The 106,131-nt window shown below is 41.2% G+C and overlaps 3 protein-coding genes across 9 annotated transcripts; all 3 read right to left on the minus strand.

The window, feature by feature from the left end:
- Positions 1–623: 623 nt before the first annotated feature.
- On the minus strand, positions 624–34,580 carry pla2r1 (phospholipase A2 receptor 1). The gene is made up of 30 exons (XM_072660807.1): positions 34,237–34,580; positions 29,365–29,748; positions 27,706–27,879; positions 26,431–26,595; positions 26,186–26,299; positions 25,668–25,820; positions 24,687–24,875; positions 24,072–24,229; positions 23,622–23,732; positions 20,273–20,385; positions 20,005–20,174; positions 19,675–19,883; positions 18,151–18,296; positions 17,817–17,901; positions 17,294–17,429; positions 16,486–16,521; positions 16,237–16,397; positions 14,869–14,933; positions 14,653–14,750; positions 13,641–13,777; positions 12,337–12,454; positions 11,714–11,853; positions 11,459–11,603; positions 10,649–10,887; positions 9,654–9,843; positions 8,893–9,024; positions 8,559–8,681; positions 6,744–6,920; positions 5,147–5,182; positions 624–4,109 (listed from the first exon to the last, which is right to left on the minus strand). The coding sequence occupies exons 1-30, from the start codon at positions 34,379–34,381 to the stop codon at positions 3,892–3,894; spliced, it is 4,467 nt and encodes a 1,488-aa protein (XP_072516908.1). The 5' UTR covers positions 34,382–34,580; the 3' UTR covers positions 624–3,891.
- A 163-nt stretch (positions 34,581–34,743) lies between these two features.
- On the minus strand, positions 34,744–61,807 carry itgb6 (integrin, beta 6). 3 transcript variants are annotated; one of them, XM_072659825.1, is made up of 17 exons: positions 61,586–61,807; positions 57,923–57,992; positions 57,533–57,603; positions 56,989–57,187; positions 55,225–55,471; positions 53,572–53,737; positions 53,301–53,462; positions 51,338–51,433; positions 49,506–49,595; positions 46,208–46,342; positions 45,011–45,276; positions 43,557–43,708; positions 41,494–41,716; positions 40,084–40,178; positions 37,131–37,244; positions 36,551–36,717; positions 34,744–36,419 (listed from the first exon to the last, which is right to left on the minus strand). In XM_072659825.1, exons 2-17 carry the CDS (start codon positions 57,975–57,977, stop codon positions 36,330–36,332), a joined length of 2,328 nt encoding a protein of 775 aa, XP_072515926.1. In that variant the 5' UTR covers positions 57,978–57,992; positions 61,586–61,807; the 3' UTR covers positions 34,744–36,329. The 3 variants fall into 3 exon arrangements, with proteins under 3 accessions (XP_072515926.1, XP_072515927.1, XP_072515925.1); XM_072659826.1 differs by lacking the exon at positions 61,586–61,807 and adding an exon at positions 58,126–58,140; XM_072659824.1 differs by lacking the exon at positions 61,586–61,807 and having other exon boundaries at positions 57,923–58,119.
- A 6,740-nt stretch (positions 61,808–68,547) lies between these two features.
- rbms1a (RNA binding motif, single stranded interacting protein 1a) lies at positions 68,548–84,231 on the minus strand. 5 transcript variants are annotated; one of them, XM_072660530.1, is made up of 14 exons: positions 84,171–84,231; positions 78,743–78,921; positions 73,631–73,689; positions 72,926–73,056; positions 71,875–72,032; positions 71,620–71,699; positions 71,404–71,519; positions 71,192–71,241; positions 70,785–70,872; positions 70,522–70,572; positions 70,021–70,131; positions 69,840–69,920; positions 69,579–69,657; positions 68,548–69,448 (listed from the first exon to the last, which is right to left on the minus strand). In XM_072660530.1, exons 2-13 carry the CDS (start codon positions 78,892–78,894, stop codon positions 69,583–69,585), a joined length of 1,152 nt encoding a protein of 383 aa, XP_072516631.1. In that variant the 5' UTR covers positions 78,895–78,921; positions 84,171–84,231; the 3' UTR covers positions 68,548–69,448; positions 69,579–69,582. The 5 variants fall into 5 exon arrangements, with proteins under 5 accessions (XP_072516631.1, XP_072516630.1, XP_072516629.1 ...); XM_072660529.1 differs by having other exon boundaries at positions 71,413–71,519; positions 72,965–73,056; positions 83,892–84,226; XM_072660528.1 differs by having other exon boundaries at positions 72,965–73,056; positions 83,892–84,226.
- Between the last annotated feature and the right edge of the window lie 21,900 nt (positions 84,232–106,131).

Genomic DNA, 106,131 nt, shown 5'->3' on the forward strand with positions numbered 1-106,131 from the left:
CTAAAGCCTGAGTAGACTGATAAATCACTGTGCTGATCAGTTATTTATCTCAGTGTTACTGAACTCTACTAAAGCCTGAGTAGACTGATAAATCAATGTGCTGATCAGTTATTTATCTCAGTGTTACTGAACTCTACTAAAGCCTGAGTCGACTGATAAATCACTGTGCTGATCAGTTATTTATCTCAGTGTTACTGAACTCTACTAAAGCCTAAGTAGACTGATAAATCACTGTGCTGATCAGTTATTTATCTCAGTGTTACTGAGGTCTGATGAAGCATGAGTAGACTGATAAATCACTGTGCTGATCAGTTATTTATCTCAGGGTTACTGAGCTCTACTAAAGCCTGAGTAGACTTATAAATCAATGTGCTGATCAGTATTTATCTCAGTGTTACTGAATCTGCTAAAGCCTGAGTAGACTGATAAATCACTGTGCTGATTAGTTATTTATCTCAGTGTTACTGAGCTCCGCTAAAGCCTGAGTAGACTGATAAATCAATGTGCTAAACAGTATTTATCTCAGTGTTACTGAATCTGCTAAAGCCTGAGTAGACTGATAAATCACTGCGCTGATCAGTAATTTATATGTGTTAAAGGATGACAAATAGTAGACATGTTGGTAAGTGACAAGCTTAGCACTGGTTTTACTAGACATGTGTGTTCCACCAAATTTGCATTTTTTGAAACAATACACTGTTCTGTAGATCTGGTTTGTAACCTACTCAGGCATATCAGACTAAAAATGCTCCACAAGGAGATGCTATTACCACTAAAATATCTTTTGGTGCTGTGGACACAACATTACGCAACATCAACATCTTCAACATTTTCAAACGTGAACATTAAAAAACAAACCAACAAACAAACACGAACCACATATGTGTGTGATCAAATATAAAAAGTGATGTACAAATGTCTTTTATATTACAAACGAGTCCCCTAGCCATGTTTCTATGGTGTAAAAACAGATGAGGAATAAAGATCAACATTTCAGCTTCAGGACAACATCATGCTGGTCTTCAGAACCTGTCACCTCATTCTGAACAGGAAAAAAAAAGAAAAGGGCATATACTGTAAACTGTGACTCATAATACTGTACAGACATTTCCCAAATACCACGTGACAGTCCCTCAACATTCTTAATACAAAAGCACATCCAAGAAGAAAAGTACTAGGGCTTGAGTCCGTTAACACTTTCAGTACACACAGTGCCTGTACAGTATGAAACTGGAACCATGATTGTCATCTGCTGTAGGCCACAGGTTTCACCTGTGCTCTCGAAACGCTCTTGCTGTGGAAACAGTTTTCCCCTCCAGCTGTCGACAGCAGAATGCACCAAACCACTCAAAGCAAAATTAAGCCGAGCATGCGAACAACACACGCACCACGTTCATCTACTTTTTCTGCTTACAGATACAAATGAACTCATGTCAGCACAGCTGACCTTCTACCCTTTTTCTTGGAAAAGGTTCACAGACACATTGTCTCTGTTCATGAGGCCTCCGAGAAAAAAAAAAATGGCTCTATACACTTTCTGTACGCGCCCCACCCAGTTAAACTGATCCTTGTAGCTAAATAATACAAATACAGGAGACGCCAGTCACACTCCACAATACCTGTCCTACTGGTTACTTCAGCAAAAGATCTAATTAACGTGATTTATCACTTTCCCCAGATGCAGGAAAGCAGCTACAAATGGTGCTACAAATGGTTCTTTGGTTCTATGAGCAAGGCCATAGAAGAACCATTTTTGGTAGGAATGTCCCGATCAAGGTTTTTTAGCCCGAGTTTGTTTATTCTTTGTGCTTCTATAAATAATACAGCCCCATATCTTAGGTAAGATGTCTGACTGACCTACCTGACCTTTCAGCTCCCACTTTCTCTACAACTCTGCAGTCTTATCACTTATCACTGTATGCAATAGCATTAGCTAATTACAAATTCACCATTCAGAGCTGGTTTAGAACCAAAGAAAGGAGCATGGTTTTATTGCTGATAGAACAGATCATTTCCATCATAGCCTGGTTTCTAAACAGGCGTGATTCAAGAGTAAAGACAAGATGGGAGTAACAATGTATATTCATACTAGGATAAAATATCTTTGTCATAGCACGGCTACAATCAAACTGGGTGGTTGTGGCAGTGTGGCCAAAAACGTTAAAATAAAATAAACCCTCCACCTGCTGCTCTGTTTCATGTTACTTGTTTGCTGCGTAATTTTTACAGCGAGGCTCTAAGATAAAGTTTTGCTCCTCCCTGAACTTTCCGTTCCACCTTAAATGATGCAGCGGTTAAAATGTACCTAGGGTAACTGCAGCACTGTTTAAGATGGAATGGAGAGTTAGAATTAGAAGCCAACTTCAGCTTTGGTTTTGGCTGCTAACTGGTAACATTACCAAACTTATCAGTTCAAATAAAGCTCTTTTTGTTTTGCTCACTATGTCTAGGGTAAAAATAATTAAAAAGTAATCTGCAGCAGCTGAGGATCATGTCTGTTTATGCTGCCTAGAGGGTGCCAGATGGCACTTGGCTACAGCAAACCTAAGGATCAGAAAGTCGGAGCCTTAAAAGCCAATACCCATTCTATTAAAAACTCCTTTCTAAAGGGATGTGTCTGAATAACCTTTTAAAGGTTTAAAGATAAGAGTGTAAATGTTCTTTACTAATGTAAAGATTCTTCTCACTCACATCTCTTAAAAGTGTTTCCTCATGGACCCAAAACAGTTCTTCTATGGCATTGCTCATAGATCCCTCTGTAGCACCATTATTTTTAAAAGTGTAGGCTAACATTAACACTAACAAACACTTAACAACTCACCCAAAAAACATCTCTCAACCCTATCAAAGCGCATCCTGATCTTCATTTGTTTTGATATGTATGTACTGAGACTGTTCTGGCATGGACTTATCAGAAAAAAAGAAAAAAAAATGAAGACTTGTGGCTGGTGCCTAAAGCCAATGTTTGTTAGCAACATTAGCCAGCCTAGCATCTCCTGACTGTAAACTACAAAGGCACGAGTCGGATAGCAAACATCCCTTGGTTGATTGACCACATTATTTCTCGCTTAACTATTCCTTCAATGTAAACAGGGCTGTTTTGTTCAGCAGTGTTTTGTGATTTGGAGCTCATCAGAGTGTAGGACGTAGGGGCTAAACTTGGATTTGGACAGTGTCCATGGCCTTTATTCCACTAATGCTGAAACGGAGTGCGGGGTGCTGAAGGGAGATAAAGTGCTTGTCAAAGAACAAACATGTAATTGTACAACAATATTTCCGATAAAACAGGATTCAGAGTCGTGAAAAAAAGGAAGCTCACTGAAAGTGTGCTGAAATAGTGATAACACAAGGCCGTGTTGTCCTTCAAAACTTGTCCGTCTCACTGCAGCCTTTCTGCTGCTTTGGCATGCCGCAACTAAGTTTAAAGCTATCATGCTACCATGTTTTCCTAAAGGATTTGTTGTTTATTGTTCTAACTCAGGCTAGAGAAACTTCCTGCCGCACAAGGGTTGTAAGAAAAGTGGTCTTCTGAAGGCCTGAAAGCATTGTGCGACTGATCTTCACATGAACAAAGGATTTCAAAGGTGCATAAATATCCTTTACTAAGCAGACCTTTCACACTGTTCCCTATCTTATCTTTACACTCTAATAGCTGTGTCAAAATCTCCCTGATATTGTGAAAACAAGAAAATAACCATTATTTAGAACGTCCCTTTCTTATTTTCTTTTGCATGACACTTTGAAAACGTAATGTGCATAATCCCAGACTGACCACAGCAGGGTCATACAGATGACAATAGATACTAGATTCATCAAGTTTGGTCCTACTGCAGTATCCCTGACTAAACTCACTGACACACACACACATACATACATACACACGCATATACATTATTCCTCTGTCTGTGTCTCTAGGTCAGCGAGGAGAACGTTTCCGTCCGAGTCTGTGGCCTGAGAGTCGCCCTGCCTGTAGTAGGCGCTGCCGAGCGATGGAAGCCTATGGAAGTGCACCGCGTTCCGCTTATAGATGAACCACAACAACCCAGCCAGCAATGCGAAGAACAGAACGGCCACAAGGACGGCTGCCGGGACAATTCCGTGGTGCAAACCTGCAGGAGAAACACAATAAGGTGGAATCAGGGCTGGGCGGTATGGGAAAAATATTGTATCACGATATTTAAAGATATTTTCATGATACACAATATGTATTGCTATACATGTGGAATACTTTGGCCTTGCAGACCACATTTGTTTGGATTATTGTTGATTTACATCACAATCCACTTCACGTGAACGCTTCAGCTGATATTACGGTCTTCTGCACATGACATTCTTTCAGGTTTTTGCTCTGTGCATGTGTAAATATGTATGGCACTTATTATTATTATGTCAGTGTATTATATGCTGGGCAAAGCAGAGCATGTTTTCTGGGTTTGTTTTCCTGAAATAACTGAAAAGCAACCTGCCCATCTCTGCAACGGATGAAAACATCCTTCCAGCATCAAACATTTCTAGACCGGTCAGCAGAAAGTAGAGGCTGTGCCACAGTTACAACTTGCCCCATATGCTGGTTTAATTGGATGGAGAGTCACTAAACACTCTAGTAAATTGTGTTCATGTTAAAAGTGTATTTCCAATGTAAATACATAATATAAGTTGAAAGTCAAATGTATTTTTTTATTTGTATTTATTTTTAATTCCCCCCCTTTGTTCTACCAACTTGGTACTGCTAATTAACCCACCCATTCGTAGCTCCCCCTAGCTCTAGCAATGCTCCCGACACTAGTAGGCTAAGGGCTTAACACGTTTCCTCAGATTTATGTAAATCCAGCCACAGCCTCTTTTCAAACTGCCGTCAGTGTGGCATCGCCATCAGCCGACATGCTCTGAGGAGAAAGTGCCGGCCACCATCACTTTGAGAGAGAGCGCCATCTACCCACCCGGAAAGAGCATGGCCAGTTGAAACAACTTTAAAAAGAATGTGGTAAATCAAAAAGACGGTAGTAAAGAGTTCCTTTATATTTCTTTTAAATTTACCACAAAAAAATGAATTTTTAATACATTTGTACTCCTTTTATATGGTGGTGTCCAAACACAAGCCACCTGTTCCCAAAGCTAAGTTTTGCAAATGAGAGAAGGCTCTTACCATTTACTGGCTCTATCTCCACCTCCTGGACCTCTGCTATAAAACATAAAAACATGGCTTATATAGATGACTGAAAAACACTGAATATAGATGTAATACAAAAGATCAAATCAAATCAGCAATAAACGAAATGTTTTCTCATCATATTATGTTTAACAAAAAAAAAGAGTATTGTATTCAAACATGCTCTAAAAGTTAGTGTCAGTGGTGTCTGTGGGCTTCTGAACAACTTTCTGTTTGCAGAGGTCAAACAAGGTCACCCCGTCGTTGAAAGTGACTGGTGATCAATATTTTATTGTTCTATATTCCTTTTAGCTACAAGGCTAAAATTGTTATTTACCAACTTTAAAGACTGAGCAAATTGTGTGCTTTTGTCTTCGGTGTTACTATGTTTGGTATCCCCACCTCTCACATCCAATGCACAGAAAGAATTATCTGTGATGGTACCACACAAACCACAGACAAACAAGTGAAATCTGGCCTTTAACTAGATATGGAACATGTGAGTGCTACTGGAAAGCACAAGTGCAAGAAAGCAGTGGGTGGGGAAGAAACTTCAAATACTGTTCAATGCACATGTAAAGTTTTTGGCTTTTTGGCTTACTTGTCCTTTATTTTACCAAAATGTTACCTGGTTATTCTTCATAAAATAGACTGTGTGTAAAACCTTGTATTTCCAATTTTGTGCTTATTATATTTTTTGCATATGATAATGAACGGTTGAAATTTCTAATACAAGTTAGTTCTCCTATCAGGTTACCAATTTGAAAACAAGAATTCTTTCAACAGTGATACTAGAATTTACTGAACATTTAGGAACAAAATGATTGTATTAAATGACTTATTACATGATATTATATTAAAAATAATCCAATCAGGATATTTTGTTCAATGTGATCCCAATGTGATCCGATTCTTATAATGCTGAGTATCATCTGATGTCAAGCCGATCTGATCAGATCTTTGTGTTTGTATAAATAATACAGACACACAGTCTGTACTGAAGTAAAATCACATTATTTTTGGAATTAGTTTTTATAACGAGGCATTCTGGTCTAATTGATTATTAAAATGTCAGTTTTATGGTGTGTTTAATCTCTTATAATCCAGTCTCTCCTCCCTGACCAATCAGCTCCCAGCTTCTTTGAAACACTGCAGTCAAATCACTTCCCGTGTGTGTGTGTGTGTGTGTGTAGTGGTACACACTGTAAGATGATATCTGTTGTTGTTGTTGGTCTACTGGTGTGAAATGGCTGGTTTATAGTGGGTGAATGTGCTGTGATTTGGATTTCTATGGCGCATGTGTGTGTATTAGCATTAGCGTTAGCTTCCACTCGGTTCTGAATGCGCTCTTCAGTGCTGGTTTAAAAAAAAGAGGAAGGTGAGCTGTGCTCCCGCAGATAAAACAGAGCGCGATAGAGACATTGAGAATTAAAATGTGCCACCGGATCAGACTGGAACATCCTTGATTACAAGCAGTGGTAACACCACAGACACTCATGTTTATATGTTATAAAACGTGTTTTTATTAAAATTAAATCAAGAACCAATAACCAATAATCTAAATAAACTATCAGAGGATGTGAGCAGTGTTTACCTGTACGAGTTTTGCAGATAAAGCCTAGCTTGTCCGTGCAGCTGGCCAGAAACCACTCAGCATCCGATACCCGCGTCGACACACACGTGTCTGCCCTCATCACACTCACGTCCGGTGCCTTTGAACGCCAGTTGGAATAGCCCAGTGCAGAGTCGTCCACCCACGTTAGAGCATCTTCTGCAATAGACACAGGTTATTGTACTGATTTCCTGTATCCTTAACATATCTGTCACAGTCTCAGCTATTTAAATCTGAAATACTCTACAGACAAAGCAACACAATGAGTTATAGTTAGGTGAAAACTCTAATCTTCATGCAATTTTCCAAACTTCTTTAAAAATGGCCTAGAAGACAGAAATGCTATGCTAAGTAGCTAAATAAATAATAACAGACAGCTTAAAGACTGAATTTGTTTATCAGAAACCAGGCAAGCACATTTACCACCCACTGTGACATGCAAAAGGTTAGGGCACTCCTTTTGAAAATGTCTGTAACTGTGAATAGTTGCTGTCAAGAACATGACCTGATTTCCAAAAGGCATAAAGTTAAAGAGGTTTTTTTTTTTTTTTTTTGTTTTAACATGACAAAAATGGCCCCTTTGGAAAGTACAACGGCTTGCAAACACTTTTATAGTCGGCTAAGGGACATTTTACCCATTCTTTCTTGCGATAGGTTTCTAAAGCCCTATTAGGGATTAGTTTTACATGAGGAGGTGGGGTAATGTAATTATTACTAGTGTTTCTCAGTGATTTTGTCCGATTGCAAAGTCAGTCATTTTTACCCATTGCACGCTCCCTTCTCAGTAAAGATTTCGTTATCTTTTACCTTCTGTAAAACGAGCCATAAAATAACCTCAGGTTATATTAATCCTGTCCGAATCAAGATGTGAGTAAATATTCTGTCAATTCCTGTTTTTTTGCTGCGCATAAGTTATACGTTTTTAGATTCTTGTGTCTTCTTCCATTCACTGCTTTTTTAAGGTCTATCCACAGAGTTTCAATAATGTTTAGGTCGGGGAACTGTGAGAGCTTGCGCCTCTTCAGAATTTGCTGGTATTTAATGAAACCAATTCCTCCCTCTACCAGTGAAATGCTCTCCATGCCACTAGATGCAGGACAACCCAAAGCATGACCAATCCACTCTGTGCTTAACAGTTGGAAAGGTGTTCTTTTCAGCATCCTTCTTCCACACATACCTTTTTCTTATTGAGGCCAAACAATTCTGACACAATTCTGACACGTGTTGAGGACATAGGAAAGAATTTTTTATGATGGCTGGTCCATTTGTGGAGGTGTCACTGCACAGTAGAATCGTGTACCGACACTCCAATCCTATTAGCAGTTCTCTGAGAAAGTGTTCTTGGTCTTTCAGGCCTCAACTTGATCTCCACTTTTCTTGTTATCTGCAATTTCTTTACTACATCAAGAACTGAGGGAACTCCTACCTGAAAATACTTTGACATCTTCTTGTAGCCTTATCCTGATTTCTGAGCATCAACTATTAGATGAAAGCACCGTTCATGAAATGTCTTTAACTTTCTGCTTTTTGTAGATCAGTTTACTCACTTAACTATTCACAGTAACGTACGGTTTTACCGGGGGTGTCCAGATATGCCACTGTACATTTATTTGGGATTACTTAACAATCTGACATGCCGTGTGTGATGTGTGATGCTTTAGGCATGTCTAGGCTTCACTGCTTCAGTGAAATAGTAAAGAGCTCAAATGAATCTTTTTATAAAACGCAAATGTAATACATAAATGTAACAAATACATACGTCTCAAAAACATATCATTGAAAGGCAACTGCTCTTACTGTCTGTGTTGTAGTAAATGCCCAACCAAACAGTCTGAAAGCCATCATAAACATTCTTCATCTGCTCCAGGAAGAACCGGTTCTCATTCTCGTCCCGGATCGTCAAAACATCTGAGGAATTCTCTTAAAAAACAAAGAGATGTAACCTATGAACAGAATCCAAACCCTATGATTCATCCATAAAACATTTACAAGGGGCCCTGAGGAACATGGACCAAATAAAGTCACTGACTGAGGTAAGTCACTGACTTATGACTCACTGAAATCTGACTTTTACTTTAGCCACTAGAGGGAACACTTGTAACATACTTCTAACAGGCCAGTGACGCAATACCTTTTCTCCTGCAGTGCTCTCTCGCTTCCTCTAGGGGCATTCTCAGAACGACAGAGTCAAAATTATAGCAGCTCCCACGAAACTTCAGCCATGTTTTTGGGCACGAAATATCATAGGAGAATGCACTGCTTTCTAAAAGACACAGAGAGAGAGAGAGAGAGAGAGCGAGAGAGAGAGATGTAAGAGAAGGTCATCAGAATGTACACATGACATTTCTACAAAATTAACTAATTAACTAATAAATGTGTGTATGTATGTGTGTGTGTGTGTGGATCTGTGATCTAAGGAGAACACAGAACAGAAGAACTGCAAATATGAGAATAGAAGAAAAGAGATAACAACAGAGGAGAAGAGATGAGAAGAGCACAGACGACAAGAACATAGAAGAGATGAGAAGAGATAAAAAGACAGGAGATGAAATGAAAAGAGAAGAGAAAAGATTAGAAAGACAAGAACAGAAGAGATGAGAAGAGAACAAAAGAGAGAGAAAGAGAGGAAAGCAGAAGAAAAGAGAAAATGAGAGAAGAGCAGAAGAGAAGGGAGAAAATGAGAGAAGAGCAGAAGAGAGGAAAGCAGAAGAGAGAAAAGAGAGGAAAGCAGAAGAAAAGAAAAAATGAGAGAAGAGCAGAAGAGAGAAAAGGAGAGGAAAGCAGAAGAAAAGAGAAAATGAGAGAAGAGCAGAATAGAAAAAAGCAGAGAAGAGCAGAAGAGAAGGGAGAAAATGAGAGGAGAACAGAAGATAGGAAAAGAGAGAGACTCACTAAGTGGAGGTATATAGCACAGTGCTCCTTTCAGAGACATGTCACAGTCCGCTCTCCTCCAGGCTCCTGTGACGTTCATGTACACACAATTTCCCAAAACAAAGTCATCATCACTATCGTCATCTTCGGCTGAGTCCCAGTGCGTGAACACAGTGTCACTCCGGTCAGACCACTGGTAATTTATACCATCCTGAAGAGACAGTGCTCGTTCAGTATTTAAACACACAGTCATATAATGCTAGAAATGCTTTGACTATACATTACCATTCACAATGCAGCTGTACAATACCATTCACTTGGATTTGTCTTAAGGAGTCATAATAATATTTATTTTAGCCAATAAAAACTTGAACAGTCTAAAAATTATCATTACTATTGAGTCATTTGATTAATTAATTAGATTCTGTTCATCATTTTTTGTCATCAAATGTATCACAATACTCTATCCATTTTCTTTTAATCAGATTTTATTCAGAAGCATGAAGACCAGAACCAATCGGTTCAGAAAACCTCTACCCTTAGGCTGCTGAACAGACAATGTACCGGTCCACAGTCCACAAGCTATCTCATCTGTATCATCACACCTCCACCCCATACAAACACACTCTGCACCCTGCACTCACACTTACTTACTGGAACTCCTATGCACACTCACACTGCACCCACAAAGACTTCTCCCCACTCACGCAGCTCTTGTATTCACACCTATCAGTGGCTTACATACACATTTAAGATTATATATCAAACCTACATTTAAATTGCTTAATTGCTTTAAACCAGTGCAATATTTTAAACTGAGTGTACAGTATACGTATAGTTTATGTGTAAATATTCATTAATTCAATTTTGTAAATATACAAGATCTTGTAACTCCTTCAGAATACATGAAACCCTGTGATGTTATATTGTCATCTTATTAGAACCGTTTTAAACATCTATCTGCAGCAAAACGGGTATCATGTTATTTAAAAACAGTGATTGCAGTGTGTGCTTACATCCTCGCTGTAGAGTCCGATCCAGTAAGCGCCTCCCAGTCTGTTGACCAGAACAGTAAGGTAAGCCTGATGGAACGGATCTGTGATGCTGACCAGCTCTGCTTTTTTCTCCAGACAGGCACTGAGGGCTTCATACCAGTTCAAGTTTCCGTGGACAACACGGTAGCTACGATTCCGGTACTGAGAGACGTCTAGGGAGGCGGGGTCGTGATATGATTGAGATGGACGTTTGGTCTTATCTACATAGAAAAGAGACAGACAGAATGAGAGGGTTTAGTCACTGATTTGATTATATATATATTATACATAATTGGTTCTTGTTACAGTGCTAAGCTGAGCTGGGCTAGTCTTAGCTATGCTATGTGACTATAGCTCATTATTTATTTATTTTTTCACAAGTCCATCATTAAAGTAAAGCAGAATGAAACATTTCCAGAATGAAACATGCTGGAAATGTCAGAGTGGTAAAGTTACAGAGCGTGGTCAACATTGGTTTCTATGGCCGAGTATGCATGCAAACCTTAGATTATCAAGTACACGTGTTGGATGGAGTGGTGTAACGCACACTGCCACTGGACTGCTTCTGTATCTTACAGTCTGATGAACAGGGAGAATGTTGTCTGCCTGACTGCACTGTTTCAGCTGTAACGTTTGGTGGAGGGGGGATAATGCTACAGGCTCGTTTTTCAGGGGCTGGGTTCTTAGTAAAGTCTCCAAGTGAAGGACATAACATTTTTGACAACTGTGTGCTTCACCTAAACTGCTCTAATTAGGTCCTACAATCATGTGACACCTAAAAGCATATCACACCTTGTTGTTTTTGACAGATGAAGCCATAGCCACTCTGGGTACACTTCTCGTCATACCATTTCCCGGTAAAGTGGAAGTTGTGATTGTTGGACAGAACAGTACAGAGTGGTTCATTCCCTACACTCGCAGTGTTCATCCAGTCCTCCTGCAGTTTATACAAATACAGACACACACACACACACATAGTAACAGATTTAAAAAATTGCACACACACAAATACAAAATAACACATAAGAAACACATATCTCCACCTACACTGAGGGAGCTCTTGGGTTCTACAGGAGACCAGTTAGTGTAAGTGACCGATTTGCCACTGGCCCACTTCATGGTGTCTGCGTCCCTCAAACCGATCCAAACGCCCATAGACTCGCCATGGAGCAACATGGTGACGTAAGCTTGAAACAAAACAAAGATAAATCATTGTTAAGGGTGAGCACAAATCTAACTTCAGGAACTTGAAGGTATTTTCCCAATACATGCATCACAAACTGGCAAAACAAGCAGGAAAAAAGGCTATGAAAAAATTTACAATATCTTTTTAATGACAAGAGAATAAACTAAGAGAATTATAAAATCAAACAACTGGTGTTTATAAATTAGGAAAATAAGATAATGAGATAATGGATTATCTAGCATACCCTTATTGTTATTTATACCCTACACTCTTTATACTGGGTCTAAATAATTGTAATTTAATGATACATGCAGCTATTTAGAGTACAAAACAACATATAATATATGTTCTGAAAAGTGTACAGTGATATAGTTTGTCCTAAAAACAATAACACACTGTCATGTCGCTCAGTCCCAGGTTGTCGCAGTGAGAAGCGTGTAATTGCTTGTTGAGTCACCTCTGGAATCAGGTTCAGTTGCCTCACCTTGCTCAATTTCATTCTCTATGGCTACCAGTGTGCCTTGGAAGTTGGAACAGATGGACTGAGCATCCTTCCAGCTCTTCCCCTCCTCTGGCCGAGTTGGGAGGTGGAGCAGCAGACACTACATAAGAAAATCAAATGTCCATTTAAGAGAAAGGCATGAAATACCACACATTGGATTAATCAGACAGACACAGAAGTTGAGCCTTGGCATGTTGGTATACTGGTATACTGGTTGTACTGACAATATTTTAAAATCATTCTTACCAGAGTGACTCACTACTTGAAATTGGATTTTGTTGAATGAAAATCACAGTCTGCTTTGAGACTGCAGTAAAAGCTAATTTCACCACAGAATTAAATATCACTGATATTCAGTGATAGTCAGTGAATAGTGAAAGAGAATAGCAGTGAAATTAATTCTGTATCAGCTCCTAATTGTCGTTATTTGTGTACTAAAGCGCTGTCGAGCTGGGCGATATGATATTATATCAGTATCACAATTAATGAAACATTTTACCTCAATTATGATTAATGAACGATTATACAAGATGTTTGAGTCGCTAAGCTGGCCCGGTATTTTAATTCTCCAGCATGTTTCCATGTTGCAGACTGAACGGTCACATGACTACACACATGGTGGTATGTTTTTAAGGGGACAGTACATAAAGCACAAACACAGTGGGGAAAGTATTAACAGAATAAAAATAATAAAATTAATTGTCATGGGCAAGATTATGTCGATTATAGGTTCTGAATGTTGTTTTCGATTAATCTCTGATTAATTGCCCAGCCCTACATTGCTTTCACACAAAAAATAATTTAAATTAATTAAAATAGATTTTCTTTTCTTTTTTTAAATATTTTAAATATGTCCTCATAATTTATTCATAATCTTCATAATGTGAATCTTGCAGCTGTCCTTTATATTGTGTAAATAATTCTAGATGAACCGACCAATAGAAATGCTCCAAAATGATTTGGAGATCATAATAGTTTTAAAGTGATTTCCACTGAAAGTCCCAAAGGTTTTTCCTTCTTCTATAAAATTGTCATTATGGAGATGCAAGACTTTTGTGTGACAGCACTACATACATATTAATCTTATGATTGGCAAACTAATAATATGAACTACATAGTTTTAATCTGTGAGTCAAACAAACCCCATTCTAGATTGTTTGACTGTAAACACTGTGCGCTGAAATGATGTTTAAATGGTCAAATATTTGAATGGTACATCTGCTTACTGATGAACTGGCTATTGAAATCGAGTGACGAATCAGTGGGATTGGAAATCTGCTTCCTACCTTGTGACCAAAGTAGAACCAGTTCTCTGGGCAGGCACCAATAAAATGAGGCTCCCGCGGAATCTCCATCACAGAAACAGTTCTGCGTTTGCACACATAGCCATGAAGATCCGCACAGAGGCCTGTCGACCACTCACCTGCCAAGACAGCACAGTGTGTTTGATTTGTAAAACTGTGAGTGAGTACAAAAAGGCATGTGTACAATCACTTAGTATGTGTTGTATGTTAGAACCAAAGAAGGAGTGTGGTTCTCTCGCTGATAGAACAGAGCATTTTCACCTCAGTTTGGTTTCTAACCAGGCGTAATTTAAGAGTAAAGACAGGATGGGAGAAACGTTAAATCCTTTTGAACTTTTTAACAGCTGCTCTGTGCACTGTTGTGTCGAGTTTACAGCAAGGCTTTAAGCTAACTCCAAGCTAAAGTTTTCCTCTTCCCCAAACTCTCCATTCCACCTTAAATAATGCTGCAGTTACGCTCTGCAACTAGAGGGTGCAGGTGGCACTTCGCTACCGCAAGCCTAAGGATCGGTTGCAGATCGGAACCTTAAAAGCCAAAACCCAATCCATTTAAAATGTCTGGATCACCCCCTGATCCCGAGTCACTGGATCTCTTGAACTAATTTTGCTCTCTTTATTAAAACATGCAGTTGGCCAGTGCTGATGATTTCTGCAATATGCTTAGAAATGTACACTGTAGCATCATTTATCACTAAAGCAAAACTATAGCGATCCCTTCTTTGGCTTGATCCTCCATATAAAGAGTAAATTTGTCCTTTTACTTTTCCAAACTCTAAACATCTGCTGTTCCAAAGGTGGAGTTAACACCTAAGAAGTGTGAAACCCTGAAGGAAGAGATTTCTATGTAATATTAGTATATAAAGTCTAATATTAATATAAGTCAAAGCAATTTGACAACGAAAACATTACAAAATAAATTGATAAGTTAGAGATACCCAAACTCTGAGCAGGCAGTGCACGTGTGATGGAGTGAGACCATGTTGATCTTGCTTACCAGTTAAAGAGGACATAGAGATGCACTTTTTTCCATCTTCCGTAATAGGAATTCCAAATTTCCAGTTCTCATAATCCAGGGCAGTTCCATCAGTCCAACTAAAAGAGACATATACATACACAAACACACAGCAGGAGCAGAGGCCCATGGTCAGACTGTTGGTTGAGTCAGATTTCTCAGATATCTCAGTAAAGCTCAGGCAAGACACAAACATACCTGTAGCCTTCATGCCCAACACCAGCCGAGAGGCCAATCCACCATTCAGCAGATGCATGAGAAACCTGTAAATAGACAAAAAAGAGGGGTATCTCACTACACTTATACAGCCTTGACAACTCCTGCTTAGAGCTGAAAACTAAGTTTTGCTGCATAAGCTAACAGATGCTTGCACCGGCTAGCATTGCGCTAGGTTGTCTGGGGAGAGAAAGGGCCGTTCTACAAACCTAGAGAACGAGGGCAATTATGGCTATGACTGCTGGATATGGTGTATAGAACAAACCAGTCAAATGAATTTTCATTGGTGCTGTATCCACCTAACATGGCTAGTTGCATTGTGCAAGAATTGGTATTTGCCTACAGGTGGGAAGTATAATTTGAGATTGAGCCACTGGTAAAGAAAAACGCTTTTCACATGCGCTTCTGGACAAGCTAAGAGATGCAAAAGCAGCATCTGAAGCGAACGAAGTACGTAGACTGAGGCAGCAGAGTAATACAACAGGATTTGGGTTACACAGCATGTCCTGCCTGCTTCTCCAGAGTTACATCATGCAGCTAGCAGTGTGCCAAGCCCACGATAAAGCACAGATGAAGAAGCTGTTTTTCATCTCCAGTGGAGCATCAACATGAATCTGAAGCTGTGAAAATGCTCCATAGTGTTGCTTTAGCATCTAGCTAATATCAACTAGAGTAGTTACAGATGTGCTATCTCTGCACATCTGTCACATCCTTAATGACATGTACTTAGCAACGCAAACGTGTAAGTTAGAGTAGAAAGTAGGTGATGTCCCAGTCAAGTTTTTTGCCCCTGATCCGATCCAAGCAACCTAATGCTGACTGAGTTCGAATCCCAAGCCATGGCCGACACAGGTATTGGTTAGCTGGTGCGATGGAGCTGGGGACCTGCCGCACTCCTCCAAGCATGCTGGCTGCCTGGTGATGCAGCCGCAAATAATGCCTGGTGATCATTTGAAAAGAGACAGTGGCTGGCTTTGCATGTACTGGAAGAGATGGGTTAAATCCTTATCCTCCTAGTGTCTGGAAATTAACAAATGTATAGAGTTGCTGGATTGGATTGGGACAAAGAGTAAATTAATATAAACTGGCCAAAAGCTTGCAGACACCTTCTTATCCACTGTTCCGCCACAAGAGCATTAGTTAACTGAGGTACTGATGTTGGATTATTTGTCCTGAATCATTTATCCTAGATGTATCGGATTGGGGCACTTTCCCTCCAGAGAACACAGAACAACTGGTTTACATCCCAACAAATCAATGAATAAACTTAACTACGAAGATTCTATATTCAGAAAATGGTGAGTGTGTCTGTTTACGTCGGTGTGTAAGTACAGGCCAGTGTTCACTCACTTTTGAAATGCGCTCTTTGACAAAGGTCAGCTCGTCTTTGGAGTGTATGGACAGCAGGTCTGCTCCCAACATCTTACATGCAAATGACACAGAGTCCCAGGGGAACGGCTGGCTGGCAGGTAAATACTCTGCTCCACGGTAGAACACCCACGGCTCGTTCTCTACATACACCCACAGTTTTGTAACCATAAGAACATCGTCATCATCATCATTATGAGGGAAGATTATTTAAGGAACTGGGTCACTTACGGTTGTTGTACCAGTAAGGCTTTGTTAACTCCACACCTGAGAAAAGAGGGAAATTACTAAATCACACAGTTTGAATTTGCTGTGATAAAAAAACAAGATTGAAAGGTTGAAAGGATAATTGAGGCCATATGCAAAATTCTTGCATTACTCGATTTATACACACAATAGAGAGTTCAGGGCTAATGCCATCTGATATGTGGCAGTAATTTTAGTTCTGAATTTTAGCCTAATAATTCTTTTTAGTCATCATCATGGAGGCTTTGTCACACCTGAAATCTGAAACTGCTCTTTTCCTTCTGAATACTGGACTGTAAAATGACTCTCCTATGTGGGTTTGCCAAATACATCTATTAAATGGGGTCTTATGGGGAACTCAACAAACAGCTGGCCGTAGTGTCAAATGGAAAACTGTTTTATATTTTCTATTAGATTAACTACTAACTTATTATAGTTAGGAAGTGACAGTTGAATATTTTTTTCCTGATGATGTTTGACCTTGTTTTGATGTTTATGCTTTACAGGCTACACTCTTATACACTCTAATAGCTTATTATCTTATATTATCTTGACTGTTATTAAGCCCCTTTTAGACACAATTCAAACAACATATTATAATTTAGACATTTTTGTAAACAAGGCCTGTTTACAGATCCTCATGCTTGAATGAAGTACAGAATCCACTGAAGGATCTGAAGTGTGAAAACACTAATTAGAAAACACTAATTAAGCTCTGCTTACAGAGGGTGCTTTGGAGAGGCTAACTGGAAATATTTACAGTGCGTGTGTTTGTGTGTACACAATGAACTACCTCTGGGCACTTTGCAAATCCATTCATACTTGGCGTCACAGGGCCGGGGTGTGAGTGTGTTGATCAGATCGCTGTAAACTGCACAGTCTTTTCCACCCACTTCCTCATTCTTATCATCTATGAACGATGTCACCACCTGCAGGACAAACCAGCAAAATGAGAGGTAAACATTTGGCATAATTTATACAAGCATTTGGATATTAATGGTGCTGATGACTGTTTTTTTGACTTATTTAAGATATTTTTTGTACATTTTCTTGTACTGACGGTCCGTGTACTACATTCTGACACAAAGCTAGCAAATATATGCACTGCAACGAGGAGATGTAATCTTAGGTAAGCTGAGGTTTAGTAAACTTGCTTGTAATATTGTAAAGGAAAGTGATGCAAAGCACAATTCCTAACATTTTAATGACATTTTTATGGCATTTTAATGAGTTAAAGTTGATATCACCAAAGTCTCATATTGCTGCAACATGCAGCAATTTGTTAGGTAGAATAGAAGTAAAACTATCCATTTTACCGGTGTGCCATCTGACCACTCCCAGGCTCCAGCGGACTGTGGGTCTCTCTTGGTGAAGCCAACCCAGAACCAACGTCCCTCTGTACTGGAGGAGAGGAACCGAAGAAAAGATAGAGAGAGAGTGAGAAGCAAACACCTAGGCTAAATCATAGTGATTCTAAGCCATCATTTGTGGGCCTCTTGAAAGGCACTGTTATTTGTAAAATTCTGAAGACCCTACAGACGAGACTGCACAGCTACTTTCATCATGCAATATTTAACAGTTCAAATCAAAAAAAGATGGCGTTTGTCCTGCTGTCCTGCTGCAAGTCCTGCTGTCAAAATGTGAGCCAACCTCTGGAACATCTTAGTGAGGAGCCGTTTGACAAAGGCCTCGTCTTCATAGTGACTGAAGCTGGCCAGGTCAGCGCCGAGAGCTCTGCAGAAAAACTCCGCCTCTGACCACGAGCGGCCCATCAAGATCTTCTCATTGTGAAACACCTGATCAGACCGAAAATCAGCAAACATAAATCAAAAGCCAAATAACTGACAAGTAAATCTCTATAAGTATGTCTAAACTTGCAATCCTTCACCTAACTATCACCTTTACGCTTGCGCTAATTGTAAGTTACATTAATTACATAGCTTTAGTGCAAAGCTGAGGCCTGTTTCATATAGCGTTAATGTTTGACAAAAAACATGTATCTCCAAAATGACCACTTTACAGCAGAATTAAAAAAAATTCCAAACTTTCAATGGAAGTCAAAGTTACTGTAAAATTTCTGGTCATTTTGGAGCATTTAGAGAAATTTTCACAATTCTCTACATCAGTAGTTTGCAACCTTTTGCTACTTGCCGCCCCCACAATTGGTCACAAAAGCTTCCATGGCACACATGAAGATTTAAAGATTTGGGCATGGTCCTAATATTCTAATGAAAACAACTTGCATCCCTGTAAAATTCCCCGCCTGCTATGCAGCAGAACTAAACACAACAGTGGAATGAGTGAAGTGGGGCAATATTTAAAATTGGTATGATTTACTGTAGTGCTGGGTGTGGGCCAGGGAACACACGCACTCAATGCTAACATGACTGGTTGGATGAATGGACGTAGAAACAACGAAAGAGGCAAAGTGACAGGTGAGTTAACAAATAAACAGGTAAAGAACAAGCAAGTAGTTAGCTTGCCAGCTTTTGGTTATGCTGGATGATTTAGCTTTAGCTCGCTGGTAAGTTGTCTCTGACTGGTATGGTCTGAGGCGGTGCTGAAGGGATTGATTGTGCTAACGCTGTGTGGTTGGAACAAAACACATTAGCCCTGAGACTTGTAAGGATACTGCTGACAAAAGCAGTAGCCAAGATTAGCATCTTTCACTTTACACTAAAAGCACAGTTAGCAGAGAACATCATAGGAATGTTCAGCAATGTTTTTAAAAGGTTCCAGGTTTGTAGTTTATATAGGTTATGTAGTTTATTTAATTTTGTTTGACTGTATAATATAATACAATATAATATAATTAATGTAGTTTGTAGTTTATGTAGTTTATCTAATTTTCCTTGACTGATTAATATAATATAATTTAATTTATAATTTGTATCCATTATTGGTGAATTTTACATAAAGAGAAATATAATAGAAACTATAACATATAATAAAGATGTATTTTAAAGAAAGACAAACAGCAGGACCACCAACGCCCCTAGCGGTACCCCTAAGGCCCACAAGTTTAAAATCTGCTCTATATGCAAATGAAAAGCAAGACGTTCTGTGTTACACAGTCCACACAGAGGTAATGTGTGGGTGAAACAGGCCTAAAGAAGTTCAGACAGTAAACAGGTCATGGGTGATTCGCTATATACAGAGGGAGAAGTCTCTCACCTTGTAGCAGTCAAGCAGACCGGGACCACTCTCCCATCCTTCTTTACAGGGTGCAAACATGTCCACATGGGACACAGGCATCAGGGCGTCGTGGTAACTGCTCACACTCTGTTTGCACACGGCCAAGGCCTTATGGGTGTCACAGTTCTTCACCTCCCAGTGGCCCAGAGACTGCCCGCCTTTCATCACCACACAGCCTCCTCTGCTCGCTGCAGAGAAATAACACACACAGACAACATCGACATCAACCTAACAGCAAATCAACACTGATAACTCTAGATTTCCATGGATTTCTTAATACGGCTGCAGTTTGGAGTACTGCTGACTGACCAGGCTGGAACTGGTTCCAGTTGGTGTAGGTGGGTGCTGTTGTAGAGCCGTTCTGGGTCAGCCAGCGGTACTCTCCGCTCCTGTTCCGGTCCTGCAGAGCGGTCCAGTAGAACTGGGAAGCTGACTTGTTCTTCGCACTGATCAGGCTGTTCAGGAAGGCCTGCTCAAACCTGCAGTAAATGAGGGGATGTACAATTTTAAAGCATAGCTGTTACAGGTTAAGGTTTGGACTGTATGTGTGTGCGAAGCAGTGAAGCAGCCTTGATACCTGTCTCCAATGTTGACTAGAGGTGATTTACAGTAATAACCTTTTGCTGCATCCTCAAAGGTCTGTTCCTGGTCTGCGACCTTATAACAGAAGTGTCCTTTCCTCTTCCAGCCCTGCAATTACAGAGATGTTTACACAACACACACACATGCACACACATATACACACACCTGGACATGAAGTACTCACATTTCAGTGCTGTATCTCATATGCATTATTCATTAAAACAAGGGTAACTCTCTCAGGTCCCCAGCGGTACACAATATGTCCAAATGTTTCTGGACACCCCTTCACTTGAATGCAGTCTGCTTTAACTTTAAGTTGAATGTACTGTTTAAGTTGCCCTTCGATAACTTCATAAAAGTGCATTTCCAGGAGGGAATTGGGACAGGGCCAATGAGAGAGAGAGAGAAAGAAGAAAGAAAGAACAAGAGAGAAAGAGAGAGAAATGTGAACTCAAGGTGAAGTAAGCAGTAGCCAGCTAGTCAATAAACTTAAGGATGAAGTCTAAGAATTCTAAGAATTCCAGGTCTAAGTCTAGAATTCTAAGTCTAAGAAGTCTAAGTTAATAAAAGATGGTGTATGTTTATTTGGGGTGGGGAGGGGGCAGTGACATTATTCTAGTGCAGCATTTTTTGCTAGGCTTCTATAATTCTTTGAAATTACATTAAACTGATTTGTAAATGAATGTAAATCAAACACATACAACTGTTGTTAAATAATCGAATAATGGATCTACGTTTAAACACTACATCAAAACAACAGTGATTACTCTATATATGTAAGGAATTATCCATCCACACATGACACTCCATGCGGACAAACTAAGTAGGCCACTGATTGGGTCCCAGAGGCCACTGACTGGGTCCATCTGGTGTAAGGGGGTTGGTTGTGGAGGAGTTAGCAGTGTGTATATGCAGCCCTGTGCTTTAGAGGGTTGTGCGGAACAGCAGAGGGTCGGGGCAAACCTCATCACACCATATAGCTTTGTTTTCACAACTGTTCTCCATTTGGCCCTAATTCCACTGACCCTCATCATCCACACCGCACACACACACACGATCAACATACTGCCTGTAACCCGAACCAGTCTGAAATGGTCTGCAGCCATCTGCCACCATTTACTTTACTGGTTTCACTTCTTCTCAAATAAAGCAATATGCTGCGAGAGGCCACTTGTTACTGTGATTTTATCAAACGTTAAAGCTGGAATAGGTGATACAGCTAGATAGCTAGACTGGGTAAAGCAGACAGTGGTTGTGGCGGTGAAATCTGAGGGAGTTGAAAGCCTGGAAAGCAACCCTAGGAATTTCTCATTTTCCTAAATAATGTATCCAGCATAGCAAGCCTAATACTTACACTGGATGGACAAAAGTATTGGGACACCTGCTTGTTGATTGTTTGCTTGTGGTTTTGTTGGAGTTTTGTTGTCTCTACTGTCCAGGGAAGGCTTTCTACTAGATTATGGAGCATTGCTGGAGTACTGAATGGAGCAACATCATTCCAGAGATTCCCCTCTGTCTTTAATGACCATTCCCTGACCAGCAGAATGTTTTTTTTTATTAATTTAATACAGAATTTAATTAAATTGATGTGTATGGTCTTGTACTCTCCGGATTGGCCAGTTTGAGAAATATCGGCCGCTAGTACGGCTCTAGTAGATATCATCAGTATTTAAACAGCACTGACCATCTGCTTGTTTCAGTACAGAGAGATAATGAGTCCTGGCTATCTGGCTTCGGTCCAGTGCAGAGCAGTCTTTATGGCTTTAACTGTATTGGCATCGCTAGGGTTGCATTTGGTCAATATCATAATATCTTCACGTGTCGTCATATCATATCATGATGATATATTTATTTTTTTACACAATTTTCAAGTGTGTAAAGTGAGTATTTTACAATAGCTTCAAATATGGCCCAGCCAATCCGATTTTAGAACTGGACCTATGCATTTTATCATCAGCACTTTAAACAGAGAGTGTGTCTGTGGAAATGAAAATGTCAGAGGCCAAGAGTACAAGCATGCATGTGAGTGGCTGGAATGATAGTGTATTTGTTGGGGTGTGTGTGCCTCTGTCTTCTTTTCTCTCCGGGCACACTGCCGTCCATGTCAGTTTCTCATTCTACAGCTGCGTGAGTCAAAGGGCCAATTTCCTGCCCAATAAAAGTGCAGGCTGACACACGTCAGTCTTTGAATCAGGTCGTTGTTCTCCGGCCTCACCCCATTCTCGCGCTGACCCAGACAGGCTGTCTGTCTGTCTGAACGTCTGTCCTGCACAGCTGCACCATTAGCTATGATCCACAACAGGACGAAGGCATTAGGAAGCCACTACAAAAATATGACGACTGCGACTGATTCAGTATTGCCGATACTGTAAGGCCTACACATTTATCTTTACCTGAAATTACTCTGAGGTGCAATATCAAAGGTGAAAGGTCAGTTTCAAGATGGTTTGGAAAGCTGGTATGAGAATACTGGCACTTTCTTCCAAATGTTGCCAATAAGCCAAGACATGTTTGGTGTGCAAAATTTGATTCTTCAGTTTTGCACTGGAGCTACGAGGCTAATGTAGCTAAGTAATAGAAACTTATAATCTACCTATTAGCCTTAGACAGAATGCAGGTCTATGTATACTCGCCACTGCATCACACTGTTATCTTTAAAAAATAACAGACAAAAATTTGTCTGTACTTTCTATCAATTATCGAAGGTGCCCCAGAATGCCAAACTGTTTTAACTTTAACATTAGTTGAATAATGAGAAATTCTGCATAACCATAACAGGGCTGTAAAACAGGCCAAATCCAAGACTGTTATGTAACTGTCTTTAGTCAAATTATCGAAGCCCCCCGAAATGTACATACACCCAGCCTACTATCAAAAGCCCTAGTCGAAGCTTCTGGAGAATATGGTGTTATTAACTCTTGTACAACTGGAGAGCAGCACATCACCTGCCGATGCTACATGAACCAGCCTGTGGCATGTTTCCCACGGCTTTTCCAGCAATGATGTCCATGGAGCGGGAGCACAGCACACAACGAATAGTAACCAGAGGAAGGAAATGGGGACCACGCTAGGCTAAAAGCTATCACTATCTGACTAGCTTTTACCAAAGTTACTAAACTGGAGCGAGGCTCACATTAGAAGGAAAAGCAAGGCTGACTCTTTTTTTTACTGGTAGGACTGGTAGGTAGGTGCTAGGATTTAAGCTAATCCGTCTACAATCTGTTAGCAACATCAGCCTCAAAGCTCTAGTGCAAAACTAAAGAAGCAAAGCATGGACACCAAATATGTCTTGGCTTTGAATTGTGTGTGTGTGTGTGGTGCCTGTGAGATACATGTTTTCTTACCTCTGGACAGCCTTCGTCCCATTCTCCTGCTGGGTGTAAGGCTACAAGGCCTGAAGTGCGACACACTGCTGGATGCTTCTTCTGACACTCCTCAAGCTGCCAGTTACCATTCTGTGGGTCACACACAAACAACTGACTTTTGTAAATGTCTTCTGAGTTAAGTGACCATGCACCTAAAGGTGGGTCAAAACAATATTAACCTCTAATATCATGTTACCTTTCCCCTTTTTGAGTGAACACACTCCGCTAGCTTGCTCTGTTTCACTTAGAAAATGACCTCATGGTACAGACAGGAAAACATGCTGTGATTTCTGATTGACGTTGACTTTAAATACTGTCTGTTTTCCAATGGATCTGGAATTGTGACAGGACCCTGTTCTGATCGACCTGTGTGCTCACTATTAAAGAAGCTCATCTGCCCACTGTCTGACCACTTTCTGCTGATCTCACCTTCCTGTTGGCAGTGGCGCACAGGCGTCTGTCTCCAAGGTGACGAGACGGCTCTTGCCAATGCCAGGATGTAAACGTGACCGCTGAACGGTCTGACCATTCGACTGCTGGAAAATCGGCCTCAATGGACATACCAATCCACACCTTTGGGTCAGAGGCTAGAACGTAAACATGAACAGTCCAATAAGTGTTCACGTTAATGATTTATTGACAAGCATATCTGTTGATGTCTGAAATCAGCAGTAAAAAAAGTAGGACTGTAAAAATATACATAAAAAAATACTGTACAATTATATTTTGTATTTTTTTACATTTAATTTAGACTATAATTATTTTACAGTTTGAATAAATTCCAACATTGTATATTCATTTCATGCAAGACTACATTATTTTTGTTATTGTCATTATTGTTTTTCAAGAAATAACTGTAAATGATACTGTAAATGCTTAAGAATGGACAAAATCCACAGTAAAATGCAATGACCAAGAATATTTACTGTAAACTTACAGAAACTATTTAGAGTGCAGCAACTTTAGCAAATTAACTCACCTACAGTCATTAATTTAAACAATTCTTGTTTTTTTAATGATATATATAAAAGAATGCAGGCTGACCATTACTAATGAGTGCCAGCAGCATCTCCAGCTCCGAGAGTGAATGGATGGAAGTCAGGTGTGCTCCGAGAGCCTTGCAGGTACTAGAGGAGTTATCCCAGCTACTCGTCTCATTCACATAGTGATAGCAGAAGCCATTGTGATCAAACCAGCCATCTGGACATATTGTTTGCTTATACTGCCAGTTTTCTAAGAGAGGCGGACAGATAGACAGACAGACAGACAGAGACAAAGAAGTGGAAAACATTTTTAATTCTGTAGCATTTTCTGAGGAAGTATTTGGGGGACACTTCACAGAATCTGACCTAATGATCTTTCACTGCTATATACAGTATGTGGACAAAGGTATTAGGGCTCAACTGAAATCAATAGTATTTATTTGTTGGAGTAACTGTTTCTACTGTCCAGGAAAGGCTTCCTACTAAATTCTGGAGCACTGCAGTGAGGATCTAAAGGCATTCCGCGACAAGACCGTTAGTGAGGTCAGGATTTTGGATGACCACGAGACCTAATTATCCAAACTCCCCAACTTATCCCAAAATTACTGGATAGAGCACCATCATTCCAGAGAACACACTTCCACTACTCCACAGCTTAATGCTGGGGGGACTTATATCCCTTTAGCCCATACCTGGCATTAGGTATTTGCAATGTACTGTATGTGCAATAACCAGTAACTAAAATAGTTGGCTAAAATGGATAGGCTATGTGAACAGTCACTAGAAATTCTGTTACATCAGTTAACAGATGCCTGCACTGCCTAGCACTGCACTAAGTGATGGGGAGAGGAAGAGCCATCCTACCAGCCCCAAAAGAGCTAGGCCAATTGTGCTCTGAAGTCCTGGTCACGGATGGCTGCAGCATCGCCAGCGATCAAAGATTCAATGCTCCGACAACTGGGATGGATGTATCTTATGTGGATGCATACATAGATGATGACACAACTACACTAAAGCAATACAATAAAGACTAAAAGATTACCCAGAGGCTCGACTCTCCTGCTTTCTGTTAGGGTCTTCTTGCAAATGTAAGGCAGAGCAGAGTCGCAGGACAGACTCTGCCAGTGTCCTTGCCCCAGACCGGAGTTAAATACCCCACACAGATGGCCCTGCTGTACCGCTGTCGATGCCATGTCTAACCAAAGAGAAAAAAACATTAGGATGCGTCAGAAAATCACCAACTCAGGACAGTTAAGTAATGTGACTTTATGTGAATATCTAGCAAAGGCTTTGTTGCCCAATCTAGGTCCTTGGAAAAAGAAAAGATCTAAGCAAAGAAAAAGTTCATTTTAATAATAATAGATAAACCACTGTCTGCCACCCTACCTTTACATGTAAATAATTAATTAAAAATCCATACTGTGTTTTTGAGAGTCGATGCAGTATTGCAAAACATAATATTGTGATACTTATATAGTATATCAATGTCTTACACCCCTGTGTCTAAACACACTCTATCTTTCTGCAGTTACAGAAGAAGCAAAGTGCCATCCTCTTAACCTGAGATATACTGGAGCAAAGCCAGGGGAGATCCATCTGCCCACCGCCACCCCCCGGCATCGGCCAGATGATTTAGTCCAGTCCACACCATAACACCCATGTCCGCAAGTCTTTCTGTGAAGAGATGTCTTGCAGTCATTTGGGCTGTACACACATCAATGTGTCATCACATACACACACACACACACACACACACACTGTCAAGACATGCAGGTATATGCGTATATGTGTGTGTGCGCACGCACCTCTAATGTAGCTGTGTTCTGCGGCGTGTGTGATGGAGAGGAGGCTGCCTCCTTGTGACTGGCAGGAGATGAGTGCTTGGCTCCAGGTGAGAAGGGAGTAGAGGTTGAACTGATAGCAAGCCTTCAGATTGGCATTACTCTCCCACAGCTGACCACAGCCAGACACTGCATAAAAGACAAAGCACAGGCCATCCACACCTCAAACAGCGCAGTGTAACTCAAGGTAACCCTACAGAAAAAATGGTGGATGTGGATTAAGTAAAATTTTCGACATTTAATAAATCTTTATGCATCAGTATCCCTAGTCTTTTGTGTTTTGCATTTTATTGTTAATTCTCTGACTTTCTGAGCACGAAATAAACATAAAGCACTGAGCCTGGTTGCCATGTTTATTATGTTCCTTTCAGAGTAATAACTGCCAGTAAAAGAGGAATGAATTAAATTATTATTAATTCTAATTAATTCTATAAAATGAGTCACATTTTGCGTCCACGTTTGATGAGATGCATAAAGCACAAAAAATGTGTCAAAGTGTATTAAGGCTATTAAAGCTTAAGGCTATTCATTTAGATGTCCCTGTTACCATAATGTTGAAAAAAATACAATTTCTTAATGAGTAATGTACTATTTTTTATGATTTTTCATAAGCACATGCCAGTGGTGGCTCAGCGGTTAGAGTGCCAGGATATCGATAACAGGGTTGTGGGTTCGATTCCCGGGCTCGGCAAGCTGCCACTGTTGGGCCCTTGAGCAAGGCCCTTTACCCTCTCTGCTCCCCGGGCGCTGGAGTTGGCTGCCCACCGCTCTGGGTGTGTGTGTGTACTCACTGCCCCTAACACATGTGTGTGTGTGAGTGTGTGTTCACTACCAGATGGGTTAAATGCGGAGGACACATTTTGCTGTACAGTGTACAGTGACAAATACGTGCACCTTTACCTTTTTACCTTTTCACATCTTTATATTGACCAATTTCATAGGAAGACAAATCACTCTTCTGTCACAGTTTATTGTGAATAGGGCTCCAGTGTGTGCATAAATATGAAAACGTTGATAAGGATTTTGTGCCTGAGGTGGGAAAAAAGTTTTTTTTGCGCAGGATGAAAATATTTTAACAAAATGAAACAAAATGAAAATTGCTTTGTAGAATGATAAAACTACAGAAATTTACATAATCTCTTTTCAGTTATGATGTTCTGCATGATGTAAATTGTATCATACCATAGACTTGGTTACATGACAAGACTGCAGTGTGTATCCCTATGTAGGTGTGTATACCTGCAGTTGGGCAGAAGCCCCACTTCTCGTCCTGGTCATAGCGGCTTGTGGTGGCACACCAGAGATGTTGGTCCTCTCGGCCCTCTGAGGTGCAGTCCCAATACCATTTATTGTTGTACTGGAAGGGCATGACACAAGGCCTACCATGGACATTCCCCAGCAGAGTGTGGATTTCTGCCAACCCAGAAACACATACACACACAACACAAAACACATAGCTGTTGAGCTCAATGGCACAAAAGACACCTTTTCAGTGTGACATTTCAGCACTCAGCTTCTTGAGTGCACATTTTTAAACCGTAGACATGTGCACTGTTTAAATTAAAGCTGCTTTTCACTACAGTAAGCCACATGTGTGTAGAGCTGTGGATAGGCTCTGTGATCAAGAAGCTGAGTGCTGAAATAACTTTGCCTCTGTACACCACCACCATGGATCTGCAATGAAGAAATCAAGGATAATTATAGTGTATTTGTTTCAGCAATCACATCAAAAATAAACATCAGTGACTCAGTTTCATTAGCAGCCATACATGCCTACTCCATACCACTGCCTCCACCATGTTTGACAAAAGTTGCTGTATACTCTGGATCACAAGCTGTTACTTCCCTTCTCCATACTCTGATCTTCCCATCTGGTATAAGTTATTCTTGGTTTTTCTTTTTTAAGGAAAATATTCTGTGTTTAACTTCTTTAGCAGTCTTACGTGGTCTTCCACAAAGGATTTGATGACTCCCAAGTTTCTGTTCTCAGCCTAATGATGGCCTACTTCACTTGCATCATAACCTCATAGGACCACATACAAAGAGTTCCCATGAAAAGCTACTAAAAAGTATTATCCCCATAAATTTTACAATACTTTCCTAAATTATATAGTCATATTGCAATTATGTCTAAGGAATGCATGAATTATCTGTTATTAACAGCTTTTAGATGATAACTGTGTCAAAACTAACTGTAGAATAAAAAGTATTCTTTGTTAGTAAAAGTAATAACATTTTCTGTCATTTTATACAAATATACTTCAATTATGCTGATCTATCACTGTCAAATACAGCTTATAACTTTATTAAATATAATTATACATTCTTCTGTGATGGTTTGAGTGCCTTTGGCATTTCTGTTTAGTTTCAATAGTAGTTTTGTTAAAAATGATCATTTTGGGGGATTTTTTGCAGTCAAGAGACGTTTTGGTATAACTGGCTGTGTGTTTTGGGTAGTTTTAAGTAATTACCGCCATAATGGCAACTAAGCTGAGGTATAGCATTTTTAGGGGTGTGTCAGAATGGGCTTTTTCTATTTTATATACTTCCTAAGAGAACACCCTGTTTTCTGAAGTCTGGAGTCTTGTTGTTTATATTTTTGTCTTAATTGTTTGTGACTGAGCAAAGGTCTTAATGAGAAGTGCTGGCAACCTACTTCAAAATGGATTGTGTTTTTTTCCTATTTGTAGTTTTTAAATTAACATTTAATTTACATGTAGAGAACATAAATGCTTTTATTTTGGCCGTTTTTTAAATGTAGTTGTTTTTTCACAACCCTCCTTATGTTAAATTGAAACATGTGCTTTTATTATCTAATACATATATACACAATGCTAAGTGTCCCCAAAATGTTGATGTGCAATGTACGTCATTCCTGCTTCCCAGTCACTGACTTGCCTTCATATGGGTACGCGCAGGGTGCCTCTCCAGCCGCCCCATGGATCCTCCACTCGTGCAGGCTAACTTTTTTTACCACCACCTTCGTGCCCATCGTTGCAAGCTTGTTTTGGGAAGCTCCATACAGTACATTTCCCCGACAGCGCCACCACATGGTGTAGAGTGGAAAATCACACTCATAGATGCCCACTTCAGCCTGCTGTCGGATAGTCGTATTGAGGCCCAGGCACTGACTGGTACCCAAGTTGAAGAGGCGATAGTGGGACACCCACTTCCAGAGCAAGGAGGCAGTGGGGCGATCGCAGCTGGTCAGAGAGAGACCAGAGGAGTTGGCATGGAGACACCTCTGCTGGGACACGCTCTCAAGAAGGAACACACCTTTATCTGAGACAAACATACACACACAAAGCACATTCAGTTACTACACATTTATAACACATTTTACAACAGCATAACACAAGCAAATTCAACTTATCAGAATATAATAACCACCCCATCATATCAGCTCCACTTACCATAAAGGTGCACCTTCTAGTTCTGTTATTACAGACTGGAGTCCATCTGTTTCTCTGTATACTTTGTTAACCTCCTTTCACCCTGTTCCTCATTGGTCAGGACCCCACAGGACCGCCACAGAGCAGCTATTATTTGGGTGGTGGGTCATTCTCAGCACTGCAGTGACACTGGTGTGGTGGTGGCGTGTTTTTTTTGTAATTACAGACCTACAGAGTGCTCCTATAAGATAGGTGGAGCTGATTAAATGGGCCATTCCAACCCAAGGGTGGTCATAATATTTTGACATGACTGTAAACTGTGATCATTCTAAACCAGGTAGATGTGGTTCCAGTTTTGCCATTTAATTAGTTGTCTGTTCATTGGCATTAGCATCGTCATCACACTATATGTCCAAATGTTTGTGGATGCATTCAGCTACTTTACATTGCTGACACAGATGTGCAAATGCACACACACACAAACACAGCTTATCTAGTCCCTGTAGAGAAGTATTGGCAATGGAATAGGACTCTCTGGGGCGAGAGTATAAAGCCCCCCCAGCATTGAACTGTGGAGCAGAGGAACTGTGTTCTCTGGAATGATGGCGAGTGCTCCATTCAATACTTTTGGGCTGAGTTGGAGAGTTGGGGATGAAGTGGGGTGGTGATCATCCAACATGACCTCACTAACGCTCTTATCAAATCAAATTCTCACAGCAATCTAGAAAAAAGCCTTCATGGGGGGGAGGGACAGGATAAACTCTTTTTTGGTACACTTGATTTCAGATGAAAGAATGAAAGAGCAGGTGTCCCAGTACTTTTGTCCATAAAGTGTATGTGTGGTTATTGTAGCGCACTAGGGAACAACAGCGCCTTCCTCATGGCAGACTAGGATTTAATTGCCCTGCTGGGTACACATTAGCATCGGACCAGCATTCCCAACAATCTTTTCAAGCAGAAAGGTCACCAAACTAGGCTGGACCTGACAACACAACAAAAGTGTTCAAGAAGACTTAAGAACAGCTTCCTGAAGTCACTGAGACAGGATGTGATGACCAGGTCAGACTAAAGCACAGCCACCCATCTTAAAAACCCAACTGCGTTCCGTCTCTGTGTATCCAATAGGCCTGAGAGTGAAGTGGCCGTAGCTGCTTCAGCAGTGGGAAAGGATTTCTTTAGAAGTATTCTATGGCCATTTACATGCAGGCCCATGTTAGATGATGAGAGCAAGTGTTATTGGAGAAAGGGAGCCATTCAAAAGCAGTGAGGTATCAGACAGGCCTGATAATACGCTGCACAGATAGAAAGATAACTCAGCTGGTTCACGTTACACTTTGCCAAAAAGGAGCCTAATATTTCAGAGCTCCCAAAGCCGACAGAGGGTGAAGGTCTTTTGTGGATGATGACATGAAAGAGTAACTAAATACACAGACCAGTGGCAAATACACACAGTCATACTGCTTCAAAGGCGAGTGTACGATGTGTGAGGACCAGCACAGAAAAAAAAAAAAATAATTCAGCAAATTAAAACATATTTAATGTAGGCAGTATAACGTATATATTGTTATAAACATGTAATAGAGAAGAATGAACTTCATAAAATTCATTCTCAGTGTACAGACAGTGTACATTTTACTTCCTCCAAAAATCAACATCGGCCTAATCTCAATCGGCCTGCATCTGCATCGTATGTATGGTCTGCGACTCAGATCATACGTTTTATGTCACTTTGTAATTAGACAAAGGTCTGAAATCTTATGAAACTTTTGCAAATATAGCTCGAAAGCGTACCTCCATATGTCTTATGTGAGGAAATGAAGCTAAAACACAACACAAAGAACCTGTTTACACTTGGTCACTTCTACTGTCTTGAGTATCAGGATCCTATCTGGATTAGGCAAAGCCCCTTTAAAATGCAAGTGTAAACGCTCCCAAGACACATTTTAATCCAGATACAAATCCCATCACTCAGACCACTTCAGGAGGTGGTCTGAGACGCATTAGGGCCACATGTTACCGCAGTGTAAACACATCCATCTCTCCACGACGCTTCAGACAACCGAAACCCCTCCCAGTACAACCGAAAGACCTCCCATGTGCTGGGCTGGGCGCGTCATCCGAATCTGCAAGGAGGACGACGGCATGTAAAATTGGGAATTTCGAAACAGCATCCATCTTTAGCACAGCACAGGAAGAGGCTGAACAGATAAACAACAATAAGCGAATTTGCATACTTCGTCCCACACAAACAATCAGATTTCAGTCTGACTGTAGACTCATTTGACTACCAAGTGTAAGTGCATGCGGTTAAACTCTTATCAGGATACAATCCAGATACTACTCACATGAAGCGGCCAAGTGTAAACGAAGTCCAAGTGGTTTGCTCATTCATTCATGTTGAACTTATGAGTGATGTTTTGGCCTGCACTGCACTTTTTGAATGAGGCATAAAACAAGGCAGCCAATCAGAAACAGAGGTCGCTTTTACATATATCATTCAGTTTCATTCCAAGGCACAGGGGTAGCGCTTCACTTCAGGAAGGGCCTGTTAATTATCTGATCAGTTGATCAGGTATGTTGGGAGCAAGAAAAATATCAGATGAAATATGACACATGGAGGGTATGGGGAATTCCAGGACCAGAGGTGGAAACCACCGTTGTAAGGCACGGAAAAAAAGAATACTGGAAAACTGGAAAAATTTTCTTCAGGACCAATAAGGGTCTATCTATCCAGTCAATGAATTTCTGTTGTTTTCTAAGTACAGGTCCATTCGAAAACTTAAAATATTCAATTTCAATATAAATATGTCTAGAAAAAGGTTGAAAACAACATCCAAAGAAATTATGTTTCCATTGAGTTGTCTGGACATTAGGGCTGGGCAATATGACAATATTCTGTATATTGTATTGTGATCAATTTTGTTATTGTGATACACAATATGCTTTTCTAAGCATAACGAGGTTATTGTCAGTGTTTAATAAACACAGGTTACATTACAGACAGTGTCATTAGACTGGTTTAATTAGATGAAATACAGCAGATCACTGTATTCAGTATGGGAGAGTATCTGAGTAGTAGATTTTTTAAAAATCTGTTGCTGCTGGTGTATTTATGTGCCACGATAAATATTGTGTATCATGAAAATATCTTTAAATATTGTGAAACAGTATTTTTTTTTCCATATCACCTGAACATCTGTCCTCAGGCCTGCCTCTAGCTCTGCATTAAACAACATTCTTAACATTCTAGGAAATCAACAGGGGGGTAGCAATCAGTGTCTGATCTCCTCACTGCCTCCATGCACGGTTAAATAGTGCTCTCAGGAAACTCCAAGCTGTGTCTGAGGTTTTGGGTGACTTGGCAAACAGCTGACTCATCTAAAGTGAAATCATGGACATTACCGAAAACCACATAAGCTCAGTGGAACATGCCAAGACCTGTCCTGTGACACTAACTGTGTTTCTGTGGTGTGCGCTGGTCTCTCTCTTCCCTCACATTCCCCTGTCCCTTTTTGGGTCTCCCTTTGAGAGGCCAGACCACATAAACAGTTTAAAAAAAAAAAAAAACGGCAGAGATACTGGCTAAACTCCAGATACCCACCGAGTTTTTCAGTCCAAAGAGCAGAGACCGCAGTCCGGCCTCATAGACCTAATTTGATGAGACACATGGAAAAGGGAATGTCTCTCATGAGCTGTTCGCTGGCTTTTAGGGCCTGAAAGGTCTGGAGGCTTGTTTCCAAGTGAAGCCCAGCAGATTATGAGGTAAATATTTTAACTACAAGTCAGCACAGGCTGTCCAAGCGGGTTCAGCCTAGGACCTTGACAGCAGTCAGTGGAACAGGACAAGTAAACTACAGAGTTGATCTCTTGAGGAGATCTCAAGAATTCAGCACTTTGTGAGAGAACCCATATCTGACATGTGGCTGTCATGTGACCTTCGGTGGCCTATCAGATCGCTTCTAGACGAGCTGGGCTTCCCACTGTTTATTACAACAGCGCTGAGTGAAAAACAGGCTTCCTCGCCCTCGTTCCTGATGTTTTATCGATGGTAGCTAGCTAGCTAATTAAGTTTCGGTCATATATGTATCACTAGCTACGGAGTTGTATTGTTTACTCTCGCACAAGCCCCAGAGAAACAAGTCAAGAGAAAGGTCCTCATCTTGGTGAGGATCGAGTCACTGTACAGCACGTCTCGAGCAAACTGTAGACTGGCTACGCGCTGGGCATGCTAATGTGTTCTGCAGACCCCAGCAAATGAGCTCAAGATTCAGACAGACGTGACGACTTACTATAGATGATATAGCTAATAAAATAATAAAAGAAGTAGTAGCTACAGTGATCGCATATTTTGGTGCCTTTTTTTGTGGAACGAACTTACTGTACAGCTCGGCAAGTTGACTTGTGTCCAGAACTTCTTCATCTTGTGGAGCAGCGCGGGTGTAGCTGTTCATAAGCAGCGCCGTGCAGAGGGCAAAAATCACTCCCTCGGACCGCGGACGAACACTTACACGGCGTCCTCGCATTTCCACAGCCGTATGAAGAGAGGGCGCATTCCGGACGACTGCAGCCTGTCTTTCCTCCCTGTTTTTTTTTTTTTTTTTCCTTTCTAGCAAACTTTCCGCAAGTTCTGGGATCTCTAGCTGGCTACGTCACGGCAGCAACTCGGCTAGCTATTTCTCCTGCCTCCGACAGATCTGTGCTGGGCGGGTTTCACTCGCATCATGTGCCATTGGCCCCCCAAAAAATAACGGTGGACTAAAGCCTTCCGTGACTTTTTGATAGGTCCTCGAAGGCAAGTGTGGACGCCTGCCTCATAGTTACGCTCCTCGTTCAATCTAGCGTGAATCTGTGTTACAGGGGGGAAAAAAGACCAGGAGACACACGCTTGACCCAGCCAAAAAAAACCAACAACTTTATTCCACGTTAAAAAGCTAACTTATGATATTAAAACACAACTCAAGGCTCAGCCTCAGTTCAGCCAATCACATAAAGGTTCACAAACCCACGTAAAATAATCGTCACGTCACGCAAAAACAGTCACTGAAGCCACCATAATGTCCAGTGTTGCTCAGACCTGCAGCAGCTAATTGCAGTAGCAGTAGACTTTTCCACACCAGTGGGCTGGACAGTGCTGGAGGGTGTGTTGGAAGATGGTTAAACCACAGTAAAAGAAATACATGAACAAGTTAACAAAACAAAAAAAAAAAAATGCTGTACTGTGGCCTTTTTTTTACTTTCTTTGGAAAGTGGTCACTCACATCAGCACTTTTGAAACAAAAATGAGGAACTTCGATCAGGAAACTAAGACTAGGTTGGACAATCTGATACAAAATAATCTAGCAGACATGACTTAAAACTAGAAATGGCACTTTGGTGTTGAACAGTCTCAGTATCATCACCTGGCTAAGATTAGCATAAATAGCTGGATTGGATTTCGGAGGGAAAAATGAATGAATGAACCTGGGCCGATCCTGAACTCCTGTGACTAATCTAGCCTGAAACAGCACACACTCACACTGTGATGTGTTAGCTGTGTGTTTCGTCCTGTGGGGTAGTAGAGTGTTTGAGTAGTTTGAGCATGTGGGATCGATACCCGGGCTCGGCAAGCTGCCGCCGTTGGGCCCTTGAGCAAGGCCTTTTACCCTCTCAGCTCCCCGGGTGCTGCAGCAATGGCTGCCCACCGCTCTGGGCATGTGTGCTCACAGTCACTGTGTGTGTGTGTTCACTGCACGGATGGGTTAAAGGCAGAGGCCAAATTCCGTCTGTGTCCAACACATGGGGAATATGGGTGTCTTGTCTTGTCATGCTAGCCTGCTTTTTAAATGCTAGTAGAAGTGAAGTGCTTTAATTCAAAAGTCATTTAAAGGTTGTACTGAAGGTACTAAAAGTGGTATGATGCCATCTCTACTACAGGGCCACGTTTTACCCTGGCTATTTCAGTGGCATGACTTTTTGACCTGGGGTCAGTCACAGATCATTGCACAAACGTAAAAATATGTAGAAAAAGGTTTTGATAAAAAGTTTGGTGTGAAGCAACAGTTTAAGTTCCCTCAAAAGTGTTCTCCAACCTGAGCGTTACAGAACTTGGTTCAGTGCCATACAGAAGTACAAACAGGGTGACAGTAACAAAAAACTTTTTGAAAAGGACATTTACAACGAAAAAGTGTTGTTTTAGGCCAATTCGAATAATAAATTACAATCTCTTTTTTCACTCATACTCATGAAGAGTGCCAACAATTCTGGATCTGACTGTATCTGATCTGATTTTTAAAAACCTTTTAGCAGCATGTATATGTACAGTATATATAAAAAAAACATCCAATGTATGGTTCTGAGGTGTGAACATCCATGAAAATATCTACCACTGAAATACAAAAGTTTCTCACACAAACAGAGAAACAAACACGCACACATACACACTCCCCAAAAACAGTAGTCTGCATTCTGTAAGTTAAACTGACAGACACCTTTTCAATATATATCGACCTTCTGCCGACCAGCATTTTTATATGCTACATTCTTAAAAGTTGATGTTGAACTCCGGAACAGAGGATTCGTGCCCTGGAAAGAGAAACATGGTACAGAACAAATGTCTAAATGTCTGAAATAAATGAAATAATAAACACAATATATAAAACAAATGCATGCAGCGTTCACACATTTATTGACAAGTTTTGCACTGGGTTACTTACGGATTGCCATTTTGCTTTAGCTCTTTCTGCCTCAAACTTGGCCACCTCTTTTTTGTCGTGGACAGACACAAGGAACTTCCAGACCACCAGGAGTATGATGCCAATTGTGAGTACAGACATACAAACACCCAGAGCGATCACTGCAATGTTTGGGGGCTTAGGACAGTCTGAAAGACATTCATGCAAAAAGAAAGAGTTTTCTGGCAGGTTTGCAATAACAACAGTAATAACAGTTGTATATGTATATAATGTAATATAATATAGAATTTCAGTTTAATATACATTTGGGAGCTCTTTAGGATTAAGATATTTAAAGTGAAATGACACTAAACAGATGTGTTTAGTAAAGCAACATAAAAGAATCACAAAGAAGAACCATTCTGATTTCCATAAGGAAGCCTTTTTCTAAAAGAAATGTGAGTATGAGGAATCTTTTAAAGTGTGTAGAGTTTTTTAAAGTGAGTTTTTTTTATTTTTAACACTGCAGGTAGGATAATTATGAAAGTGTTCCTATGTGATAGCTCATTTTTTAAACCATCAACGGATCAGATTATCTACACTACTGGATGGTGGTCCTTACCAAGATATGCCTTGTAGACAGTGTTGCCTTTATCACTAGCCACCAAAGCAAAGGAGACAAAGCATTCATCTTCTCTCTGGACAGTACACAAAACCGCTCGACTCTCTTCAAAATCTGGAAAAGGAGAGAAACAGAGCACAGTGTGAGTGGGTGTACAGTAAACGATGACCTGATCTCCAAGAAAATATTAAAATAAATTAAAATAACAAAAACTTGCATCAGGCTTGTTAAGATGTTCATTTGAAAACGTCTGAGGTTATATTTTAAGGTGAGGATGCAGGGGGATGCCTTTTTATTTTCTAAAGACCCTTCCTCTATGGTCACATAAAGATCTCACAACCACAACTTGACCTCCAGTGTTCCTGTTATCTGCCATTTTCTAATTAAATTACAAGTTGAAGAAATGGGCACCTGAAAATGTGTTGCTATATTCTTAATCTTATAATCTTAATCTTAATTCGCCTGCTTTGTGGGCATAAATTGTATTTTATCATATTTAGAGTGCGGTGCAGTTGCTTAGAGGGGCCGGTGGCTAAGGACAAGATTTGAGAAGAGTATTCATCATAAAGCTTTGAATTTTGCATTATCTGACCCCTCCTGGCAAAGACTGTGAACAAGCAATTGACACATCCATCTAATAAGGGCTGAGGTCTTGGTTAAAGTTATCAGATAGGGGGTTGAGGTTCATACCTTTGTATTCTGCTCTTTTATTCAATGTGAAAATGCAGAAGAATATTTAAACATTTCCTGTCGTTTTGTATCACATGGTTTATGGTCGTATCATATTCGAGGTGAATGCAGTCTGAAATAGGCTCCTGCTGAGGACCCTGATCATAAAGTGTCTCACTGTGCTAACATGCCAACAGGCTATTTAACGTTATTTAGAGCTATTTAGAGAGAAGATAACTAGCTTTCCAACACAAATTGTGAGGCACAATATTCAGAGAAGAAGAGGACTCGAGTCTATGGTTGAGCTACAGTATTATAAACAACATAAAAAAGAGCAGACTATGGATGGATGTTTTCAGTTTAGCACCTCCACGCGGGTCCTCTCCTATGAAAGGTGCCTAAATATCTGAATGTGACTGTATTCCTTGCTAAGAGAACTACTGACAGTCCTTAAGAGATAAAAAAAATATTTTAATATATCAAGATTTAAGATTAAGCAGCACATTTTTTTATTTTACACCTAATATTAAGTCCCGATTTCAGCAGTGTTTAGTATTGGATATCTGCTCTATTACATGATATACTTATGCACAATTAATCTGTAAAAAATACCCTTTATGTCATCCATGACATTTCTTTGACCTGATCAGATTTCCACAACAGCCTACAAAACGGAATTTAATACTGTTATCTTCCCATGCATGCAAAGCATAGCCCGGTGATGTTACGCCAAGCAAAAATGAAACAATCACTCTTTCATTTTTCCTAGTAAGAGGATACAGATCTTCTCCTTTCAGAGCTCCAGTGATGTCCTTATCAAAAGCTGACGCTGTTTTGTGTGTGTCCATTGTATCTCTCAGTAGGAGGCTGAAGACATAGCCTCACATACACCTCATTGCCTGCATAGGCTGAGGACTCCTATAATGGCTGTGTTCTTGCCAAGAGACTTGAGGGTCTTGTACTCGATGAAGCTCGACAATAGCCTTGTCTAGACAACAGGCTAAGTGGCATGTATGTCTTTGTTGAGTGTCAGTAGGCTAATCTTAAGGGAGTGTGTGTGGGTGTGTGCGTGGGGGAGAAAGAAAGAGACAGAGAAAGAAATACACAGATGTATTGAGTGCAAAGATAATGAGACTATATAAAAAAAACAGGCAGTGCAAATTAACCAACATGTAGTTCTGATTCCAACAGTGTTGAGTCAAGCGTCACATGGATGCCAAAGTGACTAAGAGTGCGCTTTTAAAAGCTCTCAAAGTCCTTTATCTGCTCCATCCTACCAGAGCACTTGACATCACTGGAATAAGGAGGATTTGTCAAGGAGGATTATCAAGGACTCCACCCACCCAAGCCACTGCCTGTTCTCACAGCTGCCCAGCGGCATGAGGTACAGAAGCTTGAAGACCAGAACCAGTCGGTTCAGAGACGGCTTCTATCCTCAAGCAATTAGGCTGCTGAATGAAAAATGGCTCACGGATTATGGACTTCATCTGTATCATCACACCTCCTCCACATACAAACACACTATGCACCCTGCACTTACTACTGGGACCCCTATGCACAGTCACACTGCACCCACAAAGACTTTCCCCCACCCACACTACACCTAAACTCACACCCATCCAGTGCCTTTTGTAAATAATGTTTACTAATAATGTCAGATTATATTAAACCTGCTTTTATTATTATGCAAAACTGCTTTTACCAGTGCAATATTGTAAATAGAGTATGTTTATGTCTGTGTATATGTATAGTATACGTTAATATGTAAATATTCAGTATTTCTATTTGTGTAAATATTCAGCATTTCTATTTGTAAATTTGTGTTCTTTTTGTACTACTGTGAGGGACGATGCACAAAGTTTTTCATGTGACAATAAACGTGATTTGATTTGATAATAACCATTGCAGCCTGCTTCAGATTACCTGGGCCACCCGACAGCCTATGCAGATGCACTTAACTGCAAAGACTTTGTTCAGGCAGGCAGGTTAAATCCAATGTTTTGGTCTATCTGATTCGAGGTGGATAGATATTCTGGTGTCTGAACATCAAAAAGATTAAACCCACATTTCTATGACGTTTCAATTCCCAATTAAACCGGTGCTATGGGAACATAGACCTCACGATTTGTTGAACCTACCCACTGGAAGTTGAATGAGGCTAAGCAGTCAGACTTTGTGAGATGTACTCTTATACTGACAAAACTATACTACTGCTACAACTGCTGTCCCACCCCAGGATAACCTAACAACAGAGTCTGAGAGTGACAAAGATGCATGCACTGACCTGTAGAGTTGCTCACAGTGGCATGAATAGTGTTACACTTGTGGACACACTCTTCTGAGAATTGATCAGTTTTCAGATAACACTCCACACATGACCTGTGGGACACACACATATACACAAACAATGCATGTCAGCTCTTCAGAGGTCTCAAGAGACAGGCTGGTTTTATTTTCGCTGTAAGGAGAACCGTCTGGACACTTCTCTAGGTGCCTTTTCTCCCATTCTAGCTCTCTATCTCTTCATCAGGGAACTGAATGGCAGACAGGGTGACAGGGCCTTTTGAAGGTGGAAATGAGATACTGAAAACCTGTGACATGCTTTTCCCTTGGCTTGATATGTGGAAAAGAACTGGGCAAGCAGAACATGAGCAGGACGAATACAAACACACGTAGACACACATGTTTGTATCAATTGTATTTTGTTTGTATTTTATCCATTCATTTTCAATTAAGTTTTTTTTCTGTCCCTGAGTCCCATGAAGCCAACCACTGTGGGTGTGTTTTAGAATGCAACACCAGACAGCTAGCAGACAATTAAGACTTGTGGCCACCCACTCGTACCCACTCAGAGAGGGCATGTTCCCAACGGATGGCTGTGGCATCACTGGGGATTGAAACAATACCCTGGCCGACGCTTAGACGGCTGCGTCACTTGTGAGCCCCTGTTATTGTCTTTTTTATTGCTATTGCATTTTTCACATAATAAAGTATTTACAGATGAGGATAAAACATTCTTAACCTTCATGTAAAAAATACATAAAGGTACATAAATGTAAGAAAGATTTATTAAAGAACAACTGGCAGACTTAGAGCAGCGTTATGAGAGAACTGGCATTTCTCGCACCTATGCTCCAACTACAAGTGGGAAGTGTAATTAGGGTTTTGAGCCACCACTAAAGTACATGCAGTTCTAGACAAGATGGGCTGAGAGGCACAGAACTTTCATTGAGGGTGAAAAGTGCATTAGCACTGACTTGGTAGAGTAAAATATTATACAAATATGATTTGAGGTAAACAGCGTTATGCAACCCTCATGAGCACAATCCTGCCTGCTTCACAAAAGTTAAATGGTGCAGTTAGCAGCACAAAGTAGCAACAGTAAAGGTGCTATCCTGCCTATTACAGGTCAGTGGAGAATCACAATGATTTTGAAGCTGTTAAAAATGTGACATATTGTTGCTTTAATTGACCAATTTTCTACACACAGTAGACATTATCACATGCATGTATTAAACATATACAAGGCCTGGTTCAGTGCTGCATTAAATTATGTCAAAAAGTGAAAAAAATAGATACAGCAGCAGCGGCATTATTTGGAATTTCAACAGTGATAAATATACTATCCTGACTAGTCCTGACTGTGTGTGTGACACAGTGTGTGTGAGAGAGAAAAAATGTGATGTGTGTGTACCTGGTTTTGCTACAGACATCTCCACAGGTTGGGCACTTCTCGCATTTATCCCCCGAAGCTCCAAGAACAGAACATGCGCACTTCCCACACACACATTTTCCACGCCCGCTGCAGATCGACCCATCCGCGGATTCACATGCCTGTGTGCTAATGCTGCAGTTGCAGTACTCGCCCGTCCAACCACTGTGACACACACACTCGCCACAGTCACACTCTCCGTTACCTGACACCCCACCAAACACATACACACACACACACATACAAATGTTGTTCATGAGAAAACAGACATTAGCACATGTAGAAACATGTAGGTATATTATATATGGTGCACAACATACATATCTGTCAATGCTAATATATTAACATTAGTAAAATACAGAAACTGGGATTACATCCACCTGGAGTATCACAGAGACATAAAACATATTTATGTTGGGTGACAAACGTGGTAAAATGAATGAACACAGTGATCCAGTGTGGCCTAAACAATCTGCTCTTCTAGAGCACAATAGCCTCCATCTGTCTGAAGCTGATCATTTCTTTTAAAACAATCTGATCTGATCATACCAATATGTAACAACAATATTGTTGTGAATCCCTAGTTGGAACAGTTTGTGCATTTATTTCCATTAAACTGTGCTACCACACCTTAGTTATGTAACAGGTTTCCTGTAACAATCAGGCTCAGAAACCTATTCATGACAGAAGCTCCTCGCTGACTCATTCACACCTGTCACCTGGACCTCTGAGTGTTTCTGCAGGGGTTTTTTTTTGTGAGTTTGAGTGACTGATAACGTTAGACTCCAATTACTCATCATAAATGTTGTTGTTTGAACCAGCTGTTATAGACGTTACACGTCCATTTGCATTCGTGGTGGCTTTTAAAGGTGTCAGATAGAAGGCTCTAGGCAAGTTCTTAGGGCCAAATTCACTGGTGGTTAGAATAAACAAGTTGGTTAGGCGCAATACTATGCCATACATGCCGTACCATGAGCTATACATCCTATACATTTACTGACGCTGTTTCTTAAGTGTTTAATATGCACTATATGTCCAAAGGTTTGTGAACATGCACATGAAACAGTGTTTCTTCCAAACTCCAGAGCATTAATAGGAAGTCTCTTCCTTTTTTCTGCAGTAACTCTTTACTATTATTGAACATTTTGAAATGTTGCCCTGAGAATGTGATTGCATTCGACCACAGGAGCATTTTTAACCCTAGTGAGGCCGGGTATAGACGTTGGATGATCAGTTCTGGATCAGCCATATGCTTCTCTAACTCACCAAAAGGTATTGGATGGAGCTCTGTGACTACAGAGAACACCATCCACTGCACAACACAATGCTAGGGGAGGCTTTATACCCCTCTATACCCCTCTACTAATGCTTGGTATTATATCCCACTGTGTTGGCGTTGGCTTTTCTATGATCATACAGGTTGTGTGTGTGCCTTGGAGCTCCTGTGTCAGCAATGGTTGCACCTCAATAGAGCTGAATGCACCAATAGAAAGCAGTGTTCACAAATATTTAGACATATAGTATATTATATTACAGAGTTTCCAGAAGGAAATGTCTTATTTCACTGTTTTTGTCTGTGCAAATAATAGACATAGTGTAATTATTATTTAATTGTAATTATTTATATTCTACTATTTACATTTATTTTTAAATAATTACAAAATGTGTGTAATTCAAATTTAGCAGACACTATTTAGTATGTGATCTTTATCGCTGTATTATTTAGACACAAGCCAAATGCAAATTCTCACTAGTGTAAATAAACTGATACTGGTTCCTCAGCATACCCATACCAGCACTACAGATTAGCTGTTTTCAGACTCAACATTGCTTTGTAGAGACACTTTCACACCCTCAACTTCCTCCATCACAGCATAGTAATGTGGGGGGTTCTGTCAGGATGGCATGTAATTAGCAGGATGTTGTTTTTTCATTACCATTCCCTGAGAGATCAAATACACTCCTCCCTACAGTCAGCAATGCCTGTGTTTTCTGTGAAATCAAACTCTGCTTTTTTCTCTGCCTGCATTGCTTTGGTGACTCACCTCCACACAGCTTTCCTCTGAATCTGAGGCAGGAGAAGTTCTCACACTCGCAGTATTTCCCATACACACGTCCGAAACTGGACTGGTGGCACGCACACTGCCCACAAAAACATTCGCCCTGCCCACTGCACATCTCCGCACCCTCCTCCGTCCTGCAGCAAATGCAAGCACATTCATACTATATGCACACTCTGGATCAGACAACTGTTGTGTGAATGTCCAAAGCAGAAAATCTACCAGCACCCGCTAGTACTGATTCTCATAATGTATCAAAAATAATCAGATTTAACCAAAACTGAAACCCTAAATACTACACAGTAAAGTCGTCAGTGCTGAATGGAATAGGGATTCCAAGTTAAAAAGGAACTCCATCGAAAGTGTGATTGGTCACGCTCCATTCTAGAGATAATTACCAAAGTGTTCACAGCAGTGGTGATGGGAACCAGACCTCTAAAGGGTTTAAATGTTGAAGAAAGTTATTGCATGACAGGGTTACAAAACCACTGCTGGATGCATGAGATATTGGTTTGAAGGCATCATAAAATGTATTTACTCAGTATTTTAAATTGCTCACACGTCTACATAGAGGGCGTGATTGGTCCTTATGATTTGGCTCTAGAATGAAACAAGCTATTTGAAGTGAATGACCTCTTCCGAATTGCTGCAATAAAGACAAGACAACCATATTGACCATTTGTGACTTGGGATTGAGATGGAATTCGGCTTCTGCTTTTATCCATAACAGTTTTGGATTTTAGAATTGGTCCGTTTTGTATTTCAATGACGAAAAAAAGGTTCACACTCATGTCACTCAATGTCACTTGCAATTACCAAACTCTTATTATGCAGCTATGCCAAAGTAAATTCAGTTTTTTTTTCAAGATCAAGTTTTGGCTTTATTTGGAAAAGTGTTAATAAGGGAAAATACACTGTAATAACAGAGAAGTAAGGACAAAGATGTATCCCTATTTTACCATTTTCTATTTATATCAACGTCACATCTAGAATTAGGAAGAAGATTTACTGGTCATTTTAAATGCCACATAAAATGTCTACAATTTCACTGCTGACATCAGAACACCTAGTTCCTATTTTTACCACCATTGAAAATTGTCAGTAGGTTGTACAGCGCACATGACTTGGTTTACACTTCTACAATGGAACTATGTTGGAATCTGAAAAAATGGACTTCCCCTTCCCCTTGTAGTCTAATAATGACAGTTCAAATCAGTACACAGTAGACCAGCAAGTGTTAGCTTATGATTTTACCTACTTTCACGAGTATCCATATATTTAGAGTGTTAAACTATGTTCCTGGTGAGCCACAGCTCTGAGTTTTGCATTTTCCCATATGAACCCATCAAGGCTTGGGGAATGAGTTAAGTTAAATCAGTTGAATTTAATAAGAAAGAACATGACTTCTCTTATGACAAAACACTGTTCCTCTTTCTCACCTGCAATCGCTAATCTGGCCTTCGGTGTCTTCACACTCACACCTGGGTCCCATGAAACCAGGGTCGCACGCACATACGCCACAGTCTAATGCCCCGTGTCCGTCACTGCAGTGTGTGCTGTTAATCTTGGCAGTAAGGTGGCAGTCGCAAACACATAGCGACTCCAGCTCCACATCTAATGTGTCTTGGAAACCCACTGGCCGCAGGGAGAATTGCCGCGGACTCTCCAGACAGCTTGCCAGCTCCACCGTCACATTAAAGGCCACCTGAGAGAAGCATATTTGCCGTCACTTTCACACTGTTCACTCTAGCTAGAGAATTTACATCTACAAAACACAATCATCACCTATAAAACACAATATTAATAGCACAGCATGCAGTGGCTGTTATCACTTTTTGCCAAAAGAGCTTTTTTATCTTATCATACTAAATATATTTAGTATTAAAATTTGGGATCTGTACATGTCTGTACTATGGTGGGCACTGTAACTTTCTATATCATGGCTGTAATGCAAAAAAAACTCCAAAATGTCAACTTTACAGAGAAAGTAAAAAAAAAAAAACCTTCTTAACTTCAATGGAAATGACAGAGGAGCCTTGCGCATTGCATTTGAAATCCTTAACTCGTGATTATGTTCTGATCGGCTCTCGGGATTGGCAAATTAGTGACATATCGGGTGATCACAGATCAAAAAGTCTGCCAAAACTGATACATAGCCAATCAATCAAACAATCATCTCTACCAATGACTAAAAAGACTGTCACAGTTTCTATTAAATATAACCCTAAACCTGGACCTGACTTTCAATAAATAATTTGCACTTTTAATACTAAGTGTGACCGGCAGCTGTAGTATAAAATCATATTAATCATATTCATATTCCTTCTTAAAATGGAAACACAATACAACTATTTTCAGCTTTGTTAAATTATGATCTTGAACAAATGAACACATGCCACAGCAGAGAGAATGCATGGATTAGAGAGTAGAACTGCGTTCAAAACATTAAAGGATTAAACTGATGCATGCCTGTACGGTTATGGCCAATGATGTTACAGGATGCCACATGTCATTTTTTAAACTCGACTTTTTCTAAGACTCAGTGAAAACATATTGTACTTCTGATAGAAAGTAAATAACCAAAACTTGTTCACCTCAGAGCTACGGTAATAAAAAAAAAAGTAAGAAAAGCTCACCATGTCTCCGACTTTGACATTTGTGCAGCGTTTGACCCCAGGGTGCACTGTCCCATCCTGACAGAGAGCAGTGAAGGAAACCTGTAGATGTTCTGTGTCTCCCAGGACTTCCAGTTCAATCTCAGACCTCAGCTCCTAACAATCAAATACGTCAGACATTAGTTCTCTCTGCACTGCACTTATTCTGCAAGCCTTTAATGCTAGTAGTGTGTTCACACATGAATGTGAAAGAGGATGTAGGGTGACCTACTGTTAGTACTTGAATGATAGACTACAACCACTGGAACATAAAACTTTAGTTACAGTTGCAAGAAAAGTTGACCTGTTTGGAATAACCTGAATTACTAATAACATTTGGCCTGACCGTTAAATACGTCACATTGATAGACAAACACCATCTAGGAAAACTTATAATACACAAAACTGTTCATGTCTTTTATTGAGCGCTTTTACATCTTCAGTGTAGATCTGATCTGACCTTTCAGCAGCAATTTTGACCCATTCCTCCCTGCAAATGTGTTTCAGTTCATCAATCTTTCTGGGGTACCGCCTACTTCAGGTCATGCTACATCATGTCAACAGGGTTAAGGTTTGGACTTGACCATTTCAAACCATAAATCTTCATTCAACCATTCTGAAGGAACTGCTGCCCTTACATTCTCTTGCAAAATGTCTGATACACTTTGTATTATCTCATCTCCTTGTTTGAAATCTCTTGGATAAGTCAATAACACTTCACTTACTTTTTCTAGCCTGCACTGTGAATGTTTACTCAGGGTGCTCAGTAAAAGTCATGAACAGCACAACTGCTTGTCTTACGAGTTTTGTCAGATTGGGTTTGTCAATGATTGTGACTTAGATAATCGGGCCACATGTAAATTTGACTATCAGACCACATTATTAGTTATCAGTGCAGAAATCCAGGTAATTTTTTTCTTTCTACGTAGTGCAACATCTGTTATCCTACATGAATCCAGGCAATAAATGGTGAAGTATCTAGAACACATTTTAAGAACAATTTCTCAATACTGTCTGCAAACAAAACAACTTTACTGTTGAGCATAGTTCTCACAAATCTAATTGGCTCTGGGCAAATCTAAATCCGTGTCTGACTACACTAAACTTTTTGTTGCCAATTTATGTTGGCAAACACAGTGTGCCGTTACTCTGAGTCATTACTGTGAAATGACAGACATGTGCTCCTTTCTTCCCCTAAAAGGAAAGGGGGAGTTGAGGTGATACCACTACCTGACTTCTCTCACACAGTTCCTCTGTTTAAAATGCCAGAAACAGGAACAGCAGGAAAGACCTTTTCTGTGTTCTTTCCCAGGTCATTCAGTTACCAAAGCGAGAAAGAAAATGGCTCATTCTAGTTACACACAGAATGCTTCACAAATGTACAACCTCCGCCTCCAGTAGTCCACTTATAGATCTTACTTTTAGAGTTCCCTATGGGAAATCCAGGTCATTTCAAAGGGTTCACTTACTTTTTCATAGTGCAACATTCAGAACGGGCTGTCTACTACTGTATATACTGGAGAGTAGGGCTGGGCAATTTGGTAAAAATATTATATCACCATAGTTAAAGACATGTTTACAATACACAATATTTAACATGCTACACTTGGTCACAGACAAAATACATCAGTAGCGGCAAATTCTTTAACGCTACTATTCAAATACTGTTTGTAACACTGTTTGTAACACAATGTGCAGCTGATCAGTGTTGTTCAGGCACTGACAAAATCCTTGATATGATTAAAAAAGCATATTGTGTATCACGCTAACAAAATGTATTACTATACGATACAATATCGTCGCCCTACTGGAGAGTGAACAATACTTTTATTTTTAACAGTGTTACAAGTATTACATAAAATTCTTTAATTGTAAGTAAAGGGAAATAATGGTAACTCAACCAGCTAAGGTAAAAAGTAGAATCTGCAAATGGAAAGAAATGCATTTAGATTCTTTGCAACCTTTGGAATTTTAGTCAGAATGCATTTTTAAGGTTAGTAATAGTTGCCGTTTGTAAAGCTTACCCAACATCACTATATTTACTACAAAATAACTTATTCATTGTCAGAGCATGAAAGAACACTCTCTTGAATGCATAACATTAATAATGTAGCTACCATATGCATCTGAGCTTTGGAACATGTATAGCATGCATGCCCCCCCTCCATTCCTATTAGCAAAACTTTCACTTTCAGTGAAACTGCAAGCACATGCTATGTTACGTGTAAAACATCCTATGAAACAAAACACTTGAGAAGTACTGTAGACTCATTCAGAAGCAGCATGTGGAAATTATTTCTGTTATGTAGAAACAATGGCTAATTTTCTAAAATAATCATTTAAACTGAATATACGTCACAACAATGGCTGACTTCCTTCATGTTTTAACTAAAAAATATAAAAATGATGGCTTATAATATATTATTAATAATTATTACTATTTAAGTGTAATATGTTGGAATAATGGATTATTTTTTATTATATATTTGATTAATATTATTAGTAATATGTCAAACGTTTTGCTTATTTTCAAAATATACTGACAATTGTGATATATATTATATTAGCCGGTCATTAAATCTTAAAAGCAAGCAAGTAAGTACTTATATGTGACCAAATGCTTTGGCATGTAATTGGCTGAAACAGGCTTCCATAGTTTTAGAGCTTGTCCTTTACATTTTTTCTAAATTCCACCACTTTTGCTCAAATTCAGACGCGCTTACTGAATAAATGACAGTAGTTACTGAATCTTAAATGATTACTCAGATTAATGGACTTCTCCACAGTGATCTACACTAAAAGTATTTAAAGTCCCTATAAAATGCCCACCCAATTTCACGCAGACATGAAGACAGGAACAGCATGAAGGCATGAAAAGACTAAGGTGGGACCTGTGAAGAGCAGCTAAGTTCCGGAGGCTTCAGATGAGGCAAGTTATTAGAGAGCGCTAGCAGAGGAACGTGCGAGTGGGGGGTAGAGGAACAGAGATGGAAACATCAAACAGCCCGTGGAGGACGAGTACAGACTTGCACCATGAACATCACGACACAGAGCAAAAGAAGGGCAGGAAAGAGGGATGAAAGACCAAAAAACAGTGTACAAAGCACTCCCACTCGGCTACTACAGGTGAGCTTATTCAGCGGATTCAGGACAAATGCTTTATGTCTCTACAACTTCCTTTTAGCACACCTCTAATTAATGTAACACAGTGACTCCTTCACCTACTGTAATGTGAGCAACTTCTCCAATACACATGCACGGACAAATACAACTGCTGCACCTTATATGCATTCATGATCAGTTCAAGGATGTTCCGGGAATCCTCTTCCAGCACCCCAACTGTAGCACCAGGAATCAGATTGGCATAGTTCTGTTAAAAGTAGGAGAACAGGTTAATTTAACAAATGCTTCCCGATTAAAAAAACACATGTAACTGGTCATAGTGGGTTTTCAAAGTCAGGTTCAAACTTGGTCTTACTTTATTTGGACCAGGACATTTTAGTCCCCTATAGATTTTCTATAGGTGTTCAGACTGTTAATGAACTTTCAGGGGAAACTCATTTGATTGTCAACAATGTTGGGGTTAGGGCTAGAATTAGGGCCAGGGCTAGGTTTAGGTAAAGGTTAAGTTTAGGTTTTGGGTTGATGTTAAGTTGCAGGTTAAGGTTAGGGATAGGGTGAGGTTTAGGATTAGGATTAGGTCAAATGAAACTGAATGTATTAGATATTTAGTTAAATGTAATGAATAAACAGAATATATAGAGACAAGGAATAAACATATATAAATAGAATATACTGAAAACACATACTGTATGTACTATAAAATTCAAGTGTAATTTCAAACTTTACCAATTAATGGTTTCCCACCACTTCTTTTATGCAAATTTTAAAAACAAGAAACCTGGATGGAAAAACATTTTCATTCCTAAATGAGGTGGAAATTTGTGGGTTTTTAATCATTTTCCACTTCAGATTAAAATTGATGACATAGCCCTCGGGTGGGCTTATTTAACTCCTTATCACTATAAGGCTTATTTCACACTAAGGTGTATTACTCAGTAACTACAGGGACTTCTGTAGAAACTGGCGGGGCTATTCTGTGGTAATAGAAGTGTGTAATAATACTTTTGCTTTAGGCTTTTTTAGGGGGTTAAGGTAACAGACCACATTATACACAGCAGCAGTAAAACTCACACACAGTATGTTTCACACAGTGTGGAACACAAACTGTGGCCAATTGAAAAACATGTATCTCCAAAATGGTGGCTTTACATGAGAAGGCAAAAATGTTCTTAACTTTGAACAGACGTTCATGTAAAATAAGAGTGTACTCCTTTGAATGTTACAGCTTTCATATTGGTTGATTCATCCAGAATTATTTACTCAGTGTACAGAGCCGCTACCGGGTTCAAATGATGGAGAAAACTAAAAACAGACAAAAATGGAGATACATGTTGTTCACTGGACATCAGCGATATACATTGTAATTTATAAACATATATTTATACAAACTGATTAGGACAGTTATTTGGCAGGCCAGTCTAGAACCAGGCTGTACATTCACAGGGCTTCGATGATGAAGTAGGACAGTGATTTCAGCCACTGTGGCATCTCTGAACTGTTAGGCCTGCAGCATGTGTGTCTGACAGATGATTGTCCAAATGGCCCTGCTGAGAGCTAATAAAGGTTCAGATCTCTCCTCTGTATTGGCCAAGCACAATGAACAAACTTCTTTGAAGTCATTTGTTGTCATATCTTCTTCAGAAATCTGCAACAGCTAAAATCTATAGTCTTTATGTTAAACAGTAGGATAAGGGGTTAGGAAAAGGTTAGAAAAGGAGAGGCCTATAAAGAAAACTTGGACAAGAAAACGTTGTCACATTCCTGGTAAACATGGATGGTGTGATAGCAGTCGTGTTTGAGCATGTTCACAGTAGAACTGAACACACACCCAATCATACCATCTATCCTGTCCTCACTGATACACTCAACTACCTTTTTCTCTATGGGGAATCTCAGGTTTCACATACACAAATCTATTCATGTTTCAGTCACTGTGGTTTGAGATGAACAAACCTAAATCTGAAAGTGCCTGAGTGTGCTTGATCTCACCTCGTAGTTCTGTCTCTGATTGGCTGTGACTGCGAATATGAGAAGGATGTTGTTTTCCACCAGCTTATCTATCAGCTGCCCTAAGGTCGGGTACTCCTAAACACGAGAAAATTACACAAAAATGACATCAGGCAATGCTTAAACCAACCGGCAGTGAATGGTCTATGTTTAGAATCTGTAGTCTCTGCAGCAGGGGTTATCAAATAGGTTTGACCTTAGGCCAAATTCTTGCAGAGCAAATACTTTTTGGGCCAGGCCCCAGTGCACCCTCCATCCCCCACCCCCACAACACACAAACCTCAGACACACACTAAAATATATTGGTAACTTTTGACACATCTAGTCACACTCTCATCCAGTCACAGATGTGACAGAAGTTATTAACAATTTAGGCAAATTATATTTTTATATATATGAAAGATAATAGGGTATAGTGGGGGTGACTGTGCATTTTTATTGGTTAAGATGCATAAAAATATCCTTGGTGTTGTGCAAAAAACTTCATGGCACCTTTACATAACAAGGGAAAAACCTTCTTGATTTTCAATGGAAGCCAATGTAAAAAAAATATGATTCCAAGGAAATTTTGCAGCATTTCTATTGGTCCATTTATCATAACATTTTGAAACAAGTTAATAAACAACTGACAGATTTATGTTTGTCATAACAGTGAAAAACGACAAAAATGGAGATGGGAGGTTTTTGCTTGCCAGTGCTTGCCAGTTTGCCAGTTTTTGCTTGCCAATATATTGGTTATATTGGACCACAACTGGTCCTGATTGTTTTCCATGGGACATGTTGGCTCCCTTAGGCACAGATGTGTAGTGTGGGATGGGTCTGCCGCATTGGATTTGATTAATTCACATTTTATGCAAATGAATCTGTCCAACCACGTGCATTTTGGCAATAAAACCCATTAGGTATTTGCAAAGTTTATTTCTACGGTTCAATTTGATCTGTTTTTTAAAATATTCATGTGTGGCCTGAAGGCATAGCAGCAAAAACATTTACATTCATGGCATTTAGCTGACGCTCTTATCCAGAGCGACTTACAAGGTTATTCGCATTACAGATGTGGGCCAATGTAGTGTTAGGAGTCTTGTCCAAGGACTCTTATTGGTGTAGTGCAGCATAGTCACCCAGACTGGGAATCAAACCCCAGTCTCCCACATGACGTGGTAGCACACTAACAGGTAGTGGTGTTATCTGTTGCGCCACACCAACCACAACAAAAAACATGAATACTTAATGACTTAAACACTGATTTGAAGATCATTTGATTCATTTTTACCAAACTAGTTCTTTTATGATGTTCATGTTAAACTGAATCCTGTTTATGTCAGAGTGAAGATGGGGAGGGGAGTCTGTGCAGCACAAAGGCTCTCTAAGAACACAGATTTACGGCAGGCAGTTTAAATAATAAGCAATGTACAAAACCATGCATAGGAGCAAAGTTTCGTCATTCTGTTTTATAACAAATGATTTCAGGTCATGTAATCTTCGTCAACAGACTCTTGCATCTTTATGCCATAACCCTGTTTGATGTAGAAAACTTTTACTTTCCAAAATTAAAGAAAATTCCTTTGTGAAAGAGTAGACCACCCTCGTTTAAAAAGTTCAGTGAAGGATTTACAGTAAAACTGCATAACAAAAAGTGAAAAATATGTCACCTAAAAGTCTTTTTTGAAAGTTGGCAGCAGAGTGGAATAAAAAGTTTACATTACAGTTATCTTGGCACAAAGATCTCATATAGGTGCAAGTGGAAATTACCATAAGCTTTTTCTATAATCAATAAATGTATTTATAAATATTTCTTTATTATACCATCATTCCAATGTTTTATCAGCCTATGTCATTAAAATCTGGTGGCTGTGAAGCACAGCTGCACTATGATTTCTGTCTCCTTCAACAAGCACTTTATACACACTTCATATAAGTTTAGAGACTGCAGGCTTCACCTTACCAAGTGGCCTGCCATGGAATACTCATTGTTGCTGTCCAGATGACACTGGCCATCGTTAGGGATCACAATGCCAGCCATTTTGCTGTCCATTCCAAAGTGAGAGTCTGCGTCACTCGCAAACACCAACAAGCGCATGGAGTCATTTCGCCACCCGATCTTGTCCTAGGGGAGGTATTCTATGTGAGTTCAAACAGGAGGGACACAAAATGGCCTCTTTTCACAAAAGATGGGTTCCAGTTGCATGTGGATGCATGGGACCAAACCGTCTTACCCCACACACTGCTGCCTGCATGATGGCATCAAAGCCACACTCCGGAAGGTCATTGTTGGCCGAGACGCGCTGCTTGGAAATGATCTCGTTGAATTTATCCGTGCTGCTCGTCAACGGAAGGATGTGTCTGTATCCAAATGTGGGCAGACATACATGATCTACACTCCTGGAGAACAGAATAGAGGCATATCACGGAATGTTCTTCATTATAATATTAAATATGGAATATAATCTGCCTTCATAAAAGTTTGATTTTATAGAGAAAAAAAAGTTAGATTTGAACAGGTAGTTTTTGTTAATAATCCATTTATATATATGCAAATGATCTATCATCTGATTGGCTGCCCTGTTTGCCTCATTCAAGAAGCCCAAGTCAAAATACTCATTACTTCAATATAAATACGGAGGCTGTAGGCTGAAAAATTCAATATGTGTAAAATATGTGTAAATATAAAAACACAATATATATATATACTCTATAAAACTCTGCTGATATACTCTTTAATTAAAAACAACAAATAGGAACATTTTGGCCCATAAGCAAAACAATCTGTGAGCTGAGTATTTTCCCATTCTGCTAGAGTAGAGGTGTTTAGAGGTGTTATAGAGGTGTTGAAGAGGTGTTACAAAAACAAGATTTTACTAATAAGGTGATGAATATTGCTTAATGGCTTAATACCTAACAAGGTAAAAAATACTTCATTTTTAATCTCAGGTTTTCTTTAAAAATTATTCTGCAGTAACTACACTAAAGGATTATCTATGTCGGACGCTATAGGCCAGTGGTTCTCAATCCTGGTCCTCTAGTACTGCTGCCCTGCATGTTGTATTGTTTTTCCTGAACTAACACACCTAGTTCACCTCAGGAAGGCTTTGTTAATTATTTTTTCAGATCAGGTGTGTTGGGAGTAGAAGTACACCATTGACCAAGATTGAGAACTACCGATATAGGCCAATTTATTAGTGTCAATATTGACTTTTATGGCCACAGTACTTCTGGGATCAGCCATTAATAGAGCTAAACACTAGACAACGAACCAGCCCAACATGAATCACCCTTGTTTGACTACATGACAACAATACCGGCTGAACTGACTCATTTTAATGCAGAACATCATCAAGGTTTGCAGGAGAATAACATGTTATAACACAGCAAAAGCCTTGTAATGAAGAGGACTAATGAAATGTAATAAACGGCACAACTAGGAACTGACATATTACCTATACTGTCAAATCAGATGTTTTGTTGATTATTTTTCTCAGTTTAGCATGCTGGGGAAGAAAAGAGGTATCTGAAACCAGTATTGATAGTTATTGAAATATTTGACCATCAAAATCAGTACTAGCCACAAAAAACAGTCATTTCGTTTGGACCCAAGATAGCACAAAGTAAGTCATGCAGTGTTTAAAGTAAAGTGTTGACATGTAGGCTCACTATGGGTCTCTTATAGTCTTTTCCTTAATACCTACTACCTTAAAAAATGGACAACATACTGGTGTGTCCTTTAAAGACTGAGAAAATGGTACAGGATTTTAGTGTTTGTGTGCTTCCTACATGTGTATACTTATCCCTTTAATTAAAATGGAAAGTACGTAAATTAGTATCTCCAACCACATCTTTGTCAGACGATTGACTGTATTGAAGTTAATTACCTGCAGGGGTTGGCCAACTCCTCTGGAGTGATTTTGATGTAAGGCAGAACTGGCTTCTCCACAAAAGAACCAAATCCCAGTCTGAATTTACTGGTGAGATTAGCCATTTCTTTAGAGAGAGTAGATCCCAGGTGTGTAATCGTCTTCAGATCATCGAACATGGAAGCGGACAGGTCCATAAGGTAATACATATCCACAGGGTGGTCTTCCGGTTGCTGCACTTTGACTTGAAACGTCACCTGGGTTCCTGGCGAGGAAAAGGAGAAACGTTAATCGGCAGAGGCACTTCGTCAGATGGTTTCCCATCAACCAGCTCTTGCACAATGCACAACAAAACCACACACTATGCTCGTCATAAGAGGTGCACAAGAAATTTAGGATGATGACACTAATCTCACTCACACAGTAGGCTTGAAATAGTGCAGTCCACAATAAGCTTTGGCATGATTTCTTGAATCAGCCAATATTGTGTATATATATATATGTATGTATATATGTATATATATATTCTAGTGCACTAATGATGGTGTGGACTCCATGGCTACACACAAAGGGAAATAAAAAGGAAAGGTTTTGAGATGATAACAGTAAATTTACTCACCAAGCACAGAAAAAGCCTAAAATAACCCACTTACATCCAGCTCAAAGGCCTTTAATTCCTATCTCTCAATGGCAATAAGCTTAGGCCTGTTATCTTGGCAAGTAAATATTATAAATGTTTCTTTTGCACAAATACAGTACTGTACACATGGTCTGAGTTTATGGGATACACAAGAAAAAACAACTATTTTGAGATGATGACACCTTACCTAAAAGAGTAAAGCAGAGCACTGCACTCATAACCACTTTAAGCAAAGGCACCTCACTGCTGGTTCTATGATCTCGGTTTCTTCAGTAAATAGCCTTACATTATGACGATTTCTGGTGAGCTGATGCAGGAAGTGGGATTTAGAGGAATGGTTTCCTTTCATTCAAAATAAAGTCAATCAGACCAGATGTTTGGTGGCAAGGTTTTAAGATAAATACAGAGGTCTATGTCATTCAACAATGTCTTCCATTGCTTAGCACAGCATACATAGCTTGTAGCACCAGAGTAAAACTAAAGGAGCAAAATTTTAAATTTAGGTGTTACACTTAATTAGTAAGTTAACCTTAATGAAACATGCTAACCTGGCCAATGTGATAAGATAGTAGCCACCAATAAGTCATTATAGTGCAACAATGCTAACTTGTAGCTATTCAGTTCCTTTCCAAAATAATAAGTAGACATAGACATAATCTAATTTTTTCATAGCCAAAATTCACAATGGAAAAAGTGGTGAATCTGAAAAAATAAACAAACTATTATTATTTGATTACAACAACCTGAATGTTCTTGTCTACTATTAAGTTTTTTTTTTTTGTTTTTTTTTTTAAAGCAAAATACTTTTCTCATAATAATCATAAAACAATCTCTCATGCATCAGGCAGTGTATGAGTAACCATTTTACCCAATCGTTGACTGTTACAGCTTTCTGTGAACCCGTTTTAGAGGCTTTAACCTCGTCAGACGTCTGGTTCCATTCACCGCCACTGTAAACAATTCTGACTCGACGACTTTCTCAAGAACGACGCCCTTTCACATCAAACCACTACAGATGACTTTGTTTACATCTCAACCGCTCCCTAATGTTACAGTTTAAACACCACGGTGACGTTCCTCTTTAAGAAATCCAGCCGCCCTAAATGAGGACCTGGTCACGGTTCCGAGTAGAAGTCACACACCTGGTCTGAGGCTCAGCGCCATCCTCTGCGGCGCGATGTGAGACACGTTAGCGCGCGCTGCTCTCTTGCCCAGCGGGTCGTCCTGGCGCAGCTCCGCGCGGGTAACCGGGAACTCCACCGCGTCTCCCGCGCATCCTCGCGCGCTCAGCTCCTTCAGCGTGCCGCAGCGCTCACCGTCCGCCAACGAGCCCGTGAAGTTCTGCCGGTGTGAACGAACACACACACACACACACACACACACACATACACATACTAATACAACGGTGGGAAATGCTGCGGAGCCCAGTAACAGGCCCGTGCTCCGGTATGCAGGCATGCAGCACGAGTACTACTCTCTATAGCATCACTGCCTCCATATTATTATTATTATGATAATAATAATAATAATTATTATTATTATTATTAATAAGATATTTGAACAAACGCCACTCTTTTGTTTACACTGGCTAAATGTTAAGCTATACAAATATATATATATATTTTTTTTTTTCCACGTTTTCCAGCACATCCATTTTTGTCGTCTCACACTGAAGGACCCTCATACCTGCAGAGTGCACCACGCGCACTGCGGCCCCAGCTGTACGCAAGCGTCGCACGTGAGCGCCGAGCACGTCCCTGAAGACGAAGCGGGTAAAGAGAGGCAGAGAGGGCAGGAAAAGAGGCAAGACAGAAGTGCGGTTTGTCAGTGCGGTTCAGCTTTCACACGACACATCAAAAAAAAACACACACACACACACACACACACACTAGAACAGTGTGAGGTGCAGCAGGACCACTGCTTAAACAGCGCCCTGTGTACTAAAAGCTAAACCTGCAGTGAAGATGGAGGCTGGACGATACTGAGGGAGAAAATCAGTGCAGGAAAATTCAAGGTAGCTAAGAGTTGAACTTGAAGCAGTTGAGTAAAAACAGTAGGAAAGGTTTCCAGTCTTACCTTCGACGGTGCTAAGCCAGTGCTGAAGGAACAGACTGAATAAAACAATCCCCATTAGTCCTCAAGGTCGCTGCGTGAGGGAGAGAAATATGACCATGTTTATGTCGTTTGTTGTAGAAAACGGAGAGCAGACGTGTGGTGCGGAGCAGAGCAGAGCTCGGAGCTGGGCTGCCCTCACCTGAGGGGAGCATTTCTTAACTTACCTGCCCTGCCTTTTCTACACACTTCCGTACAGGTGAGAGGAAGGAGAGCGGGAAAACAGCAAGGAGGGGGCCTTTATTAAGAGGTTTACACACAGGGCTACGTCAACAACAGGGGCGAAGAATTAACGAATAGTGTTTGATTTATTTATTCATTTATTTTTCATTTATTTTTCATTTAGGTTAATCAGATATTCTGTCACGTTGTGTGTGTTCGGTTTTTACCACTTTCACACTTTTTACATTTTTAATCATTTACATTAATAATCAAAAACTTCATTTAAAAAAAAAAAACGAAAACAACATAAGCCCATTTTTTAAATAACTAATATCTGTAGTGAAATTGCTGTTAGGCTAAAAGGCATCATGACCAGCATTAATGACAAGAAAATAAAGAACAACAACAAAAAAAAAAAAGTTCCAGTGAATTTAAATATTTCCGATCTGTAACTTACCTAGTAAGCTGCCCTCTCTCTGTGTGTTTATACACGGAATAGCTGGTATATAAAAACAGGAGGTATCTATTTTCTGTGTGGAAAATCAGGTCAGTTGACCTGAAATGTACAGCGCAGAATGGCAGTACACCTCAATGTGGGAATTCAACACAACAGTTTCTCGCTTCTTGCGTGACGTTAAGCAACTGTCCACATTGGGTGCTGTGGCTTTGAGACGAAAACCCTTTAAAAAGTATTCCACAAGAACAGGGAAATGTGAGCATTCGGCTTAAATGCAGTTGCTTTACCACGAAACACAGTCCTCAGTTCTTGTGTGCGGCTGGGTGCTCGTTGTAGCTTGTTGGGTTGGATCGTTATTGCAGGATCCAGTGGAATTGTTATATCTAAAATCTCGCCTTGGGATCGATGTATAAAGACAGATTCACACAACGCGGTTTTAACACAAGTCATTTTACCTGCGGCGCAATCATTAGCTGCACTCAACTGAAGCTGACAGTGGATTTCTTTGCACACACAGACCTCAACTGAACTTCAGGCAACGTCTGTACAATGCACCATGTCTGCTCGGATCAAAACAGCTTAAATATTTTTAGCATTGAAACCCGTTAAAAAAGGCCTCTAAATCCATTGACATTACTGATAAGCCTGGACGTGTTGAATTAGGCCATCTCACCACTGTATGCATTGGTCAGGAAGGTGGGTTATCTCTCTACAGTGTGCATAATTCTCCAGGATTGTCCTGCTCTGACCCTTCTTTGACTTGTCGGCCACATACCTCCAGCACTATAAACACTAGCTATCTTGATACATAGAGGGTTTCTCCAAAGCCCACAGGACACATTCCGTTCTACGTGGATCCGAACAGGTGTGCGTGAGTGTGAACCACGCCTGCTCGAGCAGCCGTGAGTCAGTCGGCTTGTCTGAGACTATGAACTTTTCAGACGAATAATGATAAAGCCACGTTAATGTTTAACACAGCGAGCCCCCGGAAAAAGCTAAGCTCAGGTCATTGTTGTCATATTTTAGAAGAATGGCAAAAACCGTAATGATTAACATCAGGGAAGAAGAAGCATGTCAAGGTGCAAAAGTAGTAGGGTCGATCAGTCCTGGTTACAGGCCCGATTGATCAGAGTGATATGACTGCAGCAGACCATTGTTTTCATGCCGCGTTGTGTGTGAGAGCGAAACTGTGTGTGCAAGCGAAAGTCAGAGATGAAGAGGGAGGGCGTAGAAGTGAGTGATATGATGATGCTCTTTCACTATCGTGAGCATTACATCAATCACATTACATCCTTCTGAGCCTGCAGTGGATATCGCCAGTAGTTATGACACACTGAACTCCAGCATAGAGAGCTGAAACAGTGCTGTTTGTAAACAGTGCTTTAAAAGCATTGCTAATGTTGCTGCTGTTTACTAGAAACTTAATAAGCATCATGAGGTGAAACGTGGGCTTGGTGGGTTCCAGGTGGGTATGGGCTCTGAGTGGGTTTGTACATGCGTTTTTACTGGGACCCAGTTGGGCTTCCCAAATAGGCTCCATCATTGCAGCTCCCCTTAATCTCACATGGGTCTCGTCTAGGCCCTGTATGCAGGATACAATCGAGATGGGGCCCATGTTTAATCTCTTCTGGTCCCATTACTGACCCTGGCTGGCATCCATATGTGGGGCCAACATAGAACCTCAAAACTTTCTGGTTCCCACTTCAGCACAGGTTAACCGGGATGATATGTATTGTGTACTGGTAAAATGTCGTCAGTTATTGCGTTAATAAATAGGAACAGAGGAACAGCAATAAAGCTGATTTACATGTAGATGACATAAGGTCCTCTCTTAATCTTATCCTTAACTTTCCTGTATGTTTCAGGTTTTGTTTGGGAGATTTTAACCCATTCCTTATTGGCAAAGGCTTTTGGGTCTGTGAGGTTCTTGGGCCATCTTTTGTGGACTGCAGTTTAATGGTCTGTCTACAGATTTCGTATTTATATTTGTAGAACAGTGCACCACTACTTCTGAGGTTGCTAATGATTGTAGACAATTATAGGTTTAAATTAGCAATTTTGGCCACCCTATGAGCATTTTCTTTGAGATCTTCCATACCTCAGTTTGACCTCCACAATTCCTGTTAACGTACATTTCGGAATTACATTATGGACTGAGGACACAGCTACCTGAACATGCTTTGCTATCTTTTTTAATAGTCTCTTCCTGCTTTGTGGGCATCAATTATTTTAGGTTTTATTATTTAAGGGTGCTAGTCAGCTGCTTAAACAAACCTGTGGCTGCTTAATGACTTAGAACAAGGCTTAGTCTTAACAAGCTAATTAAGGTTAGATACTTTGGTTAAAAGTTATACGAGAGCCCATGGTGCCTTCCCTTTAAAAAAAAAAACATTTAGGACAACCCTAAATAATACAGCAATCTTGCTTAAAATGTTGCAGCTCGTATTCTACTTACTTACACACAAGACTGTATTAATGTATATTAAATATTTAAAGGAATAAAATAATTAAAGGAATTTAAAGTGTTCAGCTTCAAAGTATTCAATGTCTATCACTCCTATAGCATACAGTCAGTGAGCATGTACTAAAACGTTGCTGTGCTTCCCTTTACTTCTTCGTGTCACATTTTCAATTACTGTCCATATTTTCTATTTTCTAATAGAAGTGAACAGTAAGTGAACAGTTTGCTGTTCATGGTAATCAGCTATATCCCACAGATGCCGCAGTTCGAGACTGTGTCAGTCAGTGTTTGAAACACACAGGAGCGTTCCTATAACTCAATACAAATTGGCCAGTTTTGCCACTGTGACACACGTGGCTTGAAAGAGGTGCTCCAGATTGTCAGCAGCTATTAGCAGTTCAGAATCGAAGTGTCTGGGTCACACCGTGGACCGTTAGCACAACAATCAGACCTCAAATCACTAGTTTTCTCTCGTCATACATACACACAAAGCGAGAAATGCCATGATGTTTCATGCTTGCGTATTGTAATCTGTTTGTTCACATACCTCCAGGAGCCTCTTCGGTTATCATAGTGTCCGCGCTGCCGTCAGGATTTCTGATCATGCATCGAAATCTCAGAAACCGACACCGGCGGGAGAGAACCAGCAAGTGTGCATGTGTCCGTCCAGCAGACAGTTTTTGTCGGAGTAACAGTAAACTTGAAGTATCAGAGCGGCTTTATGGAGCATGACGCCTGCCTTCTGCCCCCCTACTCACAGGCCTGAGCACACACACTCTCATATGTACACACACATACACAGGCTGAATGATGGCAGCAACTGTTGAGCTCCACACACACACACACACATACACGGTCAAGCACTCCTTTCATTAAAGAAAGAGACAGAGGCAGAGAGAGAGAGAGAGAGGAAGAGGTGGCTGTATTGAAAAGCCAAGTGTGTCTGCCTTCCAGTGTGTTTGTAAGCATGTGTGTGTGTGTGTATGCTCGGGGTATCTGCATGTAGGTTAGTGGTTTAAGCTGTCTGTCACAGAGCGGAACTGATTCTGGTGGAACATAGCTGTCAGGTGCTTTTTTAGTCCAATGTCTAGTCCCTTCTGTCTAGGTTGCGTTGGTTTCAGTTGTGTGGTGTCTGCTCTCTGTTAAAGGCCTGAACTGATTCCTTTACCGGAAACGACTGACAAATGCCGGCCGCAGCCAGGATAATGGGTGAGAAGTGAAATGAGGAGAGAGAGGAAGAAGCTGAGAGACATAAGGCAGAAGAAGGAGCGAAGGAGAGAGGAATAGTGGAAACTTTAAACAGAGAGCGAAGTGAGTGACGATGCTGTGATTGGGTGACACGACACCCACTCACCTAACCACACACACTCACGCATATAAAATCACCTGCCCCATTTGAAGAAGCATGTAGGTGGTTAGCCTAACCACTTATAAGCTGAGAAACGTTTTCAAGCTGTTGAAAGAAACTAAACTTACAAAGCCGTGTGTTCAAGACTGAACATGCTGTTAAATGACTTTAGTGTTTCATCTTAACTATCAGCCATATCTTAAATTGCTAGTGCTAGTTCGTCACTGAGGATGAACTTTGAATGACTAACTCCTGTGGTCTTGTGATGTGTGGGCTTAAATGGTATTTCAGTTGAAAGGAAAGATTTTCAGATGCCACAGAGAGAGAGAGCGAGAAAGAGAGAGAGAGAGAGAGAGAGAGAGAGAAATATATCCCTCATAACCTAACCTTCACACTCCCACGGGGAAATATACTATGTGGCCCTTCAGCTGTGGAGGTTTAGAGAAGGGAGGGGGTATAATGTAACTCCAGAGTTGTAAAATGTAGATTTCTAATCAATGCATTTTAGAATGAAAGCTTTGTAGAGAGACAAATCAATGTGTGTGTGTGTGTGTGTTAGCCGGCCCCTCCATCTGTATGTGTGTTAGCTATACAGCTGGATAAACCCAAACCAGTGTAGTTGATTACACCCCCCCCCCCTCCAAAAAAAAAAACAACTCTTCTTTTACTGAGTGTAGTTGTCCATATCTAAGTAATTAATAGCATGAGCTACTAAGGGGGGTTGCATAGCACAACCTAACACAAACACTGACACATGTATACAAGGTCGTATCAGAATTTTATGACTTGGATGGATTGGAGTAAACTCAGCCCATTAAATAGTTCTATAATCACAGATTGCAGTCCATCTCTTTCTCTTCATACTTTGTTAGCCTCCTTTTACCCTGTTCTTCACTGTTCACGACCCCACAGGACCACCACAGAGCAGGTATTATTTGGGTGGTGGGTCATTCTCAGCACTGCATTGACACTTATGTGGTGGTGGCGTGTTAAGGTGTGTTGCGCTGTTGCAGTCCACTCACTGTCCACTGTGTTAGGCGCTCCTACCTAGTTGTTCCACCTTGTCGATGTAAAGTCAGAGACAGAAGCTCATCTGTTGCTGCACAGTTTGTGTTGGTCATCCTCTAGTTCTTCCACTGTGGTCACAGGATGCTGCCCACAGGACACAGAATATTGGCTGGACAGTCCAGCAGTGACACTCAAGTGTTTAAAACATGAGGTATTTACAAAATGGGAAATGAAGCTAATATAACGGGCCGAGTTTATTCCAAACCAGGGTGGTCATAACATTCTTATATGACTGAAACGCAAAGGAACTCTGGTTATGCTACCTGGACATGGCAGAAAGCTATCACCAGCTGCAAAAGACCGGATTTGGTGGCACCAGGCTTCGAAGTTTCTGTTTGCACAATAAGGGGCATCCAAAGGTCTCCATGCCCGTACACCTCCACTAACCAAAAAGCACAAGATACATTGGCTCAAATCTGCTCAAAATCATATAAATAAGCAACAGAGGTTTTGAGATTCTGTTTACTGGAGCGATAAAAAAATTTGAACTTTTCCAGCCCATGGATTAGCAGTGGTATGTCTGGAGGAGGAAGATTGAAGCATAAGCTGACAAGAACACCCTGCCTACAGTGCAGCATGGCAGCGGCATGGTGATGCTGTAGGGCTGCTTTGCTTTGTCTAGCACTGGAAGCCCGCAGTGTGTGGAAGATGTATTTAATAAAGTGTCAGGAAATCCTAAGAGAAACCATAGGACCTTCGAGGACCTTCCAACAGGACAGTTATGCCAAGCATATCTCAAATACCAAAAGGCTTGGTTTCAGAAGAAGTCCTAGAAGATTCTGGAGTGGTGATCAAAGTCGATTGACTTGAACCCCATAGAAAGAGAAGGCAGTGGAGGCCATTGTCCATACTGGTGTCTTTGCAGAAGGTCATAACAGCAAAAATAAGCATTATTTTTCATTTCGTCATTAGTACTTAGCATAAGTATTAAAGACGCCTGTCATTAAGGGGTTGAATAACTCTGAAACTGCAGTCGTCATTTAAAGTGGCATTTTGTGCAAAGTTTGGAGATAACACTTCTGCTGAAAGTAGAGTATTAGTTGTATCAGTCAATTTGTATCAGCCAATTAAAACTCTGATCAATTGAAATTAAATTATATGCATACTATGATGTTTAAACCGAAAGAAATTTTCTGCCTAAAACTATCTGTACCACAAAACAACATTCCTTAGTCTGCAACGAGAAAGGCTACACTACACCAGCCGCATGGCATCTAAAGTATGTTTCTGATGAATCTGTGCATTAAATATCTTAAACCATTTTGAATGATTAAAAGGTAAATGGACTACCATTGTTTTAATTGGTGAGTATTGCTGGGACACTAATCCCACTATGTGTAGGCCCCATTTTAGCCTGGCTAGATTTCACTATGAATTATTTACCAGCTTTAACATTGTACTAAATTTCAGGCACCAGTAAGTAGATTAGAATAACATAGGCTTGCGTTCTGCAACTTACACATACAACGCAATGATCCAGAAAGATTTAAGATGCTTCTTTTATGGTACAAAAACATAGGTGTTCAAGCTGAATCTTCAGAAATGTCTGTTGTTTATCCCACATTATTTGTGCCCCGCCCTCTCCCCCACAGCACACACAAATACCTATAGTTAAATGAGAGAATGACTTTTTAAGTTCTTTTAGACCTTTTTTCAATAGTCTGTAGACACTTACATTAAAGGTATCAAGTAATAATACCTAGACATAAAAGTATAATACCTTTGTGCCATTGTGTCTATGACAGGTGAGTGATTGGGACATACACTTGGATACAGGCCCACATTTTTGAACTGTAAATTAGTAACTCTTGGGGATACCCCTCCAGCACACACACATGCACACGGTGCCTGCGAGTCTCTGGCATCAGCTCCACATAAGCTCTCGGCTTTGTAGATAAGCCCCAGCAGGCTGCTATTACAAAGGCGGCATCAGCAGGCCGAAGAGGCGAGAATTCACTCATTAAAGAGACTCTCCTGCACCATGTGCACTCCCTAAAAACAAACACTGCAAAGCGGATCTCAATTACACGCTTACGGCTGGACTTCTGGGGCTCCATAACTGTCGTCGCATTTGAGTGGCTATAAATTAAAAGAGTTGGTGGGTCATAGTTAGCAAAAGAGACAGTAGAGCACCACCTACTGGTGATCGTCTGCTCTGTGTGGCAGTGAACTACTACAAGGATGATGTAGCATTTCTGCTTTTTAAAAGTCAGTCTGATGATGACATTGATTATGAGGAAACGCTAAGATGAGGAATGTGCAGCTATAGCTGTGAATAGACACCAACAGGATGGCGAGTAGGGGCAAGAGTGTAACAGCAGCTGTGACGGATCATTTGAACCCACCTACCCACCCACCCACTCACAAATTGTATCCGTATACACTGATGAGTTTTGGAATTTCCGTAGTGCCAGGCGGCACATTCCCAAGTTACACGCTCAGACACACACACACACACACACACACATTTTTTTTTCCCCCACAGCTTTTTTGTTACCATTGCAAAAACAAGAGATTGAGGTTTAGACTCTATGGTGGTCAATCCAGTGTTCTGAGAACGTCAGCCAGCTTCAGCGGCTTGATTTGTTGGTGTTATTTCTGTCTCTTTCCTCAGTAAGGGCTTCTTGATCAGCTCCACATCCTTTCAGTGCTGAGTCGTTATACCACAGCGGAAGGATGGACAGGCACATCTGAGGATGTTTTTAAATATGAAGCAAGTGTTTTTAATTCAAGGGGGGCATTTTTGGACAGCACAGTGCAGCGCAGGTAGTGGATGTATCACAGAGCTCCAGGGGCCTGGGGTTTTGGGTTCAATCCCTTCTAGTGTCACTGTCTGTGTGGGTTTCCTCCAGGTACTCCAGTTTTCTCCTGCTTGCCAAAACCACATGTGGTAGGTGCATTGTCTAAGCTGGATTGCCTTTAGGTGTAAGTGGTAAATGTGTATGGTACCCTGCACCCTGCAATGGACTGGCATTCCTGGGTATTCCTGGGTATTTCTTGTGATCAATGATTCTGGGTAGGCTCTGGACTCACAGTGACCCTGACTAGCAAGATAGATAGAAACATGTTTGGTGCATGGTTGTAAAGAGTGCCATTTTTTTCCCCAAAAACCTCTTTTACCCTTGAATTATTCGGAACCGAATCTCCTCAAAAAATCTCCCATAATTAATTTATACCTGAGGGCTGTCTTTACTGGAAATTACTGAAAAAAAAACCTCAGTGACTTCCACTAACATAATGCCACACATGGTAAAATTGGAGGTCAGGAGCAGGTTTGAGTTGTGTCTTTAATTCAAAAGTTTTTTTTTCACAGAGGAAATCATAGAAATAAAACATAAAAAGCATTTAAATAAAAAAAATCATTCTGACAGGTTGAAGAAAAATAGAAACAAAACACAGGAGCAGGTTTTTCTGTTGTTAGACATACAAGTTACCACTGTCAAAACTGTGGTGTGTGTCCAAGAAAGAAATAAAAAAAAAAGTCACCATTTCTGTGAAACCTGTGTATTGATTTTCTTCACTTCTCTATTTACTCTCTGACTGTTGACATGAGGGGTTGTGTTCTTGTCCCGTGAAACTGAAATGTGTCCCCCTTTGATGTACGCTGGACATCACACCAACACGATACTTTGGTTACTCGAATCAAGCCTCTGTGAACCGGAAGAGGCTGCAATAATCCTGCGTGGACTTAAAAAGCAGAGCATGTAGCCTGTCCGGATATTAAGTACAAAACAGTTCATAATTCTCCTTTGCTTAATTTTCACTTTGTGTAACAGCAGCAGCAGCAGCGTAGGCTTTTCTCTCACTACTGCAGCTTTTCCCGAACAAAGAGGGCAACAATGGTTTTTAATGATCCTCCAGATGACAGAATTCAGAACATCATCATACAAAAATAATGAACAAAAGACACATGGATTAAAAACACAAATGTTTCCTTTGAAGTAGTGGACAAACAGACGAGTTAAAGGTGAAGTCCTGTATGATTCCAGCTCCAGAGCTGGCTTTTTTACTCCTGATTGGACAGGATAGACCTGCAAACCCGACCAATCAGACGACAGATACAACTCTGAGGTAGATCGACGGCCAAGCTGACCTGGACATCAAAAGAAAAACAGCCACACAACAGACACACATAAATTTGTTTTAACTATTTGCGTTAAAGATCAAAGCCTCCTTTGGATCTGCATTACGAGCCTTTGATTATTTTATCGGTCCAATCTTTCCGTACATTTTCCATATTCTCAGACACGCCACGTCCGATTACACAATTGAATAAAAACTTGATTAAAACGGAGTGCCAGGGTTGGCAAAAAAGGCACAATTTCCAAACGTACATATATCTAGTGTACACCTGCATCTCAGCAATAGCCCACACCAATAAGGATAATAACTTGATGGTCTTTGGTGGAATCTTAATTGCCTTGATAAACATTTTTATTGCCTCATCTTAATTCATTGTTTTTCTGCAGGAGTTTTTAATTTAGCACAGAAGAGCTTATTTTTTCCGATGGTTCAAAAAGTGTGTTTGCCCCCTTGTTCACAAACATTTCTTGGTATACCCTCCAAAACTGACCTATTACTGTATTCACATGCTCCATTTTAAAGAGAATAAAAATTTGATCTGAAGCCACATGTAGCTCCTTATATTAGTTTCTGATTGACAGCTGCAGCCCTTAATATTGCAATGAATTGGAGGGGTTACTGCTTAATGAAATTGCAGAAAAAACCCTGGGATTTATTTCTTAAAATGATTGATTTGCTTATAAAAACGTTTGCATTTTTTCTCGTTTTGTACAGCTCTCACTTTCTATCTAAAGAAAAATTGCACTTCTGCCTCTCGGTACGAGAAATCTCTACATACTGTGTAAAACAAAAAAGGAGGAAAAAAAATTGCCATAGAAAAAACATCATAATCTGCTCTCTGAAAACTATCAATAACGGCATCTGTCTCCCTAAAGTCAAGCCCTTCCCACCCATCCACCCGCCCCCAAATACCTATATTCCACCCCACCCATCATTCCAAGCCAACCCAACCCAAAAACCCATCCCCTCCTGACCCAAATATTCATGCCCCTCTCCCACCCAACCTCCCACCAGGACATCACCAACCCCCTCCCCTCCCCCAAAACAACAGCTTCACCTACATCTACCACATCAAGTTTGATTGAAAAGGCAAGAAGACTTTGAATGGGCGCGTTCAGAGGAGAGCAGAACCGGACCACTCCGCACACACGCTTTACACAATCCCTGACACGCCATAAAGCTGCTCCGATTGAGGTGGGGGGGAGGGGGGACTCCAAAGGAAAGCATTTTACTGGCGTGTGAAACATCTGCTTTGACAGACAGGAGGGAAGACCGATAGCCGGCAAGCATTTCATCACATCATTCTAAGCCCCGCTCTACATTATTTACAAGGCAAATTTCTTTTACTACGGACCAAAAAAGGCAAAGTGCGGAAGACAAAAGCAAAAAGAAATTTCTCCATTGCTACTACCACAGCAAATTGTTTTTTTTTTTTGTTTTGTTTTGTTTTTGTGTGTGTATGTGTGAGTGTGTGTGTGTGTCTGAGAAACGGTCAGTAAAAACACACTAAAAACCATACTAAAAAGTCCTCTCATGCATCTAAAGGTACTAGCACACTGCGTTTGTGTTCTGTGTTCACAGACCTTGTCTGTGCCTCAAGTCCTTGGTAAAAAATAAGCATTTTGTCTTCGTCTCTTTTCCTTTTGTTAGCAAAATAAAACTCTGCTTCACTCCTGTGTCTGTTGTCTCGGATGATTTGCATTGTTTTGGTTGTTGAAGTCATGTTGCACCTGTCGAGGGCCTCTGAGGTGGTTTGTGTTGGGTTGATTACACCATGGACTTGTTTTTTTGTTTTTTGTTTCTTGTAACCTGTGCAAAAGTGTTGTTTCCTCTGTGATGTCACTTCCTGTCCAAAGAAGTTAAGCCCGTAGTCATAGCAGCCCTCCTCTGAATTCGCCTCCGACTGCTCACCTTTAAAAAGAAGGATTTAAACAAGGAAGGGGGAGATCAGCCAGACTGATTCTTATGTAGTATGTTTAAGCTTTGAAATGGGCAGATTTTAATACTTTCGAGACTGCGTAGCTTCACTTTCGATAATTACCCTCTTATTGCTTGCTAGTTTGGAACTGGTAAGGGGAGGAATCGCTGGAGGTCACATCCTGGGGCTGCACGCTGGGATCCTATGAAGAGAAATCATACAGAAATCACATACTGATAAATTAGGTATTACATTGCTGAATAAATGCTTCCTAATCATGCATTTACAAATGGCTTATAAGAAGATACGCAAAATCTTGGCTGTTTAAAAAAACAAGCACACAGTCTAAACAGTCTGACTGTACCATTTAACAGGGTGACTAACCTCAGTGGCAATTGCGGTGGGTTGGATATGGGCATACTGAGGAATATACGCTCCTTGCATAGCTGTGTTAGCAGGAATAAACTGTAAAACACACACAGAGACAGACTGTATGTATGAGCAAAGAAGACCAAACTGAATATACTGAATGTTGGTGGCTTGTGGTGTTGTTTGTGTGTCTTACCGTTGCAGTGCCTCCGAGAGAAAGATGGCCCATCTGCTGGGTCAGAGGAGCCAACATGGAGGACGGCTGTAGTGGCATGGGGTGCTCCATAGGGGGCGACAATACAGCTCCCTGAAGATGAGAGAGGGGGGAGCAAGAGTGCACGGAAAGTCAGATCTACATTGCTAAGGCCAGCAAAGAGAAGCCAGATGGAAAGAAGGTAAAGGGTCAGAATGGCAGTGAAGCTTTGACGGAAGCAAAATCTGTTGAAAGAGAACAGACTGCATTTCCCTCTTCCTTTCACATGAATTGTTGCTGAACATGTTTAATTCACACTCTTGACACACACACACACACACACACACACACACACACACACACATATAACCTTAGATGCATGATGTGGAAGTGGTCTGTGTTGTGCAACCTTTCTGATGATTTCAGAAGAAAGAAGTGAGCGAGAGAGCAAGCAAACAAGAAAGGAAAAGATTGCAAGGGTAAATCAAGTTATTTTCCTCGTACCGGGTGCTGCATAATGTAAGGCTGATGTGTCATCCAGGAGGGATTCTGAACCTGTAAGTGCAGACACACACATACACAGGAGTGAAAACCACAGATGGGAGCAGGTGTTATCTGAAAAAAAAAACCTAAATACTCAGCAAGGCAGGCACAAAAGACTCTAACTACAGTGACACAGCTGCTGTATTCTCCACATTATGCTCCTGCAGCAAATGATCACCTGCCGTAACACAATGGCTAGAGAGGGAGACAGAAAGAGGTCATACCGGGTAGGTGGAGACAGGCGAGATGTAGGGAGTCACAGCTGTCTGGGCCATTATCCTATTACCCATGCTGTAGGGAGGGGCGTAGTACCTGGAAGAATTAAAAACCAATATGTTACACTTAGTCAGGTTCAGTTATACAAACAGCAATTCAAACATAATGAATACTACTAATTGCTTTATCACCACAGGAGGATAGTACATAACTACCATCTGTACTGAGTAATCCTTCCCCAAACTGTTTACTACCAGCAAGATTGATTTGTTGTAATGTAAACTGGATGGAATATGAGCCACAGCTTCAACATTCGCTCATATGTGGTCTAAAATGAAAACTATGCTAGTATCCGGGTCATTCTTGTGCAAAATTTAGGGAAATGTGGCCTCAGTGACAATTTGACAACACTTACCCATTCTGGAGGGCGGTCGCATTAGGGTCATATGTCAGTGTGATTCCACTCTAAAGGGAAAAAAAACAAACAAACACACATTTTAATCATAGACTTATATTTCATGCTTCTAAACCTGATCATAAGAGTCTGTAACTATAAAATCACACACATGTACACAATCACACACAGACCTGTCCCTCCCCACAGTGAAGCACAGAAGATGGACTTACTAGTCTCACCTCGGCGTCCCGCGTCCAGGTTCGTCCATTGGGGACGTATTTAGTCTGACTCAGTCGCTTTTTCTGGCCACCGTCAGCAAACTTACAGAGCAGGGGTTCTGATGCACCTACACAAATACACACAGACACACACACAGAGGTTGAGTCGTCTGTTTTTAACACTGGCTAATATGAGAATGAGCACAATGGCAGAACACATTTCATTACCCAGCATTCCTGACGTGGACTTAATGAACTTTCCATTAAAGTGAGAGATCACAGCATCGCACTTCTCTGTAGACTCCATCCTGAGAGGAGAAAAAACAGATTCACATACAGTGTGAGGAGAACAACAAATTATAAATACATACATAAAAACAACATTTCCAAGGCAAATTATTATTATTGACCTGATTCATAATCCCGCATGTCTGCATAAAAGCATACATATTACAATAGCCCAGCTGATGCTTTATCACTGACCTGGCAAAGCCCACGCCCCGACTGACACCATGTGCGTCTCTGAGGATGCGGGTGGAGATGACCTGTCCGAAGGGCTTGAGGAGGTTCTCCAGCTCCTGCTCGTCCATCGACACCGGCAGGTTGGACAGATACAGGTTGGTTGGGTCCTGCTCCTGTTGCTGTAAAACATTAAGACATGCATACATTTACACAGACATTTACAGTATGTACACTGTATGTATGTCCAGTGAAGTCTTTACACTGCGTTGGCGGGCCTTCTGCAGCATCCGTGACACCAAAGAGCGCCAAAAAAAGCTTCGGCCAACATGCCGCTTCTCCTCCCCACCCCATCCCCCACTAATCCATATCTGTTTCACTGAGGGGAAAAAATGGCAGCTTCTGCGTTCCTAGAGCAGAGCGCCAGGCTTAATTTGAGCTGCAGTGCGCCTGAGGCAAATCTAACATTCTTTCTCCATGAAGCAATTTGGTTTATAAGGGCACCCTGGATTTATGATCCTCAATAACCCTCTAGTTAACAAGAGGTCGTAGCCATGGCGATGAGCAGGGATTAACATATGGCCTTTGGCTGACTGCAGAAGGCTCCTCATTTGGCTGCTTTAGAGGCATCCGCAGAAACGAAGGGGGCTGAGCAAAAAAAATAAAAAAGGCCACCACCATGTATGTGTCAGATGCACTGCAGTCAACACATACACGCACGCATGCATGCACATTCAACCATTAGCATGGAAAAGGGAGAGCAGCAGAGCGGTGTGCTATAATAGAGAGGAAGAGCTGGAAAAGGAGAGCTGATGAATAATTGAGGGTGAATGCAGAAGCGTTTGCAGGGAGCTGGGAGGAGGTCACTGCAGTAAAAGGAAGGCTTTTGCACTTTTACACGCGCATTCACCGCGCTCGTGTTGCATGTGACAGCGAGTGAGATCGAGAGAGTGAGATGAAAAGAGATAAACGGGTGAAAGAAAGGACATACACACACACGTACACATTCACAGAGCTGCGTTAAGCTGATGTGTGAAAATTATGAAAAGACATTCATGTAGTAAATGTAAGTCACCTTAAAAGAAGGAAGTGATGCCATAGGTTGTGGTCTCACCTTGGCCATCTGAGCCTGAACTCCATTGTTCTTTAGCGCTGCCACAGCTTTCTGCGCAGACACTGGACTGTCGAAATCCACAAAGCCATAGCCTGAAAAACGGGACACTTTCCGTTATTATTCGGGGACGGTATCATAATAAATCACAGGGGTGCTATGAAACACTGTACCTACTCTAAAGCTTTCATCATGGCAAGGCAATTAATCAGACTGCACATGGCAGTCGACCATTTGCCTAAGTGATGATACTGTATTTAGTTATTTCTTCCTTTATCTCCTAACATCTTCATTCAACATGTTAGGCTTGCACGATATATCGTTTGCAAATTGCAATATCAGCCTTTGCAATATACTGATGCTGTAAAAAGGCTGCACTACGTAACTTGTATTTTCATTTTTGCCATTTTTTGACATAATGTGAATTTGGCAGTTGTTCTTTACATTGTATTTCATCACTTTCATGACGAATGGATCAATAGAATTGCTCCACAATGACCACTGAAAGTTTTTTTCCCCATTTTCCTGCTACGCTGCTATATTGGGCTATATAATATGATGTAATATACTGCGAAAAAATTATAATGGGAAAACGCACCAATGTAATCCATACCTTGGCGCTAAATAAAGGTCTCTTTTACTTAAAAGCCTAAATAAGTCTTCACAAACCTTTGCATTTGTTCGTGGTCTTGTCCAGGATGGCTTTTGTGGATACAATCTTTCCGTACCTGCAGAGATGGAGAGAACGATAAATGCATCCTCTGCTGACAGAGGCGGTCTGTCTATGTGTGTCATTTGTCACAGGGCATGAAAGAACAGGAATGCGTGAGCTAAGCTGAAAGGCACAGCACACAGAAACCGCAATGGCACACTGTAAAAGTCACTTATTCTCCAGTTTAAAGGTGTATGGTTCAAACACAAAGAAGCCTTTGTGGGAGAAATGCAGGGAGCCTGGTATGACTGCAATCCAGGTGCTTCAGAGGTCAATTAATGTGTCAAAAGCAGACTCTGACTGGGCTCATGGCATGTCCGAGTGAAGTCTGTTATTACTGCACAGAGCCTTTAGAGTTCAAAAGGAAGTCCTTTCACATTCCCACTACAGACCCGAGAGGAAAAACAGCCCCCAGGCCTCTGTATGCGAGGGTGCATGTGTGCGTGTGTGTGTGTCCTCCACCATCAGGCAGTGAGTGAGTGATGACGAATGAGAGCAGGCATGAGAGAGTGTGTCTGTTAACAAACCAGAGGCTAACGCCTACAGCTGGGATGCATAGAGGAGAAGTTTGCTTCTCTGTTCATCGCTGGAACATGCCGTTTATATCAAGTATTTCCAGTTGAAGACTGTGGCAGAAAAGCTGACTATTAAATTTGTCTTTCAAATAATTCCTCCCCACATTCAGTCATTTACATGGGTTCATATTTTAATGAAAACGTTTTTTACAGTGCTAAAACAAATGCAGGCACAATAAGTCTTAGTGAATCTCTCAGAATAATACACTAAAACATCATTGGCTTTCGAAGGATTCAGTTCTCTGGAAGGTAAAATGCCTTTTTTTTTTAGGAAGTGAGGGAACGGACGAATCCGTTTACAGAAATCCATTGATCGCATGTAAATATCAACGGCGCTCAGCCTTTTCCCCTCCGGCCTGCCATACTGTAGAGTGGCTCAAATTTCCGTGAGGTTAAATTGAATAAAAGGTCTGATTTGATATGCAGCATAATGTAATCACATGAGGTCTCTCGTCGCTACTCTGCAAACATAAACAACATTCCACGGCAAGTCCTGTGAAGTGAGACGAGGGGAAGTGGGGGAGGGAGCCAATGGGGTTTTAAGGAGGGATCACATGACCCACCACCATGGAGGCCCACACGACCTTGGCCTTGACCCCATCACTCTGGGGGGAGGCCCCGTTTCCTGGCTGTGCAGCAGAATTCCGTTCTGCTATTCCCACTGCAACGGCATGTGTCTGCCTGCAGCATATCAAGGAAGATCTGGTGCAGAGCATTTTCGCTGCGCTCCACCTTGTGCATGTCGATGTATAACTAGGGATGCCCCGATCCAGTCTGGTCCGATACCAAATAAATCCAGTCTTTGTGTATCAACAAATAATACAATACAATGGAGTTACTTTATGTGTGATGTGGATGTATAGTGGTTTTCTATTACGTGCGTGCAGCAGCCCACTCCTCTCGGTTTCAAACACGCTGTTCAGTTCTGGATTAAAAACAAAGAAAGGCGTGCGGTTTCGTTTTGAAATCATTAAGAGTAATGATTTAGTGGGCGTGCATCTCCCCACAAGGATATTTTAGAATAGAATATCTTCGTCATTGCACAAGTACAACCAAACTGGGTTGATGTAGTGGCATGGGCAAAAACAGAAAAGGGCAAATGTTAGAAATTACGGATTAAATTATTTATTAAATTATTAATTATTAAATTTTTAGGCTCCACGGTACAATGCACACTATAAGCAGTCCTCCTTACAGAACACCAGAGGGCGCTCTGCTAGAACAGTCAAACAAGGGTATCGAACTGGTTCAGGCTTAAAATAACTAATACCTGATCCACCAAAAGATGCCAGGATCTGTCCCAATCCAATAACAGGCCTTGTGCAAGTTAACAGCTAAAGAGCTACGTTCCCAAGACATCCACAAGCAAGCACTGCTCCTGAGTGGTATTGATTACATTTGCTCCAAAGAGCAATTCGTGAAATCTAACAAACTAATAATAGCATTTCAAATATTCCAGACAATTTTACTGGAAAAAAGATAAACAAAGAAGCTTTGAAAATGTCCGAAAAAATATCTGATTTTTAGAATTTTAGTCCCACCTGGATACACATTTTTATGGTTTTTCGGGCAGACATAGTGTTGGGGATTAAAAGGGTTTCTGAAAGATGTTATGCTCTGTATCTTCCTGTACATATTAGACCTTTTTCCGAAGCACAAAAAAAAAACTCTTCAAGTTGTGTAAAAAAGAAAGCGAAAGCATACTGTTGTATGAACTTCACCCCAAAATGAAATAAGCCAGTGTCTCTGAGACTCTTGTGAATGTGATCATGTGACCACGTGACTGGGTACTACACTCACTCGTCCCATTTTCATTTTCACTGTCGTCCGGATTCGAGAGATTTAGCACTGAGGTACGCCCCCCTGAGAAAGTAATCCAATTTAAATAGGGCTTTACAGTAAGAGAGACCAGTAAAACACTGTAAGCTGATCATTAAGAAAGTAAACTGTAATTATTAGATTTTACTACTGTGTTAAGTGACTTCATTTCTTACTTTTATTTATTTATCATTAAAGAAATAAAGTAACTAAACAGGGCGGTGCTTAAACCTCAAATGCACGTTTGACCTTAGCAAACCCTTAAAACTAGCAAGAGGATTACCGCCCTCCCGAGCTCCCTCTTTGGAATCAATTTCAGGAATTACCATGGTGACGGCTGGACTCCCCAGAGCTGCTGAAGATAAATTAACTCACGACGGGAACGTCCGGACACACACACACACACACACACACACACACAATCACACACACTATACTATCTCTCTTTCTCTCTCTCCTTCTCTCCTACACATGCACTCAGGAAAGGACATGTTGCAGCACAAAAGGATTTATGGGGTAAAAAGGTCAATGAGAACACATGAAATACTGAATATCAATACTAAGCATCAATCTGGCCTAATTGCAGCCGCCACCTTTCTTAGCGAGTTCCTTCTATAAAGCTGCCAGCGTGCGCCGAGTGGTGGAAACAGAGTGGCCAGCACTGCCAGACCTGACTTCAGGTGTGGTTACAGCTCCGCCGTCTGTATTTGTGAACTGTACAAACTGAACAAACACTGCGCTGAGCGCGGCAACGCGGATCCATAGTAATAGAACATCAAATCTCATCAGAGACACAAAGTACTCAAGCACACGACAAAGAGCTCCTCTGAGAAGCCACTAGGTAACTGGAGAAAAGGAGCTGGAGAAAAAAAAAAGGTGCTGCTGAAATATCCGTTCAAATATCAGCATGTAAATTCCGGATTTGGGAGGACAGGACGCTGCTATAAAATGATCTGCTTTGCGAGCACTGATTACACAACAGGAAGAAAGCGGAACTGGGACTGGACACAGCTCAAGGACGATGTTCTCAAATAAACGGTCGAAAAAAAAGAAAAAAAGGGCACACCATTTCTGATCAATTCAGAAGGTCTGATGTGATTTGGTTGGGAGACCTCAGAACAGTTTCTGCTGTAGTAAAACTTTTACAAAAAAAAAAAAAACACACACACACACACACACAACACAGAGTAGTGCTTTTTAACCCACAGTGAAAAGGGTCTCTAAAGAAAACACTGTGCCTTGTCCACCAGCAGCACTCCCTTTTAACCAGGATTTGTGAACACAGGCCCTGATCTCCACAAGCAGACCCTTTTCTTTGCTTTTTTTGTTGAACATTTGCTGAATCATGCCGGTTATATACACACGGGCCTGTTTTCACCAGGGCCACTGTTTTGAACCAGCTGAACACAAATAGATGCTGTTGCCGTGGGTTACATGCTTCAGCGGCTGTCCACGTGAGCCACTCGTGCAGAGTAGCCGAGGGCAAAGAGAGCGAGCGAGAGAGAGACAGTGAAAACTGAGTACACACTACTCCTCACACGGGCCTTTGCCCTAAATAACTTGCCATTTCAGTCAAAACACAATAGTTTATGAGACCTAAGTAAGGCCAAAGCACGCTTACAAAAAGCTCCACCTCACCCAGCAGTTGGGGCAACTCAGATTTTTTGACAAATGAGTGAGGTCAAAATATTGGGCTTGGATGTGCAGTCCTAAGGTCTAAACTTCTAAAGAGTCTTAAACTCTTTAAGTGTTATAGAGCCTTTACCTTATGCTGAGGTTCTTTAATCTTTTATCAGACCTCTAAAAAAATACAGTTCCTAAAGGGTTCCAGGCCTGGGCGTGCTGTCCTAAGAAAACGCTATAATGGGTACAGAACCATCCCCTTTACCGAGGTTCTATAATCCTAAACCCTATCAGATGTAACATTTCACAGTCTAAAAAATACAGTTCCTAAATGGTTCCAGGTCTAGAGGTGATGTACTAGGAAAACACTATAATGGACCATCACCTTAACTAAGGTTCTTAAAATGTAAACCCTATCAGACATAACATTGCACAGTCTAAAAGATACAGGTACTAAATGGTTACAGGCCTGGAGGTCCTGTCCTAGGAAAGCACTATAATGGGTATAGAACTATCACCTTTACTGAGGTTCTTGCAGTCCTAAAAATACAGTTCCTAAATTGTTCCAAGCTTGGACATGCAATGCTAAGAAAGCTCTTTAATGGGCACGGAATTCTTTCATTTTTAAGATTAAAGAACCTCAGAATAAAGTAAAGGCTCTGTGCCAATTGAATATTGTCCTAGAACTCTGTATCGTATCCAAGATCAATTTAGGAACCCATGTAAATATTTTTTTTTATTATTATTGTGAGATGTTCAAGGTTTAACAGGGTTAAAAACAGCGCTGGGGGGTGGAAGCAGTGGTTGGGAGGTAGTGAGAATAAAAAGGGTTTAGGAGGGATTATAACACACATAGCTTAATTCCAGCAGTTTTACAGATTCAAGCTGTTTCCAGCTGGCCACATCTCTTTGTTGTACTCGCGCATTCCTTTGTGTCAATCAGAGCTACCCTTGCAAAATGACCCACACAGAAAATGGAAATGTATTGATCAGCGACTAATAAGCGCTTATCTGCACCCCACTGCTCTGTGACAGGTGCTTGTGTACACTTACGGCTGGCAGAGTTTGACGAGGTCGTGGTCGGTGGTGGAGGGGGGCAACCCACGGATGTAGAGGTTGGTTTTGCTGAGCTGCTCCCATCCGGTCGTACTGCTGTTGCTGCTGTTATTGGTGCTGCTATTGGTGCTCGGGCTGGGCGGAGCCATCGGGAGACTGGGCGGAGCAACTGGAGGCTGTAAGGGTGATGAAAAATAGGTAAGGAATTAACACGTAATTTGACATTCAGAATAGGAACGATGTGGGAATCCTATTAGTATTGGCAGTTGGCATTGGAGAGCTTTCTAGATTTAATTAATGTTTCACACCAATGTTTAAGGACGTATTTATTGAACCTATCTTTTTATCCATCTTCCTGGATCTGGATCCAACCCAGTATCATCAAGCACAAGGCAAGGTATACCTTCTGGACAGGGTGCCAGCCCTTTGCAGGGTCCCATGCCCCTCCATATACTGATATACTCACACCTAGGTACAATTAAGCATAGCAGAATCCAAGGTTTTCATTCCAGGTAAATTTAACCCCAATTTTTACATTCTAATGATGCTTATGTATTAGCATAAGAATTGGAATCTGCAGACTAAGTTACCAAGTGTCCTTTTGTGCCTTCAACTATGAAATACATACAGAATAACACAGAACGACTTCAATGACATCACTTTCTAGAACAATGTGTACCCACAATGGACTGCATCACCGACTGAAGGCACCGTACCCAAGCAACACTCCTTTCTCCCAGCCCTCTCCCTGCTCTTGCGTGCTGAAACAGGCAAATCACATCCAACAGCTCTTTGTAGCTACCTTGGTGGTGGCAATCATGCTGGCGTCTCGGTCTCAGAGTACAGGATCAGTTAGCAGCGCTGCACGAGTTAACATGCATCTATAGCTCCCTCCAGTCTAATCAGCTTGAACCACAGATCTTCCATTCAGTTCCACACCAGCAGGCCTGCAAGCCTGAGCCAGCCCATCAGCTCTCATATCTGTCCAATCTACCAGTGTACCATGGCAGAGTGCTGGATGATTATTTCACTGGGCAAAACTGCACTGAAGTGTGAAAAATGGACTGTATAAATCCCATAAACCGCAGAAAGGTTATTCTGGCTGCTTCTTCTCATATGATGCCTTTGAGAGAGTTCAAGAACCATTCCAGTGTTCTTCGGGGAACACCACACTACGTTTATTCAAGCGAGAATCAATACCTTATCTAAAGCTTAATGGGTGGACTTTCATTGCCTTGCAAAGTCGCTGTGCTCTATCAGATTTTACTGTATTTACTGCAGTGTCTGCCACTCTAGTGCTCCTAATCTACTCCACCATTTCCTACTTCTTATTAAACACCTGCCTGTCTTTCTTTCTTTATAAAGAGTTCACCTGTTTCCTTTATGTGACTCAGCTCACCACACGCAGACACAGACACAGATCCAGATCCGATTTCGGTAATGAATGACTAAAAAGAGACATCCCTGCCAAGGAACAGCAAGCTTAGCAGAATATGAAACAAATTAAGAGACAAAAGAAGGAACATCTTTCCACACTTACAGTGTTTGCAGTGGGCTAAAGGCCAGATGGATGACATTATGCTAATAAAAGAGGGAAGTAAGTCACAAATGTACATATTTACTTTAAATTTGTTGGAAATACTCATTTAAATATCATTTAAAAAGGAAAATAACATTAAGTTACATTTGCTATGAAGATATGTTGTTCTCTGATTGGTTGATGGTCATTCTGCTAAACTGTTAGTATGGGTGCTAGAGACACTACCAGGCAGCCTAAGCCGAAGGTTTGATGGACACTGCAATAGAAAGTTAGGGTGGAGGGACTTATTGGAACAGTTCCTTCAGTGCTACTGAGTACTGAAAACTTCTGCCATTCAATACTGAAGTGTGAAAAATGATCACGTATTAGCATCAATGATCCCATAGGTACGCTTGATCTAGACTAAAGTCTAGACTAAATTACAGTCTATAAGCATGTTATATCAGCACTTCTTGATTAGTGTGCGACTAATCCATTGCAGTCAATAAAGAGACTCATGCTCACATGCTGCTTTAAGCTACGTCACTGTTTGTAATTATAAAGGTACCCAAAAAAGACACTGATCAGGGATCCCCGAGTGAAGACCCAGCCTTAAACAACCCTCTAACCCAAAACCAGTGAGAGAACAGTAGGTCACTCCAGGTAAGTAATAGATAAGGAAGAGCTTTGGACCCAAACAGAGCACAGCAATGTTTTCATACAGTCTACACACCTAAATTAGAGGAAATGAATCACTTTTTCACCAGGATGTGCCGGTCTATTCTTACCCAAACTGCTGGGCCAAATATTTGGACTACAATAAGACTACTTGAAACTTGACTTTGCGGCAGAGCCGAGTCATACCTCGGCATTCGTCAAGCTGCGAAAACATCTCCCTCTGACCACCAAAGTCATTTACACCGGAGTCTAGCCCGGAATGACTAATGCAGAATCGGGAGCCGGTGTGAACGACGGCACTGGCTGGAAAAGAGGGAAAGGAATGTTCCTCTGGAAAGGTCACATGGCGCTGCAGTGCGCCGGGATACAGGAAGAGCAGGCCTCCCGCCCACCGCAGACTGCAGCCGCCGCGGCCCACATCACTGACTCACTTCCTGTTTCTGACTCATTCATTAAAACAGCTCCCATTCCACTCGCCCCTCTCAGCACACACACAAAATGGCTGCCTATAAAACACCCAGTCAGGCGCTAAAGGAATAATGATAAAAAACGTCTGGAAAGACCAAAAAGCCCGACGGCGTGACATGCAAACCAACCACGGCAGAGCTATGCGAGACCCTTTGTGAGACCCAACAGAATTTATTCTATGTTAGGAATAACAGCTGTCCCTGCAAGACAATTAGAGTTGACTCCAGCTGTGCGAGCTCAGCTTTGCGTGTGGCTGTGCGCACATGTGTGTGTGTGTGTCTGTGGTGCATAAAATAAAACACCACCCCTCAACAGTTCTGCAGGGGTGAGTGTCCTCCTGCTCCCTGACACACTGACCCATTTCTGCGCGAGCGGTTCGTGCACTCGCCATCGTGCGCACACTTGCGCAATCAGGTGAATCTGGACGCGGCGCCCTAAGCTCATTAGCGCCTGTCAATTAATCAAGCCAGGCACGCTAGCAGGGCCATGTGTTTCAGCTCAGCATGAAAGGAGAACGGACTGGGCACTGGAGAACACATGGGATGCATCCTCAAAGGCCTCCGGTGCTGTGGGACGCAGTGGAAAGGTATTGAGATGGAGGCCTCGGTTTAATTCTCCAAGAAATCCACAGGGGCCGGTACTACTTTAAAGGGCCTGTATCATGGAAAACTGGAAATGGATTCAGAATGTAAGAACTAAATCCCTAGTCTGTACATGGAAACTAGCTGGAAAAACAGCTAGTTTTAAAATGTGCTGTTTTTCTGAGGTCATGCAGTAGTTTAGCTCCACTCATTCACAATGTTATAGGGAGTGTTTTAGCCTGGAATTAGGCATGATATAAGGCAGCTGGTCAGAACAGAGACCATTCATATAGGTCAGTCTCAAAGGCACAGTACCAAAAAACAGAGATTAGAAGAGGCTAGAAGATGTAAAATGAGCTAGGACTGTTTTAGTACACTGAACCCACACAAAAACACACCCACGGACCTCAAGGGAAGATACAGGCCCTTTAACACAGACTGGGAGGCTCTGGCTAGTGGACTGCATTAATGGCAAAGCTCTCAGTTTCTCTTTCTACCTACAGTTTATGCATAAACTGCCCCGCTTTTTTCCCCTGTGTGAAGAAACAGAACGAACACAAAGGCAAGCCAATACATGAGGGCAGTGAGAAAGATCTAGAGAAAGAGAAAAGGACGGTAAGACCGGGCGCAGGCGCGAGGCAAGAGAGGGGGAGATCAGATTCAATTTCCGGGCCATCTTTCAAGCGTTGGCGTGTCCCCTGGGTCCCGTGCTATGTGCTGCAGTCATCCTGCGCCATATGGTTCCTATAAACTGTGAAATCCTGGAGTCCTGTTAACCTCTGCTGCTTCCATTAGACCACGTGAGGTACAAAACGTGCAAATAGATGCAAATTGTGGGTGGGGGTGTGGGTGTGGATATGTTCAGAGTTCATCTTGGCAGCTGCACGGTAACACCACAGTACACTTAAAGCTTGCAATCAGACAGAAATCTCTCCAGATCTTCACGGATCTTGGCTATAGGAACCATAAACAAAAATCATGCCTTGACTCACTGCCCTCTCCTGACCTTCTCTTTAGCAGGCCACACCCAGCAATTCCCTTCCCTACCAACTGCTGGAAGATACCGTAGTGGCTCATGAATATTCATGACCCAGAGGTTTACTGCACACACCCAAGACTCTCCTGACAGAAGTTGCCATGGGAAACTCTCCTCACATCTTTCCTTTCCCGTCTCTCCCGTCACCAGGAGTGTGACAAAACTGCTGGCAAATCCAAAATCTCGAAATGGCCACTAGTCATGTTAATAGGCCACTTAAGAGAAATATCGTTGCAGATTGCAGAAAAGCTCCAGCAGGGCTTGAAGGCATTATTCTCATTTACAAAAGCCCCTCAATTACAATTGCAGATACATCATGCATAAAGCAAAAGGCCTGCGGACACAGGATTATAGAGTCACACTGTTTGGAAAAAGCAACAAAAAAGAGGCAAACGTCACTACATTTCTACACGTTTTTTTTTTAACTAATGTTAGCTAGCACTACATTTCGCGATATGTAGCTTGAGTTGTTCTGCAGAATAAATGAAGGGTAAGCGATGCACGTTAGCTGTAGCTACACACGGAGCCCAGAATGATGAATATTCATGTCAGAATGCCAAAACAGTCGCCAGGCCTAAGCTGGGACATAAAAAAAAAAATAATAAAAACGATAATAAAAAAAAACTGCCTCGTACACGGTTTAAAGTCGTCGTATTTATCTATGCTCGCTACTCGTTTTAATAAAATAAAAAATAAAAAAACTAAGCACCGTCTCAGCCGCTAAAGGGGCTGAATAAATACAACGTAACCGGTCCGTCCTGTAACCCAATAGCCTCTCGGACAATAGCTAGCATCGCACCTCAGTGTCGACTTTGCTATTTTTTATTTATTTATTTATTTTTGCTATTCCCTTCAGTTACCAACCTGCTTTCGGTAAGGGGGCCTCACGGGGTTGGCGGTGTTCGCAAAGATCATCCTTAATTCCCTTGTCCTCGACTCAACGCTGAAACGACGAATATCTCCTCCGTGGCGGAATACGACAGTGTATTAGGCTACAGTGGAACTGTAAATTTTCCACATCGCACTCTTCTGGCGTCGACTTTCAGTCTCACCCACTCGTTAATTAAATATTCGGAGAGAACCGACGTTTCCCCTGATAGCGCTCTTCGGATAAAATGACTGTGTCCACGGCTTTATTCCCACCTCGGCTCGTCCGACCAGTTTCGGTAAAACCGCCCGCTTTCATTGATCTTCTCTCCGTCGCCCGCAGCAGAGACCCACCTACTGTGGAACAGCCCGTGCTTCACTCGAACCGCGGGGGGAGGGGGGTGGCGGCACGTCTCACAGCCATTCGACATTATTTTAACCCACATCATGTTAATTATCAGTCAAAACATTTATGACCAAGAGTTGGGTTATTTCTGATAGCATGCGAAGCAACGACCAACAAACAGTCTAACCCCGTTTTCAAATCGACGGTAAAATCGTACCCCCCCCCCTACAATGAGCTATTGGTTGCGTCCAACACGCATACCACACATTCCACAACCTAACCATCAGATCCCATCTACAATACAGCCATAGAAATGTGCCAGAGGCGACCAGGACAGTCCCATCCCTGGGTGTAATATCTGCTAATATACTTTAAACTGAGGCAATATTCGCATGTTAGGATCTGTGCAGTCCTGTAACACCGTCTGCGAGCTTAAAAGGGCTTAAACTGTTCACTGACCAGAACAAATAGACTGGGGTGTTTGACATCAGGCGTCCATCAGCTGGCCTAACGACCAAAACACCATATTCTTAAAAGCAAAGGAAGTAGACTGAGCTAAAACAACCCCAGAGTGTGTCAGAGTGGTGTGAACTGCTCCTGGGTCAGAAATAATTAGTCTGCAACAAAATGGCAACTCCCAGGGACTGCCCAGGGCCTGTCTTATCTGTCCATTCATATGATAATGTGCTGCTGTAATCATGTTTCACACCTTCCATAGAGACTGAATGAAGATTTAACACCTCCAAATTTTCGACTTATTTTAGATCGCCGCAACAGAAATCTTCCTGTAAGGCACCAGAAATGACTCCATCATGCCACAGGCTAGATTACCATATAGTTAGGTGAACTGTAAGCATGCGTCATAAATTTCTGATGACGTTATGCTAAATTTACTGATGAATAGACTGTACTACATTTGTTGTAGTTCAATTAGACTGAACAAGATTTGCTGGTGTAATAAATAGTCTATAGCATAGCAGTAAGCAACACAGACAATCCTAAGGAATTGTTTCTCGTAAGAGAAGGCATATTAGCATACATGGGTATTACAGGCCCAAATCTGCAGAAAACTCTGTAGCAAATATAGTAATGGGAAAAACACACCAATTATTGTAATAAATCAAGCCTCGGTTTATGTACTACAACCATTAAAATTCATTTTTAACCATTAAACTAACCTCTCGTTATCCCTTCAAATAAAACAAGCTGTTTTTGTTAGCGGTAATAGAAGTCAATGTAAAAAAATATATATTGCATGTCATTTTGGAGCATTTCTGTTGGTCCAGTCATCATGAAATTTTGACACAATGTAACTGCCAGATTCATATTACGTAAAATGTGTATAATAAAAATGAAGATACAAGGTTTGTGCCTGACAGTGACAAAATGTAAACAACCTCTGTTCTGATTGGCGTCCCTGTATCATGCATTTCTCAGAAAAGCAGCCCAGGCTGAAACACACCTGAATGGGCGGGGCTAAACTTATGCAGGCTGAAAAGGCCGATATACACAATATGTCCCAATATTTGTGGACACGCTTTCTAATTGAAGCATTCACAGTTCACAGCATTCACAGTGCAAATGCATAGACATACACACAGCTTGTCTAGTCCCTGTAGAGAAGCACTGCCAATTGAATAGGTTCTCTCTGGAGCAGGTAAACATGAACCTATTGGCACCATTCTGTCTAATGCCAGACATGGGCTAGAGGTGTAACGGTTCCAGAGGAACTGAGCTCCATCCAATACTTTTGGGATGAGTTAGGGAGTTGGGGATGAGGTGGGATGCTGATCATCCAACAGTGTGACTTCACTAACACTCTTGTTGCTGAACACAGTCAAATCTTTACAGTAATGCTTTGAAATCTAGTAGAAAGCATGTAGCTTGCAGTAGAGGCAGTTATTTCAACAAAATGAATACCCTAGATTTTGGAAGGAACGATGAATGAGAAGGTGCCCCAATCCTTTTGTCCATATGATGTAGGTTTTTATGATTAAGCTCTTTTATTTTATAAAAAGAGAGGAAATGGCATTTTGTATGATAACAGCCCTTTAAGTGAAGTGCTTCAGTCAAAAATATATACTTTTAAAGCTTAGTAGTTTTACCATACCTTGGTTAGGCCTCAGCATTTCAGTATTAAGGAAAAAAGTATCAAGCCATCTCTGTTTTTTATAAACCAGTTAAAATCATCACATGGACCAGACTTTCAACTCACTCATATAGTCCTGCACTTTATCACCCCTTCACTCACTCATGTTTAGCAGGCTGAATATTCTCTACATTTGGAGGCTATTAAAATGCAAATAGCTTTTGCAGGTTTACATCTATGATATTTGCAGCCATATATATATATATATATATATATATATATATATATATATATATATATATATATATATATATATATCACACTCTCAGTGCTGTCAGGTTGATTATCTAACGCAGGCAGTCTGTGATGGCCCCTGCGGAGGAACATACAGTATGTAGTTCTTGTTGTGTGAAGGGCAGAGTTCACTGGGGCTGACCTTGTTTGTGTAAGTGGAGAACGGATGTTGTATGTATTTTTTTTTGTGTGTGTGTGTGTGTGTGTGTGTGTAAAAGCTACACACACTGCACTGCATTGTTTGTTATGTGTGTTTGGAAATGGCATTTTGTATGATAACAGCCCTTTAAGTGAAGTGCTTCAGTCAAAAATATATACTTTTAAAGCTTAGTAGTTTTACCATACCTTGGTTAGGCCTCAGCATTTCAGTATTAAGGAAAAAAGTATCAAGCCATCTCTGTTTTTTATAAACCAGTTAAAATCATCACATGGACCAGACTTTCAACTCACTCATATAGTCCTGCACTTTATCACCCCTTCACTCACTCATGTTTAGCAGGCTGAATATTCTCTACATTCGGAGGCTATTAAAATGCAAATAGCTTTTGCAGGTTTACATCTATGATATTTGCAGCCATATATATATATATATATATATATATATATATATCACACTCTCAGTGCTGTCAGGTTGATTATCTAACGCAGGCAGTCTGTGATGGCCCCTGCGGAGGAACATACAGTATGTAGTTCTTGTTGTGTGAAGGGCAGAGTTCACTGGGGCTGACCTTGTTTGTGTAAGTGGAGAACGGATGTTGTATGTATTTTTTTTGTGTGTGTGTGTGTGTGTGTGTAAAAGCTACACACACTGCACTGCATTGTTTGTTATGTGTGTTTGGAAGGAGCTCTCAGTACCGCAGATCTGCTATATGCGTTTGGGAAGCTGATACTCTAACTCTTAACGGGGCGTCACAAGCAGATCAAAGAGAGATGTGTCTGAACACAGGCAACCGAGGAACACAGTCAAAATGGAAAAAGGGAAAAAGTTGGTGACGCTTTGGTGGCAACCACAACTACAACCACAGGCCACTTTCACCACAGCACTGTTAGCATGTAAAAACATATAAGCACAGACATGTAATGCTAATTGCTCACTGACAGTAAACAGGTCTAGTCTGTGGCCTACAGATTATCGCAGCACAAATTTACAAACATACACGCGAACTTGAAAATCACTAGAGGATAAATCTGGTAAAATAAGCAGAGCAAATGCAAATAACTAAGCCAACCAATCCTCAACCGCAAACATTGCTCATGCAAATTAACCCCATTTCGTAGAGAACCCAGCAAACACTTTCATCCGATAACAAGCCGATCTGCTCTGATCGCTTTGTGTACATACACACAATAAAGACTGCTTTATTTAGTTTAGTAGAGACTTTTATTAAACTGATTGTTTTACAGTGTTTATTAATATCTTATAATAGTGTTAGCCTCCATTGGTTCTGAATGCGCTCTCCAGTGCGGTTCTCCTGCCAGTAAAACACAGGGTTTCAGCGATAGTTTTATAAAGTTTCAGATATTATGTTCTGTTTTCATGTCCCACTGTAAAATAGCTACAACTCTTTTACTTACCTTCTGAGAACATCTGCCGGCTGGGGAGTAATGTCTGCTAATGGTGCCTTGAGGACACTGAATGGTGCACTGAACATCATGGTTAAAATATGCCTAGTATCTGCCCATTATCCTGGTTCACTGGATCGAATCAGGATGTCCCTATTAACCGGTGCTGAATCTACTCTTCACTGTGATTTTGTAAAAGAAAGTTGCCAATGATCAACAGAGTCACTGGTCTGGCAAAACATATGAATTCTCTATTATGGGGTAAATGCTTAAACTCTGTACTCCAGACCACCTGAAATCACCCACCTATGTTAACAGTATTAAAGATGAATACACTCTAAAACCAAAAAAGACTTAATGATTGATAAAAAAAAACAACACACTTTGTGCACAACAGTACAGAAATCTAAATGACTTCTGAAGTCCTACAGTAGTGGGCAAACATCTTTCTCCCTTATTTAGAACATAAATGGTTGGTTTCCCAAACAGGGAATAAGCTCAGTCCTGGACTACATTTGCAGCTGATGCTCTTGTCCAAGAACCTTTATTGGTTTGGTGTGCTTGCCCAGCTGCAAAGTAAAACCTTTTGGTCACAGGGAAGGTGGTATTGTTACCCACAAGTCTACACCAAACACCACATTCAACACAGCATTCTGGATGGAGATGTGTATTTTAGGATTGTCTAGTTCAGAATCAGGATCCATGTCTGGGAAACCACAGTCCAAGTCCCAATAATGCCAGACCTGTATTTCTTACAGTGATGCTGTAATTTCTTTTAACATTAATAAACTGCAGTTTTAACAGCAGTTATTATATATTATAGTTATATACTGTGTTGATTTTGTGTGGATTTTGAACCCAAACTGTTTAGACTTGTATGCTGTAAAATAGTGTACATGACCATTGTGCATTATACATTGAGCTTCTGTTCTAGCTACTGGCTCGTTTTGTTAAGAATAGGATGCCATGTTGAGCACTCCTATTCATATTTCAATGAGTGGCTGGTCCCCTCATTTATAACATCACTGCTCAAGAAGGATCCACATGCATTTCAGTAACAGAACCGTCACTGTAAGTGGAAGAAGAATGTGGACTGATGGGGTTGGGTAATATTACTGGATTTTACACAAATGTGAGATATTAGCTCACTGTTGTTCACTCAGTGGACAAGAGAAGGAGCAACCACACTAAGGCCTACATGTCTGAGCAGTCAGGGTTCCCTTTAACGTCTGGAAGGATTTGAGAGGTCTACGTTACTAGTAGGCACTTTACAGAAATTGTGTTGCTACTTTCATTTGCAGGGTGAAAGTACCCCAGTTAGCTTTATGTTTTGGGCCACACAGACTCACAGAGCAGCGTAATTAAGTGCTTGATACTATCCAGACAATTAAAAAGCCTCTTGACCCAACTTTAATTACATGCCTCTTTTCTGTCAGTTCAGACACAGAACCTCTTATTTAACCTTTTCAGCTCCAACACTGCATACTCTGTCACTCCAGAAGGTCTTTATTGAGTGAGCTGGACACGAAAGGTCAAACGAGAATGAAGACACACAATTCTATCTGGCCAAAGGCCCCAAAGCCAATAGGTCAGCAGAGAGAAGTGAAGGACACAGGGGCAGAGACAGAGAGGGAGGACAGGGGAGGAAGAGATTTAGGACGAGAAGGTGAAAAAGAGGAACAAGGGGAGAGAGAGAAAAAAAGAAAGAGAGAGAGAGAGAAAAGGTCTGATTCAGCAGAATGAGAGGTCAATGGGTGAAAAGCGTGCCACAGGGACAGAGAGAGACACGGAGGCCTTCTCTTTGTAAAGGCCTGAATGAGGTCGTGTCAGGGAGGCTGCTGGCTTTGCACTTACGACTCGTGCTTGCTTGCACTCTCTCTTCCGCTTGTCAGTGTGCAAAGATAATGAATATACATTGACTGGTACACCGCCTTGCTAGCAGTTCAGCTGTCATGTCAACTTGCATAAGCCCTCCTCTAACCTTCATTAGCGGTCAGTTTCTGACCACAGAACTGCTCATGTTTGGATATTTTTGGGCGGTGGACCACTTGCAGCACAGCCAGTGACACTGACATGCATAGTCCAGCAACAACACTGTGCCACCCAAATAATACCCATAGCAGGTCAGATAGAGGTCAGATACAGAACTGTAATGAATGAATTAGAGGGAAGCTGACAAATTGGGCAATGGCAGCGGATGGGCTGCAGTAAGTGGATTTATGCTTAAAAGTTTAGCTTTTTAAAAAAATGTTCTAAATAAATGAGCTCGTTTTCATTGTGGTTAGCAGTAATGCAAAGACCCCATATCCTGCAAAACTCACCTTCTGCTTTTATTTATTTATTTACATTTTTTTTAATTAAGTGGTTTCATGTCTTCATGGTTTCTAGGTCAAAGCCTACCATTCACATCCCTTCTCGTTTTTCATTTGACTTGCATTTATATATACATCAAATGACTTGACTTGAGCAGTTTAGCCCTGCCTGTTTACATAGAAGTTCATATAAAAGTGTTTCAGCTGGACTACTTTTTTGAACGAGATGCAATACTAAGCAGTACCAAAGAAAAACCTCACATTGACTCACATAAATGTTGCAAGTGGGGCCAAGGTGAACAATAAAAAGCAAGGCAAAAAGTAGGGTATGGGCTCTTTAATTCCTGAACGTAAAGCTGTTTAAATGTACAAAAATCTTAGTTGATTATTACAGTGTTTGCAGCGTTGAAGAAAAGTATAGCTGCTTCAGCCCCCATGACTGGTGGTATCTGGATAGAAACAGCCAAGTGACCTTTCCCATTGTTTAGGCCTTCAGGAGTTGGACTGAAGGCCTGACACCTCAGGGACCACAGAGCAATATGCTGAGCTGCTACCAGTGTCCAGACTGACTATTCATTTTTTCTGGAGACTGTACTTCTCTTGGTTTCTTTTTTTTTATTATTATTTGTTTCTGTTGTAATCAGGGTGCTTTGTCATGGCCTCATGTGCTAGAACAGTAAGACAGACTGCAGTTGGGTCACTGTTCTCAGTAAAACCACTGTATCGAATGAACCTGAAGTAGTTATTATTGTACATGAAATTTACAGAATGTCACAGCATATCTCACATTATGCTTATTTCCTCATTTGTAAATTAATGTTTAGATTGGCCCACAGCTCCCCCTGGCCTTATATCAGTGACCCTAGGGTTACCCGGACTGCATTTTGAGAACCACAGCCATTGATTAACTCACAGTATAGCTAGTAAGTGACAGTGAAATCAACCAATCACGTTTTGATTTACAACACACGACACCAATTTCATAAGAAAAACATCCCTCCAGAATTTCTGGAAGCTCTAGATACACTATATGTCCAAATGTTTGCAGACACCCCTTTTAATGAATGCATTCAGCTACTTCTGGTTGCACCCAATGCTGCCACAGATGTGCAAATGCTCAAACACGGCTTGTCTTGTCCCTGTAGAGACATACTGCCAATAGAATAGGACTCTCTGGAGCAGATTAACACGAACCTATTGGCACCATGCCTAATGGCAGGGCTAGAGGGGAATAAAGCCATTGTGTTCTCTGGAATGATGGTGCTCTAGCCAATATGTTTGGGGTGAGTAGGGGAACTGGGGATGAGGTGGAGGGAGGTGGCGAAATCAAATGTTAGTGTTTGAACTAGAATGGCCAAAAATGGACCAGCATTAGCTTAGCTCGAGTATACTATTAGAAATCCCATTTGTGGGGCTGGTGGATTTTATTTTTACACTTTTGACATTTGTAGCTCAACCTCAAGGCCTAGTTCTACTAGTCAGTTCACCACTCTTTGACAGGATGTGTTACTAACTTAAGGACAGTCTGTTGAGTATTTAGATTTCTTTTTTTTAAATATTCAGCTAAATCAGTTTCACACATTTTGCCTAAAAACCCACTCTCCTCACACACACACAACTCTAAAGAAGTCTAAGCATCGTCTCATACATCATTCACCATTCCTGGGCGTACAAACACACCCACCGCCCCATGGGTGTCTGGTCACTTCCTGTCCAAAGGTCACGCTTTTATGCGTTCGCCTTCCCTCCCGCCCAGAGCACACACACACACATACACACACACTTTCTCCAGCAGCCACAGGCATGCAGAACAGAGACTCTTGAGCCTGTGTGTCTGTGCTGATGCCGTTGCCGAGCAACACTCCAAACTCTACCATAAACAACGTCTCAGCCGAGTCTGGGCTGCCATGTTTGTGTAATCGCCCTGTGCTTTCAGGTCCTGTTTCATTCGCTTAGAGGACTGCTTTACGAGCACACGTACTTATGTTTGAACAGTGTACACACCCACACACACAAACAGACATGTTGGAGAGAGAAGCTGTTTTCTAACTCAATCGTGAAGTAAAACAGGCTAACAATAGGCCATTTTAAAAAAGACCCCGGCCCCGTTAGGGTCACATTGTACACAGCCAGGGCGCCTGGCCCTTCGCCCAGCACACAAATAGACCAGGTCACCAAGCACGTGCTTTCCTTTCTCGCAGCGACAGAAGGCTACAAGTCCAACCTGCCATGACGCAATTAAAATGAATACAGCTAAAGGTCAGGTTTTGAATGAGAACACACGATTATTCATCCACAGCATAAATAATACACAGCCGTTTGACTCAGATGCTGTTGTTTTCAACAGTACAATTGCTTTATACACTTCTGTGGAAAAATCTGGATGTTTGGATGTGGCCATACAGCGTATATCTTCCTGTTGTATCCAAACCTTGTGCCATTTAAACATGCCAACAATCCTCTATGTTGTTTGGACAATTCAGAACAAATGGAATGATAGAAATGGTCTAACACATGGTCCAAACATGCTCTGATATTGGCCAATAGAAATGATTCAAAATGGACTCAAAATGGGCCAGAATTAACCATCTATGGAAATTGTCCAAACATGGTCTAAATGGACTAGTAGAAATGGTTGAAAATTGGCCAAAACAAATGGTCCAGAATGTTTTGATTGAAATGGTTTAGAATTAACCAACTGAAGTTATATAGACCAATAGCAATGGTCCAACATTAACCAATAATGGTCCAAAACGGAATGGACTAACAGGACTGGTCCAAAATAGTTCAGAATGAAGAAACAGAAATGATCCAAACATGGTCCAAAACTGGTCAGTAGAACTTTTTGAAAATGGTTCTGAATGAACCACCCACATAAATTGTCCAAACATGGTCCAAAATAGGCCAATAGAAATGGTCCAGAAGTGGCCAGTAGAAATGGTTGAAATGGTTCAGAATGAGCTACCAGCAGAACTGTCCAAACGAGGTCCAAAATAGTCCAATAAATACCATCCAAAATTGGCCAATAGATTTGGTCTAGAAGGGACTCAATTTGAACTGGTCCAAAATGTTTCAGAATGAATCAACAGAAATAATCCAAATATTGTTCAAAATAGACCAAAATTGTCCAGTGGAACTGGTTGGAATTGTCCAAACATGGTCCAAAATAGGCCAATAGAAATGATCCAGAATGGACTGATAGAACCGGTCCAAAATTGTTTAGAATGAATCCAACAGAAACTGTCCAAACATGGTCCAAAATAGAAATGGTGTAGAACTGCTAGAACTGGTCCAAAATAATAATATATGATACGAAAATTGTCCACAGAAACTGTCCCAACACTGTCTAAAACACACCAATAGAACGGGTCCATAAATCTTACATTAATGCCCCTGAACATTTATAGTATTTCCCTTCTTCTATTAAGTTGCCATTTCAGAGAAAATTCTTTTTTTACGACAGCGATTCGCCTCAGGTAGACTACGGCTTTAGTCAATTCTCTATTGTTGGGTTGTAAATTCTTCACCTGCTTGAGAGGCTTTTCTTTCAGCTTCTTTCCACACAAGCTAATAGAGTAATTAAGTCATGCTAAAGCATTTCCTGTACCATTAAGTATGTGTGTCAGGGATGAATTTGGACTGAAAGAATACTTCAGAAGGTGGCCTTTTGGGCAAATTAAGTTAATATAATGTTTGGAGGAACTGTCTCAGCCTAACCAGTATCATTTACCCTCTTTAAGTATTTATTCTGGTCTAAACCCTTCTCCATTTCAGACCACTACACACCAAGCATTAGCCAATCACAACTAGTCTATTTATCTCAGCCCTGTGTTTCTCACTGGTAAAACACAAATGCACAAAATGCAGATACTGTACCTCCTACATACAGGCCTAAACCCTCCTCTGCATTTTACCACAGCATTAAAGATGTATGACATTTAATGACTGATCAGAGACTGGGATCTCCGCCCTGATGGCTGGTCTGAGTTTACAGCTTTCTAAAGGCTTTACTCTCAGCAGGTTAAGCGCCATTCATTGGCCTTAAGGGGTATACAATGTAATCTACACAGCTCATTACAACGTATGTACAGTAAATAAAACATATGTTGTCTCTCCCAGTTTGAATCAACCCCCACTTTAACAACTGGTCTAGAAGTATCGCTGATTGACAGGTAACAGTCTGATGAAAATCTCAGAAGCATGTGCAGAGAACAATCTGGGTAAAAGCGAAACAAAAAAAAAAACAACAACCCACATATCTTCATTAAAATCAAGAGCACCAGTCTATATTGTACAGTAAAGCTTGGACCCCTGCTATGAAGACATCATATGAGTGTTGAATTATAGATGAGATGTTCTTTAACAGTCCCAAAAGGTGCTACGTCTTGCCTGAGGCACGGAGGAAGCCACACAAAAAGCTCTCGTTTTTAGGCCAATGGATTCATATTCACATTTACTTCTACCTTTTAGACAGATTTGATTAATTAAGGCATTTTGATTAATCTAATAAAAAAATGGGTGACTTAAATGCAAGACCACAATGCCAATTTGCAGTACTATCCCAAAAGCCTATCCAAGAGCACCATTCACTTTTTTTACATTTCCAGGCAAAACAGTCCTAAAGTTAGTCATATTTACAGTGGTGGCTTAGTATTTAGAGCGCTGGGTTATTGATTATAGGGGAGTGGGTTCAATTCCCAGGTTCTAAGCCGCCACTGTGGGGCCAAGAGCAAAGCCCTTAACCATCTCCGCTTCAGGGGTGCCTGCCGTACCATGGCTGACCCTGCGCTTTGACCGCAGCTTTCCAAGCTGGGATATGCAGAGAGTTTACAAAGTATAGATTCCATTCTTTTCAGAAGACTCTCTTTCATTTTTTTCTGCAGAAATGTGAGGGGGATTTGTCCACAATTTAAAACTTTAGTCTTAGATCATATAACTATTATAACATCTTACATTTCTCGCCATCCACGCCATACATCACATTCACTGGACTCAGGAGTGCTCAGTCCATTATTCTGAGGACACCAGCAGCTTCTTTGTTTGATCTGCAAATGTTCTTTTTTTGGTCTGTTTGCTTTTCTCAGTAAGGCAGTAAGGTTTTTCCCGTCACATTCTTTCAAGCCCAGAGCATTGGGCTGTCTGCTCCCAGTGGAAAGATGGACAGAAACAGCTTGATGCTCTTAAAGTGCTGTTGATCTGATGGGTGATCTGATGGCGTCGGTTTTGTCGGTGGTCTAGCAGATCTTGCCTGGTTGTTAGGGGTCCAATTTTCTCTGTATCCTTTATCACGGGCTTTTTTTTCTTCCCCCAAAATTAGTGGTGACCATTTCCCATCCTCCAGCTACATTGTAAGGACAAAAGTATTGGGACACCTGCTCATTAAGCCTATTAAGGCCTCTTAAAGAGGGGTATCCTGCCTTTGTTGGAGTAACTGTCTCTTCCATCCAGAAAAGGCCTTCTACTAGATTTTTGAGCATTGCTGTGCGGATTTGATTGCATTCAGCAACACAAGCATTAGTAAGGATGTTGGATGATCACCACCCTACTTCATCCCCAACACCTCAACTCATCTCATAGTTAATGGATTGCTCCAAAAGCTCTATGTTTATCTGCTTCATGGAGTTCTATTCTATTGGCAATACTTCTCTACAGGGACTAGTCAAGCTGTGTGTGTGCATTTGCACATCTGTGTCAGAAATGGGTTCAACACACTTGAAGGAACTTCTAAATCTGTTAGACCAGCTAACAAACGCTTGCTAGCATTGAACGATGGGGAGAGGGAGGGCCAAGTATCCTCTCTTACACTCTCAGTCACAGATGGCTTTTGCATTTGCACAGATCGAACTTCTGATCTCTTGTGATGATAAGAACAATGCTTAGTCAGTGCTTTTGGGCCAATGCAAAAGCCATCTGTGATTAAATATCTAATCATCTCCGAAATATCTCTAGTCGTTTTGACTACAAATGAAAGCCATTCTGTATTTTTGAGTTGAACCAATTATGCACTGAGAAGGATTTTTTGGAGCAATAGTATGGCAATGGAGTGCCCTTTTGGAGTCTTTGGGCAGAGGCAAGAGGCAAATTACAGTTTTCACAGTTATCATGTACACACTACACAATGCAGGTGAGAGCGGGTTGTGTTAAACAGCGGGGTGATAAGTACAGCGCATTGATTTGTACAGTAATGGCTCACATTAGGAAGAGAACAGTGACTCGGGGGAGGGTCTCAGGCCTGTTTCCTTGTTGGTTTGTTTTCTGTGGTTTCCTTCCTGCAATTCGATCTGTGCATTTTTGCTTGCAGCATTCCTGGAATACTCCCGCGGGCCTCCAACACACACTGAGACACTCCCACTAGCTTGCACATGCACACACACACACACATTTGTTTTTCTATAATGTTAGGACGTAGGGGCATACATATGTTTCATATGAGTACTGTATATAGCTTTTGTAAAACTACCCACACTTTCCTAAACCCTCACAATCTCTCGCCATTCCAAACCAGGAGAGATTGTACACCAAAACTGATGGCGAATGAGCCGCTGAAGCCAAAAGAGCTTCTTTGGTGTCACCAGTCACTGCCATCTTACTGTTGCTGTCTTTAATTATCTAGCATCATTAGCAAAGGCCTTTGGACCCTATACTGTGGTACAGTGCACTTCAGCTGCACTCTGGCCATTTGTTCTTTGAGAAAGCCCCACTCGGTAATAGTGTAACCTGATAGCTGGAGAGCCTAATGCATGGCTGTGGAGAGCTGGTCTCAATCACAGGCTAGATTAGATGTTCTGAGTGCATTTGGAGCCGCTCCACAGTCGTTAGGCTTATCTAGAGGGGCTAGGAGGGTAGGAAGAGGAGCTGAAACAAGATCCTGTCCTGCTGGAGAGGACTGGGTGGTCAGAAGGTTGAGTTGGGGGTTGGGTAAGGTTTTGGGGTGGAATGGGATGGAGGGGGGGAGGGGGGTGGATAGATGTGGAATTCCATGTACTAAACATCCCCCAAACCCCCTTCAGGTGTACTGGGAGCAGTAGGGGGGGTCACGCATGAGTGAAAGGGAGTGAGGAAGAAAAGGAGAAGGGGGAGGCATTACACATTATTCACATACCACTGATGGAGTCTGCGTTTTTGTGTGCATGCTACGCTCTCTCTATCTCACACCACGCACATTTCCTCTGCCAACAGACACTCGCAGGAGACAGCAGCACTTTCCCATCAAAAGCCACAGCTGTGCGGCTGTTATACCCAAGTGGAAAGGCAGAACCTAGACCCATATCAAATACCCAGGCTGTGTCCAAAACTATGCACTCTTTACTATACAGCGCTGGCTGAGAACACAATGGAGCATTGTTTATGAACCTAAAGCAACACAATAGAGCATATTTACCTTAAAATAGCAGCTTCAAAATTATGCTGATGCTCCAGTGAGCTGTAATAATTTCCTCTTATGTTGCACGATCAAAATGCAAACATCAACCAACTTTTTACATATGTGCAACAACCCAGCTAGCATGCTCATGTGGGGCTCACATGTGTGGAACGCAGGCTTAGTGGGTTCCAGGTGAGCACCAGGTGAGTGGGTTTGTATATACTTGGTTACTGGGAGCCAGTTGGACTTTCCAAATGAGCCCCATTCTACAGCCCACCCTAATCTCACATGGGTCCTATCTAGGCCCCTGTGCAGTGTACAACCCAGATGGGGCCCATGCTTAACCCCTCCTGGTCCCATCCCTGACCCTAGTGGGCATCCATATGTGGGGCCAACATGGAACCTGAGGACAACACATTCTGGTTCCCAATTGGGCTACCCATATGGGCCCCACATGGACTTCAGCTGGGAAACCTTTACTTCTTTTTCTGGTGGAACAAAACGATAGATGTTATATCGCCCTATAAACTTCCAATTGTGCATTGCAGTCTGTCACAATCACCATCAGAACTGTTTCAGAAAAATGTTTCAGCTTTTATTCTTTGTTGCATCTACTGTGCTTTTGTTTTTAGGTGATGTTGACATTTTCCAATAAAACCTCAAACTGATCGCAAAAAAATCGCAAAAAAAAAAAATCACAACTGCAAAATGTACGTACAAATATTTAGACTAGTTTCAAGTGGGTAAAATTACTTGATTACAAGAAAGAAGCCAAGTTACTTTTAACTATCCAATCTAGTTTCACAAACACTTAATTTTTTTCTGCATTGTTCAAAAATCTGACGCAGAAGCGTAGGGGGATTCTTTGGTCCAGCAGCAGTGGAGGCAGCAGTCTGACGTCCAGCTGGCCTGAGAGCGGAAGGCTCATGCAGATGGAACGACTCTGACAGCATTACGTTTCTCCAGCCTGGGCCTCCGGCTGCACATATCACTGTTTCACAGTTGGATCGAATCTCTGCAGGAACGCTGACAGACGGGGGCGGAAAGAGCGGATGAGAGCAGTACAGCCATTTCTGACAACTATTTTCTTCAGCCTAAAACAGTACCTGCTCAAGTAGGCTGTGTAATAATGTGCAGTAATAATGAACCATACACATACTACACATTAATGTACTCACTGTTATCAATAAGCTAATATAATATCTAAACATAGAAAAGTTTACAGAAGAAAGGGAAAAAGCCTTCCTAACATTACATTTTATTTCAAGTAATTCTGGACCATTTCTATTGGTCCATTTGTCTATTAGTTTTCTTGGGATGTTTACATAAAGTAAAGAGGAGCTGCTGTGTTCAAGTCATGCAGACAAAAAGAAATAGAAAAGAAAAAATGGAGATATGTGTTTTACATTTAAATATATACATACCAAACCCACTCGTCAGTATTCTCTCCCTTTCACATGAAATGCTCCCGACACTGGGATGATGAGGACAAACACATGCCGCCATCTGACACATCCGCTACCAGCCACTGCATTTTTTTGAACGCCGATGCAAGGTCACTGGGCAACCAACATGCTCCAGGTACCAAGCTCTGATGTATCGGCTAGCAGGTGCCTGTGCTGGCCAACATCACACTGAAGTGATGTGGGGAGAGAGAGAAAGAGAGAGATCCATCCCCCCACTCTGATAGAGCAAGGCCAATTGTGCTCTCTCGGGCTCTGGCTGCTGATGGCAAGAAGCATAATCTGGGATTCAACCAACGATCCTTGATTCATAGTCAAGGATCCACTCACCAATTAACCAATCCCTGTTGATGTGAACTCCCCCTAGCCCTAGCAATTCCCCCATCACTATGAGGTATCTCCTCCGACACATGTAAAGCCAGCCACCGCCTCTTTTCTAACTGCCACTGATAGTGGTAGCATTGCTAGGTGGCCAGCCCACTTGGAGGAAAGCTTGGCTCCCCAGATTTGATACTACAGCCAACAGATGCCTGTGATGACCAACAGCCCACTGGTGATGCGAGTGATGTGGGGAGGAAGTGCCACCTTGTGCTTATTCTGTTTCCGGCTGCTGATGGCAGGCAGCATGACCTGGGATTTGAACCAGCAAGTGCTTGTGGCAGAGACCCATCCCCCCACTCTGATTGAGCAAAGCCAGTTGTGCTCTCTTGGGCTCTGGCTGCTGATGGCAAGAAGCATGACCCGGGATTCAACCAACGATCCTTAAGTCATAGTGGCAGCGCCTTACTTCGCTGGACCACTAAGAGCCCTGTATCCATGTATGTTTCGTGATTAATACCTTATTGTTGTTCCCCAAAATTTTGAAATAATATTGAAAAAATATTGAAAAAACAGCTTGTGTTGTTCAGTTTATAGCACTGCAATCTTCACTGTATGCGTTATTATTGAACATAATCACAACAATTCCAGTGCTGCTTCCAGTACCTTCCTGATTTTCTCTATTATTGAATATTTGTTACAGTAAATGTAACTTTTAGAACTTTCACTGAAATCTAATACTACATAAAGAGGACCTCATCAAACACAACACACTAATTAGCATTACAAAAAGGTTCTGTAACAACTTGCCAGATTCATTCATTACCACAGCCTTTCCTCACCTCTTCTGGATGGATCTTTATGTCATGGTCTAATGTGCATGTTAAAAGCTTTGTGGTGACTACATCACTCTGATGATAAATTTCGGGATGAGTGTGGTTTGCTTTCAGCTGGGCTGACTGCAGTCAAGCCTGTCTGCATCCAATCAGCTGAAGCCCAGTACCAATTAAATTTGGGTTTTCACCCTATTTGCGTAGTACTCTATATGGACCCCCTGCAATTTGCATATCGTCCCAACCGCTCCACGGACGATGCCATCACCACCACCCTTCATCTCTCCCTTACCCACCTGGAGAAGAAGGACACCTACGTCAGAATGCTGTTCATAGACTTCAGTTCAGCATTCAACACCATCATCCCCCAGAACCTCACGAGGAAGTTAAGCCTGCTGGGCCTCAACACCCCCCTCTGCAACTGGATCCTGGACTTCCTGACAGGAAGGCCCCAGTTAGTCCGGTTCGGGGACAGCAGCTCCAGCACCATCACCATGAACACTGGGGCACCTCAGGGCAGTGTACTGAGTCCTCTGCTGTTCACCCTGCTGACTCATGACTGTGTTGCGAAACACAGTTCTAACAGCATCATAAAGTTCGCCGATGATACAACTGTGCTGGGTCTCATCAGCAAAGGCGACGAGTCAGCATACAGAGAGGAGGTGCAGCAGCTGACAGACTGGTGTACAGTCAACAACCTTCACTGGAATGTAGAGAAGACCAAGGAAATGGTTGTTGACTTCAGGAAATCGAGACCGGACCACTCTCCGCTTAACATCAACGGCTCCTCTGTGGAGATCGTTAAGAGCACCAAGTTCCTTGGTGTCCACCTAGCGGAGAACCTCACCTGGTCCCTGAACATCAGCTCTACAGCCAAGAAAGCCCAACAGCGTCTCTACTTCCTCCGGAAGCTGAGAAAGGCCCGTCTCCCTCCACCCATCCTCACCCTCTTCTATAGGGGAACCATAGAGAGCATCCTAAGCAGCTGCATCACTGCCTGGTTTGGGACCTGCACAGCCTCTGACCGCAAGTCCCTCCAACGCATTGTGAGGACAGCTGAGAAGATCATCGGAGTCTCTCTCCCCTCCGTCATGGACATTTACACCACCCGCTCTCTCTCTCTCTCCCCCTCTCTCTCTCTTTCCAACCATTTATCCCAGATAACATGGGAAGCATTTTTTGCACAAGCATTTGCACTGATAACTTTACTACCTCACTGGACTCTATTTATCGCACATTGCACAACTTGCACACTACAGTCATTATTTATTATCCTCTGTCTGTACTGTGTTGTCTGTCCGCACTTGTTTGTTTGTGTTGCACTTGTGTCTTGTATGCACTGTCTATGTTGCACCATGGTCCGGGAGGAACGTTGTTTCGTTTCACTGTGTACTCTGTATGTAGTTGAAATGACAATAAACCCACTTGACTTGACTTGACTTGATATTGAAGTCCCTCAGCTAGTGTTGAGGTATTGATAGAGTTAAGATTATGAACAGAGTAGGGGCTCGTTCAGGTTTTGGCTTGAGATTAAACAAATTAATATATATATATATATATATATATATATATATATATATGCAAATTAATAAATAGCAGTTGGTGATGCTGTGTGACAGGATTCAGATGATTGAGAAGATGATGTACAGTGCAGTGAATGTCTTGTTCAATGTGTGGAAAATGGGTCATAAAGCAGATGTTAAATGAGTATTTGGGCATGCCAAAGGCAGAGTGTGAAGGAAGTAGTTGAATTTGCCAGGGTGTGGATAGTCATATGGGTCTACCAGCAGTGGCAAAAATCCCAGTCTATAGGAAATCTTCGTCAGTTTTGTGGATAAAAGACAAAACTGAAGAACATGTGAAATCCAGACAAGATTTTCTTGTAGACGTCAACACAGGTTCTTCACGACCAGTTTCTTAAGAGCACACTCCTCAGGGAACACTTACTAGGGAACTACACTCCTGAGAAACTGCCTTTGTTCCGCTCAAAAATAGTGAGATTGTCCTGTAGACAGTTATTTTTGCCACTGCTGGTAGACTCGTATGACCTTATGCTTCGATACACCTGCAAATTCAACTACTTTCTTTACATTTTTTGTTCGCCCATATGCAGTCAATTGTCTTTGCCTTCTTTAACATCTGCTTTGTGACCCATTTTCCACACATTGAACGAGACTTTCACTGCACTGTACCACCTCTTCTCAATCTATGAATCCAATTAAACACCCTGCAGGAATTTATAGACCATTCATCCTTGTGCAACACCATCTGCAGGAGCCTGAGGTTACTACTACACACAAAGGCAGTTATATAAACACACACACACACACACACACACACACACACACACATATATATATATATATATATATATATATATATATATATACAGCTCTGGAAAAAAATGAAGAGACCACTTAACTTTGCATCTCAATGTGTATGGTAGCAATTTTATTCTGGGCATATTCCAGAGCCTGCCAAAACATGCAAGCTGTGACTGGCAGTCAAGGTTTTTTCATGATTTTCGAATGCTCTCAAAGTTAAAATATTAGTACTGTGTTATTTTAATAATAACTTCTTTGCATTATTATCATTTATTTGCATTTTTTGAGCAGTTGTAAATAGCAATATTTTTATTTGGAATTTAGGAGAAAAGTTGTCCATAGTTTATGAAAAGCAACGAAACTGTTAATTCCCTAAACACATTACAATAGTGAAACCTGAGAGACTGTTAATGTATGGTATATATATATATATATATATATATATATATATATATATATATATATATATATATATATATATATATATATATATACACACAGGGAACAGGAAAACAGGAAGGGGCAAATACTTTTTTTCACAACACTGTATTACAACCAGAGCTTTTACCAGTCTTTTTTCAAACTGTGTAACTTCAGCAACTCCACCATCATTATTGTGGCCTCTAACATATCGAGCACATATCTCCTGCCTTTGGTTTGTATAAGGTATGTTCAAATGGTCTCATTTGCCACTGCTATTCGCCCTACAGGCCGCGAGGCCTCAGTAGCCGATTCAATTTGCTGAGAGATCCATTTCCACAGGAAGTCATCCTACACCTCCCACTCCACCACTTCCTGCAGTGGAGGAAGGAGATCAGGTTTCACGGCAGAGGTAAATTTATTCGTCCCGTCAAGAAGCACTCTTCTCTTGGTTGAGCTTTTTCTTCTCGCTTAGTAGTAGTGGCCTAAAAAATGCAGTGCATGTTTACATGTGCAAAAGACTCGGGGTAGCTTGTGTCCGGTGCTGCATATCTATGCGAGGTGAGCCCTTTATTTTTTATGCAGGATTTCTTCTTGCAAGTGTGGCATTGATTTTTTAGAAGGATTTGTACTGATCCTTGACCCGATATGCACATCAATGCTGCGGATATTGATCAGCTCTAATGAAATCGCTGGGGATTAGTCCAGTTCACCTTGCAGGCTACTCATTTGGGCCTTTTTTCTTTCTGTAGTCGGCGGCCTCACACCCCCTTAAACTGCTCCTTTTTCAGCCTCCCGCAATGCTGCAGTTCAATGCCAGGCACCTTAAAAACACTTTATATACAACAGTGGATGCCAAATGCACTGTAGTTAGCTTTTATTAATAAAGACATTTAAACTCTTTACTTTTTCAATTTAAGACTTGGGCCCATTTTTAACCAACAGTTTCTCAGATAAGGATTAAGTCTAATCCTTACACAAATCTCTATTCAGAATAATGTGTAGTCCAGGACTAGGCAATGTACAGAATTGATGTGCTTTGCCCACCTTTGCCAAACATAGCCAGGAAGGGTCTAAAGTCCCCAGCACTGGACAGTGGTACCACATTCTCTGGAGTTTTGGGGCACCACCCATCACCTTTGGGGTGGGTTGGAGTGGAATTTGTGATCCACATCTAATTATCCAACATCCAGACCTGTCTTCACCAATGCTTTTGTAGCTGAATACAATCAAATCCTCACAACAATGATTCAACGTCTTACGCAAACCCTTTCCAGAACAGTATGTGTACATGTCACTGCAGCAAAGGAAGGCAAACTCTATATCAATACGCTTGATTTCAGAGGTTTCAGAGATGTCTTTAAACATCACTGACATGTAGTGTGACCTTAGGGAGCACTCTTACGTTATTGGCGTAAATCATGGGACATTTAATCCAATACATCCATTAAAAATGGGCCTGGAACGTGTGACATTAGGGTATTCTCCTCCTAGCACAGTGTGAAGAGGAAACACATTCTGAGACCTTGGTGGGCCTAGAAAGCATATTTCCTTTTTATTGGGGGTAGGAGGTCACTTCTGCCCCAGGCCGCAGCTGACCCTTTAGAGGCTCCGGATACCTACAGGGGATAAAGAGCGGGACAAGGGCTTCGGCAACCCTAAACCCCCCCTCCCCCCGCACCCGCAGTGACAACAGTGAGTCGTAACTTCACATCCTCTTACATCTTATTACAAGAGCAGGATCCAGTGGCTACACCACACTTATTTTTTTTCTCAGGACGCTTAAAAAAATGTGCATGATCCTAAAAATTACAGCACATATGTAAAGATATATGATGGGTATTGGTTGGGAGGATGCATCGATGATCAATACAAAATGCTTTAAATACCATACTGATTGTCCAACGGTTCTCAGGCTCAACAAGCGGCCACTGTTGGGCCCATGAGCAAGGCCCTTCACCCTCCCTGCCCACCGCTCCGGTCACGTGTGCTCACTGTCACTGTGTGTGCGTCTGATCACTGGTGTGTATGTGTATGTGTGTGTGTGTGTGTTCACTGCACTGATGGGTTAAAGGTGGAGGCCAAATTACATCTGTGTCCAGCACTAATGGTGAATATGGTTGTCTTGTGCTGATAGTAGTTTGGTTTCTGGAACAGGCGTTTTAATTGAGTTTGGCGCAAGAGCGACCTCTACTGGTTAACTGTGGTCTTTACATGAACAGAAACCGACCTTGCACTGAACGTGTGGAAACCTCATATCTTCAGCAGCCCTTTCCCCCCAAAAATCATCATTTTACTAAAAGTATTCGGGCGTTGGAGAGAGATTGACACTGAGGAGGACTAATTTAACCAAACCTGAGCAATGAGACATAATAAAATTAAGAGACGCTTCGGTTATTACGGATAAGGGTGGGGACGCTCAAGATGGCGGCTGTATTACGGAAAGGACCTTCAATAAAAAAGAGCCCATCATGTCCTGATGTTTGTGGACACCCCTTCTACTCTAAGTTGGGTCCATTGCTGACACAGATGTGCACACACACACACACACAGATTGTCTAGTCCCTGTATAGAAGTACTGCCAATAGAATAGGACTCTCTGGAGCGGATAACTATGAACCTATTGGCACCAGGTTGCCTAATGCCAGGCGTGAGATAGAGGGGTAAAGCCCCCCAGCATTGCATTGAGCTGAGGAGCAGTGGGACTATGATGGTGGATTATTGTGCAAATAATTAAGTAATAAATCCTAAATATATGTTTAACTACATGATAGTTATATACAAAAGCAGGTGTGTAAATCTTCACAATACTCCTCTCTGTTGGGCCACAACACTTCATCAACCTACACCTGATCCCCTCCTGGATGTCATTCATAGCTTTAGGCAATGGCATCCAGGTATTAGGTTGGAGA

The sequence above is a fragment of the Salminus brasiliensis genome, chromosome 17, assembly GCF_030463535.1.
Source record: "Salminus brasiliensis chromosome 17, fSalBra1.hap2, whole genome shotgun sequence".
Lineage (NCBI taxonomy): Eukaryota > Metazoa > Chordata > Actinopteri > Characiformes > Bryconidae > Salminus > Salminus brasiliensis.

Coding starts and splice junctions, on each gene's coding strand:
- itgb6 (XM_072659825.1), bottom strand. CDS start 57,977: ATGGGGATTGTTTTATTCAGTCTGTTCCTTCAGCACTGGCTTAGCACC. Junction 57,188..57,532: donor GCGCGTGGTGCACTCTGCAG/GTATGAGGGTCC, acceptor TCACACCGGCAG/AACTTCACGGGCTCGTTGGC. Junction 49,596..51,337: donor ATCAGAGACAGAACTACGAG/GTGAGATCAAGC, acceptor TACTTTTAACAG/AACTATGCCAATCTGATTCC.
- pla2r1 (XM_072660807.1), bottom strand. CDS start 34,381: ATGCGAGGACGCCGTGTAAGTGTTCGTCCGCGGTCCGAGGGAGTGATT. Junction 20,175..20,272: donor CTAGTCAACATTGGAGACAG/GTATCAAGGCTG, acceptor CATTTACTGCAG/GTTTGAGCAGGCCTTCCTGA. Junction 9,025..9,653: donor GTGCTATATACCTCCACTTA/GTGAGTCTCTCT, acceptor TGTGTCTTTTAG/AAAGCAGTGCATTCTCCTAT.
- rbms1a (XM_072660526.1), bottom strand. CDS start 83,942: ATGATCTTTGCGAACACCGCCAACCCCGTGAGGCCCCCTTACCGAAAG. Junction 71,520..71,619: donor GTCCACGTCAGGAATGCTGG/GTAATGAAATGT, acceptor GTATTTGTGTAG/GTGCATCAGAACCCCTGCTC. Junction 69,921..70,020: donor CTCTCGGAGGCACTGCAACG/GTAAGACACACA, acceptor TGTGTTTTACAG/TTTATTCCTGCTAACACAGC.